This window comes from Gobius niger (assembly GCF_951799975.1).
Source record: "Gobius niger genome assembly, chromosome: 15".
NCBI lineage: Eukaryota > Metazoa > Chordata > Actinopteri > Gobiiformes > Gobiidae > Gobius > Gobius niger.
Genome location: NC_136866.1, coordinates 27,764,360 through 27,876,135, shown reverse-complemented (window position 1 = coordinate 27,876,135; position 111,776 = coordinate 27,764,360). Strand labels below are relative to the sequence as shown.

Sequence of the window (111,776 nt, the reverse complement as noted above, 5' to 3'; positions counted from 1 at the left end):
AAAGATAACTGGTCTGGTGATCAACCATAAAACTGCCTCATAGTGTTTATGGGTTTCTTATCAGACCAGTGTCTTCTCTCCCAGATAGCTGCTCTGGGAGGAGGGTCGACAAAGGAAGTATAGCGGGGAGTGAAGTTGTTAGAACCAGACTTTCATTTTCTACTGCTTTATAATAAATCACCAAAAGACAACTGTTTGTTTTCCCTTATTGGTAATTTCTTCAATTACAATGAAGATGTGAGACAGGCCTCAACTCCAACTCAAACCCAGGTACCCTCGTACAAGGGTCTGGATCTTCACAAATGAGCTCCGTTTTCAGGTGGAAGTGGTGAACCCCTACGTAGTGTATCTGACCAACCGTGATGACGATGTCAAACGAAGTCAAACGTAAAGAAATGAATCACAAACTTGCAAAATTAACCCCAATTGCAATATATGTTCGGGCAAATAGCCCCAGGTGTTCAGCCCTGCCACACCTGTGGAGGAACTGAACGTCCAGCTGTGCTAAAGGCTCTCCATGGTGCTCTGCGCCATTACGCATCACACCTCCCCAACCGCAGCAGCAGCCACAATTTACCTTATTCCGCCCCGCCCACTTTTGCCACTTTTTGCGTTGTCTCGGCACTTCCAAACATAAACAAGCTTATTAGCTTTAACAAACACAGGTGCGTTACCAACCGTAACAAAGGTCCAAATCCCTGAATGTAAACTTAACTTGAACAAAAAGTGCTTCTCGGACCAGGAGAATCATGGTGTGACCCTTTGACCGTTACATAGGCGTAGCGGCCTCGGTACACAGCCTTTTGACCCAGCTTTCTTGCTTGATCCACTTTTGGCCAGACTGCTGCTCTTGCTCAGCTTGGACTTTACCCAACAGTGAGTCGCAAAAAAAGGACTTATGAGCGGATTGTCCACCTGGAGTTGTTTTTTTGGGAAGAGTTAGCCGCGGATAACGTGGCGAAGGAGAGTGCAACTGCACGCCTTGGCTACGACAGCCGTCAGCTTATTGATACCACAGAAAATGCCGCCCAAAGTTCCTTCGGTAGAAGAGGTGAGAGAAATACAAAAATCACTGGAGTGGCTTACTACTGAAGTTGCCACAATATCAACTCAACAGAAGCTCATTATGGAACTAATGGCTGAAGTAAAAGAGTTAAAAAGACAAAACATGGAGGATCGGAGGATTACCTCGCTGGAGAGTCGCCTGGACGACCTCGAGCAGTATTCCCGTAAAAACGCTGTCATCGTGAGCGGGATGGAGACACGGCCCCGTTCTTACACCAGGGCTGTGACACCGGACGCCGCTGTGAACGGGGGAGAGCTGACCGAGGCTGAGACGGAGTCGGTGGAGAGTCAAGTGATCGCCTTTTTTAACAACAAGGGAATCTCCATCAGCAGCGCTGATACTGAAGCCTGTCACCCTCTTAAACAGAGGAATATCAGGGACAAAGCAGCTGTCATAATACGCTTCGCAAACAGGAGGAAAAAACAAGCGCTCCTCAAACAAGGGAGAAAGTTAAAGGGAACCAATGTTTACATAAATGAACACCTTACGAAGAAAAATGCTGACTTAGCCAAAAAGGCACGCGACCTGAGGAAGAAGAAGAAGAAGATCTTTATTTATATAGCGCCTTTCACAGACATATAGTCACAAAGCGCTTTACATGAGACAGTTGTACATTCACTCCATACTCGGTGGTGGAAAGCTACGTTTGTAGCTTCAGTTTCCCCTGGGGGAGACTGTCAGAAGCGCTTTCGCGACTACACACGTCTGCGCCAACAGACCCTCTGACCACCACCATACATTCACTCACACACATCATTCATCCTGGCCTATTGTGCATGTTTTTAGTGGTAGGGGAAACCGGAGTACCCGGAGGAAACCTACGCAAACACGGGGAGAACATGCAAACTCCACACAGAAAGGCCCCGTTCCAGGTGGGAATCAAACCCGGACCTTCTAGCTGTGAAGCGAGAGCACTAACCGCTGCGCTACCGTGCCGCCCAAGGGAAGCAAGGGAAAATCCAGTCAACAAGGACTGCAAACTGCAAAGTGTTCATCAAACTCAACGGGGGAACCGATGCTACAGTGCAAGTAGTCCGAAGCATGGATGACTTGGACACATATCTATAAGATCAGCACCGCCCAGGTAAACGCAAAACGCGCTCGAACCATAATACAGATGATCACTCAGGATATAGACCGTACGATTGATAACATGTTTGTCCATATGCAAAAATGTCACATTGTCAGAAAAACTAAATTAAGTATAAGGATCTTGAAAACAAAAACATGGAACAGGAAGACAAAATATATGACATTGATACAGGAGTAGATGAAAATAAAATAAAAAAAAGACTGTGACTACTATAATGAAGAAACATTCAATAATGAGGGAAACGTAGAAGATACTCTATCCATTATCCACTTAAATAGTCGAAGCATGTACAATAAATTTCCAAAAATAAAAGACTATCTAAATGAATTCAGAAAGAAATTCAGTATTATTGCTTTTACAGAAACATGGCTAAAAGATGACTTAATGAGTGAATTTCAAATGGAAGGATATGACGTCTATTCATTAAACAGAAAGCACAAGAGAGGAGGTGGAGTCGCGTTGTACATACATTCAGATCTGAAATGTAAAATGATTAATGAGATGACTGTGATAGAAAATAATGTAATTGGAATAAGAACTGTGGAAATAATAGCAACAACAACAAAAAATATATTGGTTAGTTGTATTTATAAACCACCGGAGTCTTGTGTGGAATTTTTCACTGAAAGACTAACTGAAATATTTGAGAAGGCAAATGATACGAAGCAAATAATATGTGGAGATTTGAATGTCAATTTAGAAACTGTAAATGAACAGAAAACAAGTGAATTCTTAAACTGCATGGGCTTATTCCATTTAATAACAAAACCAACCAGAATCAAAGTGCCACTGTGATAGACAATATATTTACGAATATGAACGAAGAAATTGTTATGAGAGGGATATTGATGACATTAGTGATCATCTACCCATTTTTTTAGTATTTAGATACAATCAAAAAATAAAGCAAAATATTACTACAAAGGCAAGTAGAAATAGATCATTAAAAGCCCTACAGGCACTAAATGATGACCTTCAAAAGATGTCAACGAAGCATATAATTCTTTCACAGAAATTGTAATAAAGTTGTATAACAAAAATTGTAAAATCATATATTACAAAAAAAAAAAAGGAAGATAATCCATGGATCACAAGAGGGATTAAAAATGCTCGTAAAAAGAAGGACCACGTCTATCGCTGTTTTCTAAAAGCTCGAACAAAAGAAGCAGAAAACCGATACAAGAAATATAAAAATAAATTACTGTGGATCATCAGGAAAAGGAAAAAGGAAAACTACAGTGAAAAGCTAAATGAGAACAAAAATAACATGAAGGCTACATGGGGTATAATTAACAGTGTTGTGGGAAACAAAATGAAAAGTGCATACCCAAATTACTTTGTCAACGAAAATATTGAAATATCCGAGGAGAAAAAAATTACAAACGACTTCTGTAAATATTTTGCAAATGTGGGATCTACAGTTGCAGAAAAAATACCCCAAATAATACACAAAACAGAAAATACAATCATAGATAACTTAAACAGTATATTTATTGACCATGTGGAAATAGATGAAATAAGAAAAGTTGTAAAAAACTGTGGAAACAAGAAATCAACTGACTGTGAAGGTTTAGACATGATGATCATAAAAAACATAATTGAATCTAGAGCTTTTGCACATTTTGTCAGGTTTACAACCCTAAACATAAAGATTTTATTTTGATTTTTTTACTGAACGTTCACACACAAGTAACAGACAACTGTGAAGTTTAAAGCAAAATGATACATGATTCTGATATTTTTCAAAAAATAGAAAAGTGAAAAGTGGGGCTAATGTCAACATGTGCAAAAGTTCAAGGTGTATGAATACTTTCGAGAGGCACTGTATATCTGTAATCTGTTTTTAAGTCTTTAAAACATGGAAGATTCTGCTTTATCTTCAATGACCAACCGAAAACAATTTCTAGGACAGTGTTCCTGCACAATGATATATATTTTTTATGTGGCATGTTTTGTGCTCTTTGCTATGAGAGAAATAAATTAAAGCTTTGTAATACATATAATCACGTCTCTATACCTCACACATTCTCTGCTTGGGACACTGAGATACATCTGCCATGCTTTTGTAGACCACAGCGAAAAGTCTACATCTAAAATAGATCAGTAGATTCTGAAAGTAGCCAGGACGGTTACGTTTGGTCCCTTAGCTGCGATGCTAACATCGATCTTGCTCAATGCTAAGCCGTTAGCTTTGTAAATGACAGCGGAATCACTAATAAAATAACCCAGCGCCTCAGAGCAGTCTCGGGTACAAGGCCGCTGTCTGCCACGATGCCTGTCCTGTGTAAAGAGAGCTGTAGAGCTGTCTCAGTGGAACATGTTGCTAAATAAGTTAGCTCGCTGTGCTTGAACTTTGTTTACGAGGAGCGTTGCGAGTGCATCGATAGTCAAATGACTCAGGCCTGTCAATCAGACCCCGAAACCCCTCCCACCCCTCACCCCTCCCGCGTGCCCCTTAGTCCTCCAGGCAATGCCACTTTTCTGTTGAGATTTTCTAATCTGATGCTCTCAGGCTGAGCCTCTGGAAGGGGGGGTTAGTTACTCTTTAATGAGGGTCGGACTGTTAGCATTGGAGCAGCGCGAGCTACACGTCACCTAAGGGCCGAGTCTACAGTGAAGATCCCGCCCTTATGCCCTTTTTAGGAACATGCTTCGTCAGAGCTGGGGAGGAGGAGTCTGTAAATCCGCCATGACTTCCCCCACGACCGTAGTCATTATGGTAAACGGGGAGGAGTGAGCAGAAGCTGTCCATTTATATATACGGTCTATGTACAAAACACAAGAGCAGCAGTCTGGCCAAAAGTGGATCAAGCAAGAAAGCTGGGTCAAAAGTAAGGCTGCAACGACGCGTCGACCATGTCGACGTAATCGATTACGTAAATACATCGACGCCGTGTTTGTGCGTCGACGCGTCGCTTGTTTACATTTCACTTCCAACATGGCTGCACGTGATGTAGATGCTGCGAGCGAGGGGAAAAAAGCACGCCAAAAGTCGTCAAAAGTGTGGGAGTATGTCCAGAAACGGCCTAATAATGTTGTTGTATGCACTCTGTGTCGAGCGGAAATGGCATATCACAGCAGCACAACTAACTCCCCGGACTCGGGGCATCGGCCACACACTCGTTTAAACTCTCTACTTGTTGTGTCTAGCGGAGAATCAGGACAGTAGTTTTATGGATACACGAGAGTAAAGCCGTGTCTGTGGCCTTTTTGTCTCAAAGAGGAGTTGAATCCACATGGTTCTCACGAGCACAGTAACTTACAGTAACTCTGGTTCTCTGAATGTGCACAGTCTATAACGAATTGGGCGACTCACGGGCTAATTCTCAGTGGTCAGACAGAAATAACCATCAGTGCAGGTTTCAGTTAGTTTTAAATCAGCGGTTCCCAAACTGTGGGTCAGGACCAGAAGTGAGAGAATGGGACCATTTTCCATTTTATAAAGTGGGGAAAATAGACTAGTAGTAAATAAATAAATAAAAGCCATGCCATTTGGAAACATCAATGTTTTTTTCTTCATTTCAAATGAAAAGATAATCGGTAAAATGAAAAATAATCTATAGATTAATTGAAAAAATAATGTGCTGTTGGTGGTGAGCTACATGAGTAGCCACAGTTTCCCCTGGGGCATAGATTAATCGAAGAAATAATCTATAGATTAATCGTTAGAAAAATCGTTAGCTGCAGCCTTAGTCAAAAGGCTGTGTACCGAGGCCGCTACGCCTATATAACGGTCAAAGGGTCACACCATGATTCTCCTGGTCCGAGAAGCACTTTTTGTTCAAGTTTACATTCAGGGATCTGCACCTTTGTTACGGTTGGTAACGCACCTGTGTTTGTTAAAGCTAATAAGCTTGTTTATGTTTGGAAGTGCCGAGACAACGCAAAAAGTGGCAAAAGTGGGCGGGGCGGAATAAGGTAAACTGTGGCTGCTGCGGTTGGGGAGGTGTGATGCGTAATGGCGCAGAGCACCATGGAGAGCCTTTGGCACAGCTGGACGTTCAGTTCCTCCACAGGTGTGGCAGGGCTGAACACCTGGGGCTATTTGCCCGAACATATATTGCAGTTGGGGTTAATTTTGCAAGTTTGTGATTCATTTCTTTACGTTTGACTTTTGAATCGTCATCACGGTTGGTCAGATACACTATGTAACTATACAGTTGTTTCTGAATCGGGTTAAATGTAATGTACATACCCTCAATGGGAGCTTGGGGGCGCTGTTTTAGTAGACGTCTTATATGATCGTAATTCAGGGATAAGACAAACGACCACTTGTGTCGTTTTGTATTGGAGGACAGTCTCGTTATGATGGCTGCTTCACTCACTCGGGCGCATTACATACAAATCCGATCGAGTCGTTTCAAACTTTAAAAGGAGTTCACCACTTCCACCTGAAAACCGAGCTCATTTGTGAAGATCCAGACCCTTGTACGAGGGTACCTGGGTTTGAGTTGGAGTTGAGGCCTGTCTCACATCTTCATTGTAATTGCAGAAATTACCAATAAGGGAAATCAAATGTCAATGTCAACTTTATTTGTATAGCACGTTTACAACAACACTAGGTGCCCAAAGTGCTTCACATACAGGTACACAATATAAAATGACAGTACAAAACAACAAGAGAAGCACACACAATAGAGTTATAATGCAGCTCAACTTGAATTGAACGCCAACGCAAACAAATGTGTTTTAAGGGCAGTCTTAAAGGTTTCTATGGTTGGAGCAGCTCTGACATTTAGGGGGAGACTGTTCCAGAGTTTGGGAGCAGCCACACTAAACGCTCCATCTCCTCGCGTCTTTAAACGGGATCTGGGCACGTTCAAAGGCAGCTGGTTCGCAGACCTTACTGATCTGACTGGGGCATAAACAGACAAAAGCTCAGAGAGATACTCAGGAGCAGATCCATGAAGACATTTAAACACAAGCATCAAGATCTTAAAGTCAATTCTATAGCTGACGGGCAGCCAATGGAGGGAGGCCAGCACAGGAGTGATGTGTTCCCGCCGCCTCGTCCCTGTCAGTAAATGTGACGCGACGATATAAACATATGAATAACTCGCTCAAAATCGCTGTGCGGAAGATAAACTTACACTTTACCTAGAATTCTAAGCTGGAAGAAGCTGGCTTTTATCACAGAATTCATTTGTTTGTCAAATTTGAAGGTGTTGTCAAAAATTACCCCAAGGTTTCTGGCAGAGGCTCGAAGGTGGGGAGCCAAGAGCGTCATGCAGGTCATTTGCAGATTTGCTGTTGTTAAAAACAATAACTTCTGTCTTTTTCTCGTTAAGACTTAGGAAGTTTTGGGCCAACCAAGTTTTTACTTCTTGCAGACACTTTAAGAGGGATTCAATAGTGTTTGGTTTTGCTGGAATGTACATCTGAACATCATCAGCAAAACAAACAGTTGTCTTTTGGTGATTTATTATAAAGCAGTAGAAAATGAAAGTCTGGTTCTAACAACTTCACTCCCCGCTATACTTCCTTTGTCGACCCTCCTCCCAGAGCAGCGATCTGGGAGAGAAGACACTGGTCTGATAAGAAACCCATAAACACTATGAGGCAGTTTTATGGTTGATCACCAGACCAGTTATCTTTGTATACATTTTCCCACGGGCGACACCTGAGCCTGGTACAAAGGTTCACATACCAAGATGTTTACAACAACACTTCAGTGCACAATAATAGTTTTCATGAAAACTACACAATGAAATCAATTTTCCAGCTCTGCTAAACCATGAAAAGACTTGTAACAAGCAGAGCGGTTTTAAATTCTCTTCTCTGAGCGACAGGAAGCCAGTGATGCAGCGTTCTGGATGTTCTGCAGTCGTCTAACCGACTACATCTGGTTAGACGACTAAATTTGATCATCTCAATTTACTTGATAGAGAAAATTATAATTATTTTTCTTAAGTGCAAATATATCAGGAAATGCCTTTTATTTAGCATTTTAAAGTTAATCTAAATAGAGGTTAAATATTTTGGTTTGTGTATTATTATTAATTTGTATCTGATTCTTTCCTTTTTTGTGATTTTCTTTTTTTCCATAGCAGGGTGTTATATTCACTGACAAGATGTCTGAAGAACACCGATTCAGATTTGTGTTTAGTGATTTAAAGACACGGGACGGCACAGAGTTGGTGAGACGCCGGGCTCAGGGTTATGCCGAAGCGCGGGATCAGCTCCAGTTCCTCCTCGCTGACACCAGGGGGCGGCGTGAAGCGGAAACGCTGCATCAGAGTCACAAAGAAGATGAAGAGCTCCATCCGGGCCAGGCCTTCACCCGGACAAATCCTGCGACCTGCGAGAGGGAGGAGCCACGTTCAAAAGATAATACAAGCTTTCACTTTGAGATAACGGCACATTTACAAATGAATGTGTATCAATAACATCCTTGTTATTAGTTCCCACCTGCGGAGAAAGGCATGAAGGCGTCTCTCGTGACGAACTTCCCGTCTTTGTCGAGGAAGTGAGCGGGATGGAAGCTGTGAGGCTTTTCCCATTGGCTCTCGTCGTAGAGGACCGAGCTGAGGAGGGGGTACACTGTGGTGCCCTACAGGGAGACGAGGTGGGTTAGAACTAGGGCTGCAATGATTCAAGTAAATCAATTGATTAGTAAAAATCCTCTAATCTAATTTTCCCACTTCGATGATTCGCTTAATTAATGTAACTTATTAGAACAGAATGGAATGGGGCCACTTAGCGCCCGGAACTTTCAGCGACGCTCGTTTCCGCACGGTGGCTTCTGCAGAGCGCAGCTGAGTTGTAAACAGCAGAGCAATGGCGGAGCTGTTCACTCAGAGCCGGGCAGAACCAGGTAATCATCGAAACACAGTTCAAACAAGAAGAAATAGCGATGTGAGGCGAAGATCACACTGAGGATAACAAGGCGAAAGGACAAAAATATCCAATACCCCTATGCTACCAATGCAACACCAGGAGCGACATTATCATTGATTCAACAGCAGAATGTGAGACACACTCATTGTTTGTTTTATTACTTCTAAGTCTCGCGTCAGGCTCAGGTCATTTCTTTGAAACGTCTGTTTCTTGTCATGTTGTTTAGTCGTATTAGCTTTGTTTCCTCCATTAATTCCCAAGGGTCAGTGGTTTGCATTCACAGTAGGGATGCACCGATACCAGTATAGGGTATCGGGCCGATACCACATGCTTGTACTCACTGTCCCGATACCAGAAACCGATAGCACCAAGCTCTCCACTGAGGAGAGAAAATAACAAACAGGAGAATTGTTTAGTGTAAATCCTGATTTTGTTCGGATTATCCCACACAGAAGCAGCTCTCTCCCCCCCCCGCGGCAGATGACCACATGTTTCCCTGTCGTCTTCATCGTTACAAAGGGCATGACCAGCGACTGTCAGGTCAGAAGCACCAGTTCAGTTGTGGATGTTTGTAAAGTGGACGATGAAGCTGATGGTGCGTGAGTTTTGGATAAGTGTCCTGCACCTGCAGCGCGTGTTTAACCGGTCAGCGCTAAACCTGCTCTCTGAGCTCTAACTTCACTAAATAACATCTGAGTCATGAATCTGACAGGCGCATTTTCTTCCTTTCTCCCCCGACTTCATTCGTCTTTGTGGGAAATGTACAAGCGCAGAGATGCTCTTTGTGAAGTGAACAGGCAAAAGAGAGGCTGAATATGTGGATGAGCTTCTTTCACATTTATCATAAAGCGTGAGGTCTGGACAGAACAGCGGCTCAGGGTTTGGTCAGCGTATGTCCCTCAGCTGAGGAGCAGTGGCTGAGCAGAAGTTAGTCATGTTGTTTGAGATGAGCTGGTCTCACATGTAACTCTCTTACTCTGAATCAGGCCTTTGGTCTGGTTTATAGGATTTAGTCCTGCCTTAGCCCTGATATATCATGCTTTGCCCTGGTTTAATCCTGGTTTAGTTCTGAGTTGTCCTAGTTTATTATTAGGCTCTTTATTTTTCTGTATTAATATGTTATTGCAATGTTTCTAAAGCCTAAAATGCTGGAATATAAAACAACTATTGTGTTTAGGTCCAATTCTATTCTATTCAAGCATTGGTGATGATGAAATTATCATTTACTTATCCCAAAAATATGAATACGTTTGGTGGCAGTAGTCGGCTCACCAACTGACCGGCCCAGTGGCCAATGACCTCCCACAAATCTGGCCCAGTGACAAAAGTAATTGAAGAGCCCTGGTTTACAAGATACAGGCTAATGTCGCTAATGCTGCTAAACTAGCCGCTATTGATTATTGGCCTTTAAAATAAATGTGTTTAAATAGAGCCAGGCTCTGCCTTTGCTCTGACACTGACCTTTTTGATGAAGTGTCCCTGGAAGGTGATGTCCTGGGTCGTCCTGTGGGGGAGGGACATGGGGGAGATGTTTGCGATTCTCTGCGTCTCGTGGATGACGGCGTCGGTGAACGGCAGGTCCTTCCTGTCCTCAGTCAGAACCTGGCGACTTCCGATCACTCCGGAGATCTCCTCACGGACCTGGTCTGAGAGACGAGAAAACCAGAAGAAGAATGATTGGTGCGATCAGAACTTGTAGGACTTTCATTTTTAGTCAATCTGCTTTTTCAAAATGATTCTTTAATGCACACAAATCCCATTACTTGCATGTCAGTGTGTAAATCTATGCTCGGCTTTATGTAATACGCACACTTCTCCTGACGCTGCTACTGAGTTAAATATTTTAACGATAAGCACCTTGAAATCTATAGCTTTTGAGGGGGTCCATGTGAAGTGAAGCTCACGTCGATGACTGGATTTGAGTGAAAACTAATACTTACTTAAGGCGAGTAAAGGCTTGAGCTTTAGATACGTTCAACGTTCAGACGTTTCCTGCAGTTGTGTATTTACATCCAACGTCATGTTTTTTACACGTAGCCAGTCAAGGTTTTCTTGAAATATTCGTTGATTTGTGCAAGACGTCCAGAGGCGTAGCTTGCCATTAGGCAAGGCAGGGGGCCCCCTTGGAGGGCCAACAGATTTGACAGAAACGACCAAGAGTATAAAATCACTGCAGCAGCAGTGACGTAGGTGCAACAACAATTGAGCCAAATTCGCCCCTCCCCCACCTGCTTCTCAGAGGAGAGGCATTCCTGTTTGGGGCCCCCTGGTAGCCTTGCTACGCTACTGAAGACCTCGCTCATTCTTAATGGGAAAATAGCAAGAGAGGAAGGACTCCACTGTTTTCTGCCTGTCCTCTGTCGAGAGCGGACGTGTTTTCTGACTTCTCCTGCCCCTGCTTTTATCTGCTGCTGCTAGTGTCTTGTCTGACTTATCTTATTTTTTCTCTGGACTCTCTGCTCGCTGTGCTCCTAAGCCGGCTAACCATGGAATTGATCAACTGGTCTCTCAACGCAATTGACAAGATTTTTTCACAAAGAAATGGGGCAGTGGGGGAGCCTACTTGCCCGGGGGGGGTACATTTCCGGCCGGGTATGGGATCGACTCTTGGAACAAGTGGAAGGTCGTATGTTTATCTATATGGACGTGAAACACACAAGGACTGTGACGTTGGACGGCATGGCGCAGCTGGGGCCCCACCCTGGAGCCAGACCTGGGGTTGGGGCCCGAACGTGAGCATCTGGTGGCCGGGCCTCTACCCATGGGGCCCGGCCGGGCACAGCCCGAAGGGATGACGTGGGCCCGCCCTCCTGTGGACCCACCACCCACAGTGGGATCCGTAGGGGTCGGGTGCGGAGACGACTGGGTGGCAGTCAGAGGCAGGTGCCTCGACGACCTGGTCCGCATGCGCAACTTCTGGCGTTCGGGACTTGGAACGTCACCTCACTGGGGGGAAGGAGCCTGAGCTTGTGCGGGAGGTTGAGAGATACTGGCTAGATATAGTCGGGCTCACCTCCACGCACAGCTTGGGTTCCGGATCCCAACTCCTGGAGAGAGGCTGGACTCTCCATTTTTCTGGAGTTGCCCGCGGGGAGAGGCGGCGGGCTGGGGTGGGTTTGCTCATATCCCCCCAGCTCAGCCGTCACGTGTTGGAGTTCACCCCGGTGGACGAGCCCTACGCCTTCGGGTCGGGGACAGGTCTCTCACCGTTGTCTCGGCCTACGGGCCCAACATCGGTGCAGAGTACCCGGCCTTCTTGGAGTCCCTGGGAGGGGCACTAGATGCTGCTCCGACTGGGGACTCCATTGTTCTACTGGGGGACTTCAACGCCCACGCGGGTAACGACAGTGAGACCTGGGAGGGGGTGATTGGGAAGAACGGCCTCCCCGATCTGAACCCAGCCGGTGTTTTGTTATTGGACTTCTGTGCTAGTCGCAGTTTGTCCATAACGAACACCATGTTCGTGAACCGTGAACCATGTTCACAAGGGTGTCCATAAGTGCACGTGGCACCAGGACACCCTAGGCAGGAGGTCGATGATCGACTTTGTAGTTGTGTCGTCTGACCTCCGGCCGCGTGTCTCGGACACTCGGGTGAAGAGAGGGGCTGAGCTGTCAACCGATCACCACCTGGTGGTGAGCTGGATCCGCTGGCAGGGGAGGAAGCCGGTCAGACCTGGCAGGCCCAAGCGTGTTGTGAGGGTCTGCTGGGAACGTCTGGCGGATCCCTCTGTCAGTGGGGTCTTCAACTCCCACCTCCGGAAGAGCTTCACCCAGATTCCGAGGGAGGTTGGAGACATGGAGTCCGAGTGGACCCTGTTCTCCTCCTCCATTGTCGATGCGGCTGCTCGTAGTTGTGGCCGTAAGGTCTCTGGTGGCTGTCGCGGCGGCAATCCCCGAACCCGGTGGTGGCGCCCGGTAGTAAGGGATGCCGTCAAGCTGAAGAAGGAGTCCTACCTGGCCTTGTTGGCTTGTGGGACTCCGGAGGCAGCTGAGAGGTACCGGCAGGCCAAGCGTGCTGCAGCTCGTGCGGTCACAGAGGCAAAAACTCGGGTCTGGGAGGAGTTTGGAGAAGCCATGGAGGAGGACTATCGGTCGGCCTCGAGGAGATTCTGGAGGTGGGCTCGCCCATCACCGGGGCTGAAGTCACCGAGGTGGTGAGAAAGCTCCTTGGTGGCAGGGCTCCGGGGGTGGATGAGATTCGCCCTGAGTACCTTAAGTCTCTGGATGTTGTAGGACTGTCTTGGCTGACAGGTCTCTGCAACATCGCGTGGCGATCGGGGACAGTGCCCCTGGATTGGCAGACCGGGGTGGTGGTCCCTCTCTTTAAGAAGGGGGATCGGAGGGTGTGCTCCAATTACAGAGGGATCACCCTCCTTAGCCTCCCCGGTAAGGTCTACTCCAGGGTGCTGGAGAGGAGGATCCGGCCGATGGTCGAACCTTGGATCCAGGAGGAACAATGCGGTTTTCGTCCTGGTCGTGGCACACTGGACCAGCTCTATACCCTTCATCGAGTGCTCGAGGGTTCGTGGGAGTACGACCAACCAGTCCACATGTGTTTTGTGGATCTGGAGAAAGCGTTCGACCGCGTCCCTCGTGGTGCCCTGTGGGGGGTGCTCCGGGAGTACGGGGTCCGGGGCCCTCTGTTAAGGGCTGTCCGTTCCCTGTATGACCGCAGCAGGAGCTTGGTTCGCATTGCCGGCAGTAAGTCAGACCTGTTCCCGGTGCGTGTTGGTCTCCGCCAGGGCTGCCCTTTGTCACCGGTTCTGTTCATTACTTTTATGGACAGAATTTCTAGGTGCAGCCAGGGGCCGGAGGGTGTCTGGTTTGGGAGCCTCCGGATCTCATCTCTGCTGTTTGCAGATGATGTTGTTCTGTTGGTGTCAACAAACCAGGACCTTCAGCACGCACTGGGGCGGTTTGCAGCCGAGTCTGTAGCGGCCGGGATGGGGATCAGCACCTCCAAATCTGAGGCCATGGTTCCCCACCGGAAAAAGGTGGTTTCCCCTCTTCAGGTCGGTGGGGAGTCCTTGCCTTGTCATGAGATTTGGGTCATGACCGAAAGGACAAGATCGCGAATACAAGCGGCCGAAATTAGTTTCCTTCGCAGGGTGGCTGGGCGAACCCTTCGAGATCGGGTGAGGAGCTCAGTTACCCGAGAGGAGCTCATAGTAGAGTCGCTGCTCCTTCACGTCAAAAGGAGCCAGCTCAGGTGGCTAGGGCATCTGTTCCGGATGCCTCCTGGTCGCCTCCCGCGGGATGTCCTAGTGGGAAGACGCCTCGTGTCAGGCCCAGGACACGCTGGTGGGACTCTGTCTCCGAGCTGGCCTGGTGTGGCCTCGGGTCCCCCCAGAACAGGTGGAGGAGGTGTGTGTGGATCGGGAAGTCTGGGCATCTCTGCTGAGACTGCTGCCCCCGCGACCCGGCCCCGGATAAACCAGAAGAAAATGGATGGATGGATGGATGGGCTTATGGTAACAGCAAAAGTTGGCAGCAAAAAAGGAGACCCCGCAGCTGTCAACCGAAATCAAAGAACGTTTTGAAGCGGTAAGCGCCAATATGATGGAGTTACAACGGAAAGTAGCGAAAAGTGAGGAACTGATTAAGGACCTTCTCGTTACGAGGAAGGATTACGGAAGATGGATTACATCTTGGCAAAGTCAGGGGAGACGTCTCAGGAGGTCTTGGGACAGATCTCGGGGCTTTGCAGAACTTTGGCTGGACTGAGAAGGCTGCTGCGGATGTCTGAATAATGTTGAAGATCAGTGAAAAATCACATTGATTTACTTAAAGTTAAAAAACTGAAAAATTTTACCCTCCATGGAACACAGGAGAGCAGCTGGGCGTTATCTTTCCTGTGCAATGTCTACATCCCACACCAAGGCCAAGCCACGGGGGGAAGGACTGATAGAACTGATGCCGGGCTGATACACAGACAAACATTTCAAGGTTTTTCTGCAGAGAAGCCTCATACTGCACAACACGAACCTCTGAGTCCGCCTCATACTAGCCCGTCACCACCCCTCCCTTTTGTACCGAAGAAAAATTTACACCATGCTTTCTGCACGTACTGTGTATCATCCAAAAATGTGTTTAATGTGTGCGTATGTGCTTAAGACTTGCTTTATTTTTTTCTGTAATTTTCGAAGAAAAGAGTAGTGCGCACTGAATGGGTGCTGCTGCCTGATGCTCTCTCATCAAATATAATTTCTCCATCTGTGAGATCAATAAAGTATCTATCTGTTGACAATTTCAAGTCGTTGTTGAAAACGCACCTCTTTGCACTGGCTTTTAATCCAAGCTGAGCTAGACATTTGATTATGCTGCAGTTTTTATTTTTTGTACATTGTTGAAGTAATATGTTTTTTGTGTGTCTGTATTTTTGCACTGAATATGGAAAGCACTTTGGGGCAGTACTCTGTTTTTAAAACTTCTGGAGATCACACTCGGAAATAGGTATAGGAATTGAGAACCGGTTCAATCCATCAGAACCGTGTGTCTCCATTAACGAAGCCTCTCATCGATTCATTTGCATTGCAGCCTCTTTATATAATAAACCTGCAGGTGTGGAGCCGCTGCAGATCCACGCACCACTTTCACTTCATCACCTAAAGTGTTGACTTTTAGGATCAGTGCTGCACGTCGTAACAAGTCCATCTGAATCTGTCCTCTCTATAAACGCTCATAAACGTGCGGCTGCTACAAAGAACCAAAACAGAGTACACGTGCTGAAACCTGTGCTTCTGTGCGCGTCGCCCGGATCATTCAGAAACTCCGGCACCAAGCTTTTTCAACCTTGTCCGTCAAAACGAGGAGAGAAATGACCCCTCGCAAACCCCCGGATGTGGTGCGTATTACCCTGTAAGTGTGGGTACTTGGCCATGATGAGCAGGGCCCATCTCAGCGTGGTGGCCGTGGTTTCTGTGCCGGCGCCGAACAGCTGCATAACTGTCTGCAGCAGGTTGTCCTCGTCGAACGGACTGTTGGGAACTCCCTCCTCCTGAAGGACAACACATCGATACAGAACTGAATGTAGAGAATGTAGGTTCCAAAAAGGTTCATTTGGTGTTCTTCTGTTGAACTTGTGAAATGCTTCACTTTCTCAGACCAGTGTTGTTTTATTCATACCAGATTATTTTTGACCACTCTCTTTCTGCAGTCTGCCTGAGTTGGTCACATGTTGCTGTGACGTGTCCTGTCAGGTTCTGGCGCTGTTTTTAAAGGAGGCAACTAAAATTCTGAAACATGGCCCCGAGACAGTAAACCGGGATGAGGGGGCTTTTATGCTTTCGCACACCTGGGACATTGTACGGTTGGAAAACAGATCCACAACCTGTGTAAATCAGCTGACAAGACACATTACAGCAACATCACTGGACGTGTAGGGCGCGGCGGATATATGCTTCTTATAGCAGGCTGAGGGCACCATCTGTCTGACTTCTTCAGGTCGGTGTCCCAGGTGTGAGTAAGTTGATATGCCCCGTCGTCCCGGTTCACAGTCTGCAGATGGCACTGTCAGCCTGCTGCTACAAGCAGGAAGACCGAGCCAAAAACTGTCAGGTATGAAACAACACACAGGTCTGGCTATAAGAACATATTAACTTTATATTTTTCACTCGTATGTGCTTTTGTCTTAAGGACGGCTGGAAAGTCAGAAAAACCGCTGACCTTTTTCTGTTGAACCAAAAACGAGTCCACGAACCCCCGACACATTTGGGGGTTGAGCGTCTCCCTCAAGTTCTTGAAAAACTGCCTTTGTTGATTCTCGGTCTTTACTCTTAGCTTTCTAAATTCATTCCTCTTTGGCACCAGACGTCCGAGCCACGGGAACATGTTATAAATCTAAAACAAAAGTAAGTATTTAGCTAGTACTTACTCACAACATGTAACAATGTTAAAAGCTTTAACCTCTCAACCCCCACCTGAACTGAGCACATTTTCTGCAGTTTGGCTTTAGCTTTTAGATTTGGGTAATGCCGAACTGGAGAAAATACACTTGGTTCAGGCGGTGAGTAAGAGGTTAAAAAAGTCAATATAGCACAATGTCTCCTCTGAAGATTACCTGCACTGATGGAGACCCAATGATCTGTGCGACTCTGTTGGTGTCATTGACTAAAGTTATGAACTTAGGGTCGTCATACTCAAAGCGACTCCCGTAGACCATGGAGCAGATTATATTGGAGACTGCCTGGTTCATTGGCTGTCTGGTGTGGAACGGTTTTCCTATCAAGTACATGAATAGTTAAAGGTTTGCTCATATGGGTCCAGTGGTGACTTGAGGTGTGAAGATTTCAAAGTCTCACCTTTAAAGTTCTTGAAGACGTCGCAGAGATACTGGGCCTCCTCGGTGATCTTGTCCTCGCACGCTCTCCTCCCCATCCCATAGTCTCTCAGGTTCGTCAGGACAAAGCGCCGCACCTCCCTCCACGGCTCGCCGTTGGACCACATCACTCCTGAACAGAGCAAAAAACATCACCTGCTTGAAGAGTGTCTTGTTTTTCCCGGTGCGCGTGATTGACAAACGGGATCAACCAATTAGAGAAATGCTGGATTTGACGCAGGAAGAGATAACCAGTGTTTCATGCCTCCACAGAGCTCCAGAGACTGTCAAGCAGAATATCAATCATTTTGACTTTGATTTGAGAATGAATTGCAACCGGGGAAGCAGCGACATGCTGCTGTTAATTCATCAAACCACAGAAACATAGAGAGAAATTATTAAAAACAAATGAGCGCTAACTTTTAACACATAATGTCATTAGGCTAAAGTAAAAAGCCGCTCATGTTCATGTATAATAAAAGCTGTGTGTGGCACAAGGACAGAACCCGGCTGGTGATCATAAAGGGAAGGTGTCATGTTCAACTGCCCCTGTGAACTAAAACGGAAACTCAATTTAAGTAGTGCTGCTGGTTAGACTAATAGTGTGGCTACACTAGCCCTGATTATGTGACATTTTGGGTCAGCCTTGAGATAATTGGCGGATTTGGGCTCGGATAGCAATATATAAGCAAGACTGAAAAATGTGGTTTCTGCAGGCGCTTAAATGGAGACACAATGTGGAAAAAATAAATTAAGGTGTGTTGAGAAATTGCGCCTTGAAGTTACAATTTCCCAAATATATTTCGGCGTTTGTTACCAAGTTTGCCTTTCTTCAAAGATTTTCTGAAAATGGCCATTGGGTCTCTGTCTCCAAACACCTCGGCGTTGTCCACCAGACCCTCCTTCACCGTTTTATATCCCGCCAGAACCACCACCTTCTTGGGACCCAGCCACACCGTGAACACCGAGCCGTACTGCTGAGAAAGCTGTGGGACCAAAGAAACGGACATCAGGATTCATGCAACAAAAGCTGGCTTCTGGTGAGGTTTAAAATCCGAGTCGACAGCGGTGGCCCAGGTCATTTCAAGGACACAACAATTTCAGTTCTGCTTTCATCAAGACTTAAAACGTTTTCACTCAAAGTCTCTACTGTAAAAACTGGGAGCAGGGCGTCCATATAGCAAAATATCTATCTTCACCTCCATCAGTGTGTTGTAGGGCTGCTTCAGATCCAGCTGCAGGAGGTTTCCCACCACGGGAAAAGGCCTGGGTCCCGGCGGTCCCTGGTCTGATCCCAGTCCATAGAACAGGTAGAACAAGAGCAGGACCAGGACTGCCCCGAGAACCGTCCCGGGACTGGAGAGGAGCACGTCAGTGAAGCCCATCTCGCCTTCTCTCTGGTGAGCTGTGAACAGGAGACTTTAAAGCATCTGTCCATAAATGACTGTATGAGCAGAAAGAGGTGTTGTTTCTGGGAGGGAGATAACAACGCTGAGGTGGAGACCCTTACCCTTCACATTATCTCACAGACGGTCATGTGATTTTTGAGAATGTGTACCTTATACTTGAGTAGTATTTTTGTTGAGAACTTTAAAATGTTTTGACTCCATTGGCTCTTGCAGGTCTAGTTTCTGCAATGTCTTCGAGACCTTTCCGGGTACCATAACAAAGAGACTCCATACAACTCTTTGAAATCTCCTCTGTATCCGACAGGTCTCGGAGACAAAATAACAACAAATAGTGTTCGCAACGTTGCCACGGCTGCACCGTAGACCTCTCGGAGGCCACTGAAATCTAACCTGTTCTTTTTCACCATTTCAAACATCTCCGTGACCAGCGGTAACTCCAGTTTCCAACAAGTCTCTAGACCGGTGACATAGGCGCAGTCAGAGTTGCGGAGATAGGCCCTTTTGCGGAGACTTGATGTGGCTGTAATACTTAACAGGCCATAACCCTCAAAGGTCATTGAGCCATTGCTCAATGTGTGCAGAGGTGAGACAGTTCATGAGGTCAGAACTGTTGGTCAATCTTTATGGACTCCTTGCCTGGCTAACACCAGACTACTGTGCACTCGAATCATTTCCAACTGCACAACAGTCTGGGGACCATGGCCGAAATTTTCGCATGGATTTGGGAACCAATCACAGAACGAGGAGGGACCGCAAGGCCATGACGCACTATTCAATATACGGAAGCTTGTTGTTTATTTACGGATCCAACATGACAGCAGCAGATGCGACCCAGGTTTTGGGCCTGATGAGCAGATTATATTGTTCCAGGAAAACAGGAAAATTAATGAGACAGGTGAAGTTTCTCAATGCCTCGCTTCTGCCATTTAATTAATACATTCACATGTATAATAAACAGTTTCACAACTGTATCTAGTATGCAAAAATATGCAATAAACTGTCCTTTGTGTAAAGTAATTTTAAATTACTTTCATCACAATGACATTTTAACTTTTTTACTTTGAATTCACAATATATGAATTACCTGTTTTTACCTTTTAGCTATTTATCTCTCTTATTTATTCCTCTCTTTTAACCAAAATACTGTTTTAATATTCACAGCCCGACTGTTAGCTTTGCCAGGGACGTGCACAGATGGTGGTGCTCAAGCACCTGCCCCTTTGCCCTATGCCCTTTAAGTGCCCTTCTCAAGACCATTTTTTCCCCCCTACCCAATATGAAGTATTATTTCTTTCATTGTTCTTAGATATTTGCCCTACTGAGCCAACATGTGCTGAAAATACAGTTTTAATGTTCAACAACTTCAAATCGCGCTTCATTTCTCCTCTGCCTCTCGAGCCGCGGCGGCGCTGACGCTCCTGATCAATAAAGGGCGTTTCCCCCGTTTGAGAAGATGGTACAGCCCATCCCTGTGAGACGCGGGAGTAACGCCGGGCTCACACCTAGAGCGGCGGGAGAGCGGAGAGCGGCGAGCTTCCATTCATTCCCTACGCTGCCTGGCGACCGGAAAGAAGCCTCCGGAAATCCACAGGAGAGCGGCGAGATACGGGCGGCCGGGGCGGAGACTAGCACTAAAAAAAAAATTCAACGCTATGCAAATACAGAGCCATTTCCGGCGGCGGCTCCAACCACAGAACAAGATCTGACAGACACCTGTGTGCAATTGGCTCATGCGCAAAAGCTGCGTCTCAAACCCACCTCCACCTGCTCCTGCACACGGGGGGCTGGCCAAGGAAGTAGAGCAAGCTGAGCCACGGAAAGCGTTTTTTTCCCCGCTTGGTGTGAGCCCGGTGTGAAGTAGACGAAGTAAATTCGATAACTTTATGAACGAGCCAGCGCGACATGACGGGATTATTAACGCCGCATAGGGAATGAATGGAAGCTCGCCGCTCTCCTCTCTTCCGCCGCTCTAGGTGTGAGCCCGGCGTAAAGGGAATGGAAACGAAAGGGCCGTCAGAGCGAGGACGTCAGCGCCGCCGCGCGTGTCGAGACCGTCCGGAACAGCGGCAACAAGTCAGTAACTTAAGCGGTTCTGTTTTGTCGTGCTATAAAATGTTCTGAAAATGAGCTGTATTATTCAGACTAAGTCAGGGCTGAGGGTAGACCAGGGCCAGAGCAGAGTGAGCTGAACCAAGGACACAGAAGGGAGAGGAGGAGAGAGAAGGGTGAGGAGCTGCCTGGGTTCTGGACACTGCATCTGTGGGAGGAACACAGGAACATGAACAGCCCAGGATTATTTTTTATTCAAGATATTTTTGACAAACCAGATATTTTAAGTGCAGGCTATGGTACCTTTGCTTACTTATCTGTATTTGTGCTAATCTTGAGTGCAGAGCAATGTGATAGTCCTACATCGTCCTCTAAAGTCTAGTTTATTATTAGGTCAACATAATTGGACATGTTAATCAATGGTCTGTTTGTGTCACTAGTGACAGAAAAAAAAATCACCTTTTTTTTTGGGGGGGGGTAGCTTCCCCTTCCGCACACCTGCACAAGTTTAGCCAGAGACACAGAGAGCGGTTAGTCACATACACACTCATTTTACAAAAGGTAAGTATTCGTCAAGTGGTTGAAGTATGTAGTTTCGAAAGGTAGGGCTGCTGTGAGTTTAGCCAGAGACTCAGGCCGTTCCTCAATCTGTGTACTTGTGTGGACTTCTGTGCTCGTGGACTCGTGAAACGTCATCACGCGCGGCCCAAATCCTGTTCCAATTCAAAGTTCGCTTCTCAGCAAGTTTGCTGTAAATCCCCGGATGAGAACTTGCTCCGCCTGTTTTACCCAGGATGCATCAGAGGAGACTTGTGTGTCTCCGGCAGCTATATTTCCCACAATCCGTTTGGTTTTGAGCACGTGGCTCACCGCGAGCCCCCGCCTGCAGTGGCCCCTCCTCCTCAGCACCGAGCCTCCAGCTGAACTACAGCTGATCGTGAGCATGTAAATAAACGCGGAGATGTTCCCGGTTTAAGAGTCTTTTCTCCTCAGAGACGCGTCTCCTGCTCAAGATGGTTTTCTGAGCAGAAGTGTGGAAACAACTTTGAACATGCTTTCATTTTCTCACAACATCAGCAACAGTTTCATTTAAGTCTTATCGTCATGAACAGGTCATTGAGGACAAATGCATTTTACCTTTACATTGTTTTATTAAGGGGGCGCTGCAGACACATCTTTATATGGGAACTTCAAAAACAGTTACATATTTTAAAGTCTAAATTGTTTGTTCATTTTTCAGAATAATTTGCCCCAAACAAGTTCATATTTGACCTATTTGTTTTAATTATTGTTTCAGTTTGCACATCAGATTTTTTAATGACTTTCCACATAACGCCTTATTTATAGGCTATGATTGTGAAAAAAAAAGAAAAAAAAAAGTGAAATTGTCTAAAATGTAAAAAAGTATCTTTTTTTTATTGCAAAAGTGTATCATTTATGTCTTTAAAACATATTTCCACTTCGACTGCAGTGTCACCCTTTTAATTTCATTTGAGCTGATTTAATGTTATAAAAGCTCACAGCCCTGTGTTCAGGAGCCACTTCCTGTGACGTCATCGAGTTCACTCGTTCCAAACGCTGAAAAAGCCGAGTCCACACTCGTGAACTCCTCAAGTCCGTTCTCAGAGTCTGTACCCGCAAGTCCGTACCCCGGAGTTCACAAGTACGGAGTCTGCAGTCTGAGAACTGAGAAACGGCCACAGAGAGACAGAGTGGTGTGCGCCTGCTGCTAAAGTCAAGTTCCCTGAGCTGATTCCCAACACCTGTGCTGCCACACCAAGACACGCCCACAGCACACACAAACACAAACACAAAGAGGAGGAGGTGGGGATACAGCTCTACCAGGTTACACCTGCCCCTCAAAATGTCTGTGCACGACACTGAGCTTTGCTACGTCTTAGCTCATCTCCGTCTAGCGCAGCTCATGCATTGTATGGTACATGTATACTGACAGGCTTGGCTTTAGCTTCTAACTTTTTTTCAGTATGCTTTTTTCAAAACTAACACATCTTATCTCTCTGCCAATGGCATTTAAACACATTACACAATGTCAGGATACCAACAGGAGCTTATATTATCCACAAAAAAGAGCTTTCAAATAAAATGTACACACAAAAAATGGCGCCCGCGGCATCGCCTTGACTTAGCTTTTTCACGTCTTTTCACGTGCTCAAAATTGAACAAAAATGCAGTGTTTACCGACTGATTTATAAAGTTACATTTAGCTATGTTTCTTATAAGTATTTTCCGACCCTTTTGATGTGGTTTATGCTGTTACTGTCATGTCTGGTGTTTAAGTTCTTGTTTTGTGTTATTTAGTCACTTGCCTCGCTAGTCTCCACATTTGATATTCTGAGATTGTGAGTGATTACAAAGAAATGTCCAACCCGTCACACAGTTCAGCTGTAGACCAGTGGTTCCCAACCCTTTCCAAAAACTATGGCCACTACAAATGAGTAAAAGAATGAAGGCTAAAAAAAATTTCAAACAAACTGCAATTGGAGTGTTTGATGCACCCGCGCTCCTTTCTTATAAAGTACGACAATATTTTCGCTGAACTCGGGGAACAGGATTCAAGAGACAGTGGAATAATTATTGAGAAATATTAGGGGTTCAGCTCTAACGGTTTGGTTCACGGTGCAGGACCCGTGGTTTGGTGCATCACGGTAGTGAACAATAAAAAAAATAATGAGAAGGTTTTGAACTGAAATAGCCTAATGATCGTTGTTAGACAGTATTTATAACCTTACAATAAAATTGGCAATGCTTTCAAAGCTGCTTTAGAATAAAATGTACCTCTGGGCTCACAATACGTGAAAGCAAAATAGAAAACAAATGGTCCAGCAGCACAGGAAAAAAAAAAAGAAAAAAAACTACGCAGTGCAGGCCATGCGCTCGCGCTCGCACACACCCACACACACGCACACATCGCCCTGTTTGGATGCGCGCGCACACATACATACACACACGCGAACACACACACACGCGCGCACACACACACACACACACACGCACGCACACACACACATCGCCCTGTCTGGATGCGCGCGCACACATACATACACACACGCGAACACACACACACGCGCGCACACACACACACACACACACCCACACACACGCACACATCGCCCTGTTTGGATGCGCGCGCACACATACATACACACACGCGAACACACACACACGCGCGCGCACACACACACATCGCCCTGTCTGGATGCGCGCACACGCACGGCAGTCAGATCTCGTGCACTCGCGTTTGTGTGACAGCGGGTTGTCCTCGGACAGCAGCACCACGGTCCATATGGACCCGTGGCCAATGCCCGCGGCCGGTGGGACCGTCACGTGGGGGCCGGCCGCGGATGTACCACGCACACACTCAGTAGCCTACTGTCGCCAGGCTTCCTGGTGTTCCCAAACGGTCTCCCATCCCAGTTCTAACCAGGCACTTCACTGCTTAGCTTCAAAGTCGGTATGGGAAATAAACATGGCGGCGCCCAGGCGGCGGCCATTGAGATAGCGTTTTCTATAATAGATTCTGTTTTATTTTGAAATCTTACTTTTTGTTTCTCGTTTCAGACTTCCTTCCTGCCCTTCCCTGTTTCCCCGTCTGTGTGATTACCTGCCTCCTCCCTAATGTGTTACACCTGTTGTCTTTGCCCTCCTCGCCCCTTTAGTATATATTGTCTGAGTCTTCCCCTTTGTCAGATTGTCTTTGTCCTTGTGCAGGTAATCATGTCATTTTGTTCTCGTATGTTTTAAGTTTTTGACACTTGTGTTTCTTTGTCCTTGTGCAGCTCCTGTGGGAATTCTTTGTTTGCTTCCTTGTTTTTGACCACGGCAATAAAAGATTTTGAGCCACGCATTTGGGTCTCTGTGCTAAACGTGATAGTTACTAACCTGGAAAACAGGAAAATTAATGAGACAGGTGAACTTTCTCAATGCCTGCTTCTGCCGTTTTGAAGAAGGAGGGCCTATGACAGGGGTGGCCAACTAGTCAGAGACCAAGAGCCGAAATTGTCAACCTTGATCCTGTGAAGAGCCACAAAGTCACCGACCATTAGCGCGATCCCGGGGCTTTAGTTTATTGTGATTAAATAGAATGTGACCGTTTTATTTAATCACAATAAACTATCATTTTATGCCTGGCCTTTTTCTTTTTTTTTTAATAATTGTGTTAGATTGAATGGTTTACTCCTCACCAAGATTGAAATACATGTATATTAACTGAAATTTTGTGCTTTCTGCTCTGACTGAGACAGAATTAGATTTTTTTTTTTTTTTTTTAATGCTGGGGTGTGTTTGTATGTGGGGCCCTGCCCACTGAGCCCCCTTCTCTGATTCGCCCCTGGCCTGTGCGCTCAGTGCCTGCAGCTCGGTCCTGATTGGACTGTGCAGAGAACGCACTCTCGGCTGCACAAAGTTCATAAACTTTAATCAGGAGCCTCTGGACGTCTGAGAATCTGTTTTAAGTTGTATTTGTTACAGTTTCAGTCACATGTGAAAGAAAAGTCATGACTTTGCGTATTTCCGCGTTACGATGCCGCGCTTCACTTCATACGCTTCGTTAGAGCTCCGCTTTTTTCCATTTCCTAATTTAGATCTTTTTCTGTGAATATGAGGCCAAATTACATCAAAGAGTAGCTAATCAGAAACCTGAAAAGCAGAAGCTGATCCCAGTGCCACGATCTGCCTGACTGTTGTTTAACCGACATCCTGCTGTGAGTGAGGCTGCACAGGCACCTTTTACACACCGCCTCCAAAAGGAGGGAGATACAGACTCTCATTCATGTTTGTAGAGATGGAAACGGTCTGTAGGACGATGGTTGGATTTTTGGTCAAAGACTGTTACAGTTTATGGGAAATATTTAACAATTATTTTGCAAAGAGCTGCATTGTATTAAACATATCCAATCATGCAAAGAGCCGCACTCTGATTGGCCAAGAACCGCGTGCGGCTCGAGAGCCGCGGGTTGGCCACCCCTGGCCTATGACCTCACAATACCGGCTCACGAAGTAATGCGCCACCTTCTGGCGTGGGTGTGTAACTACAACTAAAACAAAGTTATTACACGAAATCAGCGTTGTCCTAAAACCAAACAAATAATAATGGGAATACACATTACCAGGGGCGGAGCTAGACACTCCAATCATCAGGGGCTTAGCCCATAAAAATTTTTGGATCGTGGACAGAAATCCACCTGCGATGGTGCATATATTTTGAAAAATACAATAAAATTAAGCAGTTTTTTTTAACAAGCCCTACAGGACTGTAGCCTCATAATAATGATGGCTTACACTTGTATTTATTTATAGAAGTTTGTGCAAGCAGGGCCACAGCCAGGGTTTTAGAAGTAATAAGATGAAATCATATTTATGTGGGGGGTGTGGGGGTCCTCACAGATGTAATTTAGTGCAATTTGGTGTATTTTAGATGAACATATTCTATTTTAATCTCTTATTATACAATGATAAAAAAAAAAAATAGGCTAGATTATTACTTTATATATAATTTTAAAACACTCACAATTTTAAGCTGGTAATCCTTTCGGTAATTTTATTATATTTATTCGTTGCTGTATATAAATCTAAAGTCTAAAGGAAAAATAACATAACTTTTTTTCAACAAGGACTCACGACAGTATTAGATCAAGCCAGTTATAGACCAGGATTAATTCAGAACAGAATCAGATCAGAACCATCAATAAAAAAGCAAAGAGCAGGACAAATGGCTCACATGAACATGGACTAAGCTAAAGTTGCACAGATTCTGTCCTAAACTAAGACAGACCGTACAAAATAAAGTCTAATTATTTTCTCAGAGCCACATTTGAATCTGTGCATGTTGTGGAGGCTGAAACAACAATATCAACAGGTAGATTTTTGGATGAGCTAAACTTATGTTGTTTTAGTTGTAATTATGTCCACTTCTGAATGTGTTTGAAAATGATCAATTATCAATTTGAACCCTGCCCCGCAGTTTGGGAACCACCACTAAATCACTGACTACTTTTAGGTTGGTGTTTGCCTCAGAGCCATTGACCTAGGCCAGTACTGCAACTTGCACCAGATACTTAAATACTTCCAATGTATAGACACTTTCCCTTTTGACAATTGAACCCACTTTTCCCACTGTTACTGAACAAACTACAGGGCTATTGAAGCTGCAGGCACTTTTCGCAGTGCACTGTATCATGTCAGTAATCCAAACTAAAAACAAGCACTGAGCAGGCAGGGCTGGTCTGACTATTTCTTACCTGTTTCTTGCTCCATTTCCTCATTCTGTCCTCATTCTGCTCTTTCCCTGTGTCATTTCTCCCTCTTTGTGCTATAAATCCACCAGAGCAATTATTAAAAACCCACAGTTATGACATATAGGTATTACAAACGTGTGAAATTGTACTTTGTTGTTCTCTCTCACCTGGGTTTCCTTCCTTTCTTTTTTTTAAAAGCACCTGATATCCATGGTGGCACGTCACTAAAAAGATGCATTATTCTGCTATAAAATTAACCAGGATTGTAATGAATTACAATAGATTTGTGGAAACGTGTGGGGCTTCGCTTATGTATTAGTTTACTCTAGTTGCACCTTATGGTCGCAGCATCAGGAATACTAATGCTAACGCTAACGCTAATGCTAGTGAGGTAAACACTAGTTAGGAGGGGGAAGTTGGCCTTCGTAGCTTTCAGGACACGCAGTTATCGTTGGTGACAGATTTATGATTGACTACACACAAATGACGCGTGGCCACGACCTTCGATTTGAGAATCTGATGAGATTGAGCCGAGTTCTGCTCCGGCTCCGATCAGGGCGCACGGCTAAAGTCCGACCGACAGACAAACAGGAAAAGTTCAGGGAAGGGTAATAATTACGGCGTTATGTTGCCGCATTTGTTTTTTTCTCATATTGGACGAACGGATAGGAATAGCTTGCGGCCAAAAAAAAAAAAAAAAGCCAAAAAAAAGATCCGGGGCTTTTGAAAAAACATTCGAGGCTTAAGCCCCCAAAGCTCCGCCACTGAATGTCTGTGTCGATAGAATAATTTTTGGAATACAACTGACCTGCATCACATGCAGAGCCGGTGTTTCCTATAGGCAAACTATGCAAGTTGCATAGGGCCCCCGCAGCCGCAAGGGCCCCACATCTCAGTCAATACGGTGTTGTTACACTGATTGATCAAGGCGTTGTCCTTTTTTGTATATGTCGTGTTTTTGTTCTAAATCAGCGGTTCCAAAACTGTGGGTCAGGAACCAGAGGTGAGAGAATTTGACCATTTGCTATTTTAAAAAGTTGGTCAATAGGCTAGTAGTAGTCCTAAATCCCAGTCTCACAGTGGCTTAGTGGTTAGTGGTTTCACACAGAGGGAAGGGGCCTGAATTGGGGTAATTATTTTCCACTTCTGCCCTGCACTACTGCACAGTGGAACCGTTTTGACCGTAAATGGATACGCTCTTCGTCGAATAACCATGCAGGGCCCCCGTGAGGATTTTTGCTTAGGGCCCCAGAAGGTCCAGCACCGGCTCTGATCACATGAATGATCGCATGTTGATTGTCTAGCAGATCACTCCACCGCTGCGTAGCTTATACAACCACGAAGCTGATGCTGCTCAAATATAAGGCATTTTAAATGCAAAATGGTTACAATTATTCATCGACACAGACATGTATATGGTTAGAATCGTGAATCGAGTTTTTTCTAAAAAAAATCGCCCAGCTCTACTATCTATCAATTTATCTGAACATCTGAAGAACGACTTTCTAACATTTTTGTCTCGTCAATGAAAACTGTTGGACTTCTTGTTACATTATCTCTTAGCCTCGAGTCGTGCATTACCCGTCTCCGACAATTCATCTGGTTCTTTTGGATCATTCCGTTGATAAATGAAGACATTAAACAGATATAAGAATCATCAATTATTATTGAGAAAATAAATACGAACAATAGTTACGCTTCACGAGCAGTTGGTAGTTCCACGTTGAGACAACACAGCGCCGCGGCCCCTCGTGAGAGATCTCTGCCACTGCTTTGTCTCTTACACTTTTATAAACTCCCTGACACCTCCCATGCCAGGGGGCATCTGCGTGTGAGTCTGCAGTTAATCTCAAATCGGCCAAGGTCGGTTCAAGCTGTTCTCCACATTGCGAAAATGTATCTGCAGCGAGCGTGTCTCATCGCTTCCTGTCACTTCTTAGTTACCATTTTCGTACTCCCTGTACTTTCTCTGTTATATTTACTTGTTGTCGTCGTCCTTGCATTCCAGTTACTGCTATGGCAGAAATCATTTCCTAACAAAACTTTCAAGGCAGAGCAAGTTTATTTGTAGAGCACAATTCACACACAAGGCAATTCAAAGTGCTTCACAGTTGCATAAAATTGCCGCGGGTATATAAGTGCAATGCACTCACTTCTTCGTTCTCTGATGTCACTCACTTCCTGGTCCCACCGGTGTCGGTGCGTTCCTCGCTCTTCCGAAGGACAGGTATTGATACTGGGCTGGTACAATGTCGCTGTGTTGCTCTATATTGACACCTGGTGGATCCTATAGCCTACTTCATTGCATGCAACTTAGTTGAGACTCACAAAACACACTGAATCAATGTTACTGTATTTCCTATGGTATTATATTACATGTTATGTGAAAATTAAAGTGAAAGTAGTGAATGTGACCAATTTAAATATCTTTTTATTTTATTTTTTATAAAAAAAAAAAAACATGTGTCCAATGTTTTGGCATTCGGTCTTTTGCGTCTTGTTGACACTATCACCCCAGCTTTGGAGAATACAGCTCACAGGGTACAGATGAAGCTGGGGTATAAGCGCAGATATATGTTCTTCCCAGTGGGTGCCCACTGTGGTGTATTCACCCCTATTGTTGGAAAACTTGGTACAGTCCATTTGTTACGCATGCGCCAGGTCCCGCAGCGTCCAAGCAGACAGATTGTTGGCAAATAAAGTTCGCCACGAAAAGTGATCGCTATCTGAGTCTTATTTAAATACACTACGTGAGTACAATGGCCCAAATCGGCAAGGTGGACGAATTCAAGCCAGAAAATGAGCCGTGGACTGCATACGTCGAGCGGCTGGAACAGTTTTTCGATGCTAACGACATTGATCAAGGGAAGTATGTAGCAGTTTTGCTAAGTGTGATGGGAGCAACTACATACGGACTTTTGAGAAACTTAGTGCAACCCGACAAGCCCAAAGATGAATCATTTGCAGATATTGTGAAGATTTTAAAAGAACATTTGGAGCCGAAGCCCATTTTAGTCGCTGAAAGGTTCCGTTTTAATAAGTGCAACCAAAAACAAAATCAGACTGTTGTCCAGTATGTAGCGGAGCTAAAGCAACAAGCTGCAAACTGTGAGTTTGGCGCTAATTTGGATTCTGCATTGCGGGACAGGTTCATCATTGGGATCAAAAATGAAACGTGCCAAAGAAGATTGCTCTCAGAAGAAAGACTCACTTTTGCAAAGGCTTTTGAGATCGCGCTCAACATGGAAACTGCAGATCGGACACACGACAGCTAAGAGGAGCTGACAGTGAACTTGTCTGTGCTGGAGCGATTCACAAGACACAGACAAAACAAAAACATGTTACAGATGCAAAGGAAAAAATCACAATGCAAACGAGTGCCATTTTAAAGAGGCTAAATGTCACAACTGTGGAAAGATTGGACATCTCAAAAAGGCATGTTGTACAAAATCACAAAAAGCTTATCAAAATGCACAACCAAATAAAGGATTTCAATGTAAAGACACAAAGTACATGACAGCAAACGAGGATGCAGATCAAGAGGAATTTGCCATAATGACAGTCGGTAGTGAAGATGATGAGCTGTACAGGGCCACGTTCTCTATTGACAAGGTGAATCTTGACATGGAAATAGACACCAGAGCGGCAAGAATTGTGATTTCACAGGCAACATACGGAAGAAAGTTTTCACATGTGCCGTTTCAACCAGCTAAAGTTAAACTCAAAGCTTATAATGGAGGGCACATTCCTGTTTTGGGACAGTTTCAGGCAAAAGTGGAGCATGAGGAGCAAAAAGTTGAACTGCCACTGTTGGTTGTCAAAGGACATGGAGCATCGCTCTGTGGCAGGAACTGGCTCAGAGAACTACAGCTCAACTGGAAACTGATCAAATGTGTGACTGCAACAAAGCCACATACCATTAACGACTTGCTGGACAAATATAGTGAAGTGTTCAAGGACGCATTGGGCACTCTCAAGGACATTACAGCCTCCATCGTTGTGAAGCCTGAGGTACCTCCTAAGTTTTGCAAACATAGGCCACTTCCATTTTTTTGAAAGAAAAAGTTGAAAACGAACTGAAAAGGCTGGAAAAAGCAAACGTAATCTCGCCTGCAAAGCACAGTGAGTGGGCAGCACCTGTTGTGCCGGTGCTGAAGAGAGACACATCACTGCGCTTATGTGGAGACTACAAGGTGTCAGTGAACCAGGCCATTGAGGCAGACACATACCCGCTGCCACGTCTGGAGGAGCTGCTCGCGACCCTCAGTGGAGGTCAAATCTTTTCAAAGATAGATCTTGCAGCAGCTTATCAGCAAGTGTTGTTAGGTGAAAAATCTAAAAAGTACACAACCATCAACACACACAAGGGACTATTTGTCTACAATAGGCTTCCTTTTGGAATTAGCTTTGCGCCTTCAATTTTCCAGCGCATTATGGAAAACATCATGAAAGATTTGCCAGTGGTTGTCTACCTGGATGACTTATTAATCACTGGACGCAACAAAAAGGAACACAATGTCAACTTGGAAAATGTTCTGCAACGTCTACAGGTAAATGGGTTGCGAGTGAAACGTTACAAATGTGAGTTTGACAAGGAGCAGATTGAGCACCTGGGACTCGTGTTGGACGTGCGCGGCATCCACCCAGCAAAAGACAAGGTGAGAGCAATACAGGACGCTCCTGCTCCAACAAATGTGAAAGAGTTACAAGCATTTTTGGGACTTGTTAACTACTACGGCAGATTTGTACCAATGCAAAGCACAGTACTTTCTCCACTGTACAAGCTCCTAAGAGACAATGTTACTTGGAAATGGACTGCGAGTGAGCAGGCAGCGTTTGTCAAATGCAAAGAACTACTAACTAGTGATCAGGTCTTAGCACATTATGACCCAGAACTTCCGCTCACCTTAGCTTGTGATGCCTCTGCATATGGCATCGGGGCAGTCATCCAACACACAATGCCAAATGGGGAAGAGAGGCCCATAGCTTATGCTTCTCGCACTTTGTCTCCAGCTGAAAAGAAGTATTCCCAAATAGAGAAAGAAGCTCTTGGACTGATTTATGGTGTCAAAAAGTTCCACCAGTATCTGTGGGGTAGACATTTTATTTTAGCAACGGATCACCACCCCCTGCTGACGCTTTTTGGTGAGCACAAGAGTCTACCCACACTGGCAGCTGCAAGTATTCAAAGATGGGCGTCATACTTTCAGCGTATGACTACCACATTGTTTACAAGAAATCGGCAGAGCACAGCAACGCAGACGGACTGTCACGTTGTCCGTTACCAGAGACTTGTGATGTTGGGACAGCTGTGAGTTCAGAGACAGTACACTCACTGCTTACAGAGCACTTAAATGAAGCGCCACTGAAAGCAACTCAAATTGCAAGAGCAACACGCACTGACTCGGATTTGTCAAATGTTTACAAGTACGTGATGGAAGGTTGGCCTGCTCTCACAGATGAGAATTTAAAGGTCTACTATTCGAAAAGAAAAGAACTCTCCACAGAGCAAGGCTGTGTACTGTGGGGAACCAGAGTCATCGCACCTGCAAGAATGAGGAAAGCAGTACTGATGGAGATACATTCAGGACACCAAGGGATTGTGAAGTCAAAGGCCCGAGCCCGCAAATACACTTGGTGGCCTAACCTGGATTTGGACATTGAAAAGGTATGCAAAGAATGTGCAACATGCCAACTTGAGCAGAAAATACCACAGCGTGTACCACTCCACCCATGGGAGTTTCCAGGTGAGTCCTGGAAGAGACTGCACATAGATTTTGCAGGCCCTTTTCTGAACAGTATGTTTCTGATCATCGTGGACTCATACACAAAGTGGTTGGAAGTTTTTCGCATGTCACAAATATCTACTCAAGCAACAGTAACAAGGTTGAGAAGACTGTTTGCATCATATGGACTTCCTGAACAAATAGTGACTGATAATGCAACTACTTTCACCTCTGAGGAGTTCCAAATCTTTGTGACACAAAATGGCATCTTGCACACAACTAGTGCACCAGGGCATCCTGCAACGAACGGTCTGGCAGAGAGATATGTGCAGACGTTCAAGACAGGTATGAAGAAACTTGCCAGCCTGCCCTGCAGCATTGAGGACAAACTGTCGCTGTTTTTGCTACAGTACCGGACCACTCCAAACTGCACAACAGGTCAGTCTCCAGCGGATCTATTTCTTCACAGACACGTCCGCACCAGGCTGGATTTCCTGAAGCCTAACACCCAACTGTTCGTAAAAAGCAATATCAACAAAAGGCCCAACACGACTACTCAGCGGAGAACCGCACTTTTGAAATGGATGAGTATGTGTATTTGCGCAAGTTTGCACAAGTTGTGAGACAAACTGGACCAGTATCCTATCAGGTCAAAGAGAGAGACTCTGACAAGGTGCACAGACGTCATGGAGACCAACTATGTGCCAGAGCCCCACCAGAAAGGACTGATACAGAGACTGAGACTTTTGAACCAGAAATGCAAAATACCGGAAATGACACACCTGTTGAGACTACGGTGGATTTGCCTGCGCAACCATCAGTTCCTTCAGAACCACCATCAGAGACCGTGAGACGCTCAGAGCGTCTTCGCAAAATACCAAACAGATACCTTGAAAAAATATTAATCAGCTAAAATAACATTGAACACTACCTATTCTGATATTTTTGTTCTCACTTGTATATCAGAGAAAAGTTGTTTGATTTGGAGAAAGTGAATGCTAATTAGTCAGCCGTGAGCATGATTATTTGTATCATTTCATTATTAGCATAATTATTTTTTGTTAACTTGCATTGTTAAAATGTACAAGCTAAAAACTGCACTATTTGAATATAAAAATATTGTTCACATCTTAAAAGGGGGATGATGTGGTGTATTCACCCCATTGTTGGAAAACTTGGTACAGTCCATTTGTTACGCATGCGCCAGGTCCCGCAGCGTCCAAGCAGACAGATTGTTGGCAAGTAAAGTTCGCCACCAAAAATTACTAGAAATTAGAAACCAAACAGCACTGCCCTGAACCGGTCATGGAGTCAGCTGTTGCATTGACAGTGATTCATCCCATTGACACTTGCAGATGCGGTACCTTTTAAACACAGTTTGGTGCGTCGGTGACGAGCGACACAGCAGCAGTATCGGTCACGCGGCTTTTTCTTAAAGTGACACGCGCGTCGATGCGGGGCTTCGCTCTATGAGCTCGACACATGCGCCGGTGCGTCTGTGTTGCTGGACCCATCACTACTAATTACTGGCCCTAACTGGAGGTTTTGTGGTCTAGCTCCGCGTGGTAGCGGTTCCACGATGTAGCCCCAGATGCTCCATGGGCAGGGATGGTGTGCGTCTGCTGTCAGGTGATCTGGCCCGCGCTGGTGCGATGACGGCGCTGTCCTGTATGTTGTTGCCTTGTCTTTTAATCGTGGTTCACTCACGGACCTTACTCTTTGTTTTTATTTTCAATACTGCAGTTTGTGGTAGTATTCACCTTATTCCGCCCCGCTCACTTTTGCCACCTTTTGCGTTGTCCAGACACTTCCGGTCGAGCGCGAAGCCCGTTCATTTTAACGGAGAACGAGGGAAAATATTCTCCGGTCAAATCTGATGTTTAGTCGATTGATTTTTGTAAAATGTCCAATGTTCATTTGCACCGACATGTCGACACTGCAGCGTTTCTCTAGCGGCCTGAAAACGGATTTGTTTTCGTGTAGTGACTGATTTTATCCCATGTTAACACATAGAAGAAATGGGGAGGGCACAATTCATGGCGGCGCCCACGCGAACGTCCGGAAAAAGGTGAATACGAAATGTCTGTGAAAATGTAAACCTGTGGACCAACTGAACTTTTAACAACGAATACAGAAAATAATTTATTGAAACAAAATATACAGTAAATAAAACTTATATTTTTGCTAAGTGTAACGGGTGTGGATCAGTTCAACATGGTCTTATGGACTTGGGGCACATCCGTTAACCCTTTGTGGTCTCTACGTTGTGTTCGATTGGAGAACTGCGCGGAGAAGGAAGGACCAGGAGACGAGTTGATCACAGGGAGCACTTTTACTGGCTTCTGCACAAAATAAAGTAAAATGTACATGAAATGTACTGTAGTCTCTTCCATGCACACAGCTCACCAGTCCCCTCTCAGAAAGCATAGCGCAGACTGCGTGCAGCTAATATTGTGCACATACTTTTTAGACATTTTTGAAACAATGAAATTAAAAAACATTTTTAACATGTAAATAAAAAACATGAATTGCATTTTCAAAATGACCAGTGTAATTTTTAAAATGTTAACCATGAAAGATGAAGTGTTGCACATACCTGCAAAATAAAATAAAATGTACATGAAATGTACTGTAGTCTCTCCCATGCACACAGCCAGTCCCCTGTTAGCAAGTGAACACATAGATGGTACTTTTAGCTAAGTCTCTAGCACATTTTACATTAGCTTGCTAAAAAAGACAAAAACGTTTTATACATGGGCCTACTTCCTACATGCTAACTCTTAAAAATGTTCAAATTTCAATCAAATTTTCATATTTTCTAAAGCTTGTGCTACTTGCTTTTTGTTGGTAATAATTGGAATGACTGACTCAGAGAAACAGAGAAACATTCCCAGATACATTCAGACCGGATCCGGGCCAGACCTAGCAGTAGATCTGGCCCAACTCCGTTATCCCAACCCGGGCCTTTGTCTTTTTTTCCAATGGCCCAATACGGGCATGGATCTGTTTTACGGATCCGGAGGGAAGCAGGGCCAGAGCTGCCCCGGATCGTTCAAAAACTTGCTACATCCGGTACAGTTCCGGTGCAGATGTTCAAAACGGACGCTATTTTTATATAGATCCAGGACGGGTCTGGCGCAGATACGTGAAATGAGTGTTGATTTTAGCATATTTGGGACGGATCATATCCGGATCTGGCCATGTGTCATAGAATCTGTTTTAAATGCGGTTCAAAGGTGTAAAACGGATTTCAGTCTATGGTAAAATTAGCACACACACGTACATTCATGTATAAAATAGATTATTTCTAAACAAGTCATGCAGAAATGTGTAACATTTACAAATAGCATAATTATGTTGAATCACATAAGTGAGCAACAAGGAATCTTACACAAAATTGTCTGTATAAAAGGGAGGTAAAAAGGTGAAAAAATATTACTTTTAACTGTTTTGCACATAATTAATAATTATTTATTTTGTTTTACAGAAATATTCAAGTAGATTGATATAACTGCAGGCTGTAGCAAAATTGAAAAAACTCTTTGTTCGGAACAGAAAACCTGTAATATGTTTTTCAAATTGCTATGTTTCTACATGCTGTTACATACACATGTATGGCAAGTCTTGAGAAGAAACTGTGTATTTGGATCATCATTTTAGTGTTTTTTGATTATCTAAAATTAGCATTTTTCTCCAGTTTGGCTTTACCTATAAATCTAAACTTTTTCCTTCTTGTGATTGTCAGACAATTCCTTTAATGACTTAATCCTTTTACTGCCCCTCAGAAATAAGATTGATGAGCCTAAAGCAAATGATAAAGAACACTGCAGTGGACTCTGTTGTAGCTGTGAGACAGGCCTCAACTCTGACAATGTCCAAATCCAGGCTGAAAACGGTTCATTTTACTCGTGCATATGACACTGAGAGTATTTCATCCGCACTCTTGCCTTTTACTGTAATTGATTCATTTTTATGTTGATGTTTCATTGATTTGATTTGCTTTCTTGCAATTTTATGCAACTGTGAAGCACTTTGAATTGCCTTGTGTATGAATTGTGCTCTACAAATAAACTTGCTCTGCCTTGAAAGTTTTGTTAGGAAATGATTTCTGCCATAGCAGTAACTGGAAGCAAGGACGACGATAACAAGTAAAAAAGTACAGGGAGTACGAAAATGGTAACTAAGAAGTGACAGGAAGCGATGAGACACGCTCGCTGCAGATTTTCGCAATGTGGAGAACAGCTTGAACCGACCTTGGCCGACCCTGGCATGGGAGGTGTTTATAAAAGTGTAAGAGACAAAGCAGTGGCAGAGATCTCTCACGAGGGGCCGCGGCGCTGTGTTGTCTCAACGTGGAACTACCAACTGCTCGTGAAGCGTAACTATTGTTCGTATTTATTTTCTCAATAATAATTGATGATTCTTATATCGGTTTAATGTCTTCATTTATCAACGGAATGATCCAAAAGAACCAGATGAATTGTCGGAGACGGACAATGCACGACTCGAGGCTAAGAGATAATGTAACCAAGTCCAACAGTTTTCATTGACGAGACAAAAATGTTAGAAAGTCGTTCTTCAGATGCATATATTCCAAAAATTATTCTATCGACACAGACATTCAGTGGCGGAGCTCGGGGGGCTTAAGCCTCGAATGTTTTTTCAAAAGCCCCGGATCTTTTTTTTTGCCTTTTTTTTTTTTGGCTGCAAGCTATAAACGCATTCCTATCCGTTCGTCCAATATGAGAACAAAACAAAAAAACAAATGCGGCAACATAACGCCGTAATTATTACTCTTCCCTGAACTTCTCCTGTTTGTCTGTCAGTCGGACTTTAGCCGTGCGCCCTGATCGGAGCCGGAGCAGAACTCGGCTCAATCTCATCAGATTCTCAAATCGAAGGTCGTGGCCACGCGTCATTTGTGTGTAGTCAATCATAAATCTGTCACCAACGATAACTGCGTGTCCTGAAAGCTACGAAGGCCAACTTCCCCCTCCTAACTAGTGTTTACCTCACTAGCATTAGCGTTAGTATTCCTGATGCTGCGACCATAAGGTGCCACTAGAGTAAACTAATTAGCTTTGTTTTATGGACAATACATCGAAGCCCCACACGTTTCCACAAATCTATTGTAATTCATTACAATCCTGGTTAATTTTATAGCAGAATAATGCATCTTTTTAGTGACTTGCCACCATGGATATCAGGTGCTTTTAAAAAAAAGACAGGAAGGAAACCCATGTGAGAGAGAACAACAGAACAATTTCACACGTTTGTAATACCTATATGTCATAACTTTGGGTTTTTAATAATTGCTCTGGTGGATTTATAGCACAAAGAGGGAGAAATGACACAGGGAAAGAGCAGAATGAGGACAGAATGAGGAAATGGAGCAAGAAACAGGTAAGAAATAGACAAGCCCTGCCTGCTCAGTGCTTGTTTTTAGTTTGGATTACTGACATGATACAGTCACTGCGAAAAGTGCCTGCAGCTTCAATAGCCCTGCAGTTTGTTCAGTAACAGTGGGAAAAGTGGGTTCAATTGTCAAAAGGGAAAGTGTCTATACATTGAAGTATTTCAGTATCTGGTGCAAGTTGCAGTACTGGCCTAGGTTAATGGTCCTGAAGCAAACACCAACCTAAAAGTAGTCAGTGATTTAGTGGTGGTTCCCAAACTGCGGGGCAGGGTTCAAATTGATAATTGATCATTTTCAAACACATTCAGAAGTGGACATAATTACAACTAAAACAACATAAGTTTAGCTCATCCAAAAATCTACCTGTTGATATTGTTGTTTCAGCCTCCACAACATGCACAGATTCAAATGTGGCTCTGAGAAAATAATTAGACTTTATTTTGTACTGTCTGTCTTAGTTTAGGACAGAATCTGTGCAACTTTAGCTTAGTCCATGTTCGTGTGAGCCATTTGTCCTGCTCTTTGCTTTTTTATTGATGGTTCTGATCTGATTCTGTTCTGAATTAATCCTGGTTTAGTCCTGGTCTATAACTGGCTTGATCTAATACTGTCATGAGTGAGTCCTTGTTGAAAAAATTATGTTATATTTCCTTTAGACTTTAGATTTATATACAGCAACGAATAAATATAATAAAATTACCGAAAGGATTACCAGCTTAAAATTGTGAGTGTTTTAAAATTATATATGAAGTAATAATAATCTGGCCTATTTTTTTTTTATCATGGTATAATAAGAGATTAAAATAGAATATGTTCATCTAAAATACACCAAATTGCACTAAATTACATCTGTGAAATTCAAAATTTCCTACCCCCACACCCCCCACATAAATATGATTTCATCTTATTACTTCTAAAACCCTGGCTGTGGCCCAGCTTGCACAAACTTCTATAAATAAATACAAGTGTAAGCCATCATTATTATGAGGCTACAGTCCTGTAGGGCTTGTTAAAAAAACTGCTTAATTTTATTGTATTTTTCAAAATATATGCACCATCGCAGGTGGATTTCTGTCCACGACCCAAAATCTTTTATGGGCTAAGCCCCTGATGATTGGAGTGTCTAGCTCCGCCCCTGGTAATGTGTATTCACATTATTATTTGTTTGGTTTTAGGACAACGCTGATTTCGTGTAATAACTTTGTTTTAGTTGTAGTTACACACCCACGCCAGAAGGTGGCGCATTACTTCATGAGCCGGTATTGTGAGGTCATAGGGCAGGCCCTCCTTCAAAATGGCAGACGCAGGCATTGAGAAAGTTCACCTGTCTCATTAATTTTCCTGTTTTCCAGGTTAGTAACAGCATAAACCACATCAAAAGGGTCGGAAAATACTTATAAGAAACATAGCTAAATGTAACTTTATTAATCAGTCGGTAAACACTGCATTTTTGTTCAATTTTGAGCATGTGAAAAGACGTGAAAAAGCTAAGTCAAGGCGATGCCGCGGGCGCCATTTTGTGTGTGTACATTTTATTTGAAAGCTCTTTTTTTTGGATAATATAAGCTCCTGTTGGTATCCTGACATTGTGTAATGTGTTCAAATGCCGTTCGCAGAGAGATAAGATGTGTTAGTTTTGAAAAAAGCATACTGAAAAAAAGTTAGAAGCTAAAGCCAAGCCTGCCAGTATACATGTGTTACCATACAATGCATGAGCCGTGCTAGACGGAGATAAGCTAAGACGTAGCAAAGCTCAGTGTCGTGCACAGACATTTTGAGGGGCAGGTGTAACCTGGTAGAGCTGTATCCCCACCTCCTCCTCTGTGTGTTTGTGTTTGTGTGTGCTGTGGGCGTGTCTTGGTGTGGCAGCACAGGTGTTGGGAATCAGCTCAGGGAACTCTCGACTTGTGGAAGTGGAAATATGTTTTTAAAGACATAAATGATACACTTTTGCAATAAAAAAAGATACATTTTTACATTTTAGACAATTTCACTTTTTTTTTTTTTTTTCACAATCATAGCCTATAAATAAGGCGTTATGTGGAAAGTCATTAAAAAATCTGATGTGCAAACTGAAACAATAATTAAAAAAAATAGGTCAAATATGAACTTGTTTGGGGCAAATTATTCTGAAAAACGAACAAACAATTTAGACTTTAAAATATGTAGCTGTTTTTGAAGTTCCCATATAAAGATGTGTCTGCAGCGCCCCCTTAATAAAACAATGTAAAGGTAAAATGCATTTGTCCTCAATGACCTGTTCATGACGATAAGACTTAAATGAAACTGTTGCTGATGTTGTGAGAAAATGAAAGCATGTTAAAGTTGTTTCCACACTTCTGCTCAGAAAACCATCTTGAGCAGGAGACGCGTCTGTGAGGATAAAAGACTCTTAAACCGGGAACATCTCCGCGTTTATTTACATGCTCACGATCAGCTGTAGTTCAGCTGGAGCGGCTCGTGCTGAGGAGGCGGGGCCGCTGCAGGCGGGGGCTCGCGGTGAGCCACGTGCTCAAAACCAAACGGATTGTGGGAATTATAGCTGCCGGAGACACACAAGTCTCCTCTGATGCATCCTGGGTAAAACGGGCGGAGCAAGTTCTCATCCGGGGATTTACAGCGAACTTGCTGAGAAGCGAACTTTGAATTGGAACAGGATTTGGGCCGCGCGTGATGGCGTTTCACGAGTCCACGAGCACAGAAGTCCACACAAGTGCACAGATTGAGGAACGGCCTGAGTCTCTGGCTAAACTCACAGCAGCCCTACCTTTCGAAACTACATACTTCAACCACTTGACGAATACTTACCTTTTGTAAAATGAGTGTATATGTGACTAACCGCTCTCTGTGTCTCTGGCTAAACTTGTGCAGGTGTGCGGAAGGAGAAGCTACCCCCCCAATTATGTCCAATTATGTTGACCTAATAATAAACTAGACTTTAGAGGACGATGTAGGACTATCACATTGCTCTGCACTCAAGATTAGCACAAATACAGATAAGTAAGCAAAGGTACCATAGCCTGCACTTAAAATATCTGGTTTGCAGAGGTGGGAGTAAGTCACAAAATGCAAGTCTCGAGTCAAGTCCAAGTCGTGAAGGTCCAAGTCCCAAGTAAGTCCAAGTCAATCGGTCATGGGCTCAAGTCAAGTCATAGCTTTTGTCAAGTCAAGTCAAGTCTTGCTTAAGACGGCAAGTCACCTCAAGTCGCAAACGCCAGCGTGCCTACTTTTCAAAATGTGTTTAATCTTGAAAATTACAAGTGCTTTCTCAAGATATAGCGATTTAAAAAATTTAGGCTAAAATCAAACTTTTTAAAATCTCATGGATTTGGATTTAAAGTCTAATTAATATTTAATTGCCAAAAAATTCAAACTATATATATTTTAAATAAACAGTCTATGTACAAAATTACTGGGACAGCATTTTAAGGACGGGGGCCCGGGGGGGCCGACTTTAAAAAAAATAAATGAAACAGAGTCTTTTAAACATGAGCTGCTTTTCCTTGTATGAAATATAAATATAAAATAATATTTTTATTTTTGTTAGTCTCTGGCGGTCAGTGGTTCCCCTGTACTGCCCCAGCCCCTGTAAACTCGGATTCGCCCCTGCTGAAAATAGATTCTGAGTAGCCTTCAGTCCCACTGTCGCTGGGCTGTTTGTGCGGATGAGTAACATAGTCAATAAATGCTGTAAACTTTGTGTGAACGAATTAAGACATCGAAAAACCCCAAGATTCCTGTTGATTAATCAGCTACGCATCGTCGTTCTGGAGGCTCCGTCTGCGCTGTAAGTACAGCCAATTGTTTCAAAAGTTTTCCTGTCCGTAAATCTCCTCCTCTTCACTGTCTTTCGAAAACTTTTAATGCATCCAAAGAAACACTATTTCCTCCTGCCTTTTCGCGCTGTATTGATTAGACGCGCTCTGTCGTAAACCGAACACGCATGTGGCTAATTACCATATGTAAACAAAGATGCGCTGCTTTTACGCAATGAAACCTGATCTTTCGACAGTTTCACTCAAATAAATAAAAACTATAAAGTCACAGCAAGTCATTGAGAGTCATTGGCCTCAAGTCCAAGTTAAGTCTCGAGTCACAAACAGCAAGTCCCAAGTCAAGTCAAGTCTTTTCAGAGCTTTGGTCAAGTAAGTCTGAAGTCACAAAAATTGCGACTCGAGTGTGACTCGAGTCTCCCACCTCTGCTGGTTTGTCAAAAATATCTTGAATAACAATAATCCTGGGCTGTTCATGTTCCTGTGCTCCTCCCACAGATGCAGTGTCCAGAACCCAGGCACCTCCTCACCCTTCTCTCTCCTCCTCTCCCTTCTGTGTCCTTGGTTCAGCTCACTCTGCTCTGGCCCTGGTCTACCCTCAGCCCTGACTTAGTCTGAATAATACAGCTCATTTTCAGAACATTTTATAGCACGACAAAACAGAACCGCTTAAGTTACTGACTTGTTGCCGCTGTTCCGGACGGTCTCGACACGCGCGGCGGCGCTGACGTCCTCGCTCTGACGGCCCTTTCGTTTCCATTCCCTTTACGCCGGGCTCACACCTAGAGCGGCGGAAGAGAGGAGAGCGGCGAGCTTCCATTCATTCCCTATGCGGCGTTAATAATCCCGTCATGTCGCGCTGGCTCGTTCATAAAGTTATCGAATTTACTGAGTCTACTTCACACCGGGCTCACACCAAGCGGGGAAAAAAACGCTTTCCGTGGCTCAGCTTGCTCTACTTCCTTGGCCAGCCCCCCGTGTGCAGGAGCAGGTGGAGGTGGGTTTGAGACGCAGCTTTTGCGCATGAGCCAATTACGCACAAGTGTCTGTCAGATCTTGTTCTGTGGTTGGTGCCGCCGCCAGAAATGGCTCTGTATTTGCATAGCGTCTCCGCTCCGGCCGCCCGTATCTCGCCGCTCTCCTGTGGATTTCCGGAGGCTTCTTTCCGGTCGCCAGGCAGCATAGGGAATGAATGGAAGCTCGCCGCTCTCCGCTCTCCCGCCGCTCTAGGTGTGAGCCCGGCATTACTCCCGCGTCTCACAGGGATGGGCTGTACCATCTTCTCAAACGGGGGAAACGCCCTTTATTGATCAGGAGCGTCAGCGCCGCCGCGGCTCGAGAGGCAGAGGAGAAATGAAGCGCGATTTGAAGTTGTTGAGCATTAAAACTGTATTTTCAGCACATGTTGGCTCAGGAGGGCAAATATCTAAGAACAATGAAAGAAATAATACTTAATATTGGGTAGGGGGAAAAAAATGGTCTTGAGAAGGGCACTTAAAGGGCACAGGGCAAAGGGGCAGGTGCTTGAGCACCACCATCTGTGCACGTCCCTGGCAAAGCTAACAGTCGGGCTGTGAATATTAAAACAGTATTTTGGTTAAAAGAGAGGAATAAATAAGACGGATAAATAGCTAAAAGGTAAAAACGGGTAATTCATATTTTGTGAATTCCAAGTAAAAAAGTTAAAATGTCATTGTGATGAAAGTAATTTAAAATTACTTTACACAAAGGACAGTTTATTGCATATTTTTGCATACTAGATACAGTTGTGAAACTGTTTATTATACATGTGAATGTATTAATTAAATGGCAGAAGCGAGGCATTGAGAAACTTCACCTGTCTCATTAATTTTCCTGTTTTCCTGGAACAATATAATCTGCTCATCAGGCCCAAAACCTGGGTCTGCTACATATGACGTACCCGCTGTAAACACAGTCTAAAGCTTGATCGTCGCATCTGCTGCTGTCATGTTGGATCCGTAAATAAACAACAAGCTTCCGTATATTGAATAGTGCGTCATGGCCTTGCGGTCCCTCCTCGTTCTGTGATTGGTTCCCAAATCCATGCAAAAATTTCGGCCATGGTCCCCAGACTGTTGTGCAGTTGGAAATGATTCGAGTGCACAGTAGTCTGGTGTTAGCCTGGCAAGGAGTCCATAAAGATTGACCAACAGTTCTGACCTCATGAACTGTCTCACCTCTGCACACATTAAGCAATGTCTCAATGACCTTCGAGGGTTATGGCCTGTTAAGTATTACAGCCACATCAAGTCTCCGCAAAAGGGCCTATCTCCGCAACTCTGACTGCGCCTATGTCACCGGTCTAGAGACTTGTTGGAGACTGGAGTTACCGCTGGTCACGGAGATGTTTGAAATGGTGAAAAAGAACAGGTTAGATTTCAGTGGCCTCCGAGAGGTCTACGGTGCAGCTGTGGCAACGTTGCGAACACTATTTGTTGTTATTTTGTCTCCGAGACCTGTCGGATACAGAGGAGATTTCAAAGAGTTGTATGGAGTCTCTTTGTTATGGTACCCGAAAAGGTCTCGAAGACATTGCAGAAACTAGACATTGGGACGAACCTGCAAGAGCCAGATTGATAAAACAGAGCTAATAACATTTGCACATCAATCATGTTTTCCAAATGCAATGGAGTAAAACATTTTAAAGTTCTCAAAAAAAATACTACTCAAGTATAAGGTACACATTCTCAAAAATCACATGACCATCTGTGAGATAATGTGAAGGGTAAGGGTCACCACCTCAGCGTTGTTATCTCTCTCCCAGAAACAACACCTCTTTCTGCTCATACAATCATTTATGGACAGCTGCTTTAAAGTCTCCTGTTCACAGCTCACCAGAGAGAAGGCGAGATGGGCTTCACTGACGTGCTCTTCTCCAGTCCCGGGACGGTTCTCGGGGCAGTCCTGGTCCTGCTCTTGTTCTACCTGTTCTATGGACTGGGATCAGACCAGGGACCGCCGGGACCCAGGCCTTTTCCCGTGGTGGGAAACCTCCTGCAGCTGGATCTGAAGCAGCCCTACAACACACTGATGGAGGTGAAGATAGATATTTTGCTATATGGACGCCCTGCTCCCAGTTTTTACAGTAGAGACTTTGAGGGACATTAAGGCCAGGTTGGCTGAAAACTTTTAAGTCTTGATGAAAGCAGAACTGAAATTGTTGTGTCCTTGGAATGACCTGGGCCACCGCTGTGGACTCGGATTTTAAACCTCACCAGAAGCCAGCTTTTGTTGCATGAATCCTGATGTCCGTTTCTTTGGTCCCACAGCTTTCTCAGCAGTACGGCTCGGTGTTCACGGTGTGGCTGGGTCCCAAGAAGGTGGTGGTTCTGGCGGGTTATAAAACGGTGAAGGAGGGTCTGGTGGACAACGCCGAGGTGTTTGGGGACAGAGACCCAATGGCCATTTTCACAAAAGCTATGAAGAAAGGCAAACTTGGTAACAAACGCCAAAATATATTTGGGAAATTGTAACTTCAAGGCGCAATTTCTCAACACACCTTAATTTATTTTTTCCACATTGTGTCTCCATTTAAGCGCCTGCAGAAACCACATTTTTCAGTCTTGCTTATATATTGATATCCGAGCCCAAATCCGCCAATTATCTCAAGGCTGACCCAAAATGTCACATAATCAGGGCTAGTGTAGCCACACTATTAGTCTAACCAGCAGCACTACTTAAATTGAGTTTCAGTTTTAGTTCACAGGGGCAGTTGAACATGACACCTTCCCTTTATGATCACCAGCCGGGTTCTGTCCTTGTGCCACACACAGCTTTTATTATACATGAACATGAGCAGCTTTTTACTTTAGCCTAATGACATTATGTGTTAAAAGTTAGCGCTCATTTGTTTTTAATCATTTCTCTCTATGTCTCTGTGGTTTGATGAATTAACAGCAGCATGTCGTTGCTTCCCCGGTTGCAATTCATTCTCAAATCAAAGTCAAAATGATTGATATTCTGCTTGACAGTCTCTGGAGCTCTGTGGAGGCATGAAACACTGGTTATCTCTTCCTGCGTCATATCCAGCATTTCTCTAATTGGTTGATCCCGTCTGTTCAGGAGTGATATGGTCCAACGGCGAGCCGTGGAGGGAGGTGCGGCGCTTTGTCCTGACGAACCTGAGAGACTATGGGATGGGGAGGAGAGCGTGCGAGGACAAGATCACTGAGGAGGTCCAGTATCTCTGCGACGTCTTCAAGAACTTTAAAGGTGAGACTTTGAAATCTTCACACCTCAAGTCACCACTGGACCCATATGAGCAAACCTTCAACTATTCATGTACTTGATAGGAAAACCGTTCCACACCAGACAGCCAATGAACCAGGCAGTCTCCAATATAATCTGCTCCATGGTCTACGGGAGTCGCTTTGAGTATGACGACCCTAAGTTCATAACTTTAGTCAATAACACCAACAGATTCGTACAGATCATTGGGTCTTCATCAGTGCAGGTAATCTTCAGAGGAGACATTGTGCTATATTGACTTTTTTAACCTCTTACTCACCGCCTGAACCAAGTGTATTTTCTCCAGTTCGGTATTACCCAAATCTAAAAGCTAAAGCCAAACTGCAGAAAATGTGCTCAGTTCAGGTGGGGGTTGAGAGGTTAAAGCTTTTAAAGGGGGGGTATTATGCAAAATCGACTTTTTCAAGCTTTACATCATGTTATTAAGTCATTCCCTCATTAAAACCATGCCTGAAGTGTTGCCTTGGCACATTCACGTATTTTCGAGTAATCTGTAAAAACTCTGATGGCAGCCATTTTAGGGATAAAACGCCTGATTCCTTCAGGGAACGCCCTCGACCTCCAGGATACGCCTCCGACCTTTCGTCACCAGCCGAGTAACCAACCACTGCTCCTCAGCAGAACCCCCTCCCCGCAGTGTCTAGCCCTAAGACGTAAACAGAGTCATCATGGAGGATTAGCTTCATGTGTTGTGAAACGGAGCCACAGCAGACTTTTACAAAGACACACATCAGTGTTTCTGTTTCCGAAACACCCAGGATTAAAACCGGTGACAAGAACACTTATTTCAGCGGCTGGTTCTGCGCTGGGAATGTCTTAGGGCCTTGATGATGCACAGAGCCTCCGGAGAAAGCTAATGCTAAGCTAAACCTCGAGTCATCACGTGAAAACGAGAAATATGCACAAATAAAGTCAATAAAACCAACACGCACATAAAGAACCGCTTAACAATGATCACACACGGAGCCTGGCTTGTTGATTTGGAAGTTTATTGCTCACATTTCATCTACAATGGGTCATAGCCGAGTGGCTTTCTCCCGGAGCTAACAAGCTAGCCATGTCAAGCTAACGGGAAAATTCACTGAATACAAGCAGCATATTATGCATTGAAAACGTCACTAAAACAGACAACTGCTTGAAGCAGCCTTTATGATGATCACACACGGAGCCTGGCTTGTTGATTTTGTAGTTTATTGCTCACATTTCATCTACAGTGAGTCGTAGCCGAGTGGTTTTCTCCCAGAGCTAAGGCACTATTAGCCGCGACAAGCTAACAACCTTCACCTTCACAACATTCATTGAAAACAGGCAGCATATTATGCACAAATAACGTCAATAAAGCAGCAACTACTTGAAGCAGCCTTTACGATGATCACACAATGAGCCTGGCTTTACACATTTGTGGTTTATTGCAGACTTTTCATCAACAATGAGCTGTAGTCGATTATAACAAGCTAACGGAGTAACCTCGAAAAACCATTGTCCACCTGCACAGATAATGTCCGTCTTTGAATCGTATGGGCTCCTGCAGATCCTGGTGTAGTCCATGGGGGTATAGTTAGAGATCCATAGGGCATGGCAGATGCAAAGAGAGAGCCTCCAAACAGCAGTTATTTTTCAGGCAAGAGCCCCTTCCAAGCGTCCGGTGTGGAAGGTTCGTTTCCAAATAATATCCTGTGTGGCCATTGTTCCCAAAGTGATAAACAATAAAAATTAAAATGCACCGATCGTAGTTTCAATACTGTTGAGACAACGAGCGCAGTGTTGTTGTGATGCCACAGACAGCGTGTGGAGGGGGCGTGTCGGAAAGGGTCAGAGGTTCTTAAAGAGACAGAGGCCTATTTCAAGTCATTTGCTACCGCCATTTTGAAAGAGCAATTTTATACAAGGCAGTTATTCTAATTTACTGCATTGACAGACCAACAGAAGGTTTCGTCATCATTGTAGTGTGATATAGACTGGTGCTATGTGGCTGAAAAAAGCATAATACCCCCTCTTTAACATTGTTACATGTTGTGAGTAAGTACTAGCTAAATACTTACTTTTGTTTTAGATTGCTATCTTGTTCCCGTGGCTCGGACGTCTGCTGCCAAAGAGTAATGAATTTCTAAAGCTGAAAGAAGAGAACGAGAATCAACAAAGGCAGTTTTTCAAGAACTTGAGGGAGACGCTCAACCCCCAAATGTGTCGGGGGTTCGTGGACTCGTTTTTGGTTCAACAGAAAAAGGTGAGCGGTTATTCTGACTCTCCCGCCGTCCTTAACACAAAAGCACATACGAGTGAAAAATATAAATTTAATATGTTCTTATAGCCAGACCTGTGTGTTGTTTCATACCTGACAGTTTTTGGCTCGGTCTTCCTGCTTGTAGCAGCAGGCTGACAGTGCCATCTGCAGACTGTGAACCGGGATGAGGGGGCATACCAACTTACTCACACCTGGGACACCGACCTGGAGAAGTCAGACAGATGGTGCCCTCAGCCTGCTATAAGAAGCATATATCCGCCGCGCCCTACACGTCCAGTGATGTTGCTGTGATGTGTCTTGCCAGCTGATTTACACAGGTTGTGGATCTGTTTTCCAACCGTACAATGTCCCAGGTGTGCGAAAGCAAAAAAGCCCCTTCATCCCGGTTTACTGTCTCGGGGCCATGTTTCCGAATTTCAGTTGCCTCCTTTAAAAACAGCGCCAGAGCCTGACAGGACACGTCACAGCAACATGTGACCAACTCAGGCAGACTGCAGAAGGGTCAGTCCATCTCAGATCACCCAAAAAAATAGCATTTTGGTACATATGTAATTCATGGCCAGAAAAGCCAAAATTTCAAATTTTAAACTAATCGGACCAACGGTTTTCGAGATATCGCATTTCATTTATTCACTTTTTCGCGAAAAAAATTGCTTTCTTTCAAATTGCTGTAACTCAGCAACCACTGCTCCGATTTTCAAAAAACAGATATGTCTGTAAAGGGGAGACCACGAGGAATCTAAATGTTTTTTCGTGTATTTTGGTATTTTTTAGGTGGATGACCTTTGTACCTATATTTTGACCTTGAAATTGACACTGTGGGACACGCCCAAACTCTCCGACGCCAGTAGGAAAAATGTAGCCCTATGTGTCAACTACAACATATAAAAAAACTGGAGGGGTTTTCTTTTTTATTTTCATGCAACACCAGGTAGAAGTTGACATGCCCACTCCTCTAGACATCCATTCACAGTGTGTTCTGTACAATTCCATTCATTTATATACACAGTGCCTGAGATTGATTTATTTCAAGATATAATGTCAATCACAATCAAAAAGTCAATGAACATTTCACAGCTGTCTCAGCCTCCTGTTCACTTTTTCCTGATTTCTACTCCTTTTCAACAGGCCAGTTCAAACAGTGGTTAGACATTCTGGGCAGGTCATTATGAGAAACCACGGCTCCAGACTAACTTTTTTCATGACCGTCCCGAAAACCATTTGGCATCGTCCCGAAATGGATGTGAATCGTCCCAAATTTTATAGAGCTTTCGCTCTTTTATAGGGAAGAGGGGGGCATGCACACTCGCTTACAAAAATATTAGGGCTGCAACTATCAATTATTTACATCGATTTGTCGAGTAATCAGATATGTATTGCATTTATATTGAAAAACTACATTTCATGACTTTAGAGCAGATTATAAAAGGAGAAAAAACTGTTTCAAACAAAGGATCTTTCTGCTGGAAATAACATAATTTATTCTTCATTTCTTATCAGTTTGTCCCAAAAGCGGCAACATGTGACTCCCATAAAGAGACACCCGTCCTTATGTCCATGATGAGGAGAGAGAGCAGCTTCAGAGTGTCTTTTAAATGAGTACTTTTATTCCTTTTCAAGTGAAGGAGGTCCTGACTGGAGACAGAATCTTGAAATGTTCTGCTGAAGCTCAGATTCATTTCTTTCCTAAAAGAGGGAAAACATTTTAATTACTTTTGTCATAGTATTGCTATAGCAGGGATTAATGTGTCAATTTTCATGGTTCATACATGTATTTGTTGTGAGCAATGAAAGGATATGAGAAACTTTAAAGTACGGATGAGACGGTATGAGTGTGGGAGTTTTATTCTGCTTTTGAAATAGTGTGACCACCTCAAATAGTTTAAACAGACCAGTGGGACAATTTTGTAGAACTTTGAAGTACAAAGGAATTAGTTTAGTTTTTTATAGATCAGGCATTTTCATCCCACTAAAAAAAGACCAACCTTTTCATTATTACAACTTTTATAACACTGGCGAGCAACAGATCGCAATATATTATTGAGCAGTTTCAGTGATAAAGTGTTAAGCATGGAGGAACAGAACGACCAGGCTCTGCAGTACAGCCAAAAGAGGGACGGGTGGTCACTCTACGTAGATCTGTGTATTTATTTATCTTAATTTAAATCATAGATACAGTGTAAAGATATTTAGCTCAAACCACTTTGCAGCGTCGGAGAAGTAGATACAGGAGGATGTAAAAGTCTGCGTTTGGTGAAGGGGAGAGAGATAAGTTCGCCATCATACCTTATGTCACACTTAGAAGTAACAGTGGATGAAAGTGTAGATGGTCCTGATGGTGAATCATCACTGATGCAGTTGTCAGCATTGTTGTGGTGGTAGCGGGGGGAGCCGTGTCCTTTCGCCTCGTTCGCCTCCGTCCTGTCTTCGCCTCTCGTTGCGGAGTTTCTTCTTGTTTGAGCCGTGTTTTGATGATTACAACAGCCTGGTTCTCCGCTCTGCTACCTGGCTCTGCCCGGCTACGAGGTTTAGCACAGCGAGCTCCGCTCTGGTGTTTACAACCATCGAGCTGTGCTCTTGAGAAGCGGCCGTGCGGAAACAAGCGCCACTTAAGGTTCCGGGCGCGTAGGCGGCCCCGTTTCATACGGTTTTAATCAGAAATATTAATTAAGCGAATCATCGAAGCGGGAAAATATTATTCGAAGCATTTCATCGATTTAATCAATGAATGCAGCCCTAAAGAATACATATGTTAAAAAATGTTTAAAGGCCTATCGTCCCGAGACCGTCCCGGGTAGGATCTCATCTCGTCCCGTGCATTTTTTTTCTCCGTCCCCGGAACGACGGGACTATGTAAGTCTCGAGCCCTGTGAGAAACACTGTAGTTTCAAGATCTTATCATACAAGTAGAAGGTTTTAGTAGGTCCCTTAAGACACATAAACTTTATGTTGTAGTCGCCAAAACCGTCTGAGACGTCCTCCACCAAACCAATCCATGGAGCGTTACCGTAGCTGCAGCACACAATTCTGAGGTCTAATAACTACACTGTAAATAATTTTCCTGTAAAATAACAGTAAAGAGCTGGCAGCAGGGTTGCCAGCTCTTTACTGTTATTTTTACGGTATTGGAACGTACAATGACTTTACGGTAGTAGTCTGTAAACAACAAAAACGGTATATTTCTGTATTACTACAATTTACAGTAAAGAGCTGGCAGCTCGGAGGCCAGCAGTATACCGTTATTTTACGGTATTCATAGGTAAAGTTACTTTACAGTAGTATTCTGTAAATCACTGATCGATCACAGTCTAATCAAGCAAAATAAGCAACAAAAACATCAATAAAAAATAGAATCCTTTATTTCAAAGAACAATGTTGAGTTTTTAACAATATTGCTACTTTAGGGAAAGAAAGAACAAAAGAAAAGAAAAAACAGAAAGTAAACCCTGTTGGGTGATGCTGATTAGACTGACTTTCTAGTCGCACAGAAACAACCTTCAAACGTCTGCTTTAGACAGTGGTTCTCACTTGGTGTGTCGGGACCCAAAAATCATTTTTAGTGGGTGTAGAAACATCTGAATCTGTTGTTTTGGTCATAATTTCAGCTTTATATATAGATTTATTTAACGTTTATTCACCACTCATAATATATTCAAAATGTTGTATTATTATTTGGGTCACTAGGATTATGGTTGGTCCTGACAGCATCCCAGTTGAGAACCACTGCTTTAGACCATGGCAATAAACTGATGAAATGATTTTTAAAAAAAATGCCCACAGGCTCAGTGGTTTTGTCTTAGAACACTCTGATTAAAATGTCGTCTTAAAGAGTTAACTTAAAAAATATACATTTAAGATTCATATAATGTAATCTGCAAGGTATTCTCTGCTGTACATGCAGATATGCATTCATTATTACATTTTGAACATTAGGCAAAATATTGTCAAAATTTGAAAAACAAATTTAAGGCGAGACGCTATATGTGAATAGGAAAAAAAAATGCTGAACATTACTGACATAAATATGAGGAAAAAAGGTTTTGGAAGTGTTCTTATATTATATATTTTATTAATAAAATGGTCACAATTGTCTTTATTTTCAGTGACAAAATCTTGTTTTGGGGATTCAAAACTCAATAAATAAGACTGGGATTTAGATATTAAAAAATCCCTCTGAAAAAAATGAAAAAAATTAAAATATTGAAAGTCTTTTCCCCAATCTTTTGTAGCAAATGTCTCCCAGAGAAAATATCATATTTGGATTATATGTAGCATCATCTTGAGCCCCTTGTGCAGGACACATTACTTCCAATTACCTCAAGCTCCCTCTCGGACAAGACATCATAAAATAGCCATCTTGCAGGGTAAATTTTGTATTTTTTATACAGACATAAAGATGTTAAGGGAGAAGCCTTAAGAACAGCTAACAGCACAAAATGTTCAACATGTGCATCAAGACTACTTTGAAACTATGGTAGTAGAGTAGAACATTTTGACTCTATGCATCAATAAGCATAAAACATGTATAGATGAAACTGTAAGGTGTGCCACTGCGAGCTAGACTTGCAGCTTACCTCTTAAAATGTCCTGTGAGCTACTGGCATGTGTTTTACTTCTGAAAAATAGTCCAGTGAGGTAGACATATACTTTCATGTCTTCTTGTTCACTCACTTTGGTAGCCGCTGTTCCTCTCTGCAGCGTTATTCCAGTGTTTCCACTGTCAAACAACAACAATTATAATCATTACAATACACTATTCAATCAGCAATGCTCAGTGTACACTCCAAACTAATTTAATTGTATATCCAAAGAAGGTGTTTTACCTCTGAATGAATTCCAGCGTGCAGGCTGCCTCTTCCTGATGCTGCAGGTTGAATATGTAGTAGATTGCGAACACAGCAGCAAGTCCAGTTGCAAATGTTGGTGTGATCCTCACAGATTACGCAGGCCTCCAAGGTGATCATCCAACCTCTAAATGTAACTTGTCCTGTTGCACCTGAGACTTCAAGTCATGGCAACAAGGGAATGTATGTTACCTGACAACGAATGGCCAATATGATAAATTATGTGTCTATCAATTAATCTAAATGAAATATATACTTAACCTGGCAGTAATAGACGAGGACTTGGAGGAAGACTGAGAGCTGTCTCAACGTCAAATGCAGTGGCGAACACCTGCAGAGTACAAATACATTACAATGTTAGCATTTTTAACAAGGAAAAAAAAAAAAAAAGGTCAAAATTAGTCAACAGATAGAGCATATGAGTTAAACTGCTAAATAGATTTGGCATGCAAAATTGAGTCTATTTTTAAGGCAAAGTAGGGCTAAACTATACGATTGTTATGTCTGTGAGTGTGACACTTAAATGTTAAAAACTTTTGAAAAGTCCAACTGCAATCTGGTAAAACACACTTACAAGTCAAGTCAGGCATATTTTTTATGTATTCTCATGTGAATAACATATGACACTATGGTGGCACAGTTATAACAACAGATCTGACAGGAACATTTTGTTACTACCTAATAGTAGGTCCATTTCATGCAGAGATATCAAATTTTGACATGACTTCTGTATTTAAGTACTGACACTAGGGTAAAAAAAATACCCTGGTAAAAGTGCTGAGTCTAAAGTACCTCGCTAACAAGTGCTGTTCCTCCGATGCACAGGCTAATGTTAGTGGAATTAAACAAAAAACATGAAAATCCAATCCTAATTTAAATCCAATCCTCACTGATATGGCATATTTAAATCACTAGAAAGCAAACTCCTGACTACCAGTTTCATATCAAACATTAATATCATTAAGAGTTTAATTACCGTTTAATTTGTAGATGCAAGACCCAATGGATGTTGTTGAAGAACACACGATGATGTGTAGCACATGGCATACAAAGTCCACCTGGAAATTCTGATCCAAATGATGGTTCATGAATGATGATCCCTCCAGATGTTGATGGCAAATTATTTCTGTGTTGTACCTATATCTTTGACCAAAAGCAGTAGCTAGCTTCAGTTTGAATGACGTCTGGCTTCTGTTCTGTCCATGCTCCAAATACCCACGTCAGCACGCATTTTTTCAAAAAATACTGTAGTGTCCCGTAATTTTAGCATCATCATACTGTTAATGGCATCTGTCCTGTTGCTTCAAGTTAAGCAACCCACAATGCATTGCAAACTACAGTACTACCCTGTTAAACATGAAAACGGTATTTTAGTGTTGAAAATTGGCTGTAAATTTACAGCAATTTCTTACAGTGTAGAGGTATATCAGCACTGCCTTCATGTTCTTTACTCAGGTTTTCCTGAACTGCTACCAAATCTGGGGGGGCTCACCTGTTCACCGAGTTGTAGACGTGCATCTCTGTCATTGAAACAGGGATGAAACGATGGAACTGCAATGTTCCTTTGATGGTCGTAGCCAGGTTGAATCTAGGCTTGAGTTCAGCTTCACAACTAACCACCACATCCACTGGCACATGGAAGAGATTGATATTCTCTACACAGTCATCAAACATGGCAAGAGATGTAAGAATGGCTGTTTTCACAATGAGACCTTTAAATCTCGTCTTGCACTACATAAGAACAATTCTCAGCGAAGTCCCCTTGCAAAATAATTTCCTCCATAGGTTTCAAGCTGGTGTTCAAATTGTTTATGTAGGCACTTTGAGACTTTGCAGTGAAGCTGTGTCTTGTAAGGGTAACCATTTTCAATGAAATCATCTTTTGGCTCATGATGGGTGAATGCAGGGAGTTCAGCTTCCCGATGGCCCTGTGTACGAAACTGTTCCTCAAGGAACAGAAAGGAGTAGAAATCAGAAAAAGTGAATAGGAGGCTGAGACAGCTGTGAAATGTTCATTGACTTTTTGTTTGTGATTGACATTATATCTTGAAATAAATCAATCTGAGGCACTGTGTATATAAATGAATAGAATTGTACAGAACGGACAATGAATGGATGTCTGGGGGAGTGGGCATGTCAACTTCTACCTGGTATTGCATGAAAATGAAAAAGAAAACCCCTCCAGTTTTTTTATGTTGTAGTTGACACATAGGGCTACATTTTTCCTACAGGCGTCGGAGAGTTTGGGCGTGTCCCACAGTGTCACGGTCAAAATATATGTACAAAGGTCATTCACCTAAAAAATACCAAAATACACGAAAAAACATTTAGAATGCAATATTTCGAAAACCGTTGGTCCGATTAGTTTAAAATTTGAAAATTTGGCATTTCTGGCCATGAATTACATATAAACCAAATTTCACAAAAATTGGAGAGGGTGGGGTTTAACTCATCGGGTGAACTGAGATGGACTGACCCAGAAAGAGAGTGGTTTGAATATGGTATGAACACTGGTCTGAGAGAAAGGGAAACATTTCACAAGTTCAACAGAAGAACACCAAATGAACCTTTTTGGAACCTACATTCAGTTCTGTATCGATGTGTTGTCCTTCAGGAGGAGGAAGTTCCCAACAGTCCGTTCGACGAGGACAACCTGCTGCAGACAGTTATGCAGCTGTTCGCCGCCGGCACAGACACCACGGCCGCCACGCTGAGATGGGGCCTGCTCATCATGGCCAAGTACCCACACTTACAGGGTAATACGCACCATATCAGGGGGTTTGATAAGATAATCCTTTATTGATCTCACAATGGAGAAATTCACTTGTTACAGTCGGCATTCAAGAGTTCACTCAGTGTGCAAAAACAGACAGGAAATGTACAAACAGTTAGATAGTAGAAAACGAGGTATCTTATGTACAATAAGTAAGCAAAAATCTTAGGGGGCAGAGTTCTAACAATTGCGAGGGTATATAAAGCTGAAATGTTTATTTCAGGGGAGCTGACGCTCATTTCTGTAATTAAACTAAACCTGCCAAAGCCAGTGTTGAAAATGATCCTCGACACCGGAGTTTCTGAATGATCCGAGCGACGCGCACTGAAGCACACGTTTCAGCACGTGAGCTTTGTTTTGGTTCTTCAGTTCGTAGCAGCCGCACGTTTATGAGCGTTTATAGAGAGAACAGATTAAGATGGACTCGTTACGATGTGCAGTGCCGATCCTAAAACAGCCAAGACTTTATCTCAGATCCATTCACGTTCACTTCATCACGAACTAAAGAGATGTGTCTTTATGTAGCAGGGCTCCAGACTAAATTTTATTTTAGTAGCGCTGGTGCTACCAACTTTTTCATTTGGTCGCACAAACAATATTTTGGTCGCACAGACTCGAGACACAATATATATATATTGACTAGGGATGCACCGATACCACTTTTTCTAAAACCGATACGAGTATTTGGATACCGAATACCGATACGAGTGCAAGGCATTTTCTTCAACATTCTTACTTTTTTAACAGCAGATTGGTTTGTAATTAGTAAATTTACTCATGTACATTTCCTTAAAGGAATAGGCCACCGTTTTTACATACTAAGATATGTTCTTACCTCACTTTAGACGTGTTAATATATCCCCGTCTGGTCTTTGTCCGTGCGCTCTGTCACGCAAACGGAGCACATACGCAGCCTCTCCCACATGTCATATAGCTCCGAAAAAGCTCACGATAGAAGCTACCAAGCTCTTCCACGTGTTCCCTATTTAAATAAAGTTACGTGAAGTGTTTTCATGCGAAGTATATTTACACAGAAATGTAGCATGTCGATTTTATAAGCAAATACAAAAGGTTATTGACGGAAGTGAGCGGGGGAAGTCTTTAGGAGTTACTGCGCGGACGTTTTGCTCCTCGTATCATTACGCCTCACAATATAGTCCCCCTTTTTATTTGCTTATAAAATCGACATGCTACATTTCTGGGTAAATATACTTCGCATGAAAACACTTCACGTAACTTTATTTAAATAGGGAACACGTGGAAGAGCTTGGTAGCTTCTATCGTGAGCTTTTTCGGAGCTATGTGACATGTGGGAGAGGCTGTGTATGTGCTCCGTTTGCGTGACAGAGAGCACGGACAAAGACCAGACGGGGATATATTAACTCAACTAAAGTGAGCTAAGAACATATCTTAGTATGTAAAAACGGTGGCCTATTCCTTTAAGTAAAGTAGGCTGCACATTTAAGAGCAGTTATATTAGAATGGTGCTGATGCCATTTATTTATTTATTTATTTTTTATTTTCATTCAATATAATTTTTAATTTTTAATTTTTATTGCACTGTCCATCATAGACAGAAAAGCCCATGTCCAAAAGCTCCCAATGCCTGTGCTTTATTCATTTATGTATTTTTATTTAACAATAGTATTGAGATGTTACTTAAATGGTCTCTTTTCGTCTTTACTTCAGCTCCGTGTGGATTTTCTCGTGTGTTTGTAGCAACTTAGCGAGTAGCTACAGCGTTTTCATTGTTCTGCTGCAGCTCATTTTCCTCAATATAAACATGCTGTATCTCTTTTATTTGGATTTTCTGAGGACTTTTTAGTCGCTGGGTTAGTTTTTCAGATGAATAAACCCCTGGGCATAAAACGACGTCAGAATGGCCAAGACTGCGCTAGCCGCGAGTTAGCAACGTTAGCCTGTATGTTGTAAACACTGCAGACACTGCAGCACTAACAACATTAAGCTCTGGTTAAATCCAGCTCAGACTCTGGTTTAGAGAGCGCAGTCTGTAATAAAGTCAGCTCTCTGTGGAATATTGTATTTCCACTAAAGAATTCTCCAGTTTGTTGCTTCTTCTCTCCTCAGCTGAGAGCTGCCTCGTAGATGAGCTGCCTGGCCACACGTCAAATGGTATCGGTTTCTGGTATCATGAATGAGTACGAGTATGAGTACAAGCCTGTGGTATCGGCCTGATACCCGATACTGGTATCGGTATCGGTGCATCCCTAATATTGACCATTTTAATCGATTAAAACAAGGACCATTATAAACATGTTCAAAACCACAAATAATTGATCCCCATTGTTCTGCTTTAATTTTGTGTTTTCAATCCAGCATCTTCCTTGACAATTGTTTGCCTCTTTCTTTCCAAATCTGCAATATCACTGTCACTTTAACCTAAAGCCTAAATAAAATACAGGGGCTGAATCTGCTGCGTCTGAGGGAGAGGGCGGGCCATAACAGCAGCTGTTAGCTTTATGTTAGCTTTATGTTAGCTCTCTGCTAGCTTTACGTTAACTCTCTGCTAGCTTTAGGTTAGCTCTCTGTTAGCTTTACGTTAGCTCTCCGTTAGCTTTACGTTAGCTCTCTGTTAGCTTTACGTTTGCGCTCTAAAACAAGCTTTTTCTGACCGCGAGGAGATCAGAGCGAACTCAGGTAGGAACATAAACCGCTAAACTCTTTCTGCTCCTGTCTCCTCCTCTTGTGCTCGCGCTTCTCTCTGACCTGCGCTCGTGAGCTCGCCTTTTGGGGCGGTACCGCTGCAGCCGAGCGGCGAGCTCGGACATAAACATAAAAGTGAAAATATACTACTGTGGGGAATAAACTGAAAGTGCGTATTGGCAGAAAGTAATAGAAGGTTAATTCATGTTGGGACACGTGGCTTCTCGCGTGTTGCTTTGTATCTCAAAGCACTTTGCACGCTTTGGTTTGCTCATCGCTTGGAGCCCAGTGACTGTTTAGTCGGAGTTGCGGAATCTTTCGCCCTCCTCGGGCTGCGATGGCTTGTTTTCTCTCTTGAAAGGTAAGATTGTCGGTACTGGTTTACTCACCTGCTGGGTCGTCGGCGTATGCGCCCACCTTACCCTGGCTACGGTGCTGGACATCTTGTGGACACATTAGCTGCTTCATTTGAGCTGTGCTAATCCCGGTCCTGACGTTTTTGCGGTCATTGCTATTGCTGCGCCGTGTGCGCTAGCTAGCATCGTGTTCCCTCAGCTCCATGGCTGACTATCATTAGAGATGGTAATGGCATTTGAGTTTCACCTCTGCTGGTGTAGGGGCGTACGCTTCCTCTTCCCCCAGCGTACGGTGCAGGAGCTATCTTCTCTTTTGCAAATGAAGTTAGCCGGTTTTGAAAGCCTTCTCGGAGAGTGGATTCCAGTGTGTAAGTGTGGCATGACATGGCGTGTACGTACGCTCATGCCATGGAGGAGCGCACAGGAGTTCTGGTTAAACATAATGTCTTCAACATTTCTTCAGTGACCTCGATTCGTTTTGGAATAATACATGGGTCTATGTGTGTATGATGTTACGGTAACTATTCAACGCCAGTGGCCGGCGGTGTTTCGCGGCTCGTGGTTTATATTGTGGTTCTGTACCCAGCTTGACACTTGTGTAGCCCATTCAGTCTGCATTTTTTTTACTTGGCTAGGCGGTTGTGCGCCTTTTCCAACGATTGAAAAATTATCTTGTTGTTGCTTTTGTCTTTGTTTATGGTCTGATTGCACACCCGTTTTGGTGATGGCGGCGTGTTCGCCCCATCTCCTTGGTGGTGCTTTTGCACAGTTACCTTGTACTGTTACTGGCTGTTTGGTTATTTGCTCAGTAGGCTACTACTACGAGTTGTAGTTTTTGCTGTTTTTGTGTCGGCTGCTAACGATGTTTGCATGTGTCCCTGTTGGTGAAGGCTGCGTTCGCGCTCCCTCTCCTGACTATGGCCTACATGAATTGCCACTGTGTTGTGTCCACTATATTTTGTGTCCATGCTGGTGAGGGCAGTGTTTTCACTCTCTCCCAGCTGTGGCCTCTATGCTTATCCACTGCATTTCTCCCAACTGTTTTGGCTTGTGCCCTTGCTAGTGGAAGCTGCGTTTGCGCCCCCTCTCCCGCTGTGGCTTGTGCGCGTGTACCCTGCGTTGCTTCCATCTGTTTTGGGTTTTGTCTGTGACCTCTATGCATTTTCACTGCATTGCTTCAACCAGTCTTGGTTTGCGTGTATGTTGGTGAAGGTTGCGTTAGCGCTCCCTCTCCCAGCTGTGGCCTGCATTGAGGTGTCTACTGTGTTGGCTACTGTGCTGGCGTAAGCTTATGTTGGTGAAGGTTGCGTGAGTGCCTCCTCTCCCAGCTGTGGTTTATGTGCCTTTACACTGTAATGGTGCTGGTACTGCCTGGGTTTTGTTGACACTGGCGTTTGCACCTCCTCTCCCCCATGCTACTACCTATGTTGACATGTGCATCCTACTGCACTTGTAGGGTAGAGTAGCATGTGCCTATTTCGGTGATGGTTGCGTTTTTCGCTCCCTCTCCTGGCTGTGGTCTTGGTGCTTTTGCACTGCAATGCTTCCATGTTCTTTGCCGGTGTTGGTGAAGGGTGCATTGATTGTCTCTCTTTCAATAATGGCCTTTTGACTTCTACAATACTGCCACCTGTGGTGGCATCTGCAGTGGTGTAGCAGGGGTAACAAGGGGCCCCAAGTCCATTCTGCAGAGATGCTGCTCTGTGGTTTTGTGAAACAAGGGCTTAGTCGGTTGTCAGTCTTTGGCCTGTTAAGGGCAGTGCCTCCTGGAGCAGAATCAGGCGTGTGGTTTTATTTGCCTGGCTGTTTCTCAGTGGAAGCGCTTGGCGCAGAGGACCAGCAGATACTGTACTGCTAGCTGCTAAACAGGCCAAGTTCGGCAGCAAGTTCCATTGGCAGCTCCACTTACTGCTGCTGCTCTTTGACTCATGTTTGGTTGCCACTTTGACTCGTGAGTTCGGTGGGCATTTTATGCATTGGACATCATTGCTGGCTGACAGTGACTTACTTCTGTAAAACCTGAGGCGGATCAGGCCTGCAGTTCTCTGGTATGATTTTCATCATGCTTTGGAGCTGGACATTGTCTGTTAATGTATTGACTGTACGCTGGCTGGTATGTGCACATGCAGGTTCTTTCTGTGTTTATGGTGATCGATGAAGTTTTCTTGTCCCATCACTTCTGTGAGATGGAGTCATGGGCTTTTGTGGCCATGAGAGTCTATAGGCCTTCAACAGGGCTGGGGCCACTTTTCTGTGTTCCACTGTTGGCACTTTTTTAAATCCAATCTACTGGGGTGTGATTGTTTCTCTCTCTACTTTTCGTGCGAGGGGTTAGTGCTCCTGCCTTATAAGGGGCTGTTCTGTGGTCCTTTTCATGTTCATGTTTGCTTTGTTGCCACCTGTTTTGTTTGGACTGTTTGGCATGTCCCATGCAGATTTTCTTCTTTATGCAGGGAGTACGTCTCCTGTGCCAGGGTGCGTTAGTCGCACTTGGTTCACTGTGACCTCCAAGCAGGCTGGTTCTTGGTGGCTTATGGTCTTTCACTCCTTGAGCCAGATCTTGTGGCGGCGCACGGGGCGGCGCAGCCTCTTGGCAAATTATTTTCCGAGTGGCGGAGCTATATGTGCCATTCGCCTCCGCCACCTATGAGGGAGCGTCACAAGAGGAGGCGACTGCACTGATGGAAACACGGCTGACATTCACTTCCTCGTTTACATTGCGCTGTCTTGCGTTCTTTCTTAAGCCTTAGGCTCACAGGTCAAACTAAAAACTTTATTTACCCCATCGTGAGCTAAACGATGTTCACGTCTCGAGAGAAAAAGAGCTACAGCGTCCGCTGTGGCGCGAATGCGAAGCAAAACAAAAGCACATGTTCACCCCCCACTCCCACACAACCACTTTCCTGGACGATCTGGTTGGAGGAAAATGTGTGTCTCCACCCACTTAAAAGTCTGGAGTGGCAAGATCACAAAGTGCGCTCCTACTGAGCACAAAATGTCACGCTATCGTCTGCGTTTTGAGACACAAGATCGGGCCCCTAGAGTTTTAGTGAATGATTGGTGTGCCTCCATTCTCATGGCTTGAGACGGTGGCAGAGCCTGCTGGCCGTCTGTCCTTCATGACGAAGTGTTTTTACTTGGACAGGATATCGTTGCATGTAGTATGGCGTTCCAGCCGCCACCCCTTAGTTTTTCGGGACGTGCACCGTTCCCTTGTAAGGGGAGTCTCCCACTTTTTGGGCATCTCTTAGGGGTTTGTCCCATTTCCTGTGCACTTGTGGACAGTACTTTATTGGAGTCCATCTGGACAGCTTATCTGTCTGTGGCAGCCGGTGCATCCACCTGGTTTTCACTGTTACAGTGTTTTGGTCACTGTGGTTTGTGATTGGAGTCCGCTCAGTAAGTTCTGTACTCAGGATTCCCCGTGACATAGTTGGTATTAGTCTTTCAGTGCTTACAGCACCGCCTCTGGCGGTCAGCAGGGATGAAAGTTACGTATGTAACTACGGTTCTATGAATCCCGAATGACCGCCAGAGCTTCTCTGTCACTCAGAATCCTTGCGTTTTCGCGAGAAGATTCTTCAGGAACAGAGGCTCAGATGACGGGGAGCTATATAGCCTCCTGGTTGGTCATCCGGGGTCACAGGTGTGACATTTTTGGTATTACTACTCGAACGGCGCATGCGCGAAGGAGACATTCAGTGCTTACAGCACCGCCTCTGGCGTTCATTCAGGATTCATAGAACCGTAGTTACATATGTAACTTTCGTTTTCACCAGATGAGGTCATTGACATGAGAACCGGCTTACACTTCTCCAAAGCCAGAGATTTAAAGGGGCTTGTCTCAATGAGTAAATAAATCTCTTTGTAGGGAGGATTTGCACAAGAACCATCACAATCGTTTACTGCAGAGCCTCAGTTAAATACTAACATCCTTCAGTGAACTTTGCACCCTCTCTGATGGTTAGTGCTCTCCTTTCTCCTGCCTGACCCCGATTGGCAGGCGGCCAACAAAATAAAACATGAACTGAGCACAGTGATGTTATTGTCCTGGGCTGAACTTGTGTGCAACAAAGGATGAAAAATGAAAGTCCTACAAGTTCTGATCGCACAAATCATTCTTCTGGTTTTCTCGTCTCTCAGACCAGGTCCGTGAGGAGATCTCCGGAGTGATCGGAAGTCGCCAGGTTCTGACTGAGGACAGGAAGGACCTGCCGTTCACCGACGCCGTCATCCACGAGACGCAGAGAATCGCAAACATCGTCCCCATGTCCATCCCCCACAGGACGACCCGGGACATCACCTTCCAGGGACACTTCATCAAAAAGGTCAGTGTCAGAGCAAAGGCAGGGCCTGGCTCTATTTAAACACATTTATTTTTACCCGCCATGAAGAAATCCCAATACCTTTCAGTAGAGATGGTCAAAAAAAACATAAAACCAAACAAACCCAAAATTCAAATGGTCATACGATGCAAACATGAGATGATACAGATGATACCGTACGTGCTTTCATAACACTTTGCTTGTGGAATGAGCATTATTCATGATAAAGATGTGGACATTGTTGACTCTTTTATTTGCCAACAGAGAATTTATCTTTTGAGGATACAAGCATCGCTGAAAGTTCTGGGCGCTAAGTGGCCCCATTCCATTCTGTTCTAATAAGTTACATTAACTAAGCGAATCATCGAAGTGGGAAAATTAGATTAGAGGATTTTTACTAATCAATTGATTTACTTGAATCATTGCAGCCCTAGTTCTAACCCTACTCGTCTCCCTGTAGGGCACCACAGTGTACCCCCTCCTCACCTCGGTCCTCTACGACGAGAGCCAATGGGAAAAGCCTCACAGCTTCCATCCCGCTCACTTCCTCGACAAAGACGGGAAGTTCGTCAAGAGAGACGCCTTCATGCCTTTCTCCGCAGGTGAATAATAATAATAAGAATGTTATTGATTTATACATTAATTTGTATTGTATTTTTAACGTGGCTCCTCCCTCTCGCAGGCCGCAGGATTTGTCCGGGTGAAGGCCTGGCCCGGATGGAGCTGTTCATCTTCTTTGTGACTCTGATGCAGCGTTTCCGCTTCACGCCGCCCCCTGGTGTCAGCGAGGAGGAACTGGAGCTGATCCCTCGCGTCGGCTTCACCCTGAGCCCGGCGTCTCACCAACTCTGTGCCGTCCCGTGTCTTTAAATCACTAAACACAAATCTGAAAATTTGCCATTTAAACGTTTTCATTTTTTTAATTTATTGACCTTTATTTAACCAGGATAGTCCCACTGAGATTAAGAATCTCTTTTTCAGGGGAAGGTTTCAGGGTTTGTTCTGCCTTTTCCTGTGTACGAGAAATTCAGGACAATATTTCATAAATGTCAGTGAATACAATATACCGCCATGGAAGAAAAAACAGAAAAAAGGAAAGAATGAACTTGGGTGAACATGGGCCTGTAGATACTCTGTCTCTGCATCCAGCAGATCAGTTTGTGGATGCAAAACAACTTTCTCCAACTAAACTCAGACAAAACTGATTTTGGCCCACAGACACAAAGAGAAAGTGTGAAATCTAGGAGTGATCATGGACTCAGACCTGAACTTAAACAGCCACATCAAAGCAATAACATCAGCAGCTTTTACCATCTGAAAAACATGGCTCAGATCAGAGGAATAGTGTCAAAACCAGACTTAGAGAGACTTATCCATCCACTGTTAGAGCTGCAGAACATCCAGAACGCTGCTGCTCGAGTCCTGACAAGAACCAGGAAATACGACCATATTAGTCCAGTGCTCCGGTCTCTGCACTGGCTTCCTGTCGCTCAGGGAATAGAATTTAAAACAGTTCTGCTTGTTACAAGTCTTTTCATGGTTTAGCTGACATGTTAGAGCCGTATGAACCATCTCAGGGAGGGGTCTCCTGGTGGTTCCAGAGTCAGGACTAAACACGGTGAGGCTAAAGCTAAAATCTGGAACAGTCTTCATGAGGATGTGAGACAGGCCTCAACTCTGACAATGTTCAAATCCAGGCTGAAAACAGTTCTTTTTACTTGTGCATATGACACTATGGGCCAGATCTTGTGACTGGCGCAGTCCGTGCGCAACTCTAAACGCAACGTGGTACACGAGCGATCTTGCATGTGGCCCAGGTTTTGCGCTAAAGGTTGCGCCACTAGGGAGAGGGCATTATTTAAAAAAAAAAGAGGCCGACTGAGGCGTGGTTTATTACAAGCAGCACAATTGAAAACAAAAGCGAAATTGCCTTGAAAAGTCTGTTTGAGCGTAGGTTACGCACGGGCTTACTTTCAAGTTTCAAGCTTCAAGTTTAATGGTTTTGTATAGCCCAATATCACAACAGAAGTCGCCTCACAGCTGCACCAAACATTAAGGCAATAAAACAGAGCAATAAATATGACAATTAAAAGTTCAGGTAAATATAATGGCAAATATGTCCAATAGGAGGTAGCGACGAGCGGCGCGGGTGTCCCCTGTCCTTAGACTCTCCAGCACGGCAAGGAAAAACTCAAAAACCCGGCAGGAGAAAAGAGAAACCTTGGGGAGAACCACAGAAGGAGAGATCCATTCCCATGGACGGACAGGCTATAGAGACCCAGGGCCGAAGGATCCCTCAGCAGACGGGCCAAGATCACAGACCGTCCAGTCCTCAGATTCCAGAATGCAGGTTCCTCCGTTCACCCAGGTTCCTCCGTTCGATCTAGATGGGCACTCCCGAGGGGGAGTGGGACAGGAGACACCATGTGAATAGTGATGAACAGACTACAGATAAATTAAATATTGTATCATGATAAGACAAAGTCTGCAGTCAGAAGAAGAGGATAGCGCTCAGTGGACCGTACTTCCCACAGCAGTGTTTCTCCTAAGGCAGCTTTACTTCAGGCTGTGGGTCAGAGCTTTACCAAACTGACCTGATTATAAGCTAATTCGAAGAGGTACGTTTTGAGCCTAGTCTTAAATGTAGGGACTGTGTCTGCTTCTTTAACGTGGGCTGGGAGTTTATTCCATAAGACCGGAGCTTGGTAGCTAAAGGCTCTGCCTCCTACAGTAATTTTGGAGACTCGAGGAATCACTAGTTGCCCTGAGTTTTGAGAGCGGAGAGCTCTGGTTGGCTGATATGGAATGACAGCGTCTTGGAGATAGAGCGGAGCTAAACCCTTTATGGATTTAAATGTGAGGAGCAGGATTTTAAATTTGATTCTAAACTCAACAGGAAGCCAATGGAGAGACTTTAGCACAGGTGTAATGTGTTCTCTTCTCTTTGTCCGGGTTAACAATCTAGCAGCTGCGTTTTGAACTAATTGAACTCTTTTCAGGGAGCTTTCAGGGCACGCTGCCAGCAGGCTGTTGCAGTAATCCAGCCTTGAAGAGACAAATGCGTGAATAAGTTTTTCTGCATCGCTCTTAGTTAGGATATTTCGTATTTTAGCAATGTTGCGCAGGTGAAAGAACGCTATTTTACAAGCCTGGTTTATATGTGTTTTAAAAGAGAGGTCTTGGTCAAACAGAACTCCGAGGTTTTTTACTGTTGTGCTCGTTGATATGCTAATATTATCCAGGGAGATGATCTTTTGAGATAAAGACTCTCTCAGTTTTTGAGGGCCTAATATAATAACCTCGGTTTTGTCCGGGTTAAGAAGGAGGTAATTTGCTGTCATCCATGTCTTAATGGCTTTTACGCAGGAGCTGTGTTTCTAATTTATCTGTCTGACCTGGTTTTATTGATAAATACAGCTGTGTGTCGTCCGCATAACAGTGAAAATTTATATTGTGATTTTGGATTATGTTACCTAATGGAAGAATGTATAGTATAAATAAAATTGGCCCGAGCACTGAACCTTGTGGCACCCCATAGCACACTTTGGAACACGGTGAAGACTTTTCGTTTACATTGACGAATTGCTGCCCGTCAGATAAGTAAGATTTAAACCAGGAGAGGGCTGTTCCCCTGATGCCTACGTCGCATTCTAACCTCTGCAGGAGAATATTGTGATCGATTGTGTCAAAGGCTGCGCTGAGGTCTAACAAAACTAGGATTGAAGCTAGTCCAGCATCAGCTGCTAATAACAGGTCGTTGGTAACTTTGACTAAGGCGGTCTCTGTGCTATGATAACTTCTGTACCCTGACTGAAATTGTTCAAATAAGCTATTGTCCTGTAGGTGACTGCAAAGCTGCTTAGCCACTACTTTTTCAAGGACTTTTGAAATGAAAGGGAGATTAGATGTGGGCCTATAGTTGGCTAAAATGTCAGGATCAAGACTAGGTTTTTTCAAAAGTGGTTTGATAACAGCATATTTAAAGGACTTTGGCACATAACCGTTTTCTAAAGACGAGTTAATTATTTTCAATATGGTATCTGAGATTTCAGGAGTAATTTCTTTAAGGAGTTTAATTGGAATTGGATCCAGAAGACAAGTTGAAGGTTTTGAGGACATAATGATTGATGATACCTCAGCCTCATCTACAGTTATAAACCTGTCTAAGACTTCAGATGGAGTCAATGATTCAACTGGGTTTAGATCAGGACAAGATGAGGGAAGCTTATCGTTTATTTTATCTCTAATGGTTTTGATTTTATCATTAAAGAATTTAAGGAAGTCATCGCAGCTAAGGGTATTAGGGATTGAAGGTTCTACTGCGCTGTGACTGTTAACCGGGCCACAGTACTGAAGAGAAACCTAGGGTTGTTTTTATTTGCTTCGATTAATGAAGAGTAGTAGTTTGTTTTTGCTTTCCTCATGGCTTGCTTATATGCGAGTAGGCATTTTTTCCAATATCTAAGAGATTGTTCAGTAAGCGAATTGCGCCATAACCGCTCTAATTTGCGAGTCTTCCGCTTAAGCGCTCGTGTGTCCGCGTTGTACCAGGGGGCGACACACCTTGGCCGAATAACTTTCTGTTTCAGTGGAGCCGCAACATCAAGGGCTGTTTTAACTTTGATACAGTAGATCAACGCGCACACACCCCTAACACCAAAACAACAACAGTTTTCCATAAATAAACCACACATGCCTCAAGTGCCACAACACCAGGTCTGATCTGAGTTTTAAGGAGACTTTTCCATCGTGTGTCAGTCTTTACCTCCTGATGATGCTCCTTGTGTAGCCACAGCTCAGTCCAAAAGAAAGAAGCACATTTTGCAGGGCACAGAGCAACTTTATTTATTTATTTTCCAATTCAGCCGCTCCAAGAATCCTGCAGCTGTAGCTCAAATGTTCCAAAACGCTACAGTTTTCTTGTAACTACTGCATAACTCTGCAACTCCTCTGCAGCCGATATGACAGTTTCTGATCAATTAAATCCTGTACATTTCGTAACTTTGCGCATTCGAACGATGTCCAGCGTGAGGCTGCTGCCTCTCTGTCCCGCCCGCTCAGCTTGGATCTGCAGTGAGCGGCTGCAGCAGCGGAGGGACAGTTTTATTTCTTTAATCTTTATTAAATATTGCACACTGCATCATGCATGTTACGTGTTTACAGGAGAACCCCCCCTCGCAAACCACTGCCTTCCGCAGGTCTGGGGAAAGCATGGGGAGGGGGCGGCACCACAACATCGCAATGCGAGTCTGTCCCCCCTCCTGTCCCGCCCACTTTTTGCGCCAGGTATGACACTGAAGATTGCAAAGAGCTCCACCCGTCTGCGCAGTCGTCTGCTCTACAGCCTGAGCTGTGAACCACAAGATCTGGCCCTGAGAGTATTTCATCCGCACTCTTGCCTTTTACTGTAATTGATACATTTTTATGTTGATGTTTTATTGATTTGATTTGCTTTCTTGTAGTTTTACGCAACTGTGAAGCACTTTGAATTGCCTTGTGTATGAATTGTGCTCTACAAATAAACTTGCTCTGCCTTGAAAGTTTTGTTAGGAAATGATTTCTGCCATAGCAGAGAAACAGAGAAAGTACAGGGAGTACGAAAATGGTAACAAAGAAGTTACAGGAAGCAATGAGAGAGACACGCTCGCTGCAGATACATTGTCACAATGTGGAGAACAGCTTGAACTGACCTTGGCCGATTTGCGATTAACTGCAGACTCACACTCAGATGCCCCCTGGCATGGGAGGTGTTTATAAAAGTGTAAGAGACAAAGCAGTGGCAGAGATCTCTCACGAGGGGCCGCGGCGCTGTGTTGTCTCAACGTGGAACTACCAACTGCTCGTGAAGCGTAACTATTGTTTGTATTTATTTTCTCAATAATAATTGATTCTTATACAGTGGGGCAAAAAAGTATTTAGTCAGCCACCAATTGTGCAAGTTCTCCCACTTAAAACAATGACAGAGGCAGTGGCGGAGCTCGGGGGTGGCTTTGGGGGCTTAAGCCTCGAATGTTTCTTCAAATAATGACAGAGGTCTGTAATTTTCATCATAGGTACACTTCAACTGTGAGAGACAGAATGTGAAAAAAAAATCCAGGAATTCACATTGTAGGATTTTTAAAGAATTTATTTGTAAATTATGGTGGAAAATAAGTATTTGGTCAATAACAAAAATTCAACTCATACTTGTAATATAACCTTTGTTGGCAATAACAGAGGTCAAACGATTACTATAGGTCTGTACCAGGTTTGCACACACAGTAGCATGCGGCTCTTGGCCAATCAGAGTGCAGCTCTTTGCATGACTGGATAATACAATTCTGCTCTTTACAAGAGTATTGGTACATATTTCCCATAAACTGTAAAACAGTCTTTACGAATCTTGACCAAAAATCCAACCATGCTCCTACAGACCCTGTTTCCAGCTCTACACATGAATGAGAGCCCGGATCACCCTCGTTTTCGAGGCGGCGTGAAAAGGTGCCCGTGCAGCCTCACTCACAGCAGGATGTCGGTTAAACAACAGGAAGGCAGATCGTGGCTCTGGAATCAGCTTCTATGCTTTTCAGATTCCTGATTAGCTACTCTTTATTTGATGAAATTTGGCCTCATATTCACAGAAAAAGATCTAAATTAGGAAATGGAAAAAAGCGGAGCTCTAACGAAGCATATGATGCGAAGCGCGACATCGCGTATCGCGGAAATACGCAAAGTCATTGACTTTTCTTCACCTGTAACTGTAACAAATACAACTTAAAACACAACCTCAGACGTCCTCCAGAGGCTCCTGATTAACGTTTATGAACATAGTGCACTGTGCAGCGTAGAGTGCCTTCTCTCTGCGCAGTCCAGTCAGGACCGAGCTGCAGGCACTGAGCGCACGGGCCAGGGGCAAATCCGAAGAGGGGGCTCAGTGGGCAGGGCCCCACATACAACCACACCCCAGCATTAAAAAAAGAAAAAAGAAGTCTAATTCTGTCCCAGTCAGAACAGAACAAAATGTCAGTTTATTTAATATATATTCATTTCAATCTTGGTTAGGAGTAAAACCAACAGTCACATTATATTTAATCACAATAAAGTACCACCCCTGGATTTGCAAATGGTCGGTGCCTTTGTGGCTCTTCACAGGATCAAGGTTGAAAATAACTTTTATTAAAGTTATGCATCGCCCCTGAAATAGAGCTCATGTTTGATGCTTTTCAGAACAAACTAATGATTTAAAAGGACGTGTTTTATCTCACAAACTTGAACAAACAAACAAATGGGAAAGTTTCCTCTGATGAAGAATGATGTCTCTGGAGTAAAGGAAACAGGAGGTGAATGACTTTTATTTAGGATAAACTTTAAATGAACGCGATATCTGAACGAGACGCTGCGTGATCTGAGGCCACTCTCGTTGTTCTCTGCATGTGGAGCGGTCGGATGGGCTTCAGACTTTTTTCTCCGCCCCCGTTGCGCCGGCTACTCTCGCCGATCATCCAGGCATCTTAAACACACCTAATGGCAGACTTGATTAATGGACTCCCTGCTGCCTGATTTGACCTCAGAGAAGATTCAAAGAAGTGAATGGTTAACTGTGTACTTGACAGAGGTCCATCAGTTCAGTGGTCCAGGAGGTCAAAAAATAAACTTGTGAGTTTTTCCCACCTTCCCATCTGCATAAACCCATCTGTCTCTGAATCAGTCAAATCTCTTAACAGTACAATGATTAAGCTTAATCTTTTATGAAAAATCAAAGGTTTTCATACCAAGACCAAGGCATTCAACTATTTCACGCTTTTCATCAGCAGAGAGTTCCTTTTTCTTTCCCGTATTGCTTGAAAATGATGATCTGCTTAATAATGTGGAAGATCCTTTTTCAGTAGTGTTTGCCTTAACTGGGCTTAACCTGAAAACCAATCATCACAGGCGTCTGAGATTGATTTCAGTGGAGAAATAACTAAACATTTATTGAGCGATGGAAGATAGAAGTAGAAAATAAATGAGTCCAGAACGCTCCTGGTTTAACCTCTTTACTCCCGCCTGAACGGAGAGGATCTTTTTCCTCACGTCATCAGATTTTGTTTTCCATAATTTTTATGTTGGGTATTCAACTCATTTTTGTAACATTTTTGTCATTTTTTTGTCACATTTTTGTCATTTTTTTGCCACATTTTGTCACATTTTTGTCATTTTTTTGTCACATTTTGTCACATTTTTGTCATTTTTTTGCCACATTTTGTCACATTTTTGTCATTTTTTTGTCACATTTTGTCACATTTTTGTCATTTTTTTGCCACATTTTGTCACATTTTTGTCATTTTTTTGTCACATTTTGTCACATTTTTGTCATTTTTGGAACATTTTTGTCATTTTTTTGTCACATTTTTGTCACATTTTTGTCATTTTTTGTCACATTTTTGTCATTTTTTTGTCACATTTTTGTCACATTTTTGTCATTTTTTTGTCATATTTTGTCACATTTTTGTCATTTTTTTGTCACATTTTGTCACATTTTTGTCATTTTTGTAACATTTTTGTCATTTTTTTGTCACATTTTTGTAACATTTTTGTCATTTTTTGTCACATTTTTGTCATTTTTTTGTCACATTTTTGTCATTCTTTTTGTCACATTTTGTCACATTTTTGTCATTTTTTTGTCACATTTTGTCACATTTTTGTCATTTTTGTAACATTTTTGTCATTTTTTGTCACATTTTTGTCATTTTTTTGTCACATTTTGTCACATTTTTGTCATTTTTTGTCACATTTTTGTCATTCTTTTTGTCCATTTTTTGTCAATTTCTTGTGACATTTTTGCCACTTTTTCATCAATGTTTTCTCACTTTTTTGTCACATTTCCATCATTGTTTTCGTCTCAGTTTTGTTGCTATTTTCACAGCTTTTTTTTCCAGAAGCTTTTGGACTGGGGTAAAGCCAAACTGGAGAAAATGTGCTCGGTTCAGGTGGGAGTTTAGGGGTTAAACCAGATGCAGCCAAGTTAAAGTTAACTGTCATGATTCGTCTTTTGTTCCCCTGTTTTTGTATGTTTTGTCCTCGGTCTAGTCCTGTGTTTTACTTTGACGTGTGTTCAGTCCTTGTGATTTTGCTTTTCGTCCCTCGTTACCTGCCGGCCCCGCCCTGATGTGTTTCATCTGTGCCCCGTTTCCTCATGAATTTACACCCCTGTGTTTCCTTTGTCGCGCCATTGTCTACGTCAGCCCCGGTCTGTTTTAGTTTTGTCTCTGGATTTTGTTATTTTGGTTTTCATCATTCATTAAACACCACCAGTTTTGCTACAGTTTTTTTCACACCACCTCCAACCATGACATTAACCTAATTATAACCTTATATCTGATGTGCTTTTGAAGGGGCTGTCTGTATAAACATTGACTTGAATGAACTCTGCGGTCAGTCACACTGCAGCTCATCTTCTGATCATTTTGTCTTCTGTATTTTCCTCGGTCAGACCTCCGATGGACGCGGCCGGTTTGATCCAGTGTCTCCCTGTTCTGGGGTCTTTGGTGGTCCTGGTGCTGGTTTACCTCGTCTTCACGGCTCAGACTCAGAACAATGAGCCTCCAGGACCGAGGCCGCTGCCTCTTTTGGGAAATCTGCTGCTGCTGGATTTTAATCAGCCCTACAAGACTTTCATCAAGGTAAGAATGGAACAAGAGTCATCTGAATGTTGGTGTTTAGCTTCAAATCAGCATGTCAAATGAGTTTAGTTTATTTATTTATTTGAGCAGGGACAGTGTACAATATACATTAACCTCAAAGGGAGAGATGCATTGTACCAGGTTATTGCACTTGTGCTAATTTCCACCTGTAGTCCCTGGGCAGACTGATGTCAACAGACAAGGTCATAAAAATACTAATACAGAACTAGAAATGCAATGGCTGTGCCATTGCGATTGACTGCGGAATTGCGGGAAGCGAATGCAGAAATTGCATAAACTGTTCAAATTGCATAAATTGCTTAATTTGCATAATCTAATTTGCATAAACTGGTAAAATGCATAAAATGTCATGTTGCGTAAACTGTATAAACTGCATAAAGTGGTAAAATGCATGAATGGGTTAATTTGCATAAATTATGTAAATTGCATAAATGCTTTAAAATTCATAAATCCTAAATTGCATAGACTCTTAAGTTGCATGAACGCTTTAAAATGCATTAACTGGTTAAATCCCATAAAGTGGTTACTTTGCATAAATTGTTAATATTGCATAAACTTTTTAAATTCCATAAACTGGTCAAACTGTTGAAAGTGCTTGATTGGCAGAAGCTGCACAAACGGCTGAAAGGCCTGGAGTCTCCCCATTGGCTGGATTCCCCCATACACACCAATGCAAAAATTGCAAACTCTCGTATAAAAAAACTGGAAAACTGCAGAAGGCCAATTTTTTCTCAAAACCCACAAGTTGCAGAAGCTGAACATGCACAAAGTGCAGAAATTGCAGAAAATGCAGAAAAAAGTGCAGAAAAGCACGGATTTGCGGCAGCCCCATTATAAGTCAATGGGAAAAATCTCCAACATTTTGGACGATTGCGGAAAAAACGTAAGTTGCAGAAGTCCCAAAAGTAATAGCACCCTTCTCCTCAACATGCGGAGCGTTTTGATGCATAACTTGCATAAATTGCACAAAGCATGAAGGTGCTGAAAGCTGGAGAAAATCGGGAAAAAGATGGAAGAGGAATGATAACTAGAAATGCAATGGCTGCGCCATTGCGATTGACTGCGGAATTGCGGGAAGCGAATGCAGAAATTGCATAAACTCTTCAAATTGCATAAAATTGCTTAATTTGCATAATCTAATTTGCATAAACTGGTAAAATGCATAAAATGTCATGTTGCATAAACTGTTTAAACTGCATAAAGTGGTAAAATGCATGAATGGGTTAATTTACATACATTATGTAAATTGCATAAACTCTTTAAAATGCATAAATCCTAAATGGCATAGACTCTTAAGTTGCATAAACGGTTTAAAATGCATAAACTGGTTAAATCCCATAAAGTGGTTACTTTGCATAAATTATTTATATTCCATAAACTGGTCAAACTGTTGAAAGTGCTTGATTGGCAGAAGCTGCACAAATGGCTGAAAGGCGGAGTCTCCCCATTGGCTGGATTCCCCCATACACACCAATGCAAAAATTTCAAACTCTCGTATAAAAAAACTGGAAATCTGCAGAAGGACGATTTTTCCTCAAAACCCACAAGTTGCAGAAGCTGAACATGCACAAAGTGCAGAAATTGCAGAAAATGCAGAAAAAAGTGCAGAAAAGCATGGATTTGCGGCAGCCCCATTATAAGTCAATGGGAAAAATCTCCGACATTTCGGCCGATTGCGGAAAAACCATAAGTTGCAGAAGTCCCAAAAGTAATAGCACCCTTCTCCTCAACATGCGGAACGTTTTGATGCATAACTTGCATAAATTGCACAAAGCATGAAGGTGCTGAAAGCTGGAGAAAATCGGGAAAAAGATGGAAGAGGAATAATAATAAAGAACATGAAAACCAATAATTGACTGCGGAAGAATTCTGCAGTCAATCAATAATACATTTCCTCCAAAACAGCATTAAAATCAACACACTTCATTCATTCCAAAGCATTAAATTGCACACTGTTGCACACACACCAATTACAGGACATTATGGGAACAAGTTTGTTTTAAAATAAGCCCTTTTTTAGCCTGGTGTGAAAAAGTGTTAAAATGTACACATGTGGTCAGCTCTGTTGGAACATATTCCACTGTTTGATGCCACACTGGAGAAAGCGGAGCTGCGGATTTACACTGGGGGGTCCTACACTCGCCCCCAACAGTCCACCCAGTGGCTCCAGATGAAATTTCTGAGCTCAGTGAAATAAACTTTTTTTAATGGAGGAGCTGCAGTACCATTAATTATCTTGAACAACAGACAGAGATTTGAATATATGATTAATTTTTTTTCAAAACTTAATATGTTTTTTAAGAATATGACAGCGATGATATAACCGAGATTTTTTGTTATGAACTTTCAGAGAGCTTTTGTACAATGATTCCAGGGGCCTTAATGCCAAGGCCGTGGGAACCCAGGGTGCTGAGGGCGCTGCAGCACCCCCTGGTGGATAGTTTGTGAACTGCAGGCAATATTAACCCCTTAACTCCCACCTGAACCGAGCACATTTTCTCCAGCTTTACCCCAGTCCAAAAGCTTCTGGAAAAAAGGTGTGAAAATAGCAGCAAAACTGAGACTAAAACAATGATGGAAATGTGAAAAAATGGACAAAAAATTGACCAAAAAGTGACAAAAGTCACGAAAATTTGACAAAAATGAGACGACTGCCCAACAAAAAAGGTGATGGAAAAAAAATCTGATGTGAGGAAAAAGATCCATTCAGTTTTGTAGGTCTTTCAAATGAGGTGTTACACTGGCCAACAGGATTTGGGTAAAGCTGAACTGGAGAAAATGCTCTCGGTTCAGGCGGGAGTTAAGAGGTTAATAAATAGGATTTAAGCACAGAAAAAGTATTTTGGGGGTAAATTTTGTCCCTCAACACCCCCTGACTAAAATATCTTCCCACGGCTCTGCTTAAGGCTGTTTCTACAGGCCTGCGACCAACTGTGCAGGATTATCATCGCATTTAGATAAAGACTAGAAGCACCTATGGTCAGAGAGTTTCTAATATATCTAAAATTCGAGATGTTAAATTTCAACGTATTGGTTAATTTTTTTTATATGTTTTTTGAAATTTAAATTTGGGTCAAGAATGACTCCTAAATATTTAATTTGGTCGACATTTGAGATTTCCTGACCTTCAATGGTGATTTTTGGTCCAGTCTCACATATTGAGGACTCACAGCGATTTGTGAAAAACATAGAAACCGTTTTGTCGATATTCAAGGTTAAAAGAGAGTTTTTCAACCACATAGAAATGTTTTTCATTTCCTCGGTTAACTTTTGGGTAACCTCTTTAACAGTTTTCCCATGAATATACACCAGTGTCATCAGCATACATTATCATTTTGGCATTTATACACACAGATGGAAAATCATTAATATAAAGAGGCACTAAGGTAAGATTGAATCCATTTTATTGTGCTTGTGCTTATGGAGAAATGTGTTAACTTATCTATCAGTAGTTCATGATTTACTGTATCAAAGGCCTTACGCAAGTCAAGAAAGATCGCCCCACAACTCCTCCACTCTCCAGACTGGATTTTATTTCCTCTATTAAGTAGTAGCATGCAGTCTCCCATGGGTATCGTTTTCTGAAACCAAACTGGAGAGGATGTAATGCAGCATTGTAATCAAGATGTAGGAAAGATACTGTCATTTATAGACTGGTTTATGACTTTAGTTAGCACTGGGGTTAAAATGTCCTTGTGCTCTTTTAAAAACAATGTCAATGGCAAAAATATCTTTAGATTTACTATTATTTAAGTGTAATATTTCTTTTAAAACTGCACCTTCATCTACATTTGACTCATCACAATTAAAATTATATACACAATTTGGTTTCGGGAACGTACCTGCCAGATCCCGCACGGAATTTAAAAAAAAAAAAATCATTAAAATGTATTGTCATTTTGAGTAGTTCCATTTATTTTAAGTTGTACATGGTCACAATTTGTTTTTTCTTTCCCAAGCAATTTATCCACGCTTTTCCAAAGAAGTTTACTATTACCTTTTGCATCTTTAATCAAATCAAAGCCGAGCACATTTTCTCCAGTTTGGCTTTACCCCAATCCGAAAGCTTCTGGAAAAAAGGTGAGAAAATGGCAACAAAACTGAGCTGAAAACAATGATGAAGATGTGACAAAAAAGTGAGAAAACCTTGACAAAAAAAGTGACGAAAAAATGACAAATTGATTTAAAAAAGACAAAAAATGTGACAAATGTGACAAAAAAAATTACGAAAAATGTGAGAAAAATGTGACATAAATGATTAAAAAAAAAAAAAGATTTAAAAAAAATGATTTAAAAAAAAAAATGACAAAAAAATGACAAATTGATTTAAAAGACAAAAAAGCTACAAAATGAGTTGAAAACCCCCCCAAAAAAGATGGGAAAAAATCTGATGACGTGAGGAAAAAGATCCATTTAGATGAGTTTTGTAGATCTTAGCTTTCAAATGAGGCGTTACACTGGCCTACAGGATTCGGGTAAAGCTGAACTGGAGAAAATGCTCTCGGTTCAGGCGGGAGTTAAGAGGTTAAAAGCACACAGGCTCGACCCATAAGGACAGAGCCAGCATGTTCCTTTTCAACACAGTTTAATTAATTAATTTCACCTTTTCCATTACATCCAGTTGAACAGATTGTACAGTTTAGGTCTCACTTGGTTCACGGTATTTTCATCAAGTCGCATTAGCTTTTCAGTTCGTACAAAACAAAACGAATTTAGGAAGCAAGACAGCACCCACAGCGAACTCTACTCGGCCGGTGCGGTGCTTCCATGGCCCCCGGACATAGGGCCTCGTTTCCTAGTTGTCCAGAGTGTTGGTGATTTCTGGAGATATTTTCTTTTGTAATTCATGCAGTTGTTATATTTGAAGAGTTTCGTGGTGCTAGGCTAATGCAAGGCTAGCGCATTTCTATGGTATCAGCTAGCCTGCATAATCCCTTTAAGCCAACAGCTACCCGCGACGCTAAAATAGAATTTGCATTAGCGGTAAACCAATATTTAAGAATGGCGAAAGAATAAACCATAGCTACCTGCACTGGTAGAACAATTACGCACGACCTCTGGGCCCAGGCCAGGGGAAGACGGAGGACGTGTGTGTGAACCAGGGTGGGCTTTTTATAGTGCTAGCAGTGGCGCCATCTGCTGACCGTTATTTATATTAAAATGCTGAAGTTTTTTTTATAATAAGTTAACCTCTTAACTCCCGCCTGAACCGAGAGGATCTTTTTCCTCACGTCGTCAGATTTCTTTTTCCATCATTTTTTTGTTGAGTATTCAACTCATTTTTGTAACTTTTTTGTCATTTTTTGTCACATTTTTGTCATTTTTTTTTTGTCACATCGTCAATTTTTTATCCAATTTTTGTTACATTTTGGTCATTTTTAGCCACATTTTTGTAATTTTTTTGTCAAATTTGTCAATTTTTTATCGCATTTTTGTCACATTTTTGGTCATTTTTGTCACTTTTTTGTGACATTTTTGCCACTTTTTCGTCACTTTCTTGTCAATGTTTTCTCACTTTTTTGTCACATTTCCATCATTGTTTTCATCTCAGTTTTGTTGCTATTTTCACAGCTTTTTTCCAGAAGCTTTTGGACTGGGGTAAAGCCAAACTGGAGAAAATGTGCTCGGTTCAGGCGGGAGTTAAGGGGTTAAACAACAAGCTGTTGACACAACTCTCGAGTCCATCTTCACTTAGTCTTTTCTTCTTTATGAGCAGCATGAGAAATTCTATAACATTTTCCTTCTTTTAGCTTTCGAAAAAGTACGGCTCTGTGTTCACGTTCCACATGGGGCCAGACAAAGCAGTGGTTCTTGTGGGGTATCAGGCGGTCAAGGAGGCGTTGGTGGACTTCGCTGACGAGTTCGGAGAGAGAGCGCCCCCCACAACGGTGAAAGAAGACCAGCACGAATACGGTATGAACAATTGGAGGAACATAAGTGTCACAAGTGATATTTTGAATGTATTTGTTTTGATCAGGAGTGGTGTTCGCCAACGGAGACTCGTGGAGGGAGATGCGGCGCTTTGTTCTGACTAATCTGAAAGACTTTGGGATGGGGAAGAAGGCCTCTGAGGACAAGATCATAGAGGAGTGTGGACACCTGCTTCAGCGCATCCAGTCATTCAGAGGTTAGATTCTACAGCAATCTAGATGAGATTGAGATTGGGGTACAGTGACCCACAAGGTAACTCTTTCTCTGAGAGCCATCTATCCATCCACATTCATCCACTTTATCCGGGGCCGGGTTGCGGAAACTGTGGTCGATTTCACAGGAAATATTAAAACTCTAAATTTACATAAGGTCTGACTCCATAAGATCAATTTAAACACATTGAAACAGGTTTAAAATATTAAAATATCAAAAAGGTCTCGCCAAGCGTGTTCGTTGATCCCAAGGTCCGAGGAGAAACCACCAGAATTCAGTAGCTTTAGTCAAAGAAGATTTATTCCCTATAACAATTACAATTTCTAAACACAGGTTATCTGAATGCTAAAGTCCCTGATAATACACACGGTGCTCGAACGGGGCGTCCCAGGAAACGGCACCGTCTAACTGCGCTCTTACAAATATATATCAGAACAAATGTGACGTTCACGAAGAGATAGGAGATGAGTGGAGCTCGGGCCAAGGTCATCAAGCCTTTCAGTAGTTTTCCTCTACAAGTGTCTTCCTGTTGCCTTATTTGGAGTTTTTTTTCACAGCTCCAGTGAGGGCACCGAACGTCTCCACAGGTTTGAGCAAAAGAATGCAAGAGCAAGAAATGGGGTATTGTTACAGCGATGTGTGTGTGAAAAGATTGGTTTCAACTGAAACTTAAAGCACATAGATTAAACTCATAAAAGAAACATTCAATAGCATTATAAAATATAACATTAGCTAAAAATCATCAATTTCCCATAAGGCAGCAGTCTTAGCTGACACACTCCACACACCATGCACACCTCCTCCAGCTGTTCTGGGAGGATCCTAGGTCCGAGGCGTTGTCCCAGTAGGGCGCGTCCAAGTTTGAGGCATCCAAAACCAATGCCCAAAGCGACCTTACCTGCTCCTCCTGACGTGATGGAGCAGCAGCTGTACTCTGAGCTCCTCACACTATCTTTAAGAGCGCGCTCAGCCTCCTTGAGAACAAAGCTCATTTTGACCCCTTGTATCGGTGATCTTGTCCTTTTGGTCATTACCCAGATCTCGTGACCATAGAGTTTAGTAGATCTTGGATTGATTGGTAAATCAAGAGCTCGATCTCACGCTCCATCCGTCCCTCACTTGTGAACATGACCCCGAGACTCCTCCGGTTGAGGGAAGGACTCCCCACCGACCTGGAGAGGGAAAGTCACTTTTTTCCGGTGGAGAACTATGGTCTGGGTGATGGACAGGTTTTCAGTGACTGAGAGTGAGGAGATCCTGACAGTGTTCCTTCCACAACATCCCCAGTCGAGGTCAGCAGTTCCCATCCGCACTGTAGACGGTGTCAGTGAAGAACTGCTTCCCCTCCTGAGATGTTGAACTGTTTGCAAGAACCTCTTCTCCCCGCAGGCGACGGCAGAAAAGTGTCCAAACTCTCCAGAGCCCAAGCTTTGAGGTGAGCGCGACTAAACAGTGGGAACTAGATGTTTACATACAGTACACTATGTAAAATATGCATTTTTCTGACATGAAACCAGAATTAACTAACTTTTTTGGGTCAGTTAGATATAGCAGAGTGGAGGTGACAATGAAAATAAATGTTGCCACAGCGCCTCCCAGTATAACTGTTCTCAGTGAGGGACGGATGGAGCGTGAGATGGACAGACGGATCGGTGCGGCGTCAGCAGTGATGCGGTCGCTGTATCGGTCTGTCGTGGTGAAGAGGGAGCTGAGTCGGGGCAAAGCTCTCGATTTACCGATCGATCTACGTTCCCGCCCTCACCTATGGTCATGAGATTTGGGTAATGACCGAAAGGACAAGATCGCGAATACAGGCGGCCGAAATGAGTTTCCTTCGCAGGGTGTCTGGGGGTGAGGAGCTCAGTTACCCGGGCTCGGAGTAGAGTCGCTGCTCCTTCACGTCGAAAGGAGCAGCTGAGGTGGCTAGGGCATCTGTTCTGGATACCTCCTGGTCGCCTCCCTCATGTCCTAGTGGGACAAGGCCTCGTGGAAGGCCCAGGACACGCTGGAGGGACTATGGGCCCAAAACCACTCCCTCCTCCCTTCCCCTACACCCTTCCAGGGCTCAGTGAGGGCACCTTCTGAGGTTCACTCAACAGAGAAATTCGAGCTGTGACTTTCAGACGCACTCTCCCTCGCCCCCACCGTCCTCACAGCCCATAATGTGGCAAAAATCACAAGTTCCACTGATCATACTTTTAAATAAATAAAAGGTTCTCTTATGAGTTTACAAAGTAATTCAGATTCAAACATGTCAAACTCCCAATAAAATCATATTAAGTCTCACTGTCACTTTCTTTTTCATGAATACATGAGTCTATATGACGATAAAGCGTTAAAATGAACAACTCCTAAGTAAACGCGGAACTGTAGTAGTTTGGTGCGTTGCTCGTGGGACTGCTCTCAGTGTAACACACACCTGTTAAGTGTGGTGTCGATGCAGACTCGCTGAGAAGGAGCTTTTGTCCCACTCCCCCCTCACTGAGGGGTCCATTTCGGACAGAACTCCGCTCCGCGGGCACGAGCAGACTGAGTGTTAGGGTGAGGGCGGAGGGAGCGGTTTCAGAAAGGCCCCAAGTCTCCGAGCTGGCCTGGTGTCGCCTCGGGGTCAGAACAGCTGGAGGAGGTCGAGGTCCCCCCAGAACAGCTGGAGGTGGTGTGTGTGGATCGGGAAGTCTGGGCATCTCTGCTGAGACTGGAGCCCCCGCGACCCGGCCCCGGATAAAGCGGAAGAGGATGGATGGATGGATGGATGGATGGATGGATGGATGGATGGATGGAGTTCTAAGGTGCACAGATAAGTTACAATGAACAGGGCAGTAGCAATAGATTTACAAAAAGGTACCAATAATTAATTTACTTTTAGGTTAAGATTTTACTTATTTACTTACTTACTTATTTACTTTGCTTTCATTTAGAAGTTTGTTGCGCATGCAGTCCGTTTACACATTAATGTCCAGTTACTTTTGTGGCAGACAGAAGAGTCCACAGGCTGCGGAGGATTTCCAGCTCGCAGTGTGTGAAAACCAAACGCTCCCCAGCCACATTCAGCCACATGTGCCCCAGAACAGATGTTTGAGTGGTCATAACATTTCCAGTCTTTGGCGTTAGTTGGGAAAAGGAAAGGGAGGCGAGGTGATGACGCGAGACACTCTACGAGGCAGACCCCGGACCCTCGACACTGTGCATTGCTCCAGTTCTGTTTGGACGAATGGACAAACTATTGTGAGAAGCTTGTGGAATCCAAAACGTTTGACCCAAGTTACACAATTTAAATGCAATTCTACTGAATATTGATGAAACGTATGTAGATGTTGCAGGTATTGGCCGGTGCGATCACCACAACCAGTTTATTTTTTTGTACATGGGGAAGGGTTGGGTAGCTGAAAAATAATAGATGGGAGTCAAAACACGATGTAGCGTCCAGGCTCTCTGCTTGCCGACTCTTTTAATTGTTATTTTGAACAATATGATACACAATATTAATCTTTTTCATTTTCACATCCAGATCTGACCATAGGCACAGAAATAGTTGAACAGAAATTCTCTAATACATTAGCTTTTACTAATATACGTTCATGTCAAGTTGACATTGTCGGAACATAGGGACCTTGCTTTTTACTTACTATTTCTTAAACAAAAACTAATTTCAAAATTGTAACCAAAAAAACTCAGAGGAAAACAAAATGACGGCGAGCTAATCTTACTACAGTAGGCTAACGGCTAGCGCAACAGTAAATGCATATTTACTAAATAAAACAAGTCTAACTTTGACTCCTACATAAGATACAGCATACGCTATTTTAAACAGGCTTCATCTGAGCCAAAATATGTGTTTATGCGACAGTACAAACCTGAAATAAATAAATAAAGAGACGGGAGTCAAATCATGATGTAGCGTCCAGGCTCTCTGCTTGCCGACTGGCGAGAAGCAGGAGTGAATGCTCTAAACCCGTCTCCCAACCAGTGCTGCCCTCTAGCGGTAGGCGTCAATACTACCTTATCAAATATCTAAACCTTACTATAATTAATAAAATTACTATAATAACATAAAACTATGTGACCACACATAGTGGGCGTCACATAGACTTATATAATAGTAATAATAGTAGTCATTTAGCAAATAACTTTTAAAACTGTAGTTGACCTAGATAAGTAAAAGTTTTTTTCTGGTTTCATGTGAGACGCTGAGAAAAAAGAAAATGCACATGTCTTTATGTATGTAATCTTTCCAGCTGTGCCTGGCCGGGCCTCGTGGGCAAAGGCCTGACCACAAGGCGCTCCAATATGATCCCCAACCCCAGGCCTGGCTTTAGGGTTGGGCCCGGCTGCACCAACATGACATGTGACATCACAGTCCTTTCTGATAAGTCATGGGGTTTAAGAACTGCTCTTAGTGCTGTTTGCCGTGGGAAACCTTACCAGGGACATAATGTCTCCAATGTGAGCCAATGTGTCAATTCTCTTTGTGGCAAAGTTAGAAACTGTATTTTTAGAGTCTTGTTATGTTAGCTGTTGCCTTTATCTCAAGCAACCTCGTTTTTCTTGTTGCAGACAAAGCCTTTGATACGAATGAGGTTGTGAATGCTGCGGTGTCAAACATCATCTGCTCCATGGTTTACGGGAGCAGATTCGACTACAATGACCCCGAGTTTAAGGAGATCCTTTACAGAGTCCGCAGAGGAACCGAGCTCTTAGGCACCAGATCTGTCCAGGTACTGCAAGTCTGAGTTGTGTGTTCAGAGTTAAGTGAGAAGGCGATTATATAGGCCTGTGTAACATCTCATTTGAAAGCTAAGACCCACAAAACTGATCTTTTTCCTCGCGTTGTTGCTGTGTTGTGTCACCTTTTTCATGTTTTTTTTTTTCCTTTTGGTCACATTTTTGTTGAGTTTTTGTCATTTTTTTTTTTTTTAATTTTTGTCACTTTTTGGTAGATTTTTTTTGTCATTTTTTGTTGAATTGTTGTCACTTTTTGGTTGATTGTTTTTTGTCATTTTTTGGTTGAATTTTTGTCTCTTTTTGGTTGATTTTTTTGTCATTTTTTGTTGATTTTTTGTCACTTTTTGGCTGATTTTTTTTGTCATTTTTTGTTGAATTTTTGTCACTTTTTGGTTGATTTTTTTTTGTCATTTTTTTGGTTGAATTTTTGTCACTTTTTGGTTGATTTTTTTTGTCATTTTTGTTGAATTTTTGTCACTTTTTGGTTGATTTTTTTGTCATTTTTTTGTTGAATTTTTGTCACTTTTTGGTTGATTTTTTTGTCATTTTTTTGTTGAATTTTTGTCACTTTTTGGTTGATTCTTTTTATCATTTTTTGTTGAATTTTTGTCACTTTTTGGTTGATTTTTTTTGTCATTTTTTGGTTGAATTTTTGTCACTTTTTGGTTGATTTTATTGTCATTTTTTTGTTGAATTTTTGTCACTTTTTGTCACGTTTACATCCTTGTTTTCTTCTCATTCTTTGTGGCTGTTTTGGTGCTTTTGTCCCAAGAAGCTTTTTGATTAGGGTAAAGCCAAACTGGAGAAAATGGGGTCCGTTCAGGTGGGAGTTAAGAGATTTAACTACAATGCCTGGTGGTGAAAACGAGAACCACATATTGTTCTGCTTTTAAGCTCTAATTTAAAGGCATTTCTGTGTGAACAGCTCATGGACTTGTCAAATCATATGACGCTATTAGTTTGTGACTAATTATCTTTTGATCAGTTGTGAGGTAACATTGACAGCTGAGGCAACAATGGGAAAAAATCATCTGGGAAAACGGAGGATAAATGCTGAAGTTAAACGCTGAAAACGAAAACTGTCTGGAATGATGTGCCATGGCGCGGTGTACAAAACAGCCACAAAAAAATGGAAGAAAATAAGGATATAAACGCAACTAAAAAGTGACAAAAATGTGACAAAAAATCAACAAAAATGTGACAAAAATGCAACTAAAAAGTGACAAAAGTGACAAAAACTCAACAATAAAATGACAAAAACTAAAAAAAACAACATAAAGGTGACACAGCAACAACGTGAGGTAAAAGGTCAGTTTTGTGGGTCTTAGCTTTCAAATGAGGTGTTACACAGGCCTATAGCCAAAGAGGACAGAAGGCATTCGGTTTAGGCGGGTGGTAAGAGGTTAACATGTCTGTATACGTTTCCTCCGGTTTTCCCTACCACTAAAAACATGTACAATAGGTCATAATTCAGTGTGTTTGCCTGAGTGGTTGGTGGGGGCAACACATGCTGAATAAAGTACACTAAAATGTGACCAAGTTGTAATTATCTCTGTCTCTCTAACAGTTGTATGAAATCTTTCCGAGTCTCGGGAGGTGGATGTCCAGATCTCGAGCTGAGCACAGAAGTATTGTCCTCGCCAACAGAAGTCATTTTGTAAATATGATCGACCGTTTATCGGAGACGCAGGAGCCTAACGTGAGCCGCGGAGTCGTCGACGCCTTCCTCCTCAAAAAGCGGCAACTGGAGGTGGGGAAATTCTAACATTACAAATCATTTCTGTTCTTTGGCTTTCGTGCTCAATGCCATGTGCAGCGCTTTAAACACATGATTCATCCATTTATCAAACATAAAATGCAAAGCGTAGGTCAGTGTTGTAAGATGGAGAGAAAACGTGGCTCTTTTTGCTTTTTTTGCTATAAAATGGAAACCAATGGGCACTTTGCATGTATCAAAAACAACTTTAAAAGCCTTTTCCCCAAGATTTTGTTTCAAAGAATACAGTTTCCTCCCACGATTTTAAAAGTTTTCCAATCCACTTTATTTATATAGCATAATATGCTATATAAATATTATTTAACCCCTTACCTCCCACTTGAACCAATCACATTTTCTCCAGTTTGGCTTTACCCCAGTCCAAAAGCTTCTGGAAATAAGCTGTGAAAATAGCAACAGAACTGAGACGAAAACAATGATGGAAATGTGACAAAAAAGTGAGAAAAAATGGATAAAAAAGTGGCAAAAATGTGACACACAAATTTGACAAAAATGTGATAAAAAATTGCCCAAAAAATGACAAAAAATTGAAAAAAAAATTACAAAAAAATTACAAAAATTTGACGAAAAAATGACAAAAAAGTTACAAAAATGAGTGTAATACCCAACAAAAAAATGATGGAAAAAAATATGACGTGAGGAAAAAGATCCCCTCGGTTAAGAGGTTAAACAACAAAACGTTTCCAAAGTGCTGCACACGCAACAACAAACTCAACTAGAAATGCTGCGCCATTGCGATTGACTGCGGAATTGCGGGAAGCGAATGCAAAAATTGCATAAACTGGTAAAATGCATAAAATGTCATGTTGCATAAACTGTATAAACTGCATAAAGTGGTAAAATACATGAATGGGGTTAATTTGCATAAATTATGTAAATTGCATAAACTCTTTAAAATTCATAAATCCTAAATGGCATAGACTCTTAAGTTGCATAAACGGTTTAAAATGCATAAACTGGTTAAATCCCATAAAGTGGTTAATTTGCATAAATTGTTAATATTGCATAAACTGGTCAAACTGTTGAAATGGCCTCAGTGCTTGATTGGCAGAAGCTGCACAAATGGCTGAAAGTCCTGGAGTCTCCCCATTGGCTGGATTCCCCCCATACACACCAATGCAAAAAATTTCAAACTCTTGTATAAAAAAACTGGAAAACTGCAAAAGGCCAATTTTTTCTCAAAACCCACAAGTTGCAGAAGCTGAACATGCACAAAGTGCAGAAATTGCAGAAATTGCAGAAAATGCAGAAAAGCATGGATTTGCAGCAGCCCCATTATAAGTCAATGGGAAAAATCTCCGACATTTTGGCCGATTGCGGAAAAAACGTAAGTTGCAGAAGTCCCAAAAGTAACAGCACCCTTCTCCTCAACATGCGGAACATTTTGATGCATAACTTGCATAAATTGCACAAAGCATGAAGGTGCTGAAAGCTGGAGAAAATCGGGAAAAAGATGGAAGAGGAATAATAATAAAGAACATGAAAACCAATAATTGACTGCGGAAGAATTCCGCAGTCAATCAATAAAACCAAAACAATACAAACTTTGCACGTTTTATTGTCAGGCCCTTGAGAACTTGCTTCCACTCTGCCTGGCTCAAGGGAACGGAGTTTCTCCCCTTTTTGTCCTTTTTTTTTTGGAACATTCCCTATAGGAGCAGATTGATCTGCCATCATGGATTCTCTCTAATGGTGTTTTTGATGTAAATGGCGAGGAGTGAGAGGTGATGCTTCTTGTATATATCCATTGCTCAGTGTTGACTGCGGCTTGTCTATACAAAGGCTGTTGTAGTCAGGGTCTTTTGTGAGCAAAAAGGCCTGCTCTCATTCTGCGACGGCATTTGCTACAAACCAAATCTTTTGTAGGAATTGAAGCGTGTCGCCTCTCTGCAGTTATTTTCAGTGTGTATAATGAGGCTCTTGTTGCAGGAGGCCGGAATGGGGGACTCCCAGTTCCACTTAAAGAACCTGACCACGATGGTGGCCAACCTGTTCGCAGGAGGAACCGAGACCTCGGCCTGCACTCTGAGATGGAGTCTGCTCTTCATGGCCAAGTATCCAAACATACAAGGTGCTTTGATCAAATGCTACACTACCTGGTTAAAAGTAAAGATCAAACACTCTAAAGGCGCCTTTAATGGGAGAAGTGTGGGCCCCTTGAGCGGTCTCATTTGGTGGAGGCTTCCTCAGCAGGTTTACATTTCACTAACCTGGTGTAGACCATGATGGGACCAAGTTCAAGCTACAGCTGACAGGGAAACCCCTTCCTGTTTCATTTTATATTAAAGAGGGGGTATTATGCTTTTTTCAATCACATAGCACCAGTCTATATCACACTACAATGATGACAAACCTTCTGTTGGTCTGTAAATGCAGTAAATTAGAATAACTGCCTTGTATAAAATGTCTCTCTCAAAATGGCTGTAGTGAATGTCTTGAAATAGGCCTCTGTCTCTTTAAGAACCTCTGACTCTTTCCGACACGCCCCCTCCACACGCTGTCAGTGGCATCAGTGGGGAGGGGGTTCTGCTGAGGAGCAGTGGTTGGTTACTCGGCTGGTGACGAAAGCTCGGAGGCGTCTCCAGGAGGTGGGGGCGTTCCTAGGAGGACTCAGGCAAACCTATCCCTAAAATGGCCGCCATCAGAGTTTTTACAGATGACTCAAAAATACGTGAATGTGCCAAGGCAACACTTCAGGCATGTTTTTAATGAGGGAATGACATAAAGAATGATGTAAAGCTTGAAAAAGTCGATTTTGCATAATACCCGCCCTTTAATGTCCCTTCTCTGCACTACTGTACTACATGCTGTAGTGCATTGTACTAGTGTTAGGTGTTTCTAAATGTTTCCAAACAAGAGATGCATTATTCTCGAAATGAAAAAGCTGTTGCGAAGCATTTTCGCTCAGCATTAAATTTCTCGTTGACGCCAATACATGTCGGTACTTGATTTTATGTGACAAATGTAATTAAAAGTGGCAGTTCCTCATGAACAGCCAGCTTATTCTGGTGGTGTCGAATGATCCGAGGAGGTATGTTGTCGAGGGCATTATTCCTATTGCAAACAGGTGCTAGTTGACAGGCCATACTAAGAGCAGTTCTTTAAACCCTATAACTAGTTTATCAGGACTGATGTCCCCGATATGGTGCAGCTGGGGCCCCATCCGGGTCCCAGGCCTTGGGTTGGGGCTCTTATTCTAGCGCCTTGCGGTCAGGGATGTGGTGCCTCCACAGCATCTGGTATGGGGACGTGTGAGCTTCTGCGTCAGGTTGAGGGGAACCTCATAGACGGGCTCACCTATGGTCATGGTATTGACCGAAAGGACAAGATCAGGGATACAGGCGGTTAGTTAGTTTCCTTTGCAGGGTGGCTCACCCTTAGAGATCGGGTGAGGAGCTCGTAGTAGCGTCGAACTCCTCATCTAATCAATGTGTTGCCGCACGTACACCCTGTAGATTAAATTCTTGTCTCTCAGACCAGGTTCGTGAGGAGATCGCCAGAGTGATCGGAGCTCGTCAGGTTCTGTCTGAAGACCGGAAAAACTTACCTTTCACTGACGCGGTGGTCCATGAAACACAGAGGCTCGGCAACGTCGTTCCACTGAATCTCCTGCACAGAACCAGCTGCGACGTCAAATTTCAGGGACATTTCATCAAAAAGGTGCGATGTTACACTTTCTCGGACTGTGAAGAGGCAAAGAGAGTCTTAAAACTTTGTCGATGTTCCTTTCATCAAAAACATTTAATTCTGTTAATGTTTCGATCTGAGGTGAACACTTCGATGCATTTCAATCAATCCAAACCGTATGGAAATCCACAATGAGACGCATCGGTCAGTGGAAAAGACGAGCAAATGTAAAAAAAAAATCCAGCTTTTGACAGTGAAGCGGCATATGTAGAGTTTCCCCAAGTGGGCGGAGGAATGGGCAGTAGATAGACCCAGGACTGAATTGTGTAACCCACAATAGGTAGCATTCACAACATTCTAGATGTCGTATCATAATCTCAGTTGGAGCAGAGGCCGTTGTTTTCCCTGATCATTATTATTTCGACCTGATTGAATTTGCCACATTATTCACATTGTACTTTGACATTGAGCCTCAGGATGATGGAAAATGGAAGACAACTGATCGACAGTGGAATTGTGTGTACTTGTAATCACTGCTCACAAAGATAACAGTAAAATCACGGCCCCAGAGACGCACGCGAGTCAGTGTTTAAGCTGCTCAAGACGTTAGCATGCTACCGGTTAGCATTTAGCTTCAACAGCTCAGGGGCCTCATTTATCAAGCTTGCTGCGCACAAAATGAGGCCAGAACTTTGCGTAGCCGCTATGTAGAAAACAAACTGAAGGTGAAACATTGCGCTCCTCCACGCAAACTAAATAGCTGCCCTCCTGAGACACCACCCGGACACTGACCTCACCTCACTCACACCACCCGGACACTGACCTCTCCTCACTCACTCCACCCGGACACTGACCTCTCCTCACTCACACCACCCGGACGCTGACCTCTCCTCACTCACTCCACCCGGACACTGACCTCTCCTCACTCACTCCACCCAGACACTGACCTCTCCTCACTCTCACCACCCGGACACTGACCTCTCCTCACTCACTCCACCCAGACACTGACCTCTCCTCACTCACACCACCCGGACACTGACCTCTCCTCACTCACTCCACCCGGACACTGACCTCTCCTCACTCACACCACCCGGACACTGACCTCTCCTCACTCACTCCACCCGGACACTGACCTCTCCTCACTCACTCCACCCGGACTCTGACCTCACCTCACTCACTCTACCCGGACACTGACCTCTCCTCACTCACACCACCCGGACACTGACCTCTCCTCACTCACTCCACCCGGAAATCTCATTCATAAGTCACTTTGCATTGCCTTTTATGGGCAAATGGAGGCGGGCAGAGGGCGTGGCGTGATGTCCGCAGCTTTCTGCTTCAGGTGGAATCAGCGAAGGAAAGATTGCGGTCAGGTGTGCGTACCGGCGCATACGCAGGGTTTTATAGATCGGAAACAAACTTTGCGTACAGAATTTGGCGTTACTTTCCTACGCACTTTCACAGTCAGAGTCTCACGCACAGTTTGATAAATGAGGCCCCAGCTCGGACCTCCAAGTGAAAGCCCTGAACCAGATACATCTAGCCTTGGAAACAGACGTCTGAGCTGTTACTGTAGTATTTCCTCAGTCACATGTGTTCATAGATGTGAGCCACGCATGTTGAAGCCATTGACAGTTGCTAACCGGTAGCATGCTAACGTCTTGAGCAGCTTAAACACTGACTCGGACTGAGAAAGGTTTTCCGCTTCCTCTTGGGGAACTGGACAGGGGAACAAAAGACCTTTTCCAACTGATGACCTTCTGTCTGTGTCTCTACAGGGAAGCACAGTGTACCCAGTTCTGGCCTCAGTCCTCTACGATGAAAACGAATGGGAAAAACCTGACACTTTTTATCCCGCTCACTTCCTCGACAAAGACGGGAAGTTCGTCAAGAGAGACGCCCTCATGCCTTTCTCCGCAGGTTTGTTCCTCCTGCGTTTTGCTAACACTGCAGTGATTCCGTTCTGACGCCTGTGTTTGCAGGTCGTAGGGCTTGTCTGGGTAAAAGCCTGGCCCGGATGCAGCTGTTCATCGTCTTTGCGACTCTGATGCAGCGTTTCCGCTTCACGCCGCCCCCTGGTGTTACTGAGGAGGAACTGGACCTGACTCCGCGGATCGGAGGACTCCGCTGCCCGTTGCCGCAAAAACTGTGCGCCATCTCACTTTCATAAGACCTGCACGTCCAGTTTCTGATGTCAAACGTATTAATAAACGTGTTAATAAATTCAAATGTCGTAAGCAAGTACAATGTGTGTTTTAAAGATATTATTGCCAATGAACTGGATTTACTACTCGCTCCAGAGAAGTAGACACTCGGCTCCACATGTAAAAGTGACAAACATTGGTGGCATCTACTTTATGCCACCAAAAATGGCATCTTAAATCTATTTTGTAATTGGTTGCCCAAAGAGTCGGGTGGGTGCTCGAGCCCCAGGTGTTTCTGTGAGAGGAAAGGTTTTAGAATTTAGATTTGGGCTCCTTCCGAAACGAGCAGATTGGTAAGAGCTCTTACGCCAAACCGGGTGTGCGTCGGCGTCCACCATGACAAGATGCTTCCGAATTGGTCTGTCAGTTAGGAAGGAGTTAGAAAAAGGAGCCTCGATGCTAACTATCATAGCCACTTTAGCATAGGGACCTCTGATGCTAACTAACCGGTGCTTAGGAGCTATGTGCCATCCCATAAGCCACTGCACCAAATCCCCCCACCCCCCTCGGCCCCACCCTCGAGTGATTCATGCGCAACCACTGTTGATTGACAGGAGCACATTTAATAATAAAAATAATAATTAAAAATTAAAAATTAAGATTCTGCTCAAGCCAAACTTTATAAAAGTGATAAATCCATGTTGTCCCCACAGCTCAGTCACATGTCAGTGTTAAAGAGGAAACTCAGGAAACGATGGATCATTTGCTGCTGTAGCTTTATGAAACAGCAGTTGAAATAATATGGTCTCAATGTTTACCATAACAGGGCCGATGATTAACATTTCAGTTTTGTCCTGGTTAAGCTGGAGAAAGTTTTCTGCCATCCAGAATTTGATTCTAAAATGCAGTTAAAAAGTGCATCTACAGTGCCTCTAAAGTATTCATACACCTAGAACTTTTGCACATTTTGTCATGTTTACAAGCCTGAACATAAAGATTTTATTTAGATTTTTTAACTTAACGTTCACACACAAGTAAAAGACAACTGTGAAAAGCTAAATGACACATGATTGTTATTTTTCAAAAAGTGAAAAGTGGGGCTTGTCAGATCCCAAGACTTGCTGCTGTTATTGAAGTAAAAGGGGGTTCCACAAAGTATTCATTCATGCTGTATGAATACTTATGCCCGCCCCACTTTTCGGTTTTCTATTTTTGGAAAAATAACAGTATCATGTATCATTTTGCTTTCACTTCACAGTTTTCTGTTACTTGTGTGTGAACGTTCAGTAAAAAAATCAAAATAAAATCTTTGTTTAGGGTTGTAAACATGACAAAATGTGCAAAAATTCAAGGTGTATGAATACTTTCGAGAGACACTGTATTGGCCTAGCGGCGACCATTGGTTTACATGTATCAGTTAGCATTGGCGATTAAGCCGTGTTTTTTCTCCTAAAACTTCTCAACAAAATGAACGTCACTGTCACTTTTTTTGGACATTTAGAACATAATAAATTTTAGAACATAAAGTTTACAGCAAAGCGCTTTTTTTCCCCACAACCCTTGAACGCCTCATGTTACTAATTGATAAAGTCATATGTTTACATTTCTATATTTTATTAAAACACGTGACAGTAGCCTGTATGATTTACATGATGGGCAGTACATGTGGCTGAGGGGTTAGTGCTCTGGCCTCACAGCAAAAGGGTCCTGGGTTTAATTCCCTTTCAGTGTGGAGTTCACCTGCACCCCAACATAAGAAAAGATAAATGTTATTTTAAATGTCCCAGAGCACATGTGCAAAGGGTGAATCCTCCAGCAGGTGATTCCGACCATCAGCCTGGCTCCACATCTGGAGATGGTCCCCAGATGCAACACGCTCCTGCCCACTGCTCCTGACGGGTCGCCCCAGTCGGAGGAGGGGCCAAATGCAGAGACACATTTTGTAATGACACATAAATGATCTTAACCTTTAACCCCTTAACTCCCACCTGAACCGAGTTTTCACCGAGCCAGTTTGGCTTTACCCCAGTCCAAAAGCTTCTGGAAAAAAGCTGTGAGAATAGCAACAAAAGTGAGACGAAAACAATGATGGAAATGTGACAAAAAAGTGAGAAAACATTGACAATAAAGTGCAGAAAAATGGAGGAAAAAAATGACAACAATGTGACAAAATGTTACAAAAAAAATAAAAAAAATTGACAAAAAATGACGAAAAAATGACAAAAATGTGACAAAAAATGACACCAAAAAAAAGACAAAAAAGTTACAAAAATGAGTTGACTACCCGACAAAAAAATGATGGAAAAAAATCTGATGACGTGAGGAAAAAGATCCTTTGGGTTCAGGCGGGACTTAAGAGGTTAATCTGCACTCATGTGTTTAGCCCAGTATGTCGTGCATAGAAACACATATGGGTAGAATGACTATTATGACCAAGACATTTATTTGTTATATGTTTTTTATGTTTAATGTTGCACGTCTCACCAAGAAAAATTACTAGTTTGTGAATCTGTTTACAAACAATGGCAATAAAAACTATTCTGATTTTGAATAGAAAAATAATAGCATGTGTAATATTGTCCATATAAATCACAGGCATCAGAAGAAATGCTTTACAGCAGTTTATTTCAGATTGTTTATAATACAATGATAATTATTAAGACTTTTTCGACTTTTTCATCGCGCCCGCTGGTCAAGGCAACCAGGTTTTCAGCAAACACGGCCAGTTTCCTTTACTTTGCAGACAAAAGTTCTATATTATTTCACTATTAAACAATCTGAATCAGGCTAATGTGAATAAAAATGATCGGTGGTTCGTTTAATTGGATCGTTGGGAACATTTTTTTGACGTTTTTCTTACTCTCAGTGTTAGATATGGATAAAACGTCAACTATCTGCCTGCATTATGTTTGAATACATTGTTTATAATATGTTTTCTACATTACAATAAATAAACACGAGTGGGAACGTGAAGCTCCACCAATCAAAAGCCTCGTAGTAGATCATGGGAGCATCCTGGGTAATGTAGTTCTAGGACGAAGGCTCGCAGTTAAACTAGATGGATCTCAGACGTGCTTTTTTCACCTGCGTCTGACTTTGCGGTCGCTTTAGAACCACAGAGCTGGATTCAGCCCGAGCTGACGGAGTTACGGAGTTAAAGACTTTATTCCAAATCAATACGGTCTCAATGCAAGGGGAGTTTTACTTCCGGACCGGAGAGGAGGCGGGACTGTGGAGCTCTATTGCCTTCTCAACCTGATATTTATCTTGTAAAAAAATTGCAGTATCATCTGCAAGTTGTGTTATTTTAATTTCTTTTCCAAAGATTTGTAAGCCTTTAATTTCAGGGTCATTTTTAATATAGATGGACAACATTTCTACCGCTAATTAAAACAGAAATGGGGCCACAGGACAACCCTGACGGACAGATCGAGTTACCGGGAATCTGGGGGTTGTGTTGGGATAAAGCATGACGCGGCTGTTGATATTTTTATAGAGCATTTTGATGGCAGATGTGAAATTTGGACCAAAAAAGAAAGAAATGTTCTACTGTGTCAAATGCTTTATAAAAATCAAGGAATATGATTAATGCTTGTGTGTTCAAGTATTCAACATGATCCAATAAATCCAATGTTAATCTAATGTTTGAGCTTATGTGCCTATTGGACATAAACCCAGTTTGTGTTTCAGAGATAATATCATTGAGTCCCCTCTTCAGACGCTTAGCGAACATTAGAGCTAGTATTTTATAGTCAACATTTAACAAAGTGATAAGTCTCCAGTTTTCGATTATCTGTGGGTCTTTTTGAGGTTTAGGGATTAATCACATAACTCCTTGTTTCATTGTGCTTGACGTTTCATTGTTTTCGACACATTGAGAAAGTGCTTCTAAAAGTGGGTGCTCAATGATATCCCAGAAATGGACGTAGAACTGGGAGTCCGTCATTGCCAGGAGCTTTCCCTGTTTTCAGTCCCCATTTCTGTTTCGGTAATCGTTTGATCACATTGAGCACGAAATTGTCCTGAGATTTTAGGGATACGTTGTCCAATACACTGCATGAAGGAGTCACAAGCATCTGGGTGAGATTCAGAAGTATAAATCTTACCATAGAAGTTTCCAACATGTTTTGTTATCTCACTTTAGAGAGGTGATACTGTTCCTTTTTTGGTTTCTTTTTTCTAACGCAAAAAAATAAGTTCCTTTCTTCCTGCTCCAGCCATTTGCTCCTTGATCTGATAAATGCTCCTTTGGTTAACTCAACATACAAAAGGTCAACATATCCATGCTAACCAGCTATGTAAAACATCAAGCACATGATACCTGGTGATTGTATGTAATTTGTAAGAGGTTTTTGATTTTTGAACAATATTTGTTTGTTTTTTGTTCATCTTTGCATGTTAGCACAAAGAGGGAAAGATGAGAGAAGAAAGAATGAGGACAGTGCAGAGGTGGAACAAGAACCAGGTATAAAGAAGATAGGATTGTAGCATATTAGATCACATTTGCTTGAATTTGACATTTTTATTGTTTTGCTCACTGCAGTATAATTGCATTAAAAGCATTTTCTGATTGTTTAGATAGGCCAGGGGAAGACAGGAGAGAAAAAGAACAGCAAAACAGAGCAGCATCAAAGCTAACAGAAGCAGGAGAAAGTGACCCAGGGACAGTACAGAGAGCTCCAAATGACTCGAGTGAAGGACAGGATTTACAGCAAGGAGCAGAAGGAGGCACATCAGGCTGTGAGTTAGGGACCCCAGAAAGTGGGCCACAACAAGTTGTTCTCCCTCAGTATCCTCTCGCCCATTTTGGAGGGCAACAGAGAGCCTTTAATAAGAATTGGTTTGAAAAGTTTAAATGGCTAGAATACTCTGTTGCCAACAGTTCTGCTTTTCCTGTCGCATCTATGGCAGGCAGAACATTCGATGTAAAAAGGATGCCCTCTGTGGTTCAGGCTTTTAAACGGGCTTTGAACACCTTCAGGGAACATGAAAAGTCTGCTAGCCATGTCTCATCTATGGCCTTTTGGAAAAGCTTCAAAACCTCCCAGACACAAGGAGACGTTCTTCAACAACTCCACTCAGCAAGTGCTGCTGAAGTTCTTGAGAGGCGACAATATCTGCATAGAATTTTAGCTGTTACCAGCTTCCTTGGCCAGCAAGGCATACCATTCCGTGGACACAATGAACATGAATCCAGCCAGAACCAGGGCAATTTTCTTGAATGCACGAAACTACTGAAAAAATTCGATCCTTTCTTGAAGAATTATTCTTCCACATGTCATGCCACGTACCTATCTCATTTTTCACAGAATGACATGATCACAAGCATTTCGAAAGAAATAACTACAAACATATGTGATGAGATTAAGGCAACAGGGGTGTATGCTGTTATGGCTGATGAAGCCAGAGATGGGCACACAGAGCAGTTGCTGTTTGTGTCCGTTTCTTATCATCTGACGGCCATGTGAAAGAAAGCTTCCTTGGAATGCAACCACTACAGACGTTTGATGCTCAAAACATAACAAACACTATTGAGGAACTACTGCAGAAGCATGGACTTGATACCATGCTTTGTGTCGCTCAGTCTTATGACGGGGCATCGGTTATGACTGGAGCAGTGGGAGGTGTACAGGCCCTATTTAGAAAACGTCACCCTGAAGCAGTGTATGTTCACTGCTGTGCCCATGAGCTGAATCTGGTCCTATGCCACACATGCAAGGCCATACCAGCAGCCTCATCCTTCTTTGAACTGTTGGAAAACTTGTACACCCTTTTCAACAGTTCTTTGATAAATCACAACAAGTTCAAAGAACTGCAAAAAGACCTTGGATTACTCCCAACTGAGCTGGTCCAACTGTCGACAACAAGGTGGGCATGCCAAATTCGATCGGTCAAGGCTGTTCTAAAAAACCTGCCTGTCATTTTAGCCAGCCTTGGAGCTATGACCACTCCAATGTCTCACGGCCTTTTGTCAAAGCTCACACAACCCAGAAATGTCTACATGTTGGTCATGTTTTCCCGACTTCTTGGCATAACTGAAGGCCTGCATCGCTACCTTCAAGGAGAAAAGTTGGACTTGTGCAAGGCAGTCGAGTACAAGACATCAGTTGTTGAAACGTTAACACATCTACGCACAGATGAAGCTGCTGAAGAGCTCTTCCAAAAAAGTGCGGATATATGTAAGGACTGCAACATTGAGAGTCGTGCACACCCAGACAGAAGCAAAGAAAATTTGATGAATTTGTAGTTGAATCAAGCTGTGGCTCATCATCAAACCCAACCAGCTCAGCTGATTTCAGGTGTCAAATATTTTATCCTTGCATAGACCGGATGCTGAAAGAGCTCGCACATCGTTTTTTGGGGGTTGGAGAACAAATTATGTCGGGCATTGAGGCTTGCAACCCACTCTCAGAATCTTTTCTTACAGAAGAAAAAATTGACATCATTGCAAAACACTACAAGATAGTCTTGAGACCAGAAGAACTCCTCGTAGCCAAACATTTCCTGAAGAGAAGGGTGGAGACACAATCGATCCAAGACATGGCCACCGTCTTCAAACTGCTTGATGTTGACATGTTCCCGACACTGCATGCAGTGTTAAAAGCTGCTCTGACCATTCCTGTCAGCAGTTGCAGCGTGGAGCGTTCCTTCAGTGCTCTTCGTCGTCTCCACACATGGTTGAGAAGAACCATGGGACAAGAAAGGCTAAATGATTTGGCAGTAATGACCATTGAGAAACAGTACCTCAATGATATAAATCCAGAGAAAGTAATTGATAGATTTGCCCGTCTGAAGCCACGCCACCACAACCATGGCCGTATCTACCATTGAGGTCACCGAGGTCCGGACCTCGGTAAAATTTTAGCTTTTTTTTTTTTTTAACACATTGAATCCTTTGCTGCGCAAATGAATGTTGTAAATACGCGCTTCTACAGGCGGAAGAGCCTCTAGTTCAGACGTGGATGAGCTTGTTATGAACCTAGATATGTCCACTCTAAAACCGGACCTCATGAGCCGCTTTGGACCCGAGTGCGTAAAACTTGGCGTAGGCGCGGCTGAGGCTGTGCGTCAGCCTCACTACAACAGCAGCGCCTTCATCATGAACCCGTCAGAGTTTGATCCAGATGCAGTTTCTTTACTCTCTGTCATAAAGCGAGAGGAGCCCGTGCGCCTCAGACTGACGGTGACTCCGATTTACAGGAGTTTTCCTCATTCTGATCTGAGGAGTGAGAGGAGAAGGAGAAGCGTCTGTGCCTCATCATTGCTCCTCCTCTGCTGCTCACTTTGTTTCTGTCTCATGCAAAGATTGTCCTGCGAATAAATGATCTTCGCTTTAATGAGAGCTTAAACCAGCGCGTTCACCTTTGTAGCTCCAGTGGTTTGACAGTGAGGGCGACGCAGAGGGGGCGGGGCCAGAGTGCAGAGGGGGCGGGGCCAGAGCACAGAGGGGGCGGGGCCAGAGCGCAGAGTCTGATGTTCAGAATGAGCCAAAGCAGAACCCTCAGCTTTACCCGTTCACAGCCACAGACTCGTTTTCAAAACAATTTTCACTTAATATTTTAGTATTTATTTAGGACAAGACCTTCTTATTAGCCTCTCACTCAGGCGAGTAAAACTGTTTGGAAAACCTGCTTCACAGTAATAATGGATGAAATAGATATTAAATAGATATTTTATTTTGTGATATTCATCATGTCAAAGTAGGGGGTACGTGACTCGTCACCTAACACTTCAGGGGGTGCACGGCTGCACCCAGGGCCGTAGCCAGGATTTAAAAAACAGTGAAGTCCGGATAATTCTTTAAACTGGGGGGTCTGGGGGTCCTCCCCCTTGAATTTTTTAAAGAATCAGATGTAATTTCCTTTATTTTAAGTGATCAAAAACACTTTTGTCTCATATCTATTTAATATCTATTTCATCCATTATTACTGTGAAGCAGTAGCCTGGCTAACACCAGACTAAAATCACAAGTGATATTTAGTCTGGGGACCACCAATTCATTTTCTCGTAGGAGAGGTGTGGTTTACGATCGTCCATACTCGTTTATTGGGCGATACGAAAAAAAAAAAAAAAAGTCTCATGCGTCTGCACGTAGCCACGGCCAATCGTATCATCGTATGAGATGACGTATGACGTACCCGCTGTAAACTTTTGAGCTAAATTATTTAGAACAAGGTCTAAAGCTTGATCAAAAAATACCATTGTGTCTGCTGCTGTCATGTTGGATCCGTAAATAAACTTTTTTTTTATTATCCGTAAATAAACTACAAGCTTCCATATATCGAATAGCGCGTCACCGTCTTGCGTCCCTCCTCGCTCTGTGATTGGTTCCCAAATCCACCGGAGATTTCGGCCATGGTCCCCAGGCTGTTGTGCAGTTCGAAATAATTCGAGCGCACACAGCAGCATGGTGTTAGCCAGGTTAGTGAAGCAGGTTTTCCAAACAGTTTTGCTCGCCTGAATGAGAGGCAATAAGAATGTCTTGTCCTAAATAAAAACTAAAATATTAACTGAAAATGTCCGTTTTTAATAGTTGTGAAAACGAGGCTGTGGGTGTGAATGGGTAAAGCTGAGGGTTCTGCTTTGGCTCATTCTGAACATCAGACTCTGCGCTCTGGCCCCGCCCCCTCTGCGTCGCCCTCTCTGGCCCCGCCCCCTCTGCGTCGCCCTCTCTGGCCCCGCCCCCTCTGCGTCGCCCTCACTGTCAAACCACTGGAGCTACAAAGGTGAACGCGCTGGTTTATGCTCTCATTAAAGCGAAGATCATTTATTCGCAGGACAATGTTTGCATGAGACAGAAACAAAGTGAGTATCAGAGGAGGAGCAATGATGAGGCACAGACGCTTCTCCTTCTCCTCTCGCTCCTCAGATCAGAATGAGGAAAACTCCTGTTGTAAATAAAGTCACCGTCAGTCTGAGGCACTGGCTCCTCTCGCTTTATGACAGAGAGTAAAGAAATTGCATCTCGATCAAACTCTGGCGGGTTCATGCTAAAGGCGCTGCTGTTGTAGTGAGGCTGACGCACAGCCACGCCCCCTCCCCCCCCCCCCCCCGCGACTCCGCCGAGTTTTACAAGTGTATCTGTCTGCGGTCTGCAAGACAGAGGCGTGCCGTGAAGTGGGCGTGTCGTGAAGTGACGTCACTACACGACACGCCCACTTCACGTTTCTTAAAGGGGTATGAGGCCAAGTAGCCACTAAAACTATTGATAGTTTGATTCATCGGTTTGCTGCACATTCTTTGCCCAATAATGAATTTTCTGGGGCATGTCATTGTTGTCATTATATTAGTGGGAAAATACATTTTAAGGGCGAATTTTATGAATATTAAAGAATTAAAATTAGCCCACAAAAGCAGCCATTACTTCAGACTTAGAAAAAAAAGAACAATTTATCAATAGGGATTTGCAGTGGAAAATGTTCTATGACTGCCACGAGAGGCTCAGGACAAGAGATAATGAGTCAAATAATGTCAGCGCTTTTGTGTAATTTGTAGATTAATTTCTAAAGGGGGCCTATGGTTGGTGGTTCGCATACTGGCTGCCACGAGTGCAGTCTGGTATGTTCTTGAGCAAGACACTTCACCCACCCACATTGCCTGTGTGAACGTAGTGAGAGACTGGTTGGTGGTGGTCGGAGGGGCCGAGAGCACAGATTGGCAGCCTGACTACTCTTCCCCAGCTGTGGCTACAACAGTCGTTACACCCAGTGTGGAGTGAATGAATAAAGACTACATTGTGGCGTTTTGAGAAACTTGTCAACACAGGATTGAAAAGCACATTACAAAGCCATTATTACACCACTACACCCATGCTCTCACATTACTGATCATAAAGACCACACACGCCGTGAAAACTTTGTGCCCATCGCCCTCCTTTGGCATTTTGTAACAAGGAGACATTCATTATTACTGTCTGTCAAATATGTATGTAGTGAAGATTATAACATTACATTGTTATCTGGTATTTTATGTACATGCTTTTTTAGTAATTCATGTTATGTGAATGGCTCTGTGAAATGCGGCCAGAATATGCTCTACACAAAATAAATACGTAAAAAAATGGAAGCAAATACATTTTTTTTTATTTCAAAAATGTTTGGCTATGGTCCATTGCAGCCCGCTGCTTTTCGCAATTTGTCTTTGAAGGCTTGGAGCTTCCCTGCCGCCTCCTCTGGTAAGTGTCTCACCAGTGCCTCCTCAATCGTTTTCAATTCACTTTCCAAAAAGAACAAACACAGATTAGATGTTGCAGTGCACATTGAAATATGTCCATCAATTCTTACATACTAATCTTACCATGGTTCATACCAAACAGTGCTTAATTTGATTCCCCGTTTAATTAATTTTTTTTCAGGGTAAAGGATCCGGGAAATATTTTGGACGATCCGGCAAAAATGTATCTGATATAATGGTGTCTAATGAGAGTGTTCCGACAAAAATGTGTTCCTGAAAATACTCATTTACAAATTAAGCACCAGTTTGGCCCCGTTCTAAATTCTACAAGGGCCTCTTGCAATGGCAGGTGAAATCTCTAAGCCAGGGTGTGAACTGTCACCTAAATAAGATTGACGTTTGTTAACCTCTTAACTCCCGCCTGAACCGAGAGGATCTTTTTCCTCATGTCATCAGATTTTTTTTTCATCCTTTTTTGTTGGGTATTCAACTCATTTTGTAGCTTTTTCGTCATTTTTTGTCTTTTTTTGTCAAATCTTTAGTAATTTTTTTAGTCACATTTTTATCACATTTTTGTAATTTTTTTTGTCGAATTTTTAGTACATTTTTGTCATATTTTTGTGATTTTTTTGTCACATTTTTGTCATTTTTGTCATCAATTTTTCGTCACTTTTTTGTCACATTTCCACAACTTTTTTCGTCTCAGTTTTGTTGCTATTTTCACAGCTTTTTTCCAGAAGCTTTTGGATTGGGGCAAAACCAAACTGGAGAAAATGTGCTCGGTTCAGGTGGGAGTTAAGGGGTTAAATTCAACAACAACAAAATCACAGAACCAAATGTAGCCTTAAATTATGTTGCGTCCTGTTTGATATATGGTCAGTAACTTCTGTTTCTGTGATAAGATAAGAAACATAATTGCCTAACCCATTTTACCAGTTTTTGGAAAACATGTAAAAAAAATTGTCTTTTAGGAAATACATTGTTTTTCTCTTATTGCCATTTTAACAATACAAAATGACCTTAGCAATTATGCTATGTGGCTAACGACATGTTGATGGCACACATGGTATGACTCTCAGGAGAAACTAATACAAATTGCTTTCTCTGCAATGTATTATTTCACTTCTTTAAAAAATTCGTGGCCTGTTCATCTGTTCAGGGTGATGTGCATTTATTCATGAATACACTGTAACTTGTGTGACTGATTAAAACTAAATAAAACACACTTACTGTTTGCATACGGTCTGCCATTTTTCTTCCAGTTTTCGACAGCCTAATCTCGCGTGATTTAACGTGACTTCCCTTTGTGTAGTAGGCGTGTCGTGTAGTGACGTCACTTCACGACACGCCTACTTCACGGCACGCCTCTGTCTTGCAGGCCGCAGACAGACCCTTCTCGCACAACGTGCTTTCTGACCTACGCAGCGCCTCCCTCAATCTGCGCTATGCTTTCTGAGAGGTGGGTTTTGATTTGTCAAATTTAACAATATTAATAAGATAATTGGACACTCCAAAGTAGGATAATTCAAGGTTAAAATATCTGAATGTACATTTTTGAGAGATAGCATGTAGGAAGTAGGCCCATGTATAAAACCAGTCCCGTCGCCAGACGTCAGTCTTAAGGGGGGCATATGAAATCCACGGGGGGGCACATTTACTATTAAATACATATTTTTCATATGGTATTCACGTAGCCCTGGCGCACACTGATCATTACATTAAACATAATCAACAGCAAATATGACCAGACCAACTACAGCTGTAACATGAGTCCTTGTGGCGGAAACGTCAGTATGTTGCAGGTGGTGTTTCTCTGAGTTGAACCTCCTCATCAACACATCCTTCTACTCAAACTTGAATTTATGAGAGTGAGGTCCTTTTCAAAAGCAGCTGAATGAGCTGGGCCTTGCGTTTGTGCAGAATACTGCGTCGATGCAACGAAAACACGTTTCTGACCCCCAGATTCCACATTCTCCGTGCTCGCCCCGCTCCGCTCCGTTCCACTCCGCCCCGACCTCCGCAGCAAATGTGTTGCTATGTTGAACGTTCAGAAACATTCCACATCGTCCACTCCGCTCCGAGGGGCCTGCGTGGCCTCTCCGCCGCTCCGCCTCGCCACGATAAAAATACGGATCAACCCTATTTTCAGGTCCGTCTGCGCCGCGTCAGCTCCGGCCGGATTAAGCTCCACAGTTCAGACGCACCAAACGGGAAAGAGAACGACAACAATTTCCGTATTTTCAAAGTAAATTCCCTCCGAGCGGACTTTATTTTAACGAAAATGTCACTATTTCACACAAAGTGACCTCGATAATTCCCTCTGGGGAGTTTGTTATCACAAAAACAATCACACGACCCGATTAAGCTTCTGTTGCTTTCGTTCACGTAACTTTTTTTCCTGCCTCTCTCTCCCTCGCGCATGAGAGGGGCACAGGCTTCATGCTTCAACGCGGTATAGCTCGCATGCTCATAAATAGTTGTTTATTATTTTATTTGGAGTTTTATTTCTCAAAGCCGTTGCTTTGTGCGCGTGCTCCTCGTGGAGCTGGAGCACTGACGGAGAGGACCGGGGCGGACTGAAGCGGAGACAGTGGGCGTTGATGTCGCAGCCATTCGGAGTCGGGGCGGAGCGGAGTGGAGCTGAGCGCACAGGCGGATGATGTGGAATCCCGGCGTGAGTGTGGAAAACGACCGGACTCTGGGGCTGTAGAACGAGCGCTTGCACCCCCACACCCCCACCGCCCTCACCGCGGTCGTTTACCGACCGTGAATATGGCTCGGTCAGAGCTGTGGCCGCGTCCATTTTTCAGTCTCTCTCAGCCTTCACTAAAGCTCCAGTGTCTGAGTGTAAAACGCACACTTGGAACGCGGGCTCTTTTCAGTGGACTTCAGCGCTTTGTAGTAAAACACACACGAGCACCTGTCACTGCCTTTGCCTCTCACGAGCCGGGACCGGGAAATGAGCATAAAGAGGCGACATCGTGAACTCTCAGAGCGGAGGTTAATACTCATATCATATCAGCTATATTTTATTTTGTGCCCAGACAACACGGGAGCCGTGCGCAATTGCGCACGAGCGCAGCTAGAGGGAACCGTGCCAGAGAAAGAGAGAGAGGGATGAAATGCCTCGGTGTCAGGGGAGGAAATAGTTACTTGTTGTGGAGTTTGGGCTGGTCTCTAATCGGGCAGAAAGCGCAAAAGTAACACGGCGCAAATGAGTGATACGGAGCCTATCTTTTCCCAATTTGTGGTGGCTTCTCGTGGTTACACGGCGTATACCTGCGTATCATGTAGACGACACCACATCTGTGTCTGAGGGGGCACAAGCATCTTGGGGGACGGGCACGGCCCCCTATGGCCCGCCCATAGCGACGGGTATGTATAAAACGTTTTTGTCTTTTTTAGCAAGCTAATGTAAAATGTGCTAGAGACTTAGCTAAAAGTACCATCTATGTGTTCACTTGCTAACAGGGGACTGGCTGTGTGCATGGGAGAGACTACAGTACATTTCATGTACATTTTATTTTATTTTGTGCAGGTATGTGCAACACTTCATCGTTCATGGTTAACATTTTATAAATTACACTGGGCATTTTAAAAATGCAATTCATGTTTTTTATTTACATGTTAAAAATGTATTTTAATTTCATTGTTTCAAAAATGTCTAAAAAGTATGTGCACAATATTAGCTGCACGCAGTCTGCGCTATGCTTTCTGAGAGGGGACTGGTGAGCTGTGTGCATGGAAGAGACTACAGTACAGTTCATGTACATTTTATTTTATTTTCAACTCGTCTCCTGGTCCTTCCTTCTCCGCGCAGTTCTCCAATCGAACACAACGTAGAGACCACAAAGGGTTAACGGATGTGCCCCAAGTCCATAAGACTATGTTGAACTGATCCACACCCGTTTTATTTACTGTATATTTTGTTTCAATAAATTATTTTCTGTATTCGTTGTTAAAAGTTCAGTTGGTCCACAGGTTTACATTTTCACAGACATTTCGTATTCACCTTATTCCGGACGTTCGCGTGGGCGCCGCCATGAATTGTGCCCTCCCCATTTCTTCTATGTGTTAACATGGGATAAAATCAGTCACTACACGAAAACAAATCCGTTTTCAGGCCGCTAGAGAAACGCTGCAGTGTCGACATGTCGGTGCAAATGAACATTGGACATTTTACAAAAATCAATCAACTAAACATCAGATTTGAGCGGAGAATATTTTCCCTCGTTCTCCGTTAAAATGAACGGACTTCGCGCTCGACCGGAAGTGTCTGGACAACGAAAGTGCCGAGACAACGCAAAAGGTGGCAAAAGTGAGCGGGGCGGAATAAGGTGAATACTACCACAAACTGCAGTATTGAAAATAAAAACAAAGAGTAAGGTCCGTGAGTGAACCACGATTAAAAGACAAGGCAACAACATACAGGACAGCGCCGTCATCGCACCAGCGCGGGCCAGATCACCTGACAGCAGACGCACACCATCCCTGCCCATGGAGCATCTGGGGCTACATCGTGGAACCGCTACCACGCGGAGCTAGACCACAAAACCTCCAGTTAGGGCCAGTAATTAGTAGTGATGGGTCCAGCAACACAGACGCACCGGCGCATGTGTCGAGCTCATAGAGCGAAGCCCCGCATCGACGCGCGTGTCACTTTAAGAAAAAGCCGCGTGACCGATACTGCTGCTGTGTCGCTCGTCACCGACGCACCAAACTGTGTTTAAAAGGTACCGCATCTGCAAGTGTCAATGGGATGAATCACTGTCAATGCAACAGCTGACTCCATGACCGGTTCAGGGCAGTGCTGTTTGGTTTCTAATTTCTAGTAATTTTTTGTGGCGAACTTTTCTTGCCAACAATCTGTCTGCTTGGACGCTGCGGGACCTGGCGCATGCGTAACAAATGGACTGTACCAAGTTTTCCAACAATGGGGTGAATACACCACATCATCCCCCTTTTAAGATGTGAACAATATTTTGATATTCAAATAGTGCAGTTTTTAGCTTGTACATTTTAACAATGCAAGTTAATAAAAAATAATTATGCTAATAATGAAATGATACAAATAATCATGCTCACGGCTGACTAATTAGCGTTCACTTTCTCCAAATCAAACAACTTTTCTCTGATATACAAGTGAGAATAAAAATAGCAGAATAGGTAATATTCAATGTTATTTTAGCTGATTAATATTTATTCAAGGTATCTGTTTGGTATTTTGCGAAGACGCTCTGAGCGTCTCACGGTCTCTGATGGTGGTTCTGAAGGAACTGATGGTTGCGCAGGCAAATCCACCGTAGTCTCAACAGGTGTGTCATTTCTGGTATTTAGCATTTCTGGTTCAAAAGTCTCAGTCTCTGTATCAGTCCTTTCTGGTGGGGCTCTGGCACGTAGTTGGTCTCCATGACGTCTGTGCACCTTGTCAAGAGTCTCTCTCTTTGACCTGATAGGATACTGGTCCAGTTTGTCTCACAACTTGTGCAAACTTGCACAAATACACATACTCATCCATTTCAAAAGTGCGGTTCTCCGCTGAGTAGTCGTGTTGGGCCTTTTGTTGATATTGCTTTTTACGAACAGTTGGGTGTGAGGCTTCAGGAAATCCAGCCTGGTGCGGACGTGTCTGTGAAGAAATAGATCCGCTGGAGACTGACCTGTTGTGCAGTTTGGAGTGGTCCGGTACTGTAGCAAAAACAGCGACAGTTTGTCCTCAATGCTGCAGGGCAGGCTGGCAAGTTTCTTCATACCTGTCTTGAACGTCTGCACATATCTCTCTGCCAGACCGTTCGTTGCAGGATGCCCTGGTGCACTAGTTGTGTGCAAGATGCCATTTTGTGTCACAAAGATTTGGAACTCCTCAGAGGTGAAAGTAGTTGCATTATCAGTCACTATTTGTTCAGGAAGTCCACATGATGCAAACAGTCTTCTCAACCTTGTTACTGTTGCTTGAGTAGTTATTTGTGACATGCGAAAAACTTCCAACCACTTTGTGTATGAGTCCACGATGATCATAAACATACTGTTCAGAAAAGGGCCTGCAAAATCGATGTGCAGTCTCTTCCAGGACTCACCTGGAAACTCCCATGGGTGGAGTGGTACATGCTGTGGTATTTTCTGCTCAAGTTGGCATGTTGCACATTCTTTGCATACCTTTTCAATGTCCAAATCCAGGTTAGGCCACCAAGTGTATTTGCGGGCTTGGGCCTTTGACTTCACAATCCCTTGGTGTCCTGAATGTATCTCCATCAGTACTGCTTTCCTCATTCTTGCAGGTACGATGACTCTGGTTCCCCACAGTACACAGCCTTGCTCTGTGGAGAGTTCATTTCTTTTCGAATAGTAGACCTTTAAATTCTCATCTGTGAGAGCAGGCCAACCTTCCATCACGTACTTGTAAACTTTTGACAAATCCGAGTCAGTGCGTGTTGCTCTTGCAATTTGAGTTGCTTTCAGTTGCGCTTCATTTAAGTGCTCTGTAAGCAGTGAGTGTACTGTCTCTGAACTCACAGCTGTCCCAACATCACAAGTCTCTGGTAACGGACAACGTGACAGTCCGTCTGCGTTGCTGTGCTCTGCCGATTTCTTGTAAACAATGTGGTAGTCATACGCTGAAAGTATGATCGCCCATCTTTGAATACGTGCAGCTGCCAGTGTGGGTAGACTCTTGTGCTCACCAAAAAGCGTCAGCAGGGGGCGGTGATCCGTTGCTAAAATAAAATGTCTACCCCACAGATACTGGTGGAACTTTTTGACACCATAAATCAGTCCCAGAGCTTCTTTCTCTATTTGGGAATACTTCTTTTCAGCTGGAGACAAAGTGCGAGAAGCATAAGCTATGGGCCTCTCTTCCCCATTTGGCATTGTGTGTTGGATGACTGCCCCGATGCCATATGCAGAGGCATCACAAGCTAAGGTGAGCGGAAGTTCTGGGTCATAATGTGCTAAGACCTGATCACTAGTTAGTAGTTCTTTGCATTTGACAAACGCTGCCTGATCACTCGCAGTCCATTTCCAAGTAACATTGTCTCTTCGGAGCTTGTACAGTGGGGAAAGTACTGTGCTTTGCATTGGTAGAAATCTGCCGTAGTAGTTAACAAGTCACAAAAATGCTTGTAACTCTTTCACATTCGTTGGAGCAGGAGCGTCCTGTATTGCTCTCACCTTGTCTTTTGCTGGGTGGATGCCGCGCCCGTCCAACACGAGTCCCAGGTGCTCAATCTGCTCCTTGTCAAACTCACATTTGTAACGTTTCACTCGCAACCCATTTACCTGTAGACGTTGCAGAACATTTTCCAAGTTGACATTGTGTTCCTTTTTGTTGCGTCCAGTGATTAATAAGTCATCCAGGTAGACAACCACTGGCAAATCTTTCATGATGTTTTCCATAATGCGCTGGAAAATTGAAGGCGCAGAGCTAATTCCAAAAGGAAGCCTATTGTAGACAAATAGTCCCTTGTGTGTGTTGATGGTTGTGTACTTTTTAGATTTTTCACCTAACAACACTTGCTGATAAGCTGCTGCAAGATCTATCTTTGAAAAGATTTGACCTCCACTGAGGGTCGCGAGCAGCTCCTCCAGACGTGGCAGCGGGTATGTGTCTGTCTCAATGGCCTGGTTCACTGACACCTTGTAGTCTCCACATAAGCGCAGTGATGTGTCTCTCTTCAGCACCGGCACAACAGGTGCTGCCCACTCACTGTGCTTTGCAGGCGAGATTATGTTTGCTTTTTCCAGCCTTTTCAGTTCGTTTTCAACTTTTTCTTTCAGCGCAAATGGAAGTGGCCTATGTTTGCAAAACTTAGGAGGTACCTCAGGCTTCACAACGATGGAGGCTGTAATGTCCTTGAGAGTGCCCAATGCGTCCTCGAACACTTCACTATATTTGTCCAGCAAGTCGTTAATGGTATGTGGCTTTGTTGCAGTCACACATTTGATCAGTTTCCAGTTGAGCTTTAGTTCTCTGAGCCAGTTCCTGCCACAGAGCGATGCTCCATGTCCTTTGACAACCAACAGTGGCAGTTCAACTTTTTGCTCCTCATGCTCCACTTTTGCCTGAAACTGTCCCAAAACAGGAATGTGCCCTCCATTATAAGCTTTGAGTTTAACTTTAGCTGGTTGAAACGGCACATGTGAAAACTTTCTTCCGTATGTTGCCTGTGAAATCACAGTTCTTGCCGCTCTGGTGTCTATTTCCATGTCAAGATTCACCTTGTCAATAGAGAGCGTGGCCCTGTACAGCTCATCATCTTCACTACCGACTGTCATTATGGCAAATTCCTCTTGATCTGCATCCTCGTTTGCTGTCATGTACTTTGTGTCTTTACATTGAAATCCTTTATTTGGTTGTGCATTTTGATATGCTTTTTGTGATTTTGTACGACATGTGGACATGTGGACTCCAGTTGTGACATTTAGTCTCTTTAAAATGGCACTCGTTTGCATTGTGATTTTTTCCTTTGCATCTGTAACATGTTTTTGTTTTGTCTGTGTCTTGTGAATCGCTCCAGCACAGACAAGTTCACCGTCAGCTCCTCTTAGCTGTCGTGTGTCCGATCTGCAGTTTCCATGTTGAGCGCGATCTCAAAAGCCTTTGCAAAAGTGAGTCTTTCTTCTGAGAGCAATCTTCTTTGGCACGTTTCATTTTTGATGCCACTGACGAACCTGTCCCGCAATGCAGAATCCAAATTAGTGCCAAACTCACAGTTTGCAGCTTGTTGCTTTAGCTCCGCTACATACTGGACAACAGTCTGATTTTGTTTTTGGTTGCACTTATTAAAACGGAACCTTTCAGCGACTAAAATGGGCTTCGGCTCCAAATGTTCTTTTAAAATCTTCACAATATCTGCAAATGATTCATCTTTGGGCTTGTCGGGTTGCACTAAGTTTCTAAAAAGTCCGTATGTAGTTGCTCCCATCACACTTAGCAAAACTGCTACATACTTCCCGTGATCAATGTCGTTAACATCGAAAAACTGTTCCAGCCGCTCGACGTATGCAGTCCACGGCTCACTTTCTGGCTTGAATTCGTCCACCTTGCCGATTTGGGCCATTGTACTCACGTAGTGTATTTAAATAAGACTCAGATAGCGATCACTTTTCGTGGCGAACTTTATTTGCCAACAATCTGTCTGCTTGGACGCTGCGGGACCTGGCACATGCGTAACAAATGGACTGTACCAAGTTTTCCAACAATAGGGGTGAATACACCACAGTGGGCACCCACTGGGAAGAACATATATCTGCGTTTATACCCCAGCTTCATCTGTACCCTGTGAGCTGTATTCTCCAAAGCTGGGGTAATAGTGTCAACAAGACGCAAAAGACCGAATGCCAAAACATTGGACACATGTTTTTTATTTTAAATAAAAAATAAAATAAAAAGACATTTAAATTGGTCACATTCACTACTTTCACTTTAATTTTCACAAAACATGTAATATAATACCATAGGAAATACAGTAACATTGATTCAGTGTGTTTTGTGAGTCTCAACTAAGTTGCATGCAATGATGTAGGCTATAGGATCCACCAGGTGTCAATATAGAGCAACACAGCAACACTGTACCAGCCCAGTATCAATACAGTTTGGGAGATGTGCCGAAACGCTTCACGAGGCCTCATCTACCCACTAGCTAACTAATTACTAATTAGTTACATTAAATTCGCAAACTTAGAGCAAACGCTAGCTGTCCTTCGGAAGAGCGAGGAACGCACCGACACCGGCGGGACCAGGAAGGGAGTGACGTCAGAGAACGAAGAAGTGAGTGCATTGCACTTATATACCCGCGGCGCCACCAGCTGGCGGGAGGAGGTGCAACAGGCGCCATGCCACAATTGTTTATTATTTCATTAGGACTTTTATTTCTCAAACTTGTTGCCTTATGCTGCTCACTTTGAGCCGCTGATGGGGCAGCGGCGGAGGTGACCGGGGCGGAGGAGGAGGAGGCAGTGGGCGGTGATGTCGCTTCAGAGGCGGCCAAGAGAAGAGCTGAGTGAACAGGTGGAAGATGTGAGTGTCGGGGCTCCTGTAGCAACTGACAGTAGCAACTGACAAGTACGCATTGTAACCCTTGTGCAGCTAAAGGGCACCTGCTTGGCCGGGG

General features: G+C 43.3%; 3 protein-coding genes across 3 annotated transcripts; 2 read left to right on the top strand and 1 right to left on the bottom strand.

The window, feature by feature from the left end:
• Positions 1 to 8,269: 8,269 nt before the first annotated feature.
• Positions 8,270 to 18,700, bottom strand: LOC306975087 (cytochrome P450 2K4-like; the record flags this gene model as incomplete). Its single annotated transcript, XM_079572508.1, has 9 exons — positions 8,270 to 8,457; positions 8,568 to 8,709; positions 10,458 to 10,642; positions 15,854 to 15,995; positions 16,664 to 16,837; positions 17,058 to 17,218; positions 17,299 to 17,448; positions 18,133 to 18,301; positions 18,515 to 18,700. 9 exons carry the CDS (start codon positions 18,698 to 18,700, stop codon positions 8,270 to 8,272), a joined length of 1,497 nt encoding a protein of 498 aa, XP_079428634.1.
• An 11,882-nt stretch (positions 18,701 to 30,582) lies between these two features.
• On the top strand, positions 30,583 to 64,333 carry LOC306975086 (cytochrome P450 2K1-like; the record flags this gene model as incomplete). Its single annotated transcript, XM_079572507.1, has 12 exons — positions 30,583 to 31,038; positions 31,578 to 31,685; positions 34,310 to 34,421; positions 44,794 to 44,999; positions 45,233 to 45,401; positions 46,026 to 46,175; positions 46,256 to 46,416; positions 48,265 to 48,438; positions 55,915 to 56,056; positions 63,237 to 63,421; positions 63,879 to 64,020; positions 64,101 to 64,333. The coding sequence occupies 12 exons, from the start codon at positions 30,583 to 30,585 to the stop codon at positions 64,286 to 64,288; spliced, it is 2,193 nt and encodes a 730-aa protein (XP_079428633.1). The 3' UTR covers positions 64,289 to 64,333.
• An 8,543-nt stretch (positions 64,334 to 72,876) lies between these two features.
• On the top strand, positions 72,877 to 91,520 carry LOC306975085 (cytochrome P450 2K4-like; the record flags this gene model as incomplete). The annotated part of the gene is made up of 9 exons (XM_079572506.1): positions 72,877 to 73,059; positions 78,831 to 78,993; positions 79,058 to 79,207; positions 83,779 to 83,939; positions 87,653 to 87,794; positions 88,957 to 89,067; positions 89,199 to 89,383; positions 91,129 to 91,270; positions 91,333 to 91,520. 9 exons carry the CDS (start codon positions 72,877 to 72,879, stop codon positions 91,518 to 91,520), a joined length of 1,425 nt encoding a protein of 474 aa, XP_079428632.1.
• Between the last annotated feature and the right edge of the window lie 20,256 nt (positions 91,521 to 111,776).